Below are 121,896 nucleotides of genomic sequence, written 5' to 3'. Positions count from 1 at the left end.
TATCACCTTGGAAGCAACTGAGCTGGTTGAATTATGTAATAGCTTTTTCAAGGCTCAGTTTAGTGCTGGATGGGTGGCAAAACTTTCTCTTCGGGATAGATGAAGTAGACTTTTGTGTACCCTTTTATTAGGAGAAGGTTAACAAGTTTTCATTTGTATGAATAGCAATTTAATCATGTTATACAAAAGCATGGTCTTGTTGCTGTTTTTATTTGGAAATTAAATATGGTTAAAGAAGTATGTGTGGATACCAAGTTGATGGGACTGTGCTGGATTGTGATATGTCAACTTGGATAAACTGAGAACTGTATTTCCTAGAATTCCACTTTTTGTATGATTCTGAGTTAGACTTGGCTAAGAGAAGAACCTAGGTTCAAAGGCAGAAGTAAAGCAGTGACCAATACTCTCTGAGGATTATTGGGGTCAGGTGTGGTGACGGACAGATACAGAGGTGCTTAGTGGGGCCATCTTTTTCTTTCCCATTGGCATTTTTTTTTTTTAAAGATTTTATTTATTTATTTGACAGAGAGAGACACAGTGAGAGAGGGAACACAAGCAGGGGGAGTGGGAGAGAGAGAGAAGCAGGCTTCCCGCGGAGCAGGGAGCCCAATGCGGGGCTCGATCCCAGGACCCTGGGATCATGACCTGAGCCGAAGGCAGACGCTTAATGACTGAGCCACCCAGGCGCCCCTTCCCATTGGCATTTAAACATGTCTTTGCCATCTTCAAAAATCTCCACCCTGACCTCATGTCCCCTTCCACACTAACCCCTCTTCTTTACTGCTGGCTATATCCATTTTTACCATTCTCCTCAATTCTCTGCTACTGCTCTGGCACATCCTTCTCCCTAAAGCTGCTTTCACTGTTCTCCCTATACTCATTCTTGCTGGATTTCTATTACTATTATATGTTGATGGTGCTCAAGAATATATCTATCCAGATGTCTCCTCTGAGTTTCATTATCTGCATACCCAGTGGTCTACTCAACACCACCACCTGGATGATAGACAGGGACCTATAAGTCAGCATGTCCATAACTAAACTTATCATATTTCCCCTCAAAACTATATCTCCTTCATATCTCAGTGAAGAGCACCATCATCCACTCAGGTGTCCAAGCCAGACACCTGGTTTGAAGTCTTCTCACTTTTCTCCCTCCAACGGCCACTCTCCTTGTTTGGGTTTCCTTTATCTTTTGCTTGGATTACTACAATAGTCATTCTTCTCGAAGTTGTGAAGATCTAATTAAATTACACAACTAGAATGTACCATCTACATGCTAGGGTTTCTCTTCAGTGTAGATCCACATTAACCCTGAAAATGTGGTGTAATAAATCCAGTTATGAGAGGTTGCAGCCAATAGTGGGCTAAGGTGGACAAAAGGAAAACATGCTTACACAACAGTGGACATTTTCAGTGTGTTAGATGTGGTGGAAATGTTATTCATTCCATAAATAATTATTAACTTTTTACCATGGTCAGGAACTGTGGAGGAAACCGCAGGAAAAGGAGGATACTGCTAGGAAACTGCAGGAGAAGTTCCCAAGGCATTGATTCATTATATACTTTTCCTAGGTCCTGTGCTATGTGACTTGCAGGGAATACAAAGTCCCTATTCTTAAGGGACTCTCAACTTCCTCTAGTCACTACTGATGTCGAATGATATCTCAAATGGCCTCATCTACTGCTGAGCTCCTCCCATAGACAGTGTTTCAGTAAAGTTCCTTCCAGGGCCTATTATTTTTCAGAGAATAGATTAAGTCCAGAGGAAAAGAAAAAGTCAGTATAGAGACATATGTAGACTGTTGCCTAGATGCAAAGACTCTTTTCTGGTGACACATAGGGACCACCTCCTTGGGACCTGAATTAAATTGTGAGCAATCTCAGTAATGAATTCAGTCTTGTGTCAGCCCATTCCCAGAACCTCTGGCTTAATTATGAGAAGAAAACCTATTTATTCAGGGACATCACCACTTTGGGATAAATTCCTGGAAGTCATCAGAAAAGCAAAGGGAAGATCTTTCTCAGAGTCTCTTCTCTGGATTTCTCAGAAAGAAATGTTTCATGTTTGGCCTGTCAAGTGCTTTTAATTTCAGTCCATGGATTTGCCCCCTATTTAATTGTCTTTGAATTTAGGTCTCCTTGTCCATCCAGGGGCCCAGGTCTTCCAAGGAAGAGTAAGTCAACCTTTCTCGTGTCTTCCTCATCTTTCCCTGAGTATGTTCTTCATATTATCAGCTACAAAATAATAAAAATAATAATACACTTATAGTATTTTACATTTTACAAAACTCTTAATGGGTTTTAGTTCACTTAATCCTAAAGTAGCAACCCAGAGAGGCAGAGCTATGAGGAATCTGAGGCTAAGAGAAAAATCACTTGTCGAAGATCACACAGCTGTTAGACCGTACACCTCACAAGAAACCCAGATATTCTAACTCATATCCTCTTTCCACTGCTGCTCCCTACATCCATCCAGTGGCTGAAGTCATTTCTAGCTCTGCTCCATTTCAAAATTATTCTGAAGTTTTAATAAAACTGCAAGTAAATAAAACCAAGTAGCACTGAGGTCCCTCCTGGTAGACTAGCTTTGCTGTGGGGATGGGTCCAGCCCCCCTCCACCCTAAGCCAGGGCCCTAGGGGCCTACCAAGAGCAAGGAAATGCAGAAGAAAGTCACCTGAGGCAGAGTCCTCAACCTTGACTCCATGTAGAAAACACCTGGGGAGCTTTAAAAAATACTGAAACCTGGGTTTTAGCCCCAGAGACTTTTATTTAATTGGTCTTGGGGGCAGCCTGGCAACTGAGATGTTTAAAAAACTCCCCAGGTGATACTAATATGCAGCCAAGATCGAGAACTATTGCCTGAGGGCTTCCTCAGATTTACTTATTCCTTGTAGGACTTGTGGACGCATTCTCTCTTTCCTAAATGCTTATTATGCCAATCATATATAGTCATTGGATAAAATCTAGAAACTACTGACTAATCTTTGGATTAGTATCATAATTATTTCACAGAGAAATAAATACTGTTAACAATTTGGTGTGTATCTCCAGACTTTTTTCTATGTGGAGACATGTAAATAAACCTTATTCTTTTTTAAAAAATCAAAATGACATACATACATACTGCTGTGTTTATAATTTTTTTATATCAATAAATTCAAATCTATACCATTTCCATAGGATTTATAGCATTCCATTGTTTGGTGGTACCTCATTCAGTCTTTAAGAACAAATAGAAGTTTTCTTTTTATCTCCATATCCCTTTCCTTTCTGACAAGGTGACACTTGAAATCTTAGAGTATCATAAGAATGATCAAATTTTCCTGTTTCTTTTGGCTTCTGAGCCAACTCCAATTTATCTGGAAGAGTTACAATTAATCAAATAGTATGCCAACATGGAAAAGTTTTTTGGAGGGAAAGTTGGAAACAATTATTAACACTTAAGCCCCAATATTCTTTTTTTTTTTTTTAAGATTTTATTGATTCATTTGACAGAGAGAGACACAGCGAGAGTGGGAACACAAGCAGGGGGAGTGGGAGAGGGAGAAGCAGGCTTCCCGTGGAGCAGGGAGCCCCATGCAGGGCTCGATCCCACGACCCTGGGATCGGGACCTGAGCCAAAGACAGACGCTTAACGCTTAACGACTGAGACACTCAGGTGCCCCAAGCCCCAGTAATCTTAAAGAAACTCTGCGCTCTACAACCCTCAAAGTTCTCCCATGTCTTCAGTTGTTTGGGGTCTTTTCTCATATTGTGAAAGCCTGCCTGACTACCTGGGTAAGCTCAATGAGGAGCCCATGAAATAATGCTAAAAATAATTACAACTAGCGTTTGCATAGCACTTTAGAGTGGCTGATTCTAACATAAAAATAAGAACTAATTACCATTTGTTGAATATCCTTATCGAGACTCAATGAGCCAGGTGCTGAACTAGACACTTAATATAGTCTTCTATTTGATATTTCTTGTGAGGTCTATATAGTGGCCTATCTCCATTTTATAGATGAAATATCTAAGTCTCAATGGATTGCCTGAGTTCACATTTTCAAACTTCACTGTGTCTGAGATATCACTTCACTCCAGTCAGAATGGCTAAAATGAACAACACAGGAAACAACAGGTGTTGGTAAGGATGTGGAGAAAGGGGAACTCTTCTGCCCTGTTGGTGGGAATGCAAACTGGGGCAGCCACTGTGGAAACAGTATGGAGGTTCCTCAAAAAGTTAAAAATAGAGCTACCCTATGACCCAGCAATTGCATGACCAGGTATTTACCCAAAGGACACAAAAATACTGATTCAAAGGGATACATGCACCCCAGTGTTTATAGCAACTTTATCAACAACAGCCAAATTATGGAAGCAGCCCAAGTGTCCATCGACTGGTGAATGGATAAAGAAGATGTGTATATATAAGAAACAAAAAATCTTCGTCTCATGGTTTTACTCAGCATTATATCTCAGAGCCTACCTCAGTGCCTTGCGCTGTGCCTAGTGGAGAGCAGGCACTCCGTGCCTAGCTGACGGATGAAGGAATACTAAAATCACACGCTCTATCATTATTTCTTTTTATTTGTTTATTTATTTTTTATTATTTTCAGTTAGTCAACATACAGTACACCATTAGTTTTTGATGTAGTGTTCATACTGCCTCTGACTAATCAGAAATTCTTGCCCCAGAGAAGATTTTCTTTCTTTTTATTTTTCTTTCAAGTTTTTATTTAAATTCCAGTTAGGTAACATACAGTATAATATTAGTTGCGGGTGTAGGATTTAGTGATTCATCACTTATATACAACACCCAGTGCTCATCACAAGTGCCCTCCTTAATACCCATCACCCATTTAACCTATCTCTCCCACCCTCCTCCCCTTCAGCAACCCTCAGTTTGCTCCCTATAGTTAAGAGTCTGTTTTATGATTTGCCTCTCTTATCCCCCCCGCCCCACCTCCGCTATGTTAAACACTGTTTCTTACATTGCGTATATGAGTGAAATCATATGCTATTTGTCTTTCTCTGACTGACTTATTTTGCTTAGCTCCAACCACATCATTGCAAATGGCAAGATTTCATTCTTTTTTATGGCTGAGTAATATTCCATTGTATATATACTACATCTTCTTTATCCATTCATCAGTCGATGGACATTTGGGCTCTTTCCATAATTGGGCTATTGTAAATAATGCTGCTATAAGCATTGGGGTGCATGTATCCCTTCAAATCAGTATTTTTGTATCCTTTGGGTAAACAGAGGAGATTTTCATCCTGGGCTTTCATTCTCTAGCAATGATTCCTCATATAGTAGTGATTTGGTGGATCATGGAAATGTGCCTGCATTCTTTTCTTTCTCTAGGGCAATTGTTCTCAAAATGTGGTCCCTAGACCAACAGCATGGGTGTCACCCATGAGCTTGTTAGAAATGCAAACTCACAGATCCCCACTCCAGACTGCTGAATCAGAATTTCTGGGCACAAGTCTCAGGAAACTGTGTTTTAATAAGCTTTCCAGATGATTTCAATGAACGCTGAAGATGAACATTAAATTTTGAGAACCTCAGAGAATAAATGAATCCCTTCCTGTTCTGAGACTTATAATAATAGTTTAGCTTGGATGATTGCATGGAGGGAGGAGCCATTTATAGAGACTGGGAAGACAGGAGTGGCAAGTTTGGTTGGAAATCATGAATTTGGGTTTGTTAAATTTGAAATACCTATGGGATGTCCAAGTGAAGATATCTGGAGGCATCTGGAGCCTCTAGGTCTGGAGCTCATGGGGAAGGACTGAGTTAGACATATAGATTTGGGAGGTAGACATATAGATTTTGGGGTATTCATACATCAAGGTAGTTGAGGTATGAATAGGACTGCTCAAGATAGTGGGAGGCATTAGAGAAGAGGAGGGCCATTCTAAGGGATAGCATTATTTAAGGAGAGTAGGGGAGAGGTGCTCAAAGAAGAATCTGAGGACAGACATTCTTCCTTGTGAGTGACTTGCTTTGGACCATTTGTCTCATCTCCCCCTCTGAATTACAAGCTCTTTAAAAGCAAGGACTGTGTAAACTTTAATAGGTCCCTCAAATAAAAGTACATTGCTGCACAGCCCGTGAATAATTAGTAAATTCCTACCAGGATTCCACTTTGCCGTAATCCAATGTGATCAGAGTCACCAGCAAGATGTTTCCCCCAAAAACACTTATACAATTTCCCAATGGACAGTATGGCAGATTAAAAATAAGTGAATAAATAAAGGGCATAATGTGTAATCCACTGATATCCATGCTAATCACATTAATCAGAGTGAATTAATTACACCTGAAAACAGATGCAAAGTTAAATTCCTTAGAAAATCAATTCATTAAACTCATATTGGAATGCACAGTCAACAACCCCCATGTTTAGAAACTATTTAGCATGATTTGTGGCAACTTCTGATTTACTAACAAAACTGCTTAAAACATTTTTAAAGGCAATTACAATTACTGTCTGGTATTTGATGGAAAGAAATCTAGTCAGCATTGTCCCTTGTGTGTCAACTGTCACAATTTTCTAAAAATTTTGGGGCAAAAAATAGGCAGGCTCTACTATTTGCTAGCCTCGATTAGGGTTAATTCAATGTGTATCTGCAAATAATAGTGTTTAATGTAATCTCTCTAATTACAGATAAAACGCATTTTCAGTCATGCTCATCACTGACAGTATTTTGGGATAAGTTAAACTGACAGCTGCTTTCTAAAGGAAAGGAAAAAACAAACCTTCCCTGGGATTGTGTTGATTTTCTCTCTGTCTTTTTTTTTTTTTTAACATTGAAGTTCAGAAAACTATGAAACTAGACCTTTAGCTCTAGATACCAATTTTGAAATGACATAAGGAATTTGGGAATTTGATATGTTTTCCATCTCTCACCCCCATCAAAGTATATCTACCTTGAATTCACTCAAGAAGCATTTTCTAAGGGCTTCAGGGAACCAGACATTGTGCTAGGCACTAAGGAGATCAAGAAGGACTGGTTCTACCAAAGCCGTCTCCATAATTGGCCCCATTAGCCAAAGCAAGCTTCCTACTGTACTAGACATGATGGTCACAGTGCCACTATATTTACAGCCCCTTCAGAGTGAGACTATTCAAGTCACAGTATTTTCTTTTTTTTTTTTTATAAGATTTATTTATTTTAGAGAGAGAGTGAATGAGAATGCAGGTGGGGGGGGCAGAGGGAGAGGGAGAGAGAGAATCTCCAGCAGACGCCCTACTGAGTGAGGAGCCTGTCTCGGGGTTCTATCCCATGACCTGAGATCAGGACCTGAGCTGAAACCAAGAGTCGGATGCTTAACAGACTGAGCACCCAGGCGCCCTAAGTCATAATATTTTCTGAAGGGTCAATGCATGTTCTTCTTCAACCATAGCTGATTGGACCAGAGAAGTCTCAAGGGCACCTAATCCACAGATTGTTCAGGGACTTACAGTTGGCCTAGAAAGAAAAGTTGAGCTAAACTTATTAGATTTTCTCTTTCAGGAATAGGAATTGAAAAATGCTGAATAAGGTGGTCAGTGGCAAAAATAAAATTAGAAGGTGATGAGAGAAAAACCGTAAGAAAAAAGAATGAAGACTATGAGGGGGCAGGCAGCATTACGTCTACAAGGTTATGAAGTACTAGAAACAGAGGACCTAGTTCAAAGCTGAATGAATCAAGGAATTAATAAATAAACAAATAATTGTGACCTAAGATATCTTTGGCTTACTTGATAGTCTCAAAACATGAATGATTCATACTGAGTCACTATCTTTAATACACTTGACTTATTTTTTTAACCTATGTTGCAGATGGACTATGTTTCTTGCATCTTATATGTCTTAGGTGGGATATAGTTCAGCTTTGGGTAATGAAAAAACTCAAAATAACAGTGGTTTTAACAAGGAATTTATTTCTCTTTTATGCAAAGTTTAGATACGAGCAACCCAGGGCTGAGAGCGTATCTCATCTCAAAAAACAAAACAAAACAACAACAACAAAAACCAAACCCCCCCCCCAAAACCAAAAAGACAAACAAAGAAAACCAAAACCCTCTGAGACCCTTATTCCTTCCAACTTACTTTTCTCCAATCCCTAGGAGGTACCCTTATCTTCATAGTCTAAGGTAGCATCCATGTTCCAGATGGAAGGTGGAGAGAGGAATAAACAAGGGGCAAAGACACCAGCTATTGCTTAAGATAGGTTTCTAGAACCTGGGAAAGTCCTGTATGTGATTTTAGGGTGGAAAGTAAGGAAAACACCGGAAATAGGGATGACACCGGAAGTACAGCAAGACAGTCCATTAGCAGAGCTAAACAAACAGATGTGAAACCCCAAACTAGATCTAGTGTAAAAATTGGCAGAATTTGCAGGTATCTGGAGGAAGTCTTCGGATTTTTCTCTTTGTGGATTATCGAGTTTGAAACAATCTCTTCTAGATCCTAAGTAGAAGAGGTCCCAGCTAGCATGTGGGTTACATACACATCAGTTCTATTCCAAGACCAGCAGTATGTATAAGCCATCCTAAAATATCACCTATCATGATACTACTCTTGATTCTTCTCCAACTTGAAATTTCCACCCATAGAGCCACTTTCTGGGGCCAGACAATAATAATGTTGTCTCTAGAAGGCCACTGTCAAATGCCATCTGGAAGGAGAGAGTGACACGTAGGAGATAGTAACCAGATGACACTTTGACTTACATCCATTGACTTACATCCACTTACACGGGCCAAGCCCATGCCTCGGTGCAAGGAAGTCTGAGAAATGTGTTTATCCTGAGCAATCATGTGCCGGTCAGATATTCTATTTCTCTGTAGAAAGGTTTGGCAGCTTCTTATAAGCTTAAACCTACCTGGTAATTCCACTCCGAGGTTTTTACTCTAGAGAAATAAAACATGTTGACACACAGAGCTGTCGATAAATGCTGATGGCAATTCTATTCATAATTGTACAAAGCACAACGAGATGCCATTTTATAACCACTGGATTAGCTGAAACAAAAAATTCTGATGAAATCCAAGTGTGGGGGAAGATCTAGAACAGTAGGAGTTCTCATACATTGTTGTTGAGAGTGTGAACTGGTACAAATCCTTTTGAAGCCAACTGGTGTATCTAGTAAAGCAGAAGATTTGTATACCCCATAGCCCTGCAGCTCTACTCCTTGGTAAGCTCAAGGCAGTGATTCAAACTCTCATATACATCATGATCATGTGGAGGGTTTGTTAGAACACAGATTGTTGGGTCCCACACCTAGAATTTCTGATTCAGTACGTTTGGGGTGGGGCCTGAACATTTGCATTTCATTTTTTAAAAAGAATTCATTTATTTCTTTGAGAGAGAGCAAGAGCGAAAGAGATCACAGAGGGAGAGGGAGAGGGAGAAGCAGACTGCCCACCGAGCAGGGAGCCTGACTTGGGGCTCCATACCAGGATCCCGGGTTCATGACCTGAGCTAAAGGCAGATGCTTACCCGACTGAGCCACACAGACACCCCTGAAAATTTGCATTTCTAGCAAGTTCCCAGGTGATGGGACCCGGGACCATAGCATCAGCATCACCTGGGAACTTGCTAGAAATGCCACTTACCGTGTTGAAAAAAACCCCAAAACAACAAAATGATTAAAAAAAAAAAGAGGCAATAGAATAAAATAAAAACAGTGACCTTAAAAATCATTTTTATAATTATTTTTTGGTTTTAAATCACTTCCGTTTTTGTGTATATGTTTTACTTTGTTCTTTTCAATCAGTTTATTTTTCCAATTTTATATTATTTTAATTTCCCATGGAATCTTGGCAATGTAAAAAGCAAAAACACAAATGTAAAGGATGTACCCTTTATTTTTTAAAATAAAAAAACCCCTAAGTATGTATAAATGGACAACGAAACATAGGCAAGCAGCTTTGTTAGGTCGTATACTTACATGTGTGGTTTTGCTACATACTTAAAAACATCTTTGTGTGATTCTGAACAATTTATTAGAAACTGGCAGGAAAAAATGAGCAAGGGTGAGATGCTGAGGGAGCAGAAAGGAGGATTTTAGGAATCAGAGGTGGAAAGTGTGTTAGGAGACACATAGATTCAATGGGCAAATGCAGGCCAGGCTGCTAGGAAGAGAACAAGCCTGAGATGCTTAAGGACAGCCTGGTTCTCTGCAATGCCCTAGCATCTCTCTGCAGGGACAACAAAAGTAGATTCTGGGTGTCATGAGGCTGGTCTTTAAGGGGTTAGTGAATGTGGCTGGAAAGGGACAGAGAGGTGGTTGTAGAGTCCAAAGGAGGATGGCTATTGACTATAGAGCCTGAGTGGAAGTTTTAAATCACCTGGAAATTGGGAGGTTGGCTGGAAGCAGGAAAGAGTTGGGAGGGTTCAAACTTTTGAAGTCTGCTCTGAGGGTAAAGAGCATTTGTGTTGAGAGGGGGAAAGCATCAGAAATGATCTCAGAAGTGGAGCAGGGTTTCATTATTCTAAGACTCTTTGGGTATAAGGCAGGTGAGGGACAAAGTTAGAGACCTAGAGACAAAATGGTGGGGGCCTTGAGTCAAAGAGTCTGAGGGATGAGGAGGACAGGTGATAAGTCTGACAGGAAGGGAAATGAGGTGGAGTTGTGTATAGGATTGTTACTCTGGTGCCCATGCAGAATTCCTCAGCACTTGCTGATAAGCAGGTAACTGAGGGTAAACAATCTCTGTGCTCCAGAGAGGAGCAGGGGTCTAAAGACTAAGCCGCTGGAAGGCAGCCAGGGGTCAGCCAGGGGCCGTAGAGACATACTGACATGTGTTCAAATCTAATAGGGTCTTGGACACAGTACTTAACCCTTCCCAGCCTCTTTCCCCATTTTCAGACGGGGATGACAACACCATCTCAGAAGTAGTAAGTCTTAAATGAGATCATGTACGAAAGTATTTAGCAGAGTGTCTGACACACACAATAGATGCCTAATAAATATTAGATATTTCTTCTCTTCCCCTCAAATCAAATGCCCTTAGAAGCCCAGCATGAGGGATGGCCAGCATCACAGCAGATGATCGGAGAAGGGGCCAGTGACTCTTAGGCTCATTGATGGAACCATGAGATGGGCAGAGACAAAGAAAAAATAAAACAGGAATGACACTCTCCTTGCAATCCAAGCAAAACAGAACACACAAACAAAAAATATTGCCTGTTAGTGTCACAGTGCAATTCAGAGATAGCCCTGAGGAAGAATTTTCTGAAGCATTTTTTGAAGAATTTTGTTCATGGTGAAGGGTGTCAGATAATAGAAGGTGCAAAAACCCTCTTTGAAATTTGATGGGATTTTCAACTCCTTGGGCAAAGTTTGGAATTTTTCAAAAAGTATTTGGACAAGATGATGGACCATTTAATGCTCTTAGATTTTTATCCTTTCCATTTTTAGCCTTGTCTTAGAACAAAGGTTTACAAACAGCTTGCTCATGGAATAACCTCAGGTTCCTTCTCAGAGAGAAATGGGGAAGGTCTGATATCAGTGCTTGAGGCAAAAAATCACTTATAATCAAGATTATCCTTGAAGAGCACTGATATCATCCTTAAGCTCAAACATCAACAGTTAGCCAAGAGAATTGAAAGCAGGGTCCAGCAAAGATATTTGTACACCCATGTTTATAGCAGCATTACTCACAATAGCCAAAAGGAGGAAGCAACCCAAGTGTCCACTGACGCATGAATGGATAAGCAAAGTGTAGTAGAGACATACAATGGTATATTATTCAGCCTTAAAAAGGACACATACTATAATATGAATATTGAGGCCATTAGGCTAAATGAAAGAAGCCCGACACAAATGGACAAATACTGTAAGATTTCACTTATATGAGGTTCCTATAGTAGTCAAATTCATAAAGACAGAGAGAATGGTGGTTACCAGAGCTGCAGGAGGAGTGGATGGGGAGTTATTTTTTAATGGCTACAGAGTTTCAGTTGTGTAAGATGAAAAGAGCTCTGGCCACTGGTTAAACAACAGTGGGGATGTACTTAACAACACTCAATTGTGCACTAAATTAAAAAAAAAAGTCAACAATTAGCTTCCTTTGTAGTCTTTGTGCATTTAACTTACGAAATTTCAACTATAAGCATCTGCCCCGTATTTAGTCCTGAACTTCCCACCTCCCTCCTCGTTCAAACCAGACTTTTGCCTTTGGAGTCCCCTTTGGCTAAGCACCTATATTTAAATCCATATGCAAGATGGAGCTCCACCATACCTCTCATTCTTTTCTTACTAATCACACTGTATAGTTGAGGAAATGAAGGCCCTGCTGAGAAGCAAGAAGGGTTTGGCCCCTAGACTGAACATAGCACTTAGATGTCACAGAAAATTCTTTGTGTATGAACTGATGAACTAAATTATAGAGCTCCACATTTATTTTTTTGAGCCGTCAATGCACACACAAAATACATTTGCCCTAATCTAGAATATATGATGTTTGGGGTAGAGTTGAATGAAAGTTGCATTTGCATTGCCCACAGAGAGGCGTTTCTAGGCAATATAGAGTAGTGGTGTCAGCAAAAAGGCGGAGAGTACTGATCAATTTTGGAGAATTCTAATCTTGATTCTTGTAAATTCTGGTTCATAAACAATTGATATCCCATCATCTTGATATAGAAAAAATCCTTCATACCCTTAAAGAATATTTTTAGGCAAGAAATTATTAGCTCTATTAAATATTATATATATGTATATATATATATATATATATATATATATTTGAAAGAAAGTAGCTTCAAACACTGTACATGTTTGTATCTCCTCAAAGCATACAGCAGTGCTTTGTCCACAGGAAGTAGTCAATACATGGTTATTGAATTTAGAATGTCCTTCTTCCCAATCAGTAAGGTTTAATATATTTCCAATTCAGAATGCCTATTAATTTTTCAGTATTAGTAAGCCTTTAAAAAATCCATTTGGGGATGTGTTTAAGAGTTCACAGCAAATACTACATGAAAAGAATACTGTTAAATGAAGCATGCTTATTCAACACACCAGTAGCCATTGATAAAATGTAATTTAATTTAATCATTTAAATTTACATTGTTAATGTACAAGAGCATTTCTTTCAAACCACAGGTTAACACACACTAAAGAGCAATGCTGTTAGAAGAGCAGAGAAACTTTGGAAAACTCTGCTGTCTGAAATGAAAGCAAGGCACTCTCCATTAACAGCTGGTGGATTCCTGATTTCCGCCCACAGAAGGCATGTTCACACTGAGAGAGCTCTCCCACAAGGGAAGAATCACCTGCTTTAATTCTTGCTGTCCTCTTCTGAGCTAGTTGGGTCATCCACTCTGCATAAACTTGTGTGTCAACATTAAGACAAAAGAAGAGAGTTGAATTGATGGATTACGTGGGAGGCTCTCATAGTTCTTACAACTATGGAAGACAGAAGAACACTGGCTATAACCTTTATTTTCAACACTAGTGTTTGGACTTATAACTAAAAACCTTCATTCCTTCCAATGAATCACGGCTAAAAAGTCTTTTCCTTAAATCTGATGGGTGTAAAAATAAAAAGTAACAGCATTTCTCCAGGGCTCTGGTTTTTCTGTTTGTTTTGTTTTTCTTTTATGGACATGACAGAAAACAAGGATTAACTTTCCAATACTAATGGTGCACAAAAGGGTTATGTATGCACAGTATTTCTAATTTATTCAAATTCAATTTGAATTTGGTCTGAAGCTACCTTGTATGAAATGTTAGCTTTCCTGATATTTAATAATGTTTATTATGTTTGCATATACGCTCAAAAAATTAATGCAAAAGTACTACTTTACTCATGGTTATCTGATAAAATGTAAATATTACTGATTATTTTTAAAAGCCTGTTTTCCTATAGATGAAATAAGTTGAGTAAAAACACTATGGAAAGGAGAATTAGGTCCTAGTCTTGATTCTGGTACTAGCCTGTTGGACCTGGGCAATTTTTACTTTTTAGTTTTCTCCTCTATGAGTTTCGAAGGGGTGGGGCACCAGTTGACAAGTATAATGTTCCAAGAGCCTAATGTTGCAGACCCTATCACCTGGATATAAAAATAATAATATTTCATAAAAGCTCATACAAACATAATACATGATCAAATATCAGAATGAATCTTGGGGGAAAAAAAACATATATGCTTTGCTACTGGGTTATCCTTTGCAGCAATTAGGCAATTCATTTGGCATTTGTTTGATTGTATAATTTAATGACAATATAAACAGCATAGTTTTGTTATTTTTTCTTTAAAAAGACTAAAGCAAAAATGATTTAAAGCTAACAAAAACTACTGTGACATCAGTTTGACATTCAAAGTTTGTTTCTTAGCAAAATGGCCAAAGATATTTTGACTTGATACAGAGTATATAATATAAAGACTTTTAGACCTAAAAATCTTCAAACATTATTTGAATTTAGCAAAACATAAGCAAAATTTTAATATCAAAGTGCTAAACAGTACTGCCTTAAAAGTCACTGCAAATGAATCATAAAATAACTGCATGGGAAGTAACATTTATTGTACAAATGGTTAATAAAAAGACACATTATAAATATATATATATGTAACCTGCTATATTTATATATATATTTGTTTATTTAATTTCTAATTGGTGTATCCAAGTCACTGTGAACACCCCATTTAAGTACTCTGTAACTCAGCTTCCAGGAGCTGGTGGTCTTGCAATAAATACAGGCAAAGCTATTACAATATAACGTGCATACAAATGTTTATACAAATAAGGACACTATGCAACAAATTATTTCATAGTAATATGGCATCGACAGTATAAACATACAAAAGGGAGTACGAACACGGAATGTTGAAACGCAACCCACTAATCCGGTCTAGTAGTCACATTCATACTATTATTTTTTAAATAAGACTCGCTTGCTCTCCAAAATTGTCTTTGTAACCAATAACAAAAATTAAATTATATATATTTTAAAAATCGTATTACCTCTGGTGTTTACCCTGTATGATCAGTTCCTACTTATTTGTATGTTCTTATTTAGGGATCAAACACTTGAGACTCACTGAATGCTCCTGGGGCTTCTGAATGAATGTGTCAGTCAGTTGCTATTAACTGAAGCAAGTTTAGGGAACTCTGTCTGGGTTGATAGAACACAACCGGAACAGCTGTATGCAAGCCATTTTATGATCTGAGCCCCTTTCAGGACAGCTGGACAGTCAGGGCAGAGATCTGGATCCCTTAAGAATGACCTAAAATCTTAGATGGACCGTACCTCAGAAGGGTTCTACAGGGCAGGTGGACAAAGCCTCTGCTAGGAAAATTAACATGTGTCATTTGCCAACATGACTGCCTCTTTTTTATTTCCATATAAAATAAAGGAGAGTTAATAAACAAGACTTAGTAAGACAGCACTTTAAAAATTGCACTTGTATATGGAAGCGAACAACCATTATCATTTTGCTATGTCTGATTTATAGGTAATCCTCATCTTTCACCATTTGTTAAAATAAAATAAAGGAAGAGAGAAATGAAGAAGAGAGAATTTCTGCCTTGTTTGCACCACATACATACCCTTGATACGGGAAGTGTATTCTAAAGATCAACCCTTAAGACACATCCTACCCTGGCGAACAACCCTTGGCTGTTCTTGTTTTTAAATACAAAGCCACTATAATTGTATTCCCCAGAAAGAGTTTTAAAACAGTTATATTATCCTTTTTTTTTTTTTCCTGCTGGGATAGCATCGTCCAAAAGTGCTTTGTTAGCAATTTCTTAGAAAACCCTCATGAACTATACCCTCCCCTCCCACACCAACCCCAAAGCCTAAATATAAAACACAACCCCAACACAATACTCTGCAAGTTTTCTGGCTTTAGGTTGTAAGGAAAAGTGCCAGAAAGAAAAAAAAAAGTCTTTTCTACAGGAGCTGCTTTTTCTCTTAAGGAAGGACAGAAAATGGTAGGTGTCCAGACCCATTCCTCTGCTGCTTAGCAAGTAGGTGCTGGCCACTGAGGCGGCTCCCCGCTCTGGCTGCTCCCGTTCAGAAAGGCAGGGTGTCCAGGAAGAGCTTGTCGATGATGGAAGGTGGAGACACCAAGTCTTCCAGCTTCAGGTAGAAGATACGCTGGAGGCCCAGGGTGCAGATCTTGCGCAGTTCTACCAGCGCACCCAGGACCTTGGGCTCACTGGGCTCCAAAGCCTGTCCCTTACTCTGGTGGTCTTTCAAGCTGCTTGTGATCTTGTTGCATAGCTCCTCCACTCTCTTTGGTTCTTTTAACCCATGTCGTTCTGCAGAGGGATAGAAAAGGGCAAGTTCAGGAAGCGGTTACATCTTAAGAGACTTTGTTTTTTTCTGTTCTTGCTTTTCTCTTTTTTTTTTTTTTAAAGTAGGCTCCATGCCCAACATGGGGCTTGAACTCATGACCCTGAGATCAAGAGTTGGATGCTCTATCAACTGAGCCAACCAGGCACCCCCATCATTTTTTTTTTTTTAGATTTTATTTATTTGAGAGAGAGAGAGAGGGAGGGAGGGAGCATGAGTGGGGGTGGGGAGGGGCAGAGAAAGAGAGAGAGACAGAAGCAGACTCCCGCTGAGCAGGGAGCCGTATGTGGGCCTCGATCTCAGATTCCAGGACCCTGAGATCATGACCTGAGCCGAAGGCAGATACTCAGTGGACTGAGCCAGCCAGGTGCCCCTGGACACCCCATCTTAAGAGACTTTGCATCCTGAATTGAGGCCTGTGTCTTCTTCCACCAGTTGGGATAGCATTTTACAATCCAAGCGCCTCCCTCTTATAGGTAACTCATGGCCTTTGGTATCAAACGGCACCAGGGTTTGAATCCCAGTCCTGCCACTTCCTCGCTGTGTGCTCCTGAGTTAGCCTCTTAATTTCTGAGCCCCAGTTTCCTTATAAAATGAAGGTAATGATCATCCCTAATTTAGGGTTTCTAGAAGGACCAACTTAGGTGAAGCACACCGTTCCTGGCCCACAGTCACACTGAATGAATGACAGAGCGGTAATTATTTTGCAGACATCATCCTACAAAAGCCCTGTCAGGAAGCAACTCTTCTTCAGAGTGACAAAGAAACACATCCAGGCAAATGAATTAATGTTCCCATCTTAACAGGTGGGGAAGGGGGGCGGTCTGTAAGTTCCATTTGCTAATGCAAGGGCTGCCCCACGAGACCCAGCATAAAGCACATTTCTTGTGTTTTCATGCTAACCAGCATTGAGAAGAATCCAGCTTTTCTTTTCCTTGTTTTTGGCCCCCCTTGAAACACCTATTGACCTACACCTGGCGCTCTGTACAAAATACACACGTCTTCCTGCTGTGGAGATGGAAAAGTCAAAAAGAAAGGAAGAGGCCCAGTGTAGCAAGACATGAACACCTGTATCTCGTATTTTATAAAACAAGATATAAAGGGATCCCCATGTTAAATATTATGATCTCCTATTTTATTTTAAGGTTAAGTGATTTTCCCAAAGTCCCAAAGATTGTGTCCTCCTGCCCCAGAGTAATGTTGCTTCTTTAATCAGAAAGGAGCCTCACGTCCAGCACAAATCACTTTGCTCTCCCTCAGCATTTAGATACCAAAGCCTCTTTCCTGAGAGAGGGCTTGGCCCTACTTATTTCAGTCAGGGTTTTTTATCTCTAATATATTTACATGTAAAAGAATAATTCTTGTGGGATGGAAGACATCCTTCCAAAGGGAAATCAAGCGACAGCGTCTAATTTTTCCTGCGTTTATTTTTTCAGTTGGAGGTAAGTATTTTTTAATTTTTTTAAATTCTGGTATAATTAACGTACAGCATTATATTCGTTTCAGGTGTACAAAAGTGTTCAGTGATTCAACAGTCCTAGACGTTACTCAGTGGTCATCAAGATAAGTATACTCCTGGGGCGCCTGGGTGGCTCAGTCGTTAAGCGTCTGCCTTCGGCTCAGGTCATGATCCCAGGGTCCTGGGATCGAGCCCCGCATCGGGCTCCCTGCTCTGCGGGAAGCCTGTTTCTCCCTCTCCCACTCCCCCTGCTTGTGTTCCCTCTCTCACTGTGTCTCTCTCTCTCTGTCAAATAAATAAATAAAATCTTTAAAAAAAAAAAAAAAAAAGATAAGTATACTCCTAATCCTCAGTTGGGGATATTTTTGTTAGGGAAGTTATTTCCTTAAGACAAAAAAGATTCAGTTAGCAAAATGAAGCAAGACCCAGACATTTCTTTCTTCTCTTGCCCTAAATCAAAGGAGGCCCAAGGACCAGGAGTTCTGCACTCTTCCCTAGGTTGGCTGGTTGTGTATGACTTGGGTAAGTTCCTCCCTCTTTAAGGCTTATCATAAAAGGAGGAGGCTGGATGTAATGACCTCTCAGGTCCCTTCCAGCTCTGATGTGTTATCATCACATTAAACTACAGCCATGAAAACTGCCAGCAGCATCTCGGTTGGATTGTACCTGGCAGGCGTCTCACATAGAGCAGAGGGCACTGGTCGTGCAGCCAGCCAGAGCTGAGCTGGGTTTCTGTGCTGGTTACTTACTAGCCATGTGATCTCATCTCTTTGAGGTTCCGTGTCCTTCTAGGAAAATGGGGATTACAGGGTGGTAGATATACAAGTCTTTATTGTATTCTTCTTCGTTCCTTTCTGTGTGTCTCTTTTTTAAAGATTTTATTTAAAAGAGAAAGAGTGTGCATGTGCATATGCACGTAGGCACGTGAGAGTGGGCTCGGGGGGAGGTTGGCGGGAGAGGGGGAGAAGGGGAGAGAGAATCTTAAGCAGGCTCCATGCCCAGCACAGAGTCTGACGCGGGGGCTCGATCTCACAACCCTGAGATCACAACCCGAGCTGAAATCAAGAGTCGGACACTTAACCAACTAAGCCACTCAGGCCCCCCAAGATTTTATTTTTTAAGTAATCCGTATACTCAGTGTAGGGCTCAAGCTCATAACCCTGAGATCAAGAGTTGCATACTCCACAGCCTGAGCCAGTCAGGCGCCCCGTTTTCTGTGTGTCCTAAATATTACACAATAAATTGAAAGAAAAAGCCCAACTACAATAAAACCTACTTCCACGGGTTATTGTCAGGCTTAACTAAGATGCTGCTCCGTGAAGGCCTTCTGCCAACGGCAGCGCGTTACACCCGTGGTACAGTCAGCCCCCACAACGGCGCCTGCCGCACGGCAAACGGCTGGCAACCGCAGGGTCAAACAAAAGGCGGCAAAGTGCCCTGCTTCTCAAGCTTTGCAGTGCACGATTTTGCTTTTCCCAGGAAACTATTAGCTAATCAGCCCAGGTGCAAACCTGTCCTCTATGTTTATCTCTACTGCATACATAGTCCCTTTGTTTAGTCTCAAAAGACGTACCCAGGAGTGAACTTCAAGAGAAATTCTGCCTGCAACGGTGTTCTTCCTAAAGTTTTACCCCCCCGCCCCCCAAAACACAAAAAAGCAGACTGCAAGTTTGGCAGTGAACTTCAAGAGCTGTAAAATGTTCATAAGCTCTGACCAAGTAATCCCACTCTTGGGAATTTATCTGAAGGCAAAATTCAGCAGAAGACTAAAACTGTATGCATGAAGACATTTGGGGTAGCAGTATCTATTTAAAAAGTGGGAAAAAGATAAGGGGTGGAAGAATAGGGAAACCGCTAAATGGTATATGCACATAATGGAAGATTCTGCAGACATCAGAAAGGACAAGTAGGAAGGCTATGAAGCAACATGGAAAAAAATATATAATACCACATTAAAGAAAGAACAGAACATAAAATAGTATCTAAGCTGTGATGACAGCTATGCAAAATTTATTTCTGCTTATGGAGAAGGGTCAAAGGAAACAGAAAAGTGAGAATATTTATGAGATTGTCAGCTAACTCTTTTCCTTTCTTTTAAAATTTCCCAGTTAGCAGTATTTGTATATTAACCTGTTAACATAGCACAATCTGGGATTTGGTCTCTCTAGCAGCTGTAACATGATCAAACAGTCATCTTGCGGATAGTAAATTCTATTAATACCAAGCTATATCAAATTAGGTTCACAACCCGGGGAGAGATGCTTTTCCCGGGATAAAATACCAATCCATTGATTTAAACTTTGCCTTTCTTTCAGTGCCCCATGTCTTGCATTATATTCAAGATCCCGTATTCATCTTCAGGATAAAGAAACGGAGCAAGGTGTTGGCTGCGTTTGGGGAGGGGCTTGATTATGGAACCTTATAACTAGACTTTCTCATGGCCAAACTCACAGAAGGTGCCTCAGAGTTTTCCCTGCTCTCCAACCAGTTGTGACTGCTCAATAACTATGGCAACCATTATTTATTCAGTGAATTCAAGTGGAGATCGATCCCTCCCTGCCAGCTGGATCAAGCCTAGGCCCGGAATTCCTTGAGGAATTCAGAGACACTCCTGTTAGAATCCAAAGGCACCTTCTTTGTTGTTTCGAACAGCTACTGGATTTGTGGTTTCTTTACTTTTTCAAAAGGGCTGAGATAAAAATTCAGTCTCCATGCAAATTTCTGCCAGCAGTTAGAGAGATTTCCAAATCACCAGGGAGTCACCAAGTGGCGGGGGACCTTCCCAGTAATCTGAAATTCCTTAAAACCCCAATCACTGACGTTTTAGTTTAAGGGACCTCCTTTCTTTTTGGTGCCTGGTAAACACGGTTGCAGTGCTGACAGACAGAGACTCGATCAAATCTGGGGGAAGTCGGACATTTGGATTTCCCCCTTCCTAGAGAATCACACACAGATTTTCGTGTAAGATCTTTGTCCACCATCAAACAAAACAAGCTCTTCCAGCATTTCTTGCTCTTTGATCTACATCATTTTTATCCAATACTTCTGATTCTGAACTCAGCTTTCTGCATCCAAACCTTTAAGACGCATCTTATAGAAACGGTTAAGTAACGCATTTATGTGTCATGACCGTAGTACATATGAGTTGGAAAGGATCTGAGTGATTTAGTTCACACTCCCACCCAAGACAAAAGTCCCTACCGAGACGTCACAAAGACAGTGCCCGGCACCAGCTAGGTAATAACAATATACTTAGTAGCACTTTATATTATACTCTTTTACTTACATTATTTTATCACACCCTCTCAACATCCTTGTGAATCAGGCAGGACAAAGATGATCTTTATTTAATAGATAAGAAGGCTTAGGCTCAGAGAGTTAAGTGACTTGCCCACAGTCAAATTTAGCAAATGGCTAATTTATTTTGCTCCAAGTCCAGACATGTTTCTATTATACCAGGATGCCTTGAACAACATATGAGAATGTTCTTCATCCTGAGATGAATTCAGCCTCCCTATAACTCCTTCCTACTTTCTGTGTACCTGATTAACTAATTGGTTAATTACTTCTTTCAACAAATACGTACTGAGTGCCTATTCTGTGCCTAGCAATGGTATAGCTATTGGGGTAGGGCAGTGAACAAAACAGACAGACAACAGATCATATTCCTGACCCGTGTGGTGTTGGTATCTAAAGAAACTGTTGGATTCCTATACAATTTTAGCTATCCGTGCTGAGAGAGGAAGGGAGGCAGGTGGGAGGAGGAGAGAGAGGAGGGAGGGAGGGGGAAAGGGAAGGAATAGGAGAGAGGAAAGAGGGAGAGAGAGGGAGAGATTGAGTGAAATAATTTAGCTATTAAGGTCTGTGCTCATGGTTTTCCCTTTTCACCTAGTTAAGACCTACTCATCCTGTATGCAGATCAAATTTTTCTTCAAGGGAATTTTCCTTTTTGCTCCCAGTTTAGATCATGTTCTCCTATAGGCATTCTATTTTTTCCCTTTGAAGGATATAACACGGCGAAATCAGATATTTATCTGACTCTTGCCTGCCTCCCCCATTAAATGTGAGCTCCATGGGGGCATGGGCTGTGTTTGCCCACCATTATACCTGCAGCACCAAGCTTACTACATAGGAGACACCAATAACTATCTGTTCAATGAACATGTACATGGAGGAACAATGACCTGTAAAATATGATTAAATGATACTAAACATGTAGGCTGCTCAGAATAAATACACAAGTTGGAAATTATTGAGCAGCACACAATGGTAAAGAACTTCACAAACTTTAAAACCTACCACATTAGAAGCTTTGGAGCCAGATTCCTGGATATAAAACCTAGCTCGGCCACTAATGAGCCCGCTGACCTTGGGTCTGTTTCCACGTTTGTAAAATAGGGCTGATAAGGGTACCTGCCTCTTGGGTTGTGGTGAGAATTAAATGAATTAATACATGTGAAGTATTTGGGACAATGCCAGCATATGGTTAAGTACTCAAAAAATATTAGCAAGTATCCTCTATGTCTAAAACTCAACTCATTAACATCTTCTTCAACTCAGCCACTTCTCTGAGTTTGCCTATGAAGGATTTCCCCGCCCTCCCCATCGCTCTCATAACCCTGTCTAATGATTCCACCCCCTGGCCATCATAGTTAATCCATTGCAAGAACTTTGACTATTATCTCTGTGATGTTCCTTGCAGAGCTCCTCCTCTCACTCTCACTGCCTCTGGGCTAGGTCTTCAGTAACTATTACCTAGATTGTTTCCATAGCTCTTGGCTGGTCCCTCTGCTTCCCATCTCTGCTGTAATCCATCCCAGGTCCTTCCAAATCTACTTACTAAACAACATTAAACAATAGAGCACATGTAAAGCTCGTGGTGCAGTGCCTGGCACGGGGTATTTTAAAATGGTAGCTATTGTTAGTTTCATGGAATCCTAATCACCATTGGCTTTCATTGTCCCTGGCTACTCAAGTGTGGTCCCTGCCCCAGCAGCATCAACATTACCTGGCAGCTTGCTAGAAGCGCAGACTCTCAGGCCCTGCCCTGGACCTGCCTCATCAGAATGTGCAGCTTAACGAGACGCTTAGTGAGTTCATGCACACGAAAGCTGGGGAAGCTCTGCTCTAGCCAATCCTGGTCCCTACGAGATGCCTGAGCCAGTCTGCACCCGGCATCCATCCAGTCTCCTAACTGGACTCCCCAATGCCGCTTGTCCCAGTATCAAATAGTTCTATCACAAAGTTTTTCTTACATTGAGCTGAATTTTTACAGTCCCGGTTCTGTCTCTTGGGCACACACAAGAAACAGATTCTCTTCCTCATGGCAAGCAGCAGGGGATGAGGACAGGGTGACGGTAGCCATCAGGAGACCCAATAGAGACAAGCAATTCCTTCTCCTTCCGAGCAGGTCTCAGGGCACAGGCCAACACGGAGACAACAGTATACGGCTGCAGCCAAAGAGGAAAGCTAACACTAACCAACAACCAGGACCTTCCTGCTCTGCTCTGAGCTCCACTTCTTGGGGAAGTCATCTCACTGCTACTTCTCATTGCATATGTAACAGCCTTTACTGCAGGGCGGTCCCCAGAGACACGGAGCCCCTGCTGATCAGGAAGCCACAAGCTGGTCAGCAGTCTGTGCTGAGGCTGTGGTAGTGATTTGCAGTCTGTCTGTCTTTGGTTTATTAGAATATGTGTCTGTCTCCCCAAGGAGACCACAAACTCTTTGAGGATGAGGGATTGTGTGCCTGGCGCATAGCAGATGCTCAATAAATACCACTGAATTAATCTGAATTGAAATACGGTAGTCCTCAGGAATTCAGACTATTTTCTAACAACAAAGTGGTGGGCTAAAAATAATTAATTTTCCTAATTTGGGAGACTTTCTGAAGTTCACAATTAACCCATTCATTTAACCAGTATTTGCCATGTGCCAAGACATTTTTAAATGCCAAAGTAATTATAAAGATGAATAAGACTCTTCCTGCCCTTCAAGAAACCCACAGTCTAGTTAGAGAAGAAGAGACACAAATAAATTATTTAATATAATGTGTATGTGCAATTGTAGGGATGCAGGAAATTGTATGGATTCTCAGGAGAATGCTAGCTCTTCCTGGGGGTAAGAAAATAACATTTAAGATAATAATAATGAAGGTTTGTCTAATATTTTTTTTCTCTTCAAAAGACACACTAGCTCATTTAATCTTTATAGGAAACCTACAAGTAGACACGATCATCTCTGTGAAAAATGAAAAAACTGAGATTCAGAGAGTGTAAGGAAAAAAAGAGAGAGAGTACATAAGAAATTAGCCCAAGACTGCACAGCTAGGAAGTAGCAGAGTGAAGACTTGAACTCAGATCTCCAATCTCCAAATCCCAAGACAATCCCTACCCCTTTTTAAAAAATGATATTGCCCTGCCAAGTTTTACACTTAGTTTTCTTTGCAATGCAGCGGATGGCTATATGGGATATAAAAACACGGTAACCAGGTAACCATTTAGAATGAGCAGGGGAGCTCTGGGAAGACAGGTGGTGGAGGGTATGGCAGGATCAGCCACCTGCCTGGCCCTTCTCCGTCATTGTTCATTGCTTTCTGTCCCTGGTTCAGCCTTCCTTCCTGTTCCTCAATCTTAGAATTCATGTTCCAACAAGACCAGGAAAAAGACTACAGGCATAAGAGAAAGGAGTCATTTTCTCACTTGAGAAAAGTGAGGGATAAGAAAGCCGTGAAGAACATTCTTTTAGTGTAGTGATGCCAAATGGCATTTGGGCACTCAAGATTCCCTCCACCATCTGGTCTAAAATGGCCTTTCCGATCTTAGTTCCCTTTTCACTGCATGGGAAAGGCATTTTACTCTGAGGCTAGATCATCATACCAGGCTATAAGATAAATACCACACTGAACCAATCTTTTCCCTGAAAATCCTTTAAATTTCCCCAAAGTGCAGCTCTCGCCACCAGAAGCAGAGAGCCTAGGACCCACTGTGGACATGAGGTCTCTGTCTCATGCTCACTCCAGGACAGACACTCTTCAAGTATGATAGCCTGCACTCTTTTGATTCTTCTTTCTATCCAGATTATATGTGGGATTTAACACATGTGTAATGCAACACCGCTGTACTTGCTTTTCCCCAAAGGAGCAAGCAGGACTTGCTGTTTCCTTGATCTGGAATGTCCTTCCTCTGCATCTTCCCATGGATACACGCTACCTCCTTGGGAAGCCATTCATGACCAGCACATCCACTTTCTCTGCCTGAAAAAAGTGAGCAGTAATCTGGACTTTCCCTGCACCAAATCTATTGCTTCTAAGGACCTGGACACTAACCACCACACATCGAGTTCACTGCATCCCAATCACATACGACTTCCTAGAAGGCTATACCCTTTCTGACAGTAGAATTGATGCATGGCTTATCTTTGCATCCTGAGAGACTGACACCAGGCCTGGCATATAGTAGGCCCTCAATATTTATTTAAACAAATGGATACTTATAAAATGGTAATTCCACACTAACTTTCTGTTTGGGGGTCTTCTTATGTATGAAACATAATGAACTGTTACCAGACCTCACCTCACCGGTATCCCATCAGAAGCAAAGCATTTCTGTTGCTCCCACGTCAGGGATGGGGCACCGGTGAAAGGAGATAGTTAGGGCAGATAAATTGGGGACTTAAAAACATTTGACAACCACAACTGTGCGGAATGAGAGTGATCTGAAAGAAACCATTTCCTGCCCCACCTCACCACCTAGTTTTCACAAGGAGGCCTAGAAACAGGTAGAAGAAGCAGAAGAAAAGAAGTAGAAAATAAAAGCCATGTGTATGCCAACTTCTAATACTGCCCAGATTCTTCCTAATTTTCCTGAAAAAGAGATTTCCTTTTCATGAGTTCTTCCTTGTGGTTTAGGAGCAGACAATTTTGGGATGAGTTTTCTGATGCCAGCAGCCCAGCTGATCACAGCCCCACCATCAGTGGAGCTTACTCCGAAGTCAGGATTTCCTGGGAGCCCATATTCAAATGGAAATGAGTATCTGCAACAACGCACATTGCTGTTTCCCAGACATCACCTTTTCTGCCATTTCCTGATGCTTTCATACATTTCAACCCCCCTCCCAACCAGCAAATCACAAAGTACTGCAAGGTGCAGAAATGAGAGAAGAGGAGCTTATTTTTCCTGTGGGTATTAACCACAGCACCTAGGACAGCTCTGCCCAGGCCAGCAGGACCGGGGGCAGGGACTGGGACTACCCCACAAAGGACGGGGGGACGGGGGGCTGGGGGCCTGTGCCTGAGCGCTGGGCGAGTGCAGCTTCATTTCTTCAATAATACCAGTGTCCTCCTTTGAGCCTCTCAAGCATCCAAGGAGATATTCCCCAAACATAACACCTCCTAAAGCCACCATCAGCTTCCTCGTGCCACTGAGTTTGATTCTGGACTCCCTAGGGCTTTCAAGGGGGAGGGGCAGGCATGTGCCTACTTTGAGGGGGTCCCTGTCACCACCATTCCAGGATGGAATGTAGGTGGATCGAGTGCCTCTTCCGAATCCAGTTTGGCTACATCACAAACCTACTTTCCCATAATCCTTACTGCTGCCTCATAGAATAGGTGTTGTTATCCCCATTTTACAGATGGGGAAACTGCTGTCCAGAGAAATGAAATGCATTACTGAGTAGCACACACTTATTAAATACAGGGCCCCAGATTACAACTTGGGGGTGCTGGATTCCACAGTCCAAGCTGCTTCTGCTATGCCAAACTGCCTCCTCCCTGAGCAAATCTCCACATAAAGGGCGGTGAGCCGGGCAGCAGTCACTGCAGGACACACAGCAGGCTGGAGGCAGAGGTGGGACTGGCACCACCTTCTCCTAATTCCTTCTTGGTGTTCTCTGCACTGAGCTGCCCAATATGTCCAGCTGGGGACTGTCCGGCCCTCACGTGTCCTGGGCTCATCGTCATCTATTAGTTTCTACTTAGTGAGTAAAACAAACATACAAAGATGTAAGCCTCATTGGCTCTCCTCTTAAGCCACAGCTCCTATAGCTGCTCTGGCCTTTTTCCTCTTATTGGTGCTCAAAACCAGCTGTCGGGGTAGCTCTTTCTAAAATGCAAGCCTGGCTCTGATGCTCCCCTGGTCGACACTTTCCACGGATCCCCACTGCTCCCAGAATGAACTCAGACCTCCTCACTGATGTGTGAAAGGCTCTTCATGCCTCACCCCACCCTTCCCTGCCAGGCCAGTCTCACTTCCCAGCACTCTATTTTTTTTTTTTTTTTTACTCATTTCCTTCCTGAAACTTATGACAGCCATATAGTCAATGGGTTTAGCAAATTTTTATGTATCCCTAGAATTCTCAGTCCTTCCATTTTAGCCTGGAGATATCCTGTGCTTTTATCAAGGACCATCCATGCTTTTAACATGTTACCCCTTTTGAGAAGCACACCCCCACCTTTGTACTCACTCCCATGCCCCACCATGGCACAGCACCCTGTCTCACACGCATTCGTGTGCATGTTCTGTCTCCTCCAGGGATGTGTGCTATCGTCTCCGAAAACCCACTGATGTGAGCAGAGTGCTGAGATCAGTGAGCACTTGTTGATTCACTGGACTCAACACTCATTTCCATAGGGATGTGGCAACATGCTGGTTTTATTTATGGCAAGCCAAGGCTGGCTCTAAGTGGCAGTCATTTCCCCAATCTTCTGGTGTGTGTGTGTGTGTGTGTGTGTGTGTGTGTGTGTGACAGCCAAAGCCAGAATCCACCTTTAACACAGGAAAGGAGAGGAAGGGGGACACGGTCACTTCGGTGGCCAGGGTGGTGCTTACCTGTGATCATGCTCAGTGCTGACAGGCATGCTAAGGCTTGGATATCAAGGTTCAGGCTCTGCAAACTTAAGGAAAAGTCTTTAATGGAGTCGAGCCACTCCCCAAATCCACGAAGGCACTGAAGTCGATGCAGGACAAGTCCATTGCAGAACACAAACTTATCTTCAGCAGTGTTCGACCTACAAGACAAAGTCATAGGGGTGGGAGATAGAGACACATTAAATGGGTGTGTTCAGTCTGTCCAACATCAGAACACAAAGGCACCTAAACAGCCATGGGACAGTGTTCAGAGTTCGGCCTGGTGCTATAGAACCTTCCTGGATACTCTTGATGGACAAGACTGTGCTCCTGGGATCACCCACCACCGCCACTTGTCTGCGCTAACTGTCTGGGTGAGTGGCAGCCCTGGGGAGCTGGGGGGGGTGGGGAGCCCCTGCTCTCTTATTACTCGAATCAGGTGCTGTCCTGCCAGGGATGGGACGCAGAGGAACAGGCACTCTGGGAGGATGGAAGTGAAGCCCCAGGCACCGCCTCTTTCTGTAGTGAATGCGAGCTTGTTCCCTTCAGGGCTCCTTGGCCAGGACTTCTCCCTCTTATTCTTAAATGTCAAAAACTGATTAAGACCCGAGACTAGACACTACAATTCCACTGTGCAGACTCTAAGAACACCAAGTCCTTGCAACTGCCAGAAGTCAATCACAGAAATAAAAAGGGACGCAAAGTCAAAGTAGGCGTTGTTTTAGGTCTCCTTCTGTACTTTTAGCAGTGGGGCTGTGGAGGGCTATTTCTAAACCTGCCTGATAGTTTATATTATGTCCATCATCATCTCGTTCCTCTCTCATGAAAAGTGCCCTGGAACACCAAGACGTTACCACTTATCCGTGGGGCCTGGGGGACTCCTTTCATCTCTCCTTTTCCTTATCTATAAAACAGGAATTCTGATTACTACCTCCTAAGATTGTTGTGGGAATTCAATAAAGGATCTGAAAGCCCATGCACAGGGCCTGGTACTTAAGAGGAGCTCAATGAGTGTTAGGTGTAACTAATTCTGAATTCTCTATGGTCCTTACTTAAATCTTACCTTTCCTTTAATTTTCCAGTCTCTTGCTACATACTTCTCTCTTTCAGCTCATTGTGCTAACAAGTTAATATCTCTTGATTTGGGCTTCTTGGATGAGTAGCTTTATTCATTCATTCACTTAGCAATTATGTCCTTAGCACCAGGTATGTGCTGTTCCTGGAAACAGGCACTGGAGAAGACTTGGTGAGTAGTGCGTATGCGGCACCCGCCTGCATATGGCGCATCCCTTACTTAATCCTTTGCTGCCTGCCTAATGGAGGACAGTCCCCTTGCTGGCTTGGCTTGTGTGCACAGCAGACTGGCTGTAATTATGCTAACGCTGACTCCCTAGATGTAACTCCACCTCTGTCTCTCCTACAGATCTTGCCACAGAGGCACACGCAGGACAGGATGGTTCAGCCTTAGAGTTTAAAACCTGGACCTCAGGCTGCTGGCATCAGAATCATGGGAGCATGAGTTAAAAATGCAGATTTCTGGACTTCTTCCCAAAGTAGCTCCAAACCAAAATAGCTGAGAATGAGGCACGGCAATCTGCACTTCAAACAAGAGTTTCTGGTAACACCGTAGGAAAAGCTTGGAGAGAAGCTTGGATCCCAGGTTCCAGCTTTTTGGAAAATCACTGCCTCTCTGTCTTTGGTGTCACTGAGTAGGATACATTGGACCAGATCTTTTGATCCAGAAGCTATTCTCTTGGAGTAAACATTGGGGGTTGAGAAGCTGTGGGAACTCTTTAGAGCCCCATCTGGCGTACTAGAACAGTCACTCGTTAAATAGAAACCCATGAGGTAAATGCAATGTTCAAAACAAATACGCGCCTGCCAGGAAATACCTTATGCACCATGAGAGAATCTTCCTAGAATCATAGAATGTTGGAACTGCCCTGGGCTTCAGAGATCAACAGATCTAACCTCTTCGTTTCACAAAGCAAAGTGAATTTCAGGGGAGGCTAGTGACCAGCTCAGGGTCTTACAGCAAGTCCATGTTGCAACTGAGACTAGAACCCGGGAGTCCTGGCTCCCAGGCTAGTGCTCTCACCCACGGCCCAGTTTCATTCACGCCTGACCATACTTCCTATTTCCTTCCTGAGCAAACTTTTCATCGATGACTCCGTTACAAACACAACACAACTTCTTCAAAGCAAGGGGAGAACTTAAAAAAAAAAAAAAAAAGATAAAATCATCATAATTACCTGATGGAAAGTCTGAGAACAAACAGCTCCAAAAAGGCTGATTCTATAAGTAACGTCTGATCTTCTTTGGGGAGATCAGTAAATCCGGGAATCTTTTCTGCCCAGCTTCTGGACACATCGATGGAGGCTGTCAGGAGATTGTAGAACTGTTGCACGTGCTCAGCATCAGTTCCTGCAGCGGCCTGTTCGGCGGGACAGTACTAGAAGGCAAACCACAGAGAGCCTCATTAGCTCAGTTCCACGGGGACGGCAGCACCATTTGCAAATAGGCTTTGCCAAGACTGTCAGTGCCTAAATCCTCATTTTTAGGTCCCACGGTTATAAAACCTTTTTTTTTTTTTTTTTGCATTTAGTCTCATCTGATTCTCGCAATGTAAACAGAGCAAATTTTGTCACCTCTTAACAGACAAAAGAAATCTGGTGAAGTCCCATTAGTGCAGTGGTTTTCAATCCTGATGCAAGATTGAAATCAAGTTTGAAAAAAACACCGTGTCTAGCTCATCCGCACAGAGATTCGAGTTTAACTGGTCTGGTGTGGGGGACTGGTCATCAGGAATTTCAAAGGCTCCCCAGGGGATTCCAAAGAGCAGCCATTGTTGAGAAGAACTATTAGCCCAGAGGTTTGTGTCCAAGTAGGCCTCTAGGGTCTACTGATTCCACCAAAGCACAGCTGTCTCTAAGATGCTAATTAAGCCACAGTTCTCAAAGTGTAGTCCCCAGACGAGCAGCACCTGGGAATGTGCCAGAAATGAACAACTTGGGCCCCGCCCCAGACCTACGGAAGCAGAAACTCTGAGGGTAGGAGAGACTGTTTTATGGAGATCTCCAGCTGATTCTCATGCACACTGGAGTCTGGGAACTGCAGAATTAACCAATAGGAGAAGAGAATGATTTTTGCTTGCCACAGGTGGATTTCTGTGAGGTAAAACAAACCAGGCTGGGGAGGGGGGCCGTGTCTCCTTAGCAGGGCCCAGGCAGTCATGTGCCATCAGACTCAGGACTTGTGGCAACTTAAATTCATGAAAATTAAATAAAATATAAAGCCCATTTTCTCAGCCATCCTGGCCGTATTTCAAGTGCTCCAAAGCCATGTGTGGTGTAGAACATTTCCATCACTGCAGAAAATTCTATTGGACGGCGCTGATCTAAAGGATCCCAGGAGAAGAAAGATACAAGTAGGAATACAGTCCTTGTCCAGCTTTTGGATGTTCTGGTAGAGTCAAGGTTTTGCTTGAGTCACTGGAGGAAAAAGTCTTTCCTGCTTTTGGCAGGAAGATTGATACAGCAATATAATAATCAAGGGACAACCAACAATACAGAGACTTAAGAGATCTGCAGAAATACTCATGTACATATGTGCCCTAATGCAGCCTTGGGTGCGTTTGTGCCTTTCTCTCAGTTCCTCCTGGGGTATGGATTTTAATCTGTATTTTACAGATGAGAAAAATGAGGCTCAGGGGGACTCAGGGAGGCTAAGACTTTCCCAAGGCACACAACCAACAGTGGTCCAGCCAAGACTTAAACATGGCCCTGTGACTTCCACTCCTACACTTCCTGGCTGTTAATATGTCTGATGTTCCTAGCTGGTAGCCTGTGGCACAGTTTTAAAAAGCATTTTGCTTTGCTCTAATTGGAGGTCTCCGTGTGTGTGTTTGGTCCCATGTTTTGTCAGCAGCACAGTGACTGGCATATAATTGACCCCCAGTAAGTTGTTGAATATTGTTCAGTGAAAGAATAGGCAGGGGGGTGCCTAGGTTTGTCATAATGCCCTAACCTGGCTGGCGGAGGAACAGCCAGCAAGCACCAGGTGCTGACTGAGGAACTACTTAGATAGGAGGAAATGAGGCACTTGTCTTAACTGGGTCTCTCTCTTTTTTTTCCCTTTGTGCTTTCCCAAGAGGCATCATGAAATAACAAAAGACACCATCAGACAAGGGGCCCAGCTGCTTTAATCCTAGGTTTGTCCAGACCCCTACTTTGTGAAAGAATGTAGCTCTGCCTGTAGATACCTGGGATAAATTACTTCGCTTTTCTAAGCCTCGGTTTTCTCCTCTGTAAAATGGGGATAATACCCTCCCCAAGATTCTGTTGTAAGGATTATACGTGATGATATACTTGAAGGGCCCGACATAAGGAAGATATCTAACAAACTATGACAGCGATGATACTGATAACGATTATGATCCTTGGAACTAACACTGGCCCTCCACTTCCATATTTATAAAATGGGGAAAGGGGTTGAACCTGAAGGTTTCTAATTCTCAGCCCTGACTTTCTAGGATCCTACAACATCAGGTCCAGTTCAGAGTCCTGGCTCCTCTTTCTCAATAATCCCACCCAGGCCTTGGATTCTATGAAGCCCTGGATGTTTCTGTGCTGTGATCGGACTCCTTGGGAGCAAAGTCCGGGAGAAGGAAGCAGTCCTCCTTCCCACAGATAGTCAAGGATGGCGGCATGATCCTGATGTCACGACACATCCCCCACCTCCTTTTAGCACATACACTACTAACTGGAAGAGAGTGGAAAAAGAGATTTTATTTAACTGTTTTTTTTTTTTTCCCCACTTTCTCTTCTTCTATGAATCTAATTCCATATACCCTCCAAGGACAGGAGGAAAATGAGAGCAGAACCCCCTTTAGAAAGCCGGCAGCACTACATGTGAAACTCCCGAGTGGTAACTGGAGTAGAGAAAAGAAGGTTGGACCAGGCAGCAGGTCATGGGGTCCTGCTCTAGGCTCTGGCATTGACTTGCTGTGCAGCCCTAGCCAAGTTACTTAACTTATCTGGAGAAGGAAATGACCAGGCTATCTGATTTTTAAGATCCCTCCTGGCTCTTTGCATTCAGCTATCTTTCTGTTACTGATTTCTAGTTTAGTTGCATTGTGGTTTGATGGCAGACAGTATCTGTTTCCTCTTCTTTTAATTTTGTTAAGGTGTGTTTTATGGCCCAGACTATCAACTATCCTGGCGAATGTTCCATATGATGGCTCTTGCATTCGATGATTCTAAATGTTGCTAATCATACCAGGTATGATGTTACTGCCTAGAATTTGACACTGATTCAGCATTATTTTGTCTTAAAATAGTGTGTTAAATGGAGAGAAAAAGACCAAAGGTTGTAAACTTTTCCCTGGGAACGGGACCTAATAGCCCATTCCTGCATTGACCTCCCTGAAACCATGGCTCACAACTCAATAATCTCTTTGCTTTCAATATCTGCTCAGAATCCTCCAGAGTGCTTAGCTTCCACCCAGCATCCTCTGCAGGCCTCCGTCCCTGCTGGGCTCACATTTCATGCATCCTGCACACAGGGAGATGTAGACCCTGTCTACCCTGCATGTGCTGTTGTCTCTGATGGAGTCCAGCAAGGAGAAAAGCCAGTGGGCCTGGCATGCCAGACTCCAGCCAGACCCTCTGGGCTTCACCTGCAGTGATTCTGGTCCACGTTCCAGAATTCTGGGGCCAAACTGGATTCAGCCTGAATTCAGGTGACTGGTGGGTCAGCACCCAATGGTAGGGGAAAAGACAAACCAAATGTCCCCTCTACTGAACATGATTTAAAGAAACAGAACAAAACATTTTGGGTCCTTTCTCACCTGGCCTAGCAGTTTTTATCAAATCTCACCAAGGAATACTGGATCTGGGGTTAGAAGAATCAGATCCCCATTCTCTGCTTCTGGGCTCCCCTATATCACTCTGCCTCTGGGCTACGCAGGTTTGGGGTTCACCAGAGAAAATCTGGAAATATTCATTTATCAATCATTCCCATCGAATTTAGGCCAAATAGAGAAAGACTTTAAAAAATGAATCTTTTTTCCTGTTTAGGCTTTTTATTCCAGCCTATGTGAATAATCCATCCATCCAAAATATGGCTTTACCTCTAGTCAAAGGCACAGTATTACATTTACTAACCATTTAGAAGAGGCTACAGGTAATGTCCGATGGAAGTCTCTCTGAATAACCTAGAATGAGAATCTAGAGCTGAAAATATCAACAGAAGTTACTTAAATGAGTCTCCATTTTGCCTATAGCAACACTATGGCCGTGCAGGTCGACTTCATCAACAACCCTAAAGGGCCTAAAATAAGTTGTTCGAATGGGAATCAAGTGAGACCCTCCGTGAATGCCAGCCCTGGGACATTCGCAGTGTGATGTTTTCAGAGCAGAATGGAATCTGGTATTTCCTCTATCTCATTGCCAGTCCAGGCTGAATATGTAAAATGTCCTAAGAACCTTTTATCTCCCCTCAGAATGTTACTTTTCCCTGGGTCTTTCTATTTCTTTATACATTTTAGATGTGATCATTATATGAGCCAGACTATGTAGATATATTCCTAGGTTCTTACACTTTAAAAAGTGACACTTAAAAAAAAAAAAAGGCAACAAATATGTTCTCCCCCACCCCCCAGCCATTTTTCTTTTCTAACCACCTCCCCTGCTAAAAAACAAAACAAACAAAACAACCGACTTCTCCTCCCACTAATGACGTCACAACAGTGATACCTTTGCTCACTTTCTCTCTCCTTCATGCCCTGTCCGCTGCACGCAGGAGGGCAGCGTCCACTGTGTCCACTCTTCAACAGCGTGGCAACTGCTATGGAACACTGCCTGACACCCAGTAGTCACTCGATAAGTATTTGTTAAACGACTTGGTTACTTTCTGAAAATTTATATGTCTATCCTCATTCCTTCTCAGTCTCAAGAAAAATCTGGGAAACAGGAGATTTGAGGTAAAATTGGATTGTTTTTATTAAACTGTATTGGTGGTTCTCAAACCTTAGTACGGCAACAAGTCACCCAAGGCACTTGTTAAAATGCAGATTCCTGTCTGCCTCCTCCCCCTCTCCCAGTTCTGATTCAGTAGGTCTGGGTGTGGCCCAGGACTCTGAATTTTTAAGCAAACACCCTGGGTCTTCCTGGGCACCACACCACCCACAGTGGAATTATAGCAGGGGTAATGGGCAGAGGGACAGAGAATGACAGGGCTGGGAGAGATCATGGAAGTGCATTTAGTCCAATCTCCTCACCATTCAGACAAGGGAGCTGAGGCCCGCTGTGCACAGGAGCTGGCCTGAAATCATCTAGTGCATTGTGGCAATTTGAGAGGGTCTTCTGAGTAGCTTCATGCATCCATTCTCTTTGCAGAGTCTTTATACTATTTACTTTGTAGTCTAACATGTGTTCGCCACCTTGTTTCTCAGGCTATCTCGTTAACATATTTAAATGACATTTGCTGGTGCCTGGTTTTATCCGAGCAGCATCTCTTCTATTTGGACTCTGTTACTACCCTAAGTGACACCAATTACCAAGAAGCATCCCAGTTTCCTGAAAAAATACTTGAAATGACCAACTAATGAGGACGTTAAGTATATTTTCTCATTAGTAATTATGTAGGCTCTGAAGCCAGGCCCGGTATCTATATATACTTGTATTGCTAAATTAAAAGCAACTGTGGGGCAGAGAAGAGCTACATTTCGAGGAGAAACAAATCAAACGTGACATGTTTTGACTGCACTGATATACAATGATCTGAGCTCACTTTTGAAGGAGAGAAGTTTGGCCCAAAGGAGAAGTGAAGGTCCCAGAGCCAGGAACACTTCCCAGAGCGAGGAGCCTCTCTTTCTGGCCTCCAACACATGCATGCATTCCCTCTGTGACTTGGAACGCAACTCCTCCACCTCGCTTTCCCACAAACGAGGAAAACCACTCACTCACGACCTTAGAGGCACACATGCCGGACCAAGGTTAGAACGTACCTATCTGGCAAACACTGTCTCATTTCTCGATTTGCCCGATTCATGGGGAAAACTGGCATTGTCAACAAATTGTCTTGGTCAAATCAACTGTCTGACTCAAACCCTACAGGGCAAATTCTTATTTAAAATGTAATAAATTATGGACACACACTAGAATGTTCACATTTGCTACCACTGAAGAGTGGGATTAGTCAGGAATAAAGGAAGAGGAGACTTTCATTTTTCGCTTTGTCCTCTTCTAAATGGTTTGCCTTTTAAAAAAAACCAGTGGGTATATATTACTATTATTATAATTTTAAAAACCTAATAAAGCTTCTATTAAAAAAAAAAAACAACTAGTAAATTTGCGTTACAGAGACGTGGCAGTATGGTGAAATAGGAACTCAATACCTTGAGTGATGAGATTCAGATCTAGCACTAACTCTGCCCCTGACCTTAGGCAAGACCCTTAAGCCCTGGAAGCCTCTGTTTACGCCTCTGAAAATATGGCGGTTGGATTAGATGATCTCAAAGTCACCTCCCGTTCTATGCAAATGTATAGAAGGAGAAGGAATTATGAAAACTGAGTTTCAATGAATGACCTTTCTAAATAAATGATGGAAACCATAACTTATAGCACATAAAGCTGTGGCTTAAATGAAATTATGTAAGAACATATGTGATGGTGCCTAGCTCAAAGTAGGCACTCAATAAATTCATTTTGCTTCATTCATTTTATGGTAATGTTTTTTAGAGAACAAAGCAAGTTCAGTCTTGTTAAATAACTAGTTACTTAACATATTCACATACACACACACATACACATATATATCTAAAGTCATATAAATATAAGATTACTTGCATTTAGAAATAATGAGGTAAACCCCAGAATCGTAAAATCTTAAGAGTTGGAGGGAATTCAATATTCAAAATAACTTCTCTGCTTGTGAGAAATCCTGTTATGTGTTCTCCTTAGTTATTTCGTGTGTTGATGAACTCATGCTTCCACAGCAGCTCTTGCAGCTAAGAGAGCTCATCCTTATTTTCAGAATGAGCTGGAAGGGGCCCCCCTTCTTCTTCCTCTAGATCTGCCCTTGGGAGCAACAGTCCTCTTTCCACAGGGTAAAAAAGTAACCTAATCCTGCCAAACCTTCCCTCTTCCTGTCTAGATATTTTCATTTCCTCCAATCATCCCTTACAAATTTCCAGAAATGGTGTGTCTCCACATCCCTCTTAAACTCCAGTTTGGGAATGGACTTAACCCTTGGAGTGTGGTCTCATAGGACAGAGCCTGTGGGACCACCCCCAACTTGGTTCTGGTCCTATATTTCTATTACTGCAACCTAAGGTAATTCAGCATCCCTTCCTTCCACCACACATATATTTTGTTGGTTCATATTGAGAGTGAACGGAATGAAGTCCCAAGATCTTCTTAATGTGAACTACTGATGGGCCAAGGCTCTCCCATGTTTTGAAATTCTAAATGCTGAGCTTCACATTTATTTTTGTTAACTTTCTTCGTGATGGCTTCAGCCCATCCTGTTCCAACCTGTCGAAATCACTCTGAATGTTGATACTGACATCCATCATATTAGCGATCCCTCCCAGATTTCTGTCATCTGCAAATGTGATCAGCATGCCTTCTATGCCTTCATCCAAGTTTTTGATGAAAACTCACTGTATTTTTAAAAAGTCTTTTAATTTAATTGATTTTGGTCCAAGTTTTGATAATTTTCTAAAGCTATCTAAAAGCAGGAGAATCCAAGTTATGAGGTTCAACCTGATTCCAAAACAATGCAATTAAAATAAACATGCTTTACAAAATTGAGCAAGGCCCCCAAAGGTAGTATCAATGTGACCCAGACTCTCGCATGGTCAGCCTGCTATTTTGGACAAAGCTAACAATTAAATTGGATAAATGTTTGTTGATGAGGATGATGACTCTAGTCTAATACATTGAATAGTGCAGAGTCAAGCAAACACACTGGATTGATTTTTCAGTGTGGAGACAGTTCCCAGCTGGGACAACTCAAAGTGCTGGGGAGGGTTTGCCACTGAATGACTAATTAGGCCACGTAGACCAATAATTGGATAATTTGGGGCCAAATAATCACTCTGGGGGCCTAAGTTCTACGGACTGACCATCAGTAGCGATTTCCAATGCCCTGGAACAACGTCAGACTGTTCTACAGGCTTGGCATACGCAGTGTGGTGCAGCTTCATTAATTCAGACAAATTGCACAAGGGGAGGCCAAAGTTGCTTCGGGGAGGAGACGTCGTTATTTCTAGCACCCACTCTCATTGAAACCAGAGACACTGTGAAGCATGGTATTTGGGAACACAGACTTTGGGGTCCAACACACTTGGCTTCTAATTCTCTCTCTGATAAATATCAGCTATGTGACTTTGGGCACGTCACTCCTTTAACCTTTCCCAGGTTTCATTTCCTCATCTCTGAAATGGATGATAACACTCACCTTAATGGTATGGCTACATGGACCGTGACATGTGTAGCTTTCATACATTCAACAAACAGTAAAGTAAGAAAGGTCGGTCAGGGAGATATATGCACAGGGCACTGTGCTAAAGCTTTGACAAATATCATCTTATTGACTCTTCTTCACAAACCACCCCAGGAAGTAGATATTATTGTTTTCTCCATAACACAGATGAGGAAACTGAGGCATTCCAAGGTTTAATCGGTTGCTCAAGGTCACCCATCTACTAAATGACAGTGTTGGGATTTTCATCTAGGCCTGCATGGTTCCACAGCCTAAGCCCTTAACCCCTGCATTATTCTGTTAGACTATTATTTGAGACTTGACTTCAGTTAAGAGATGCTACTTGTAATCAGAATAAGAGTCCTCAACCTTTGGTGCTAAGGGTCTACCATGCTTCTCATTCGAAGTCTGGTGATTAGGTGTGGAGAGGAGGCTTCACAGCCTATAATGAGAGTGAGGATGAGGGAAGGAGGATCGCAGCGGGTATACAAATCACCGCTTCATTTCCGTCAACATTGCAACCCAGAAGGAAGGCACATAGCAGACTCACACACACACACTCTTGGCCAACTCCTCCATCAGAAGTCTGAAATACTGATTAGACCTGGAGAGGGCAATCTGGTAGTAGCTGCCAAGCCAGATCCACCAACTGAAGATCCCTGGACTGGCCTTTCTCTCTCATCTGTGTGCAAACTGTGTTTCTAAGTTTTCTTGTATTAGAGAGGGGGTAGCTACCCTCACAGTTCACGGTTCTTTAGATGGTGAAATGAGACAACAGACTGCAATGTATAGCATGCAGAAATAACTCAATAATTGTGGTCTTTTTCCTTTCTTTCCCTCTCTGGTGAGACCCCTTCCTAGAAGTTTGCTTTTCTAAGTCTTTTTCAAAACTGCCCTCCAGTAATATTTACACATTTGCTCCGAAAAACCCTTCTCATGGTTCTCCTCTGTGTTATCCAGATTTCTGGGAATTTTCAGAGTTCAAACTGATGATATTTTACCACATCTCTTAAGAGATACAAATATTGATATGCTTTGGTTGACTTAAATAACAATACTGGTACTCATTTATGGTTTTCAAAACCATCACTCCTGTGTGGCTGATGTTCCAAACATCCCTCTGGGGTTAAATATTATAATCATCTCCACAGTAGGGATGAGAAAGCCAAGAGCGGGAGCCAGGTGACACTGGCAGGAAGCAGCAGAAGCAGTGTTCCATCCGGGTCCCCCTGACACCTCCCAATGTCAAGACCAGAGTTCACTCCTCTCCATCAGTGGTCTCATCCCTCTGAATAAGCAGCAGGTCAATCAGTGCCAATGCAATTGGGTAAACTGCTGAAGGATGACTTGAGGCTCACCCAGATGGTTTGATCACAATATTAAAAAAGCACTAGTCACTTCCTTTAAACCACAAAAGAAATCTACACATTGTAATTCACCTGTGCAGATTTTCATTGGCACAACTACCAGGAATCCTGCAACAATGGTATGACAGGTGCAGCACTGTCAGGGTCATTTGTTAAGGCATTTAGAGATCCAATAAGGCAAAAATGATTTGGTGCAATGGATGCACCAGAATTGCTAAATGAAGTGAGAAATATAGGAAAGGTATGAAAACTGTTTAGTCCAGTGCCAGGCGCAAAGTCATTCAATCAACTCATGTTACTAGTATCATGAACAGAGACCTGATCATTCATTCGAAAAGTAGGACATCATAAAACTTACTCTGGAGTAATCGAGATCTCTGGGTGTTGAGTCTGTTAAAGCTCGGACAAGGGCATTCATCATACAGATCGGAGGAGAAGGTGGGGAGGGCTGAGAAGGTTCCTGCTGTAATGGGCTCTTTGGTTTGGAAGGCAGCCGACCTCTCCTCCCTTTCAGACTATCTGTACGGACAACTGATGCCAAGAGAAAGAAAGAAAAAATGTCTTCAAAGATATCCATGAAGAACCATAAATCACAAAAAGGAATCAAAACACATTACAGTTGAGCAATCATTAACAAGACCAACCATTTCAAAGTGGCAATAAGTTTGGAATTATATCCACATAATGATTTAATGAGAGTTGAAACAAGCAGCACAAAAGTCACCCATACTTACATCTGGTAATGAATTAGCCCTAAAAGTCTTCTTCTTAAATAGAACAGAGATGTATGTACACAAGCTCTCTATTGATTTTGAGAAATTAGAATTAAGTAGTCCTCAGCTATTTTTAAATGGTAATACACACCATAAAAGTAAAATGTTGGAAAGAAACGGAAACTAGGAAAATTCACCCTCCCAACATCAATATGAACATTTTTTTCAGTGATATCTGAGAATACGTATAAGCAAGCTGAATAAAAAGCATTGTACCCATACCTTCTTTAACCATGCCAACACTGAGACACTTCTGAAATCGACAGTACTGACATCGGTTTCGACGTCTCTTGTCTACAGGGCAGTTTTTATTTGCCAGGCAAACATATTTTGCATTTTTCTGAACCGTTCTCTGAGAAAACACAATACAGAGATAGTCAACTAATAGTTTCTGGAAAGAGGTAGGACCTGACAAGATGTATTTTAATTACAATGTGAAAAGCGACAGTGCAATTCGTATAATTAGATAAATTTAATTTCCTAACACGCTAGCCTGCAGGAAAAACAATTTTATTAGTGTTAGCTGCTGACAAGGAAAATCATCTCGGATTGTTCTGAAGCAAGTCTCAGGAGACACCCAAGTCTGAATGATAAAATCATATCTGAAATTACCAGGTCAACATATCATACCTTGGAGGATTAGATTATCTCCACTTTTAATATCCCTTTGGGAACAATTTTCTACTTGTTCCACTCCCCTGATTATTGCTGACCTTATTAAAATAAAATCAAAATTATCTGGGATGTACTCTGTTGGCTATCACTATTGTAAGTCAAATATCACAGTAACTGGCTTTGTTCCCCAATAGAGATGAAATCATAAAAAGCAAAATCAGGACTTGACTAGTTAAAACATATAGAAAATGTTTTTATGCAACAAAAATCACTGTCACTTGATCTGCCTATCTCACTTATTTTATCTTCGAGATATTAAGATAATATGTATTAAGAGAACATTCTCTTAAGAGGATATGTATGGTAAACTGGTTATTTCTGATTTTTGAGAGCAAAATCTTAAAATTGGTTACTAAAAACCATTATCACATCTGAAAAAAACAAACAAAAAGAGTAAAAAAAAAAGAAGGAAATGTGAGAACCATAAATTTTCAATAAAAATTCCTATTAATAGGTTATTTCATAAATGACTATTGACATAGACATCAAAATAGCCATATTGTAAACAACACATCATAAACCTTGGACTTGGATATAAAATGATGTTTTATTCTTCAGAATCACATATAATTTTAAAATGACACATGGAGAAATAATGAAGCATATTTTATGCTCCAGATTTTAAAAAATGATTGATTTAAAAAAAAAAAATTTAAAAACATTTGTGCAAGTGGCTGTGTATTTACCACTTAGGGTGAAATTATTCAGAAATTACCTGAATCTATACAACTCCAAATAGAGCAGACAGTTGGAATTTATTTGGTAAGCCTGGGCTGCATGAAAGGAAGAAAGAAAGAAAGAAAGAAAGAAAGAAAGAAAGAAAGAAAGAAAGAAAAGAAAGAAAGAGAGAAAGAAAGAAAGAAATCCAGATAATTTGGGATTGGTGATCTATTTTGGGTCCAAAATTCTAGATTTACTTTTAATCTTTTCCTTTTAGCAATTCTCAACCCCCATGTATTAGTTTTCATCGTATCACCTTTTAATTTCATTTTAGGGAATGGTTTCTAAACTGCCTCTGTGACTTTAAAAATCTACCAAAGCCAGATCCATTTAGTTTAAAATGCAAAATTCCAAAACACAAACATATCTCTGAGTTTCCAGCATTTAAATTCTCAACAGTCTGTAAGGGTAGGAAACTTATGTTTCCTGAATGAAGCTCTCTTTCATTGGACATGCAGTAATTTCTAAAACTCTGTTTCTTGCCATCATCCTCAAGGCTATATGCCAGTTTGAGTGCTGGTGGCATTTTGCTTCAGGTATACATCTTCCCAATAACCCGAAACCTTCCTCACATTTGTGTGTGCCTGCACAGTTTAAGGACAGGGAGAGATTGTTATGGTTCAATCACTGAATTCCCATCATTAACTGCACCTCATGTCACATTTTTAAAGAATTCAATTTAATGGTAGAAAGCCACTGGGTAAAACCTGCTCCTGTTCCTTTAATTAACAGATCTGTGGGGTGGTTCTCCCCCATCCTACCCCCACCCTTTCAAGTATAGATTTGTTTTCAAGGCATTGCTGCAGAAAAGGGACGCTGTTGGGGAACAATTAATTGACATTTCTAGACTAGGAATGTATTACCACTCCTGTATTTTGGTTAACTCTCAATTATTCAGAGGTGATTATATTTGTGGGTTAATCGTACTTCTCTTAATTGTTTTTCTTTCTTTTACGCTTTTTGGCTGCCTGTTTCATTGCCCTTCAGCATTTCCACTGAAATACTGTGAAAATGAAATCTGCTACAGGAATGTGGTTAACTTGGAAAGAACCCTGGTAAAGCTTGAGCAGTTCAGACAGAAAAAAAATGGCTAAACTGAGGGTTCTACATTTAAAACATCATACTTCTGCATACTTCCTAAATGGCACTGACATATTGCGAAGTCTTTCCACAAGCATTTTCTCATTTATCTGCAGAATTTAATTAATCGCATGATGCCTAACCCCAGATCAAAAATAACTGTTGCTTGCTGGTAGGTATACCAAACCACACACATGTGCATTTTAATAAATACTTCGTAGTTTTCATTTAATAATGAACTACTGTTTTATGGCCCTTTAAAGATTATAAACTGTGTTCATAGCTGCTTTATCTAATTTAATACTCATAGCCCTTCTCTGAATTTTATTCACCTGATTGGAAAACGGAAGCCTAGAAAGACATACCATGTTCAACGTCACGGATTGGTAGGTGACAGATCAAGGACTCCTATTTGAGTGTTCTGACTCTAATTTTAGCACACTCCCAGATATATCCTATTGGCCTCCCAAATACTAGTTACCCAATCAGCATCAAGCTTCCTGTTTCCCTCCACCCTGCGCAGCACTGGAGTCTAGGGAGTGGTTTTTGTGGGAGAACATTTGTGGGTTTGCAGATGCCTGACATAATGGCCAAGGGAGTGGGAAGGGTGGCACAGAATTAAGTGTCTGAAGACGTCTGGGAGTCAATAGCAAAAGTAGAGCGGCAAGAGAACAAGGCCTCTTCCCCCTCTACAATAGAAAGAGCACTGACCTCAAGCGTTGAAAGAAACCAGCTGGACCTGCCAAACATCCCACTAAATCACCCTTTATAGAATGCACCAGGCTTCTCGTTCTAGGCTTCAGCTTACTCAGGGGTCAGACATGGGGGAAGGCTGAAGACCCTCCCACGGTAAAATTCTCCTTTGGGTCCATGAGATAACCAACAGTGTCCACATCTGGCACTGTGGGTAGCACAGGGATGCAGTGGACTGGTGAGACCCCAGCTTCCCTCTTCTACAGAGGGAGCTGCCCCAACTTGCAACCAGCCAGTTGCTCCTGTCTATTCTGCCGTTGTAGATCTGCGAAGAGGGTGTATACTTTGGGAACAAGCAAACGTGAGTTGGCATCCTGCCTCTTCACTCTGAGTGTGTGTCTTGGGGTAACTTGAATAACCTCTCTGAGCCTCCACTTCCTCATCTGAGAAGCAAGGATAACTAATACCTACTTTCAAGATACTCTTAATAAAAATAGCTAGTGGGTGGTCAGAATTCAATCTCGCCCCTGATTCTAGAGTCCCAGCTCTTATATGAGGATTAAATGAGATACAAATGTCCAGGGCCTGGCACACAGACCCCATCCCCTCAGATACCCTATATGGACAGAGGAGGACTACAATGAGGCTTTTGCATTTTTTTTTAAGGCCAGGGATCCTTTTGAGAATCTGCTGCAGGCTCTCTCCAGAAAAATGCTCATAAGGTAAAGCCAAGTCAGGAGGTTCACAGCCCCCTGGAGTCCATCCAGGTGGGCCTCCGGTAATGGACCTCAAGTTAAAAACCCCGAAGAGAGTGGGTGTGAAGGTGCTAGGAAGGGCTACAGGAACGCACAGGATAACAATGCCACTCCTCGAAGGGGAAGAAGGACCGTCTTGGACGCTCACTTGAGCGGGTGGCAGAGGAGGCTGGCTGCAGAGGGGAGGGGGCGCCAGGAGGAGGCGTGCGCTCACCTTGAAGAAGCCCTTGCAGCCCTCGCAGGTGCGCACCCCATAGTGCTGGCAGGCGGCGTTGTCCCCACACACGGCGCACGTGCCCTCGCCCGACGACGAGCTCCTGTTGGGCGGCGACGGCAGGCTGGGGCTCTCGCCCAGCAGGCTGGACGCGGTGGGGGAGGCCGTGAGGCCGAGCGGCGGGAAGGCCAGCGCGGCCGCCCTCTTGGCCAGCGGCAGCCCGTACGGGTGGCCCTCGAGCGCGGCGGCCTGGCTGCTGGCGGCGGCGGCGGCGGCGGCTCCCAGCGGCAGGCTGAGCGCGGCGGCGGCCGTCGGGTCGTAGCCCAGGTGGTGGCCGCCCGCCGGGCTGGGCGCGGGCGGGTGCGGCGGCGAGGGCTTGAAGTGGAAGAGCGGGAAGCGCGCGGCCACGGTGGGCACGGCCTTCATCGGCGGGTCGAGCAGCGGGCCGGGAGCGATGCAACCCTGCGCCGAGGGCAGCGCGTCGTCCCACAGCGCCCCCGCCTGCGGGGGGAAGCCCGGCGTGGTGGGTGTGGATGGCGGGGACTGCTTGAAGTACATGGAGGTGCTGGGCAGCACCTCGTCCTCCGGGCCGGACGGGGGCGGAATGGACGGCTGCTGCGGCTGCGGCTGCTGCTGGTGGTGGTGATGGTGGTGATGATGGTGATGGTGGTAGTCGTGCGCGCGGCCCTCCTCCATCTTGATCAAGGGCCGCGGCCCGGACGGCTGCATTTGGTACAGGCAGGAGGGCTTGAGTTCGTAGTTGCTCGAGTAGCCTTCCATGAAGGTACTGAAGCTGGGCAGGGACGTGGTGGCGGTGGCCGTGATCTCAGTGCTGCCAAGGTCCATGGTCAGCTTGGCGTAGTCGGGGTTCATAATCTCCGTGGTGTATTCCGAGCCGTAGGTCTGCACTGCATAACTGGAACCTGGAGGTGAAGGGCTATATTGGGCTTGCACGCAGGGCATATCTGCAGGACAGGGAAGAGGGTCCGTCAGAAGCAGGTCAGCACTCTCTCCTAGCTGACAGGTAGCACTGGATTCACTGCTCTCTAATCTGGGAAATGGGAGAGGAAGGGCCATCCCTCTCTCCTTCTGGTAGCACAGATTTAAAGCTTCATGCTTTACTTTCTTCCCCGGGGGAAGAAAGGAGAATCCCTGACAGACTGTCAAAGGGGCCATAGAATGCGAAAACCAGGCCTCCTGGGGACCTCTGCCCACCTTCCTTCTCCTGTCCTTGTTCTCCACCAGATCTGGGAAATTTGATTCCTTCTTTCAATAAGCCCAGTGATGTTTTGACAAAGTGGTTTTTGAGCCCTATAAGGTAATTGGGGATGGTCTCAGCCACAAGTTGGGAGGACAAAAAGAAAGCCAGTGAATGCTCTGTTGGTTTATTTTTGGGGAAAGAGGCCACTAGTCCCCAAAGTCACACGCATTGATTTAGAAATCTACAAGTTAGTTAACAAAAAAAAAGGTGTCCTACGTGGGACTTACTGGCCAAGGGAGACTGACATTCTAACATTTTATGAGTGCCAACTGAGCCTACCCACACACGTTGTGGTCGCTTTCTCCCACCCCCTCCCCATTTCTCCAAACACAGCTCACAGCCTACACAAACTGGACCCCTGTTGATGACTTCAGCCAGCTAGGTGGAGAGGTGGGAACATAGGCCCAGGAAATGGACTCGGGGGAGTTTGTGCCATCTGCAAAGAAAAAGATCAGCAGCTGCAACAAAACACCCACCAAACGTGCTCTCTGCCATATACAGTATATATATATATATTTCCCCCCCCCATTCTGACTAATAAAATATATCAGTGGCTGTTTTAAGACAACAGTTTACAGCTACTGTATTAGGTGAGTTAGCCTACAAATTTTCTTATGACAGAAGAATTAGTACCTCTGCAAAAGAAAGCAGTTTCTTAGTAGGTTCAGTTTCTCTTCCAGTTGACTATGTGAACTCCCAAAGGGACTAGTATCCCGGATGCTTATTATTGTTCAGAGAGGTTGAGAAGGATGAGAAGGCCTTGAGAATTATTGGATCTTGTGGCTGATTTTTTTTTATCCAATTATTTCCCTTTCTGTATGGCTAACTAGAAATGATAAAATGGGCAGTTTCTGGTGGTTGGTTTTTCTGAACCAGAGGAAAAGCAGATGCTTCACCTCTGTTTGGAGTCTATGGTATAGAAGTTGTGACTAATAAAAAAAAGTGAGTACTTCACATTTCCTTTGACATCTTTCTCTTACCCACATTTCCAAATCTGATTGAGTCATGCGTGTATGGGATGAAATCTTGACTTGAAAAAGGGTGATGAGGGCCTGTTGGAAGAAGCAGTGATAAGGAGAGGCCAGTTCAAGCCTTCATTTTCCAAGAAGGGCCTTAAAAACACTCACTAGTTTGAAGTTCAAGGATTACTTATCCTGCTGTCTTGTTGTTGGGCTGAAATGAAAGGCTAATGATTTAAAAGAAAGAACACTGCCCGATGTTCCATCTATTCTCCTTCCTTCAGCACTTCTACGATTTCTCCATTAGTCTTCTGTCATCTTTCCTTGGCAATCCCCATGCATTGCTCTTCTTTGTGTCTTTCTGAGGTTTCCAGCTAGAATATGAGTTTGCTTGGTACTAAGTTCTATTTATCTGCATATATAGATTACACAGTCCAGGCACCTGGTATCTCTTTAACACATGCATAAAGAGGTGTTACAAGCCAAACCTGCAATCCTTTCTTTTGCCCAATTCGAATTTACTCCTTGGTTTTCAGCTCAAATGCTTTTCCTCTTTTCCTCTGTCTGCGCTTTAATAATCCCAACCTCTGCATCAAATGATTTGGGTTTTATATACAAACATAAATGCTCTGTATTGCTCAAAGCGAGCCCATAACTTTTACATGCATAAACTGGATATAAAAGGACAGCAAAAATGAAGACATTAAAATGTATAAAAAGATTCCAATCTTTTGGTGTATGACATTTTTCTTAGGAAAAATATTTTTGAGAAATGCAACGCTTAATTTAATCTGGCTGCTCCACTAGGTAGCAACAGGGTGTGGTATCCAGAGGAGCTTCGTGCAAGGAAGCCACCTGTGCTGTGAAATGCGTGGCCAGCAGTCACTGTCCTGGCGCTGGGCAAGTTGAACAGCCTGCCTTCTGGGTGTGTGGCTCCCCCACCCCCACCTCTCCCAACTTGGGAGGGATAGGGAGGTCATGCCTTCAGACCTACCTGGAGGATATCTTGCGCGCTGAATGGTGGGGCTGTGGGTCTCTCCAGCGGAGGCTGAGAGGGTAGGAGGCGGGGACGTCCGGCGAGGCGAAGCGGTGGCAGTGCTGCTGCCTGGCTCCGCTGAGGGTCCAGGCTCAGGGCCGGGGCTTGCCGGACTGCGCTCTTCCGCAGTAGGCTCTGCAGGCACCGGGAGAGAGGAGAGAGCTCAAAGTGAGACCAGGCTGGTCGTCGTGGCCTGGGCTGGGCGTATTGGGAGAGGGTGGTTTGGTAGGGGGTCACTATGCATGCTACGTTAATTACAAAGAATTGTAAGGGCAAGGAAGCAGTTCTTAAGGTGAACGGGGTCCCTGGGCAAGAAGCGTCACATCGCCTTGGGGGGGAACCCCAGAAAGGTCGTTAGGCACCCACTGCGCTCACCGCTGTTTTGTGGCACCCAGACCTAGGCTAAAAATACGTGCATTCTTGACATCGCCCAGAAACTGATCTCTCTAGTCCCCACAATTGGTTCTGAGCTCGCCAAGTCAGGAAAGCCAAAGAAAGAGCACCTGAGGAAGAGTTTCGACCAATTCGAGAAGTCAGTGAGTGTGCACGAGCGTAAAATAGCCGTTTTCCAACTCCACTGCCCCCCCCCATACAGAATTTACACGTGCATAGGAAATGCACAAGGTCCGGAACGAATGCGTGAATGCCCCGAGGAATTAAGAAAGTCTGCGCTTTTCATTCTAAATGCTAATGGAGCTTCGCTTCTATTAGCCGCGAGTTTTGGGGGCCAGGGGTCAAGCAAACAAAAGGGCACAGTGGAAATAGGCCCGCGCTGGAAACAAGGGGACAAGGCAGTTGGAGTTCCAGGCTGGTGGGGTGGGCGGAGGGAGGCCCCCTGCACCCAGCAGGAGGTATCCCTGAGGGTGGGCGACTTCGAGGCTCGGAGCCATCCGGCGGCCCCGAAGGGGCACATTCCGGAGGACGCCGAGCGCGGCTCCGGGGCGAGCGTCTCTGCGCACAGCCTCAGCGAAACTTTGTAGCTGGAAGCGCAGCTCCGCGGGCCCTGGGGGAAAGGATCCACTGCCCCAAACTCTGGCCTACAGCGCCCCCTTTGTCTGGACCCATTCATATCTCGAGGGTTGGGAACGTGAAACCGAAAAAAAAAAACCAAAACACAACCCAAAAAACCCTCGGGGGTGCGCGGGCCGAGAGGGGCGTGTAAGTTTCGTCCCCCGCCACCCCTGAGCCAGCGGCTTGCCTGAAGGAAGAGAGGGGGGGTATCGGAACCCCCAGGTCCGGGAGGCCCTCGAAAGCCAGGAAACGGGGGATTCCCTTGCCACCCCCAGCCCCAGCCCTGCCCCACCGATCGTACGGAAATCTTGCGCTCGCTCTAGCGCAAGCACGGGCGGATCTTCCCACGGCTGTAGCACGAGCTTTCCGTCCGCCCAGAATTTTCAGTACGGGTCTCCAGCAACCTCCCACCACCTCCTGCAGTAGGTGCCCTCATTCCTGCCCTCCCCTGGGTCCTTTCGAACGTAGTCTTTCTCCGAGGATCGGCCTCTGACTCCGCTGGGCGAGGGTTGCGTCTCCTCAAGGAAAGGGCTCCCCTCGAGCGCCGCGCGTTCGCGGGGAAGAGCCACACCACGTTTCCTACAGCGAAGCCAAGAGCCCCACGCCCCCGCGCCCCCCGCCCACTCCCATGGCCGGTTACCTAGGCAAAGCCTCCGCGCCTGGAAACACGTTCCGCCGCTCCGGCTCGCGGCCGCCGGGGCCGGGAGCACTGAGCCTAGGGTTGTAAATTAGGTAGAAATAACTACCTCTGTCAAAGCTCCTTTCTTTCTCGTGGGCAGACGAAAGGAACACCCCCATGTTCCCCTCCCCGTGGTGAAGTGTGTGGAGGAAACCGTGAAACGCACCATTGTGACCGGGGCTCCTCCGCGGAGTTTCCAACCCTGGGGAGCGGGGGCGGAGGTTGGGCGGGGGCAGTAGGAGTGGAAGAGAGACCGACAGAAAGGGAAAGACAGAGATTCTCAGAAAGACCGAGGGAGAGGAGACAAACCGCGGGGGAGAATTTCTGCGAGCGCGCGGTCGCAAGGAAGGGAGTGGGTGGGTGCGGGGCGGGAGGGAGCCGGTGTGGAGGTGGCCTGGCCTGAGGAGTCTGGTATTCACATTAGGAGCACCTTATACAGGTAAGATAACTCGAATGAACTCTAACTTCATTCATTGTGCCCAGTAGCCGCGTTGGGCAGCTTTTTCTTTCCTCAACTCAGTTCTGTAAAATATTTCTCTGTCGTGGGAATAGAGGACTCAGGACGGATTTACCATTAACCTCTCTCCTGGCACCCTAAGGCTCTGGGATAACAGCCCGACATTTCTGATTACCAAACTCCTTGCAGCTCTTCCCTCTGAAGAATCCGGAGGCATAAATAAAAGGCAATCTCCAGGAACGTTCTTTAGAATTAAGGGACAAATGCTTTCTCTCTTAGTACTGACCCAAGGTTCCAACGGGTTCGAGAGGTGCCTTTGGTAGTCAATCTCCGCAGGCTGCGCTCTCATAACCGCTCTCCCCTCACCACTGAGAACTTTCATTTATTTCTATTAAGAGTAAAACACTCAGAGCAACTTCTCCAAAAGCGCGAGTTCTGTCAGTTAAGAGTAAAACATTCCCACACCAAGCCAAGGCCCGAAGGAAAGGAACACCATCCCCACGCGTGTCCGGGCTCGGGAGTCGGCAATTACACCCGATTACCTCTGAAGGGAAAAGTGTACACGGGCAAGTAGGCTACGCCAGGCAGACGTGCCTAGTGGAGCCCCAGGCTCATTTCAATACAATAAGCCACATTCCTACAATTACACCCTCTTTCCAGAGATCGCCGGAGAGACTTTGCAAACTCCAACCACTGCTGCCCATGCCCCTTCCCTCCCAAGCTTCCTCCGAGTCAACCAGCTGGAAGTCACCATTAGGTATATTAACTTGGACCCACCGGAGCCCCTATTTTCAATCCTAGTTAAAAGGCAGGAAAATTACTGCCGTTCATCACCGGAGCTGCAACTCCCTGCCGCTGCTGCCGCCGCCGCCGCCGAGAGCATCATTACCATGACAACTAGAGCCGAAATACCCTGAATTACATCGCTGGAGCTGCTACTGAACAAATCCCGGTCCTCCTCTTTGTTAGAGGCTTTTCGCCTCTTCGGGTGGGGGGAGGAATCCCACGAGCTCCAGAGATCCCCGCGGGCCCGCTACAGGGGAAAAGTTTCAGATCAGAACCCACCGGGCCGCTCGGCGAGCAAAGCCAGAGCGAGGAGGCGAGGGGGAAAAAAACCCACACTCAAAGTTGTCAATTTCAGGAGCGACGCTTCCCAGCGCGCCAACTTTTTAGCAAGTCCCCCAATTAACTGGGCGAATCTCATACGTACTTGAGTGCTGTGGCGGTTCCGTCTTTAGAGCGAGTTTCTAGAGAGCTGCCCCGAAATCGGTACTGGGGGAGAGTCACAGCTGCTGTCCCGGAAGGGCTGCTGTGTACAAGCCCAGCGGCTCCCAGAGGTGGCGAGCGTCTGGCAGGGGATGCTGCGATCCCGACTCATGGGAGAGTGCCGGCGAGGGGTTCCGCAGGCGTCCTGGCTCCGGCCGCGACCAGGGGGGAGGATGCCGCCGCAGTTCCCACCTCCAAGGCCACCGCCGGCGCTGTCAGCGTTGCAAAGTGAGTCCGGGAGGGGCGTCCGGCTGCCGCGCGGCTCTGCACCGGCGAGGGCGCAGGGCGAGAGGGGTGTGAGCGCGCGGGAGAGAGTGGAGTGTGTGTGCGGAGCTTGTGTGCGCGCGTGTCTGTGTGTGCGAGTGAGGGAGCGGGTGTGAGCTTGTCTGTGTGTGGGGAGCGGAGGAGGAGCAGGAGCTGGAGGGGTGGGGGGCGGGAGGCAGGAGACTCCGCTCTCCCGGCAGCGCGTTCGCTCGCTCTCTCGGCACGTCATTTATGCCACAGGAGCCCTAGCGGCCTCTCCATAGAGTGCCTGGAATGCGAGACGTCAATGTGACGCCATGGGACGCTACGTCACCCTCCTCCTCCCTCCCCTGGCCTAGCCGGTTCCGCGTGTGCGAGGGAGGGTATGTGTGTGTGTGTGCATGTGCGCGCGCGCGCGTTCCCCGACCATTCTCAGGGCTGCACAATGGAAACTGCGCGGCGCGGCCAGCCCTGGCAGGGGGGCCTTTTGAACCCGCGCCGCCAACCCCTTTGCAGCGGCGCAGCTCGCCAGGGCGCGAGTCGGCTAGAGGGTGCAACGGCCCGCCGGCGGGTCAGGCGGGACCGCCCAGCTGTCAGGCTCGGGTGGAGTAGAGTTGGAGGAGTGCGGCTGGCGCGACTCCGAGGCTGCCCCGAGGCATGGAGCCAGGGAGAGGGGGTAAGGGAGAGGACAGCTCTTCCGAAAGGGAAGGCTACGCCAGCCAGCTTCTCCGAGTGACCTGGCAGCGTGTGCAGGAGTCAGGCACCCGCCCGAAGACTCCCTGAGGTGCAGCTGCGCTTTCCTCAAGCAACAGTTCCAAAGCTGTTTAAGCCTCGCTGGCCCTCAGCCTCTAGGCTAATCCATCTCCTCCTCGCATCATTTGCTGAGTGCGTGTTTCGCACTGGGATGCAGATGGCTCCAGGAAGATAAGGTCTTATTTCATTATACTAAGGTGTGGATATCCTAACTGGACCCACTATAACCCAACTGAGTGCACATCCATCATCCACGTGCGCGCTGCAGCAGAAACTACTTACTGTGTGTAAAACAAACACACACGTGTTGAACAGCTGAGCGGGTCTGACTGTTGCAAATCATTCCCCCTTCCCCCCCCCCCGCAGAAATGGAAATCTCAGCTCGCACTTTCACTTTTTGATGGTTGCCCCCCCCAATCTGCCAAATTAAATATTTCGAAATCAATCAACAGGATTTATTAGTCCCTCGCCATGGGATTTGCTCTGGTCTTCTGGGACACATTTGTCATGAAATGGTGTGCTGAAAGCCTGGGCGACTGTGTGAGGGAGAGCAGTTTCTTCCTGGAAATGATGAATTTAAGTGTGAATTTCTTGCTGCAAACAAAAACAAAAATTTATCAAAGTTAAAGTCTTCTAGTTCCAAAGTGCAGCTGAGTGAAAGCAACCTCTTCGAGACAGGAATTTTTGAGGAGAAAATATTTGAGTGCAACCACGCAGACAGGCATGGTCTCCATGTAGTCCGCTTAAATCAGATGTGACATTCTATTTCTTTGACATGTCCCAATGTTTGCGTGTGTCTGTGTGTGTGTGTGTGTGTGTGTGGCGCAGTGGGGGGAGGATCCCATTGTCGACAGCACACAGTTCAGAATCGAAGGTTCGAGTTAGCACCAGACACTTGAAAACAATAATATTATATATACGACAGGTATATTTCTTCGATTCCACTTCCACTCAGACAGGGTGGTGTGGAGAAGACCATGGGAGGATGCTCCGAAAATTGACCCCGCAGAGGGAACGGAGCCTCTGCACTGCTGCGGGTTCCAATCCAGTCTCGGAAGGAAGGAGGGCGCTGCTCCATTGTATCCATTCAAAGACTGGGGGGTGGGGGGAGCAGGACCTGGAGCCGCGCGGCGCTGACGCACAGGAGGCGCGTGATTGACGCAGGCGATGTTACTAAATTCGGCGGTTGGCCGGGCCCCGCCGCCGGCGCGCGCCGCAGATAACGGAGTAGGTTCCCCTCGGTCACCCCCGCCCCTTCTCCATTCAGTGCTGCGCGGGGCGGGGCGGGGCGGGGCGGAGCGGAGCGCGCGGGGCGGGGCGGGGCGCTGGGGGCGGGGCGGAGTGCGCGCGGCCGCGTCGGGATCCGGCCGAACCAAATATAGTCGAGCCTGGATATTTTTAGCCGGGCCTCGGGTGCGAGCCCGCCGCGTGAGGGGGCACCCTGACCCCGCCAGGAGGGCGGAGGGGGCGGGGGCGGAGTCGCCATCTTGGACCCGGCTCGACCCCGTCTAGTGGCCGGCGGCGCTGGGCCAGGCTCTGCGCAGGGGGTCGGGGTGAGTGGGTGTGAGCCTTGGGAGAGAGGGGGTGCGGGCTGTGACGGGAGAAGAGGGCGAGGCGCGGGCGAGGGAGCGGGGCGCGCGGCCCGCGGGGCGTGCGTGTGTCGGACGGCGAAAGCCGTCTGCCAACTTGCTGGGCAGTTCTGCCACCCGGCGGCCCGGCCAGCCCCGAGTCGCGTGGGGGCGGAGCCGCCCGCGGCCACCACTTCCTGAGAGCCGGGGATACCCCTCCCGGACGTCACGGAGGAGCCGAGGCGGCGGTGGCGGCCCGGGGCTCATCCTGCACTTGCATCACGGGTGCAGCAGCAGCTGCTCTGCTCCTTTGTGGCTTTTTCCCCTGTTGAGTAACTGCTTTGTTAACTGAAAATACCATGACGGGCCAGTGTGATCACCAGCTCAAGACCTCAAAGAAAGTGAAGCTGTCAGGCAAGAAGAGGGAGACTCCCCTACCCGGCTGCGATGGTATCTGGTGGGTGGGTGTGTAGAGAAGCACTTGACAGTTTCCACGTATTACTTCTTGCCTAATTTTTCACCCCCAAGAAGGTTTAAAAATACTTTTATTTCCATGCTGTAAAAATTTCATGTGTTCTGCACCCCACCCATTCCCTCTTCAATTTGAAATCTCACGCAGAACTGGAATCATTGTAAAGCAGGAACCCTAAAATTAGGTACAGTTTTTAGGAAACAGGACATCTTTTAATGAATTTATTGAATAAACTCCATTTTCTAAATGTTAATATAAAAGGTCCTTGCCCACTCAACGTAGTTGTAAAGCTACTAAGTTTGTTCATATGAATTGGGCTCCTCCAGTGACAGTTTTAAACCTGTATGCTTGTTTACCTTAAAAAGAAAATCCATCCCTGGCCAAATATCTCCAGGTAAAAGCATTTCTTTCTTTGAGTGGATGTGTCTTTCTGGACGTCTGTATTGGTTGATTCTGTGCTTTTCCCCCACCCCTTGCCTCGTTTACATCCTTTCCTTCCTGAATATCAGGTCACCAATCTTCGTTCCTTGACTGCTGTTGGGCTGAGGGCTGTTGTCTGATTGCACTGAGCCAATCAGCTGGCTTAGTGCTCTTCTGGGTAGGAAGCTGGACTGACTGTTACAGAGGTTCCAGTAGTCACTGATAAGTGGCAACATTTTTGCACTCAAATGGAAAGTCATGGAAGCAGAGACAAGGCTCTCTTGCAATCTGGGACCCTATCCTCTCCTTAATCCTAGGTCCCTAAACCTATGCAATTCCTCAAAATGAATCATTCTCTTTTCTTTTTCAAATTACTCTCTATTGTTCTATACCTTTTCATAAGTTTTGTTTACTAGAAATCACACATAATAGTCTGTAAGGTATATGTAATATGACTTTCAGTAATCTAAATTACCTTTTTGATGACTATTTTGGATTAAATGAAACTTAGTACTTTATAATGAATGTTCTTCTTTTGGGAAATCAAATAGAATAAGACTACCTTAATCTGTGAAATGTTGAAAACTTACCTGGTTTGGTCATTTTTCTACAAGAGGGACATTCACGTGTGGCCTAGTTTACACACACAAAGCAAAGAAAGCAGTTAGTTTCTGTTTTCATGATACTTATGGCAGCCAATCTGTTAAAAACTCTCTATGAAGTAACTATTATAAATTCACTGGATCATAAATAACCTTTCATTTTGTTTCAGTTTCGTAGGTGTAGTCTGCAAGAAAAGTGCTCTTTCTCTTGGAAAATAAAATATGAAATTTGGGGGGAAATTTATTGTGTGTGATACAAAACAATTGCTTTAACAAAGCGTGATTTTAAAAATTGCTTTAAATGCTCTTCTGATTAAGCAATGACATATAATGTTGATTTTGCTAATACACAAAGAATGAGGATGAGTCTTATTAATGCGAAGATTGGGTAAAGAAAGGTGAAATAAAAATCCAAGCCAAAAGTTGTTACCTAAGGTGAAAATAGGAAGGGAAAATGAAAGAATTGTGTGATTGCAAGTCTCTAGAATCACTGTAGAAGTTCTATGTTATATATGCATATATATGTGCATATATAAAAAATATAGAAAATATAAATATATAAAATTTGGTAACTGCAGCTGACGTTGACTTACAAACTGAAGTGTTCTGGGCTCAGGAACATGGGACTACTGTAGTAATTTTCTGTCTGATCTGCCTGCATACCATGTCTTCCATATCAATTCTATTGTTGCTCAGAAGTCTTCAGCAGCTGGATATTGTCTTCAAAGTAAAACCCGAAAGTCTCCACATCCTGGCTTCTTTACTTCCACAGAATTTCCCCATTCTAGTCAAACTGTTATCTTTACTGTTCTTCAAACATCTTTTCACCCTCCCACATTTGTTCATAGTTTTCCTTTGTATGACATTCCCTTCTTCCCCTTCTTCCTGCTTATTGAAATCTTATCTTTCCTGTAAAACTAGCTCAAGAAACGAACTTGGATTATGCTTTAGTCTTTTATAGAGTTCTTATTTTACTGCTTTCTTTTTCTGCTTTAGTGTCCATAGTTTATTCCCCTGTCAAAGTATAAGCTTCAGAAACATGCTTCACATATCTTTGAAATTTCGGTGGCACTTAAGTTTAACATGGATAGTAAATATCCATAAAATATTTCCCCCTTCTAAATTTGAATATAAATAGAGAGCAGCCATAATATAAGTAACAAATTATATGGATTAGGAGATTCTTGGCATGAATGGATGTAAATGAGATCATATGTCAGTTGTTTTCTTTAACTTCAACTTTTGACTCTCCTGATTGAAGATACCTTGTCAAGGTACCTGCCACAAGCCCAGACAGTTGCATGGTGATACAAGGAAATTGCAGTTTGGCTTGTACCTCTGCGTAGGAAGATTTGCTTTGATTTTTTTTTCCTGACTGACTTTGGTTTGATTCTTATTCTACCCTCTTCTCCCTCTATCTGCACTTTCTCTTACGCTGCTTTTTCTCAGTGATGAACTAGATGCTGTAGGCTAGGAAATGTAATGTCATTCTTCTTTTTTTTTTTTTTTTAAAGATTTTATTTATTTATTTGACAGAGAGAGACACAGTGAGAGAGGGAACATAAGCAGGGGGAGTGGGAGAGGGAGAAGCAGGCTTCCCGCTGAGCAGGGAGCCTGACACGGGGCTCGATCCCAGGACCCTGGGATCATGACCTGAACAAAAGTCAGATGCTTAATGACTGAGCCACCCAGGCGCCCTGTCATTCTTCTTTTGGAAAAATTTCTTAAGGTTTAGAAAACTGAGAACTCTAACATCTGTGTATAATGAATTAAATATAAAAATTTCTTAATTTCCTACCTTTTCCAAAATATATTTAACTAGATTTGTATGGCACTATATATATGCCGAAGTAAATTAGGCAAGGAGATTTTGGAATTAACATTTGTTGGAAGTTTTAGAGAGAGGCCCATGTGACAGAATATTAAAATTTACTTTAAAAGGAAGAAGCAATATAATAGATCAGGGAAGACTTTCTGTGTTATGGAAGATTTTAGAAAGAGTATAAACTGACAAAGATTATTTAATAGTATAAGTGCTGATAATATTTTAAAATCTCATTAATTTTTTTTTTTTCCATTAGTAAATAACAGGTTTGCAGTGTGGTTAAAAAGAGTTTATTTATTAGTCATGTTTTCCCCAGTTGCTGGTAAACTCTGGAAGACCACAGTGATTTGGGGGAGAAAAGTTACTACTCCTGTGTGATCAATCAATTCAGGATACCATGTATACCTATAAAATAAGATCTTCATTTTAGGTAGAAATGATAGATGAAGTTAATATTTCTTTCCAACTATAACCACATAACCCTTTTTCTTATTACCCAACTCTGAAAAAAAAATGATTTCCTCACATGTACTTCAGTTGCTTCAGCATATTCTCCGAGAGTGAGATGCTGTATTTCACAGAGAGCATTAGATTGCTTCTCAGAGGCCTGGGTCTGGCTTTGCTGCCATGAAGCTGCCCAACTTTGGGTAAGTTTATTAAGCTTTTTTGGGAGCCTTAATATTATTATGTATAAAATGACATTGCTGGGCTCACTATATGACCTTTCAGGATCTTTTAGGTTCTTTTTTTTTTTTTAATTTTTAAATTAAAATTTTTTTTTTTAAGATTTTGTTTATTTATTTGACACAGAGAGAGCGAGAGAGGGAACACAAGCAGGGGAAGTGGGAGAGGGAGAAACAGGCTTTCCGCCGAGCAGGGAGCCCGATGCGGGGCTCGATCCCAGGACCCTGAGATCATGACCTGATCCGAAGGCAGACACTTAATGACTGAGCCACCCAGGCGCCCCTCTTTTAGGTTCTAAAGTTGAATGCGTTTTTAGGCCAGTTAAGTATTGCGAATCATGAGCCAGCTCTGGTCTGGTCTCCTGTCACTACCTGATTGCTGTAGTCAGTAGGCTCAATAACTTTTGTATATAATGTGTGTTCATAATAGTAATATTCTCAGAGATGAACTAGATGCTGTAGGCTATTCAACTGCTTTGGCCTGCTTGATAATAGCCATTGAGTGGGATCTTGGTAGCCTGAGAGAGTTAATGTACTGCTAGAATCACAGCCTTCTCTTATCCATAAAGTAGAAACAAGCAGAAACCTGGATAGTCCAAAAGTCATTTTATATTTAGCTATGGAGTTTGTTTTTGTACATTCATTTGAATATGGATGAGTAGCAAATTGACTTCATACAAATTAATAAACTTCCATTGGAATGGATAGTGTTGTTTGTTTCAGTTCTTTTCTGATCTTCACTGCATGCTAGGCACAAACCATTTCTTCTTAGAAGTAGCAGCCAAGGAATAACTGTCCTTTTCACTTTTTTGTGGAGAATGACTGGTGTTGGTGGGGTTGTAAGTCTTTCTATCTCTTTGTAGAGTGTAAGTAGATAGGGTGAAATATTAAGAAGGCTGGTCAAAAGGAAAGTACCAAGTAGGTATTAGGCTGAAAAAATATTAGCACATCAGGCAGAAAGAATACAATAAATTCTGTTTGCAAACTTGTTACATTTGCAGTTGGATATATCTTTATGGATAAATAAGAGCCGACTTCATAGGCTTTGAGAAATACCTGCATTTTAACACATTGCAGGTTTATGTATTATCTGAGGTTTGGAAAGTAAAAACATGGTTTGCCCATTAATTTAGAGCTATTTTTTAAATGCCTGTTCTACATATTTAGGTATCTGGTTTCCTGCTTAGATCATGTAATTAGTAACTGATTCTGATTTTTTTACCATAATACATTTTCCAGTATTTATTCCGCATGTTTATAGTTCACTACTGGAAAAATTCCTCCCTGACATCTGTTCTGAATTAGTTCTGTTTTCCAGTTATGTTTTCCTGTTTTATTGATTGTAGTGATGAGAATAGAAAGCTGTATTTTAAAAATTTATCCTATTGAAGTTTAGTAAAATTGAAACAAACTTCCTCAATATTTCTAATTTCTGAGAATGATTGTCTTATTTTATTTTATTTTTTAAAGATTTTATTGATTTATGAGAGAGAGAGAGAATGAGCAGTGGGGAGGGGCAGAGGGAGAGGGAGAAGCAGGCTCCCCGCTGAGCAGAGAGCCCAATGTGGGGCTCGATCCCAGGACCCCAAGATCACAACCTGAGCTGAAGGCAGACGCTTAACTGACTGAGCCACCCAGGTGCCCCGATTGTCTTATTTTAAATTCACATGTTAAGTCACTATTTTCACTCTTTTAAGACAATAGAATAAGTTGGATAAAAATTGAAATCCATTTACCACAGTTTCATAGCATTTTATAGCTGTCAGTTGACTTTTTAGTGACTTTTTCATATTTCAGAAAATTTTTTAAGAGAAGCTTCTATTATCTCAAAATCTGTTAAAATATCTTTTTAAAAATTATCTCCGAGATACTTATTTTGGGGGAATGAATTTATTGAGCACTTAGAGCAGTTCTTGGCACAGAGTAGGTGCTCTGTAAACATTTGATGAATGAATGAAAGCAGTTTTCAGGAATTTTATTCAAAACATTCTGTTTTCTTTATCCTAACCACCTTGTGGCCTTAACTAGCTTTTAACTAGAAAACTCTGAGAGAGTTTTCCTTGGAGTTTAGGCGTAAGAGAGCAGCAGAGGAGCCCTGCTGCCCATCGCTGTGCCGCTGCCCCTGCACTGCCCTGGCTCACCGTGGCAGCTAGTCAACAGAGACTTCCAGTTGCCCAGATTGAGGACCGTACGCCCTGAGTTCTACCACTCTGTGACATGCATTTGAACTAAGAACCAATTCAGTACCCTAAGAAATTGTACCACCTTTTGATGTCAACTACCCCTAAGAATTAATCTCTGGCTTGCCTATTTTGATGTGTCTCTTTTACTATGGTGATTTCACAAGATTGTGCTCTTCTCTCTTTTCTTCACCATCTCTGCCCTGGGCATAAGCAACCTGTTCATCAGTGAGTTCTTCACATCTAGTCATCAGGTTTCCAACCGTAACCCTCACTTTGCTTTTCAGTTCTGGATGCTGCTGTTTAAGGCCTCCCCACGTGCACAGTCACTTGTCTGCCATCTATAGCACCCACAGACTGAGGGGCCCAAATGTAGAGTATTTCGTAGATGTAACTTGAATTTTATCTACTAAACATTTACTATATTAAGCATTTTAAGTTTTAACTTTTGAAAAGGTAATGCATTCACTTGATTCAAACAACAAAATGTTTAGAAATGAAAATTTCCCTTCCACCCTGTTCCCCATCTATTCAACTCCCATCCTTCCAGAATTTTTAAATACATATTCAAGCCACTACAAATATAAATTCTGTTTTTCTCTTTTATATAAGTAGAAGCTTATATGTATTATTCTCCCTTTGTCACTTAACAGTGTATCTTGGAGTTCTTTCCATAACAGTGGGAAAATATCCCAGATATATTTCTTTTTTTTTTTTTTTTTGAGAGGGGGAAGGGCAGACAGAGAGGGGGGAGGGAGAGAATCTTAAGCAGGCTCCACGCCCAGCACAGAGCCCGATGCAGGGTTCGATCTCACGACCCTGAGATCATGACCTGAGCCAGAATCAAAAGTTGGATGCTTAGCTGACTGAGCCACCCAGGCACCCCCAGATATATTTCACTTTAATAATACATTTTGGAAATCTGTTCCACATCATTGTGTGGATATAGCATCATTTTTTTTTAATGAGTCCCATATTGATGGGCATTTGGGAAATTTTCAGTCTTCTGCTATTAGAAACAATACTGCAGTAAGTACTTTTGTTACATAGATTATTTCATACTGGTATAAATGTATTTATAGGGTAAATTCTTAAAAGTGCAATTGTTGACCAAAGAGTATATCTCATTGTAGTTTAATAGGTACTACCAAATTGCCCTCCGTAGAGTTTGTACAATGTACACCTCCACCAGAAATATATGGGAGTGCCTTGTTACCCATATTCTTGCCCACAAAATGTATTATTGAGCTTTTGGATTTTTTCCAATCTGATAGGTGAAAAATGTTATCTTGGTGTAGTTTTAGTTTCTATTTCTCTTATGATACTACACTTGATCTTAGCCAAAAGGCTGAGAAGCGATCTATTTCTCTTATGAATGAATTTGAATACCTTTTCATATATTTAGGAGCCATTTGTATTTCATTTTTTGTGAAGTGTGTCTTTAATCCTTTGCCCTTCTTGGGCGGGGGTGGGGGGTTCGTTTAGAAACCACCTTGTAGCTGATGTGTATAATATTTGCCCTTTGTAATATGAGTTGCAACATGCCCCCCCATTATCTTTGTTTATGATGTTTTTGTTAAGTAGATTTTTTTCTGAAATGTAGTTGAATTTGTTAGTCTTTTATGACTTCTGGATTTTGGGTCATAGTTAGGAAAGCCTGCCCCACTACAAGGTTATGAAAGAATTCTCTCACATTGTTTTCTACTGTTTTTGTGGTTTCTATTTTACACTTAAGTTTTTGCTCATTTTTCTTGGTGTATGGTGTGATGGGTGGGTCCAACTTCATTTTTCTCCAGATGGCTACTCAGTTGCCCCAACAGCATTTGTGAATAGTCCATCTCCATGTTGTTCTGCTTCTTACCAAAACTGAGACTGATTTATCTACCTTTTTTTCACACCTACTTTGTTGCGATTGAATATAAATACAGTTCTCTGTTATCCCTCCTATAGGATACCTTTTTTTTTTTTTTTTTTTAATGGCAATGATGTCTTTCACCCTCCTGCCTCCCTGTTTACCTCAACACCAACAGCCTGGCAGCCAGTTAATATTTGAGTGAATACAGGCTGCTCAGAAAGCTCTCCAGGATTTTCCATTGAACAACAAGTGGCTAAAAAGAAATCCTAACTACAATCAGGTTCCTTTGAAGACTTCAAACTAGAGATGTCCTCTAGCTCTTTCTAGCCATATTGACCAGCTATTGTAGAAGCTGAAGTCCACTACCTGAGTCCTTCACTCCTAAGGCAATGCAATTGGGATTGCTTCTGTCTGTGCAAATTCCTATCATCTGCCATCTCTACTTTGTCTGACAGTATGGGATATTACCTTCCATAATTTGGAATGGGAACCATAATATGTCAAAACACTGGTTTGGATCCTCCTTCATGCAGTGGCTAGCTCCAGAACCTCATTTACTGGGAAAGTGATTGTGGAATGATTTGGGGGAACATTTGTCTTCAATTTGAACCCCAGGCAGATTAGGTTTTTTCATAGGGAACCTGGGGGAAAGCTTTAGCATTGTCTACTCTGGGGAGAGAATTCAAGCAGGTAGGTGAAACTCAATTAACTTGGTATCCTTACTAGCACTTACTAAGCTACTTGGGTTAGTTTTACAGCTCCTTGATAAAAGATTTCCTTCTACTTTTGAACCATTGCACTACGTTATTTTTTTTCATACTTGTCCAGGCCGTCTTGCTTGTTCTTTATTACTGAAGGGATCCTGTTTCTTATCTCTGCCTTTAGACTTTCCCCTGATGCTGGTAGTATGTTCTTTGTCCAATACCAGTTTGACTTAAAAGTTATTTTGGCCCAAACCAATTTTGGCCAAATACAATTAGGTGAAAGCAAACTGGGCAACTGGCAATTTGGGTAAAAAAATGATTTGACTTAAAAAAATATGCTAATTTACCAAGTTTTTGAGTAGTGGTAATTTCAGAGTATTATGGGGGTGATTAAATATGTTTGATTATTTTTTTTAGGGATTTTTTTTCTAACTTTTCTTCTTTTATATTTCAAATTAATTTTCAGCTACAAGAATACTTTGTTGCTTCTGATATCAAAAAGTTAAAACAACCTTGCTTCCCAGCCATAGGAGACTAGTTGGACAAGCTTGATCTTAACTACAAGGCAGTTAGAAGTTAATTGGAACAACCAAAACATCAAACGATAAGATAAAAACATATTTCCTTTATTTTTTGCCCCCTCATTAAGAAGGCAGGGTATGTGCAGTACAGGACACTCAGAAAAATGTAGATAAGGAATAGAAGGACAAAAGAAAAAAGCCATAAGTTAAATCATCCCAGAACAACCACTGTTGTCCTTCCCTGTCTTTTTAGATGCATCTTACACGCATAAACTCTGCATATTGTTTGCAATCTGTCATTATTTAAGGATCCTTCACTTATTGATTAGTCCACCTTTGCCCTGGATTAGGTTTTAGTTCTTTTCTGGTTTTTGTCTGGCAACTGTGGACTCGTCCATTTTAACTGGGAATAGATGGCCATTTTTCCATCTGTCCCGCAATCCTGCCTAGGCCTACATCCAGACTGGGCCCCAAAAACCCTCTGCTTCCTTTAAGTGAGACAGTTTGTAAGTGAAGCCATTCTGCCAAGTCTTTCTATGGACTTACAAAAGGGGTCAGTTTTTAGAATTCCTGTGGAACTGATTATATATAAAGTAAATTTTGGAGTTCATGCCTGATGTATATTATATGTGTATATATACATATATGTGTGTGTGTGTGTGTGTGTATGTAAGTTACACGGGGAGAATGATGAGAGGGGAGAAGGTAGATTGGATCCCCACTAAAATAAAAAAGGCATTACAACAGAGAAATCCACCATCATTGGAGGAGAATTATTTAAAGAGATTTTCTCTAAATGGGGGTTGACAGATATACTCAGGATATGCCCAAACCCAAGTCCATGGAAAATAAGATATCATTAATGAGTCATGTCACTATTTTTCACTGGCTCCAAACTCAGCTTTGGATCTGTCTTGAAGTAGGGTTCTAGATAGCTGTCTCTACTGGAGTAGGTGTGGGACACAAACCTATTTACCATTCTTGTTCTAAAATGTTGCATTAAAAATTTAAAAAAATAGTGGATCAAACAGGAAAGTTTTAATAAAATGTTTTATATCTGATGAATAAGTTTTATGATGATAAATATGAGATGTGAGCAAGGAATAATTATCTGAGTCTCAGGCAAAGCACATGCCTCATAGTTATGATCATGGAAGCAGCATAATTCAATTACAGTTTTGTTCTGGAGTGAAAACAATGTCACAGTAATATCATCATTATAAATTGCCCATGGTATGGTCATGGTGATTGACTCTTCAGCATTCATTCTACCCCAAATGATTAGTCTAAGCAATTATGGTTGATCCCATTTCCTTTGCAGTGAAGGGTTAGGAATGGCCTGTAACCTATTCTGGCCAATGAGATGTGAAAGGAAGTCTGGAGGAGGGCCAGAGTGCTTCTGGGAAAGAGTTTCTTGTCTGTAAAAAGAGATAAAAGAAAGAGATGGTACCTCTTCTTCCTCTGATGATGTTATGTGTGAATATGTTGGCTAGAACTGCTCAGGCCGTCTTAGGACAATGAGAGAAACTAGCTTTGGATGAAGCTCATCTAAAAGGTGGCAGAATGAGAGAAGAAATCTGAGTCTTCGATGACCTTAACTGAATTGCTGATTGTACTGTACTGTACTTGGTCTGATCTACCTCTGAACTTCTAGTTCTGTGAGATAATACAGTTCCTTATTGTGTAAGCCAGCATGATCTGGGATTTTGTCACTTGCAGCCAGAAGCATTCTGAGTGGTGTACCAGCAGTTTCACATCAGATGGATTTGATTTTATTATGACAGATTTGCTTTTATCAGAGCTCTTCCCTCCCCTGTCTTCTGGCTTCATAAAGTGCGTGCAGATTCTGACAAGCCAGTGCTTGTGTCAGTCTTCTCTACAGGGCTCTGCCTCAGACCAGAGGTCTTCACAGAAAGCAGTAAAGAACTGGTCTATTTTCTCATCTCCTGTCTTACTCATGGCATAAACTAGCACCAGAAATGTCTAGGGGTCAGGGTACTTGAGTCTTCATTATGGCTTTACTATTTGGCACCTGTAATCTTGGGCAAGTCACTTGAAAACATTGAGTTTCTTCTTTGAAATTGGTTAATAATTGTCTTTTTTTCCCCATAGTATTATTGTGATTCAAATGAAATCATGTGAATATGGCAAATAAAAAAACCCTGTTTTTAAAAAACGAATACTCAGGCTTGGTTGGATTTTCTGATTATTTTCCAGTGAACTAATGTCGAAGTCTCTAGAATCAGCTCTGTGTAGCTTGTTATTAGTCCGTCAAAAGGCAAGGAAGTGTGGTATTGGGCATAATAATACAAATAATTAGGGATTGAAGTTGATATTTTAGTGGCAACTTATAGCCTGAAATAAAATGAAGGGACCACACAATATGAAGGAGAAATAAAGGTCAGAATGTTTATCTTGAGGCTTATTTCTAGTTCAACCAGAAATTCTGGTGAGCCAAATTAGGGGGAAGAGAAACCAATAGAAGAAACACCCCCCTCTAGTGGCGAGGGGCCAGATTCTAAACTTTGGTTGCTAAGATGGGTGATTGGGGGAATGGATGGCTTTTTAGGATGTTTTTTAAGTTTCTTTCTTTCTTTCTTTCTTTTTTTAAAGTTTTATTATTAAGTAATCTCTATACCCACCATGGGGCTCCAACTTACAGCCCTGAGATCAAGAGTCACATGCTCTACAGACTGAGCCAGCCAGGCACGATGTTTTTTTAAGTTTCTTAAGAAGACTTCGAGGATCTAGAGTTAGAACTTTTAAGGAAGATATTCCTTGTCAGGGGAGTTAACACATTTCACAGAATATGTAGTATTTTGGCAGTTTCATGTGGAATTGATTAAAAAATGTGGAGGCTACAGTTGGAAGAGGCTTACAGTTTACTTTTTTGTAGGCCATTTAGAGATCATGAAAATTAGGAGACTGTTGTTACTAAATTTCTTACTGATCTGAGATGATGCAGTAAGTACCTTTATAAATCCATTTGTAGGGGGATAAAGCCTATATTTAAATTTACGGATAATGCCATATGGTAATATTCACCTATATACACAAAATAATGGCTATGGATTTCCAAGGATAATTTTTGATTTGAAATTTTTTAGTGACCATCCTGAGAACTGGATGCTTAGCATGCATATTGGAGGTGATTTAATTGCTCCCTATGAAAAGGTAGTGAAGTTAGGTATATTAAAATAATGTAGTACTCACAATTCAGTGGCTTGGTAGGAACACCTAAAGCATTCTTGAAGGACATCTCATTTTAAGGATGTATGTTGTTGATGAAAATAATAGCAAGTGATTATTACATTTACAAATCTCGAAGTCCATTGACGTTTTTATTGTTCAACTGGTTTTTAGGAAGAATTCTTTTACATTTACTTAAAGATCTCTGAAGCGGCAACATTTCAGACGATAAAATTTTTATGGTACTCTGGGTTAGATCTAAGGAAGATTTGAATGCCGTTCAACTCCAATATAGAATAGAATGATTAAGACACAAGAAAATAAATTCTGGTACAAGATTGCATTATCAAAGTACCATTTTTAAAAAATTTTTAATGTCAAACTTCCTTGCCCTGAAGGAAAGATATTTGCAGCTTGCCGTAGAACCAACCTCTCAATAATTTAGAATGTATTTGAAGATGTTTTATGTAAAATAAAAATGGAAAAATTCACTAGAAAATATAAACTTATACATGGATAAAGTAAGATTATAGAGTTATGAAATTAACTTTTGTACATAACTTGTGGAAGTAATATCCTTAGTTTATGGTTATACTTCATAAATATACTTCATTTTAGGAAAGAAGAACTAGGTCTGGCAGTAGATCAGGATCTACCTATTGGGGAAAACCAGAATAGGAGGAAGAGGTTATTAATGGTTCACTCTTTGCTGAGAAAAATTCAGTATGGGATAATTAAGGTCAGCTAGAGAAAGAATTATGATTATGTTAAGTGAGTTCACAGATATTGTTGAAGGCAAATCAGCTAGAACTGATTTGTTAATATATATGGGGCAATAAACCAATTAGATGGTCTCTTTACTAAATTAGTATGACAGTGGTAGAAGGTATCTGGAGGGAAATAAAATAGATGATAGGGTTAGTGGTAATTAGACCTTCATTAAATCCTAGCACTAAAGAGGTGTACCATGTATATTAGTGATAGCTTAATTCTATAAATAAAATTTGGTATTAAGAATTGATAGAATGTTGGCATTGTTAAAATTAGGCAAGTATTGATTTGCATGAAGGGTTGCAGCAAGTGGTTTTGAATGAAGAGCCTAGGCTCCAAACCTCATTTGGAATTCCAGATAAAGTATAATAATAATAATATCAATAATACATCTTTGCTTAGAATTTTACAGTATTCTGAGTGTTTTCACAGACATGATTTCATTTTAGTCTTGGGGGATAGTAGCACAGGTCTGATTATCCCATTTTTACTAATAAGGCAATGGAGGCTCCAGGAGCCTAAGGGACTTGCTAAGGAGCAAATAGGGACTAACTGCCAGGTGTGGGACTTGAACCCAGGGTTCCTTACCAGAATGCCTCTGTTCACTCTGTCCTGGGGTAACCAATGATCACAGACTGAGGGGTATAAACAACAGAAATGTACTTTCCTACAGTCTGGGAGGCCAGAAGTCTGAAAGGTTCTTGGCCTCCCAGCTTCTGCTGGCTGCTGGCATTCCTTGCCTGGTTGCCTCACTCCAAGCTCTGCCTCTGTGTTCTCATAGCTTCCTTCTTTTCTGCTCTGTGTCTTTTCCTCTTCTGTGTCCTTTCTCGGAAAAGGACTTTTATAAGGTCTGACTTTAAGACTCCACTTGTCATTAGATTTAGGGCACACGTAGATAAGCCAGATACTTTCCTCATCTTAAGATCCTTAATTACACCTGCAAAGGCCCTTTATTTAAATAAGGTAATATTCACAGGTTCTAGGTAATAGGGCACGAGCATATCTTTTCAGTGGGCACCATTCAACCCACTACATTCATTATATGCAATTTAATTCTATATCTTCCTTTTGGATTGAAGAAATAATCTTCCATCTGAAGATAGGTAGTAGACTAGGGAATTTTTAGCTAGCATCTAGAGAGGAACATTTAAAATATTTCTGGTTGGTGCTAAGTGCTTACTAAGTAGAATTGAACTAATTAATACAAGAGTTCCACCAAATTGTTATGCTAGCTTTTGCATTCACAGAACTGTAAGAAATGAGACAAATTAAGTTAAAGTAACATTCAACTATTCATGATTAACTATTGAAAGTTGATTTTTTGGGTGCCTGGGTGGCTCAGTCGTTAAGCATCTGCCTTTGGCTCAGGTCATGATCCCAGGGCCCTGGGATCGAGCCCCACATCGGGCTCCCTGCTCAGCAGGTCCCACTCCCCCTGCTTATGTTCCTTCTTTTGCTGTGTCTCTCTCTGTCAAATAAATAAATAAAATCTTAAAAAAAAGAAGTTGATTTTTTGTTTTTGTTTCTTGTGTAATTGGGTAGAAGAGGTGTGTGTGTGTTTTAAATTTTTTTAATGACCTTAGTATAATCAGTTTCTTATATCACATGGGCATTTGAATTTGGGTCATATAAATCAAGATTCATGTATGTAAACTCTTTGAGGGAAGGGACTTGATGTGTCTTATTCACAGTCAGATCCCCAGTATATTGCTTCACACATGACATAGATGTGCCCAAACAATTTGCTGAATGAATGAAATAACTTTTTTATGACACCCAAATCAGGTAGCCACAAATCCCATACTAGTTCACTTTTTGGAGGGTCCTGCGTGGCAGTAACAATAAGATCTATTCATTGTAGGAGAGTCCTCAGTGACTGAAGAGATGCCACTGTGAGTCCATTTACTCCTGACAGAGCCTACAACGTTTTCATCTCTGATAATCTTTAGCTCCAGGCTGAAAAAAAACTGTCATCCTTGCCTTGCTCACATTAATAAAAATTAATGAATGAGATTCTTTCTGCCCATCAGTTCTCACTTGCATGAGCTCAGGTAACATTAGAGGCAGTAGAGGGGCTCATCCTGCAGCTTTTCAGATCATTAGTGCTAAACTTTAAGCTCTGGGGAGGGTTCAGGCTCTTGCCTTCTCAAAAGTCTACATAGTTTTCACTCTCTGATACAGCTTTCAGTATTAACAGGTCAAAGTCCAGTGATTATAATTAACTATGTGCTGGACTCCTCCATGTATTATCTCAACTACTGCTTCCAGCCAACCTTAGAAGTTAAGTACTGTCATCATCCTTGTTTTACAGAAGCACAAAGAAGTTAAGTAACTTAACCAGGTGCACACCAAGATTCGAAGCCAGGTAGTCTTACTTCAGAGTCTCTGTGCTTAGCTGTGTCCCAGTGCCAGCCTCATGCTCATTCGTTTGTAAGTAACCTGTTCTTTCTTTTTTGAAAGTTTATATTTTTTCTTTATTAAACTGGAGAAATTTTGCCAGGATATATCTAAGTGCCTTTTTTCATTTATCCTGCCTGGCATGCAGTCAGTGCTTTCAATCTAACAACTCAAGTCTCCTCCTGAGGGAAGTTTTCTTGCACTATGTTTTGATTATTGCTTTCTCCAATGTGGTCCCTCTTGAATTTCTTTTATTTGCAATTAGGCCTCCTAGACCTGCCCTCTAGTTCTCTTTTCTTTTCATTCAGGAATTCCATTTCTTTTATTTTTGATCTGGGTAGTGCGATACCTCATTCACTTGCATTTCCGGGTAACAGTTACTCTTTAATTCCTCAATTGAAATGTGAAATTATGAATCATTTAAAGAATTTCCCAGTCTATTATTTTTTTCTTGGTTATTCCTTTACATCCAACAGCACATAAAAATATCATAACCAAGGGGCTTCTGGGTGGCTCAGTCAGTTAAGTGTCTGCCTTCGGCTCAGGTCATGATCTCAGGGTCCGGGATTGAGTCCGCATCAGGCTCCCTGCTCAGCGGGGAGTCTGCTGCTCCCTCTGCCCTTCACCCTGCTCCCACTCTCTCTCACTGTCTCTCTCTCACTGTCTCTCTCTCTCTCTCAAATGAATAAAATCTTTAAAAAAAATATCATAACCAAGTAAACACTGTTTATTTCAGATATATAAGGCTGTTTCAACATTAGAAAATACTAATTTAATGTATCACCTTATTAGATCAAAGGAAATAAATTTTAGGATTATTTCCACAGATATTACAGTGGTATTTGATAAATTCATTTGTGATAAAACAAAGAAATAAAAAACAGTTCTTGGTAATCCAGGAGATGATACGTTCCTAATAGCCATTGTCATACTTAACATTGAAATACTTAAGGAATATTTTCTAAATGTGTCCTTTGAACTGTGGATCTGGGTTTTTTTTAAGTTTTATTTCATTGATGTATATTTATATATTTTACCATACCATGTTGTCTTAATTGCTTAGTTTTTTGTTTTTGTTTTTAGAGTGCACACACACCAGCGTGAGGGTAGGGAGGGGCAGAGGGAGAGAGAGAGAGAGAATTTTTTTTTTTTTAAATTTTATTTATTCATGAGAGACAGAGACAGAGAGAGAGAGAGAGAGGCAGAGGGAGAAGCAGGCTCCCAAGGAGCAGGGAGCCCGATGTAGGACTCGGTCCCAGGACTCTGGGATCATGACCTGAGCCGAAGGCAGACGCTTAACCATCTGAGCCACCCAGGCACCTGAGAGAGAGAGAATCTAACCAGGCTCCACGCCTAGCATGGAACCCGATGCGGGCTCAATCTCATGACCCTGACATCATGACCTGAGCCAAAATCAAGAGTCAGACACTTAACCGACTGAGCCACCCAGGTGCCCCACAATTGCTTGGTTTTATATTAAGTACAGAAATCAGGTAATGTGAATCCTCCTTCCTAATTTCTCTTTCTCAAACTTGTTCTACCCATTCTAGGCCGTCTACTTTTCCATATAAAGTTTAGAATCAGTCTGCTAAATTCTACCAAAAACTATGCTGGAATTATTTTTGAGACTGCATTGAATATAGAGTTAAGTTTGGAGAAGACTTGACATTCTAACAATATTGAGTCTTCCAACCCAAGAACATGTTATAGAGTGCCATTTTTTATTTATCTCTTTAAAGTTTTGTATTTTTTTAAGCATACATATTTTGCATGTATTTTGTTAGCTCTTTCTCATTTTTTGTTGCTATTTTAAATGATACTTTTTTAATTAAGTTTTTAATTTTAATTCCAGTATAGTTAACATACACTCTTATATTAGTTTCAGGTGTAAAATACAGCGATTCAATGCTTCCATAAAATACCCAGTGCTCATCACAAAAAGTGTTCTCCTTACTCCCCATAACCTATTTCACCCATCCCAACACCAACCTCCCCTCTGTAACCATCAGTTTGTTTTCTGTAGTTAAGAATTTGTTTCTTGGTTTGTCTCACTCTCTCTCTTTTTCCTTTGCTTATTTGTTTTGTTTCTTAAATTCCACATATGAGTGAAATCATATGGTATTTGCCTTTCTCTGACTGACTTATTTCGCTTAGCATTATACTCTCTAGCTCTATCCATGTTGTTGCAAATGGCAAGATTTCATTCTTTTTAAAATATTTTATTTATTTATTTATTTGAGAGAGAGAAAGAGAGAGAGCATGCACATGCGTGGGCAGAGAGAGGAGCAGAGAATCTCAAGCAGACTCCATGCCACCGAGTGTGGGGCTGGATGTGGGGCTCAACCCCACAATCCATGAGATCATGACCTGAGCTGAAACCAAGAGCTGGACACTTAACTGACTGAGCCACTCAGGCACACCCCACACCACATCTTCTTTATGCATTCACCAGTTGATGGGCACTTGAGCTGCTTCCGTAATTTGGCTATTGTAAATAATGTTGCTATAAAAATAGAGGTGCATGTATCCCTTTGAATTAGTGTTTTTGTATTTTTTCGGTAAATACCCAGTAATGCAATTACTGGGTCATAGAGTAGTTCTATTTTTAACTTTTTGAGGAACCTCCATACTGTTTTCCACAGTAGCTGCCCCAGTTTGCATTCCTACCAACAGTGAATTGGTCCATATCCTCACCAACACCTTTTGTTTCTTGTGGTTTTGATTTTAGTCATTCTGACAGGTGTGAGGTGATACCTCATTGTGGTTTTGAGTTGTATTTATTTCCCTGATGATCAGTGATGTTGAGCATCTTTTCATGTGTCTGTTGGCCATCTGGATGTCTTCTTTGGAGAAATGTATGTTTGTGTCTTCTGCCTGTTTTTTTTTTTTTTTTAAAGATTTTATTTATTTATTTGACAGAGAGAGACGCAGTGAGAGAGGGAACACAAGCAGGGGGAGTGGGAGAGGGAGAAGCAGGCATCCTGCTGAGCAGGGAGCCCGATGCGGGGCTCGATCCCAGGACCCCGGGATCATGACCTGAACCGAAGGCAGACGCTTAATGACTGAGCCACCCAGGCGCCCCTGCCTGTTTTTTAATTGGATTGTTTTTTGGGTGTTGAGGTGTGTAAGTTCTTTATATATTTTGGATACTAACTGTTTATTGGATATATCATTTGCAAATATCTTCTTGCATTCCAGCAGGTTGCCTTTTAGTTTTGTTGATTGTTTGCTATGCAGAAGCTTTTTATTTTGATGTAGTCCCAATAGTTTATTTTTGCTTTTATTTCCCTTGTCTCCGGAAACATATCTAGAAAAATGTTGCTAGGGATGATGTCAGAGGAATTACTATCTGTGCTCTTCTAGGATTTTTTTTTTTTTTTTTAAAGCAGGCTCCATGCTCGGTGTGGAGCCCAACATGGGGCTTGAACTCACAACCTTGACATCAAGACCTGAGCTGAGATCAAGAGTCAGACATTTAACTGACTGAGCCACCCAGGCACCCCGCTTCTAGGATTTTTATGGTTTCAGGTCTCACATTTAGCTCTTTAATCCATTTTGAGTTTATTTTTGTGTATGGTATAAGAAAAGTGGTCTGGTTTCTTTCTTTTGCATATAGCTGTCCAGTTTTCCCAGCACCATTTCTTGAAGACTGTCTTTTCCCCATTGTCTATTCTTTCCTGCTTTATCAAAGATTAATTGACCATATAATTATGGGTTTATATTTGGGTTTTCCATTCTGTTCTATTAATCTATGTGTCTAGTATCATACTGTTGTGGTTACTCCAGCTTTTTAATATTTCTTGAAGTCTGGAACTTCAAGAAACCTCCAGTTTTGTTTTTCTTTTTCAGGATTGCTTTGGCTATTTGGAATTTTTGTGGTTCCATACAAATTTTAGGATTGTTTGTTTTAGTTCTGTGAAAAATGCTATTGATATTTAGATAGGGATTGCATTAAACCTGTAGATTGCTTTGGTAGTCTAGACATTTTTAACAATACTTGTTCTTCCAGTCCATGAGCCTGGAATGTCTTTCCATTTGTTTGTGTTGTCTTCAATTTCTTTCATCAGTGTTTTAGAGTTTTCAGAGTACAGGTCTTTCACCTCCTTTGTTAAGTTTATTCTAATTTTATTGGTTTTGCTGTAATTGTAAATGGGATTATTTTCTTAATTTCTCTTTCTCTTTCTGCTTCATTATTAGTGTCTAGGGATCTAGGATTTTATTTTATTTTATTTTTTTAAGATTTTTATTTATTTATTTGAGAGAGAGAGAGAGAGAGACAGCGAGAGAGGGAACATAAGCATGGGGAGTGGGAGAGGGAGAAGCAGGCCTCCTGCAGAGCAGGAAGCCCGATGCGGGGCTCCATCCCAGGACCCTGGAATCATGACCTGAGCCGAAGGCAGACGCTTAACAACTGAGCCACCCAGGCGCCCCGGGATCTAGGATTTTAAAGATTTTATTTATTTATTTGAGAGAGGTGGTGGGAAGGACCGAGGGAGAGAGAAAATCTCAAGCAGACTTCATACCCAACGCAGAGCTTGATGTGGGACTCGATCTCATGACCCTGAGATCATGACCTGAACCAAAATCAAAAGTCAGATGCTTAACTGACTGAGCCACTCAGGCGCTCCGGGATCTGAGATTTTACATAAAAAAGGATATCTTGGTATATTTTTACAATAAAGCAAGATGTTTTAAGAAACACTGATATTTCAACAGCTTAATACAATAGGAACTTATTTCTCCCTCATGTAATAGTCCCACGTGGATGTTTCTGGTTGATAGGTACTTTTTCTCTGTATGGATTCAGGGACTCAGGTTCCTTGCATCGTGTGGCTCTACCATTTCTAGGGCCTTGAAATCTTCTCTTTCCAGCTGGCAGAAAAGCAAAGATATGGTGGAGGATGCACACTCTCTTCTCAATTACTTTAGCCTTGACATGATGCCTGTCATTTGTGTTCATATTCTCAAATTCCATTGGCCAGATAGGTGATCTCACCTGTTTCTAAGGTGTGTTTGTATTGAGGGTGGGGGAGCATGGGAGAATGGGAGATAGTTTTTGACTGGGCAGCCACAAGTAAGGGAAAGGGATAGGCATTCTCATTTGTAATTGGCAGGAGGACCACCTGAATGGAGGACACTGTGGTAGTATTTTTCAAATTCTAAAATATACATATCCTTTGAGCTTAAACTCTACTTCTAGCAATTTTTCCTGTAGATATATTTACAAATTTGTACATATTTACATTTTAAGGATACCTCTAGCAATATTGTAATAGTGAAATATTAGAAATATTCTGAATGTCCATCAAAGGGGACTGGATGCAAGTTATTATATTTTCATACAATGGAACACTTTGTAGCTACCAAGAGGAATAAGGCAGTGGGGAGAGAAAAATGAGGTACAAAATTTTGTGTGCTACCACTTACTTAAAACGAAATATTTACACATAAGCAAAATATTTGTGGAAGGATCACAAGAAACTGGTAACAGTGGTTGGTTCTGGTTAAAACTAAAAGGTAATGGCAGAATGGGATGGGAGAGAGCTTTTACTGTATACTCTTTTATACCTTTTGATATGCACCTATTTAAATAAAGTCAGTTGTAGAAGTATAGTAAATTACATGGAAAGATGATTGTAATATATTGTTGCCTGAAAAAGCTGTTTACTGAAAGGAATGTACAGTATGGTTTCATTTTTATAATAAATAAATTTTTAAATGGCATATACAAAAATATAGTGGTTTATTTGTGATTTTTTCCTTTTCTGTATTTAGAAATTTTATATAATGAACATATATCACCTTTGTAATTAAAATATATAAATATAAATAAAAAAAGAAACATAATGAAAACTTTTCCTAGTAGTCCCTGAAGTTAACCCTGTCATGAAATCTTTCCCCATTTCAACTTAATGCCTCTTGTTTGCTTCCATGCTACATTTTTCATACATTACATGCTGAATTGCATTATCATGTACATTTGGCTCACCTACTCTGTACATTCTTTAAAGGCCTGGATCTTACCAGATTCATCCCGGATTCCCTGTCTGTGCCAAGAACAGTGTCTTTCTCATAACAGGTGTGCAGTAAATATTGAGTTGGTGCTTGAGGCAGGGAGCACAGTGAGTAAAGTGGTTGTGCATTTTGTTGTTATATGATGCAACCTGTATTCAATACTGTACCAGATTCACTCTTCGGTGATGCCAGGGGCTTATTAGGTGCAGTGCAAAGCATGTGGGCCAAAGCATTTCCTTCCTAAAATGATATTGGTTGCCTTTAGAGATCTCTGTCTCTGCATCTTAGATTAGTTAATGTGGGTTTGTTGCAGAAATATATATAGTAAAAAATGACATAAAGTTAAAAATAAATCTAAGAATAGTCAAATTACTGATGACATGGTCTCTGCTGTTTTACAGGTGAGACACTCCTATCTGCTTGGTATGTTAATTTAGATAAGTTTCCTCCTATTTTTCTCTCCATACTATTTTCCTTTCCTGTTTCTATCCTTTTGCTACAACCTGTCCTTGTACACATAGCTGTAGTTCTGATATGGTTATCAGGGGTCAGTTATGAATGACTGAGAAGAAATACAAATAGAAGTATTTGGAGCTGATCACATTACTTACAGCAGTAAGATTTTTTTAAATTGAAAATTGCTTGTGAATTACTTTGATGGTTTGGCTTTTCTCCAAGTCCCAGTTTTATTGCCACTAATCTCTTGCCACTTTATTGCCTTACTCTCCATTTTTCTTCCCTATGTTCTAGTCACAGAGGTTTACTTATTATACCTCAAAAGTTCCTTCAAGGGCCTTTCCTCAAACCTTTTCTTACTGGGAGGTCCTCTGCATATGTCCATTAATTCAAGTACTACCTTCCCACAAAGAGCCAGTTTAGATGCCACCTCCTTGAAGAAGTCATCACAGACCCTCTTAGTCAATTTCACTCTGCTCATTCTTCCATTAAATCGTTATACCCTCATTAGAGCACTAATTAAAGTTTGTTAATTTGTTCATTATGTACACATTCATTGAGTGTCTACTGTGCATAAAATTGTTGTGGGAGTTAGGTTAAGAGACCACTAAGACAGTCTTCAAGAAGCTTACAGAATGGTGGTGGAGGAAAATGAGCAGAAGTGTTTCAGTGCAATGTGGTAAGTACAGTGAGTGTGTGCAGGATTCTGTGGGAGCACAGAGAGGGAGCATCTCATGTAGCAGGGGCTGGGGAATTCCAGAGAGATTTGAGTTGAACATGGAAGTTGGAGAAATGGAGGTAGGGGAAGGAATTTCCCAGACTAATGGAACAGCACATTGTGAGTTATTGAGATGTGAAATGTCTTGCACATCTGAAGAATAAGTAGCTCAGGCTGGAGTGTGGATGGGGGATGTGGCAGGAGATACATTCAAGGAGGCAAGACAGGGTGGAATTGTGATGGGCCTTTTATGCCAAGCTAGGGACATGAGCTTTCTGAAAGCAATATAGAGCCCTTGAAGGATTTTATGTAGGAGAGCAATGTAAGTAAGCCTTGAATTCTGTGTTTCTTGAGGGCAGGAATCAAGTCTTCTATATCACTATAGCACCTTCGCACCTAATACAGAGCTTAATACTAGAGGCCCAGTAAAATTGAAATGGGTTTGCTGAGTACTGCTCTAATTCTTCTCAAGAATTAATTTATCTGAAATAATAACAGTAATATAGTGTTGAACACTTTTGCACTCTATCAAATATGTAAGAATTATCTGATCCTTACTACTCTCTGAGGTAGTAGTGGCTTAGAGGGTTTAAGTGAGGGGACCAGTATAATAGTTAAGTCTGCTTAGGTTTGAATTTCAACTCCTCCACTTACTAGTTTTGGACCTCAAAGTTACATACATGCCTCAGTTTCCTTGTCTGTAAACTGATAATTATACCTCATACCTCATAGGGTATTGTGAGGAGTAGTGATACATGTAAATACATGTAAAGTGATTGGCCCTATTGTTGCTAAGTGATTACATGCTCAATAAATGTAATTCTTAGCTATTATTAAGAAACATACCCCAAAGTCACATGAACGATTAGTGGGGAAGCCCAGGATGAAAAAGGCCATTTGATTTCAGAATCTTTAATTACTATTTATTCTATAGCTACTTCTGTAGTTATAGTGAGATGAGTAAAGATGGGTTCTAAGCATTGAAACAAAATGAAGAATTTCAGTCAACATGGGAAGTACCATTTGGGGTAGGGAATTCTTAGGGGCTTTTCAAATTACCCCCACTTAACTCTTCCTTTGCTACCCTGCCTGCACATAAGAGACTTATGTGAGAAGTATCTCTCTCTAATTTAGGTAGATGATACTACTTCCAGATTCATAGTGCACATGGCTAATGAACCTGGAGAATGTCTTACAAAGGTCTCCCTCTAGGAGTTTGTCTGCTAGTGCTGGCACCTGGTATACAATGTCAAGTCTTGTAGCTCTGTTCCTCTTCTCCATACTCCCTAGATTTTTCCAACTTTAGGACCCAAGTGGGAGTCTTATGTTGGAGGATGTTGTGCAAACCACATGCGTAAAGAAAATAATTTACATTTTTCCTTTCTTAGCTTCTGGAACATCAGTGATTCCATCCTCCCACTTCTATTGGGCAGAAATTGAGGTATTCTCCTTATGCTCCCTCATCTTCTCCAAAAGGCACCACACACACACACACACACACACACACTCCTTGCCATACATGTCAGAGGGATCCAACATAACTACTTTTTTTCTGATTCAAGGACCCAAGAACATACAAAGTCCCACCAGCAATTCACTTTTTCTTCTCCATTTGTACTCTTTCCAATCATAACTATCTTTTAGCTTTCTTTTCTCTTTTTTTGTGCTCACCATTTTATCCCTTTATCCTTTGCACAATGCTTGGTGTATAGTAGGCATTCAATAAATAGTTTTTGAAAGAATAAAAGAAAGGCAAGATGCATTGTATATCCAATACTTTAATGATATTCAATTACAGAAAAGTGTGCAAAAATATTGCCTTTCCTTAAATTTTATGGGAACAGATTGTTTTTAGCAAGCAGGCCCCACCTTCCCCTCCATTGCCACATTAGAGCTCCCGCAACTTCAAGATTTATTCCCCTGAGTATAGCTCTGGTGGTAAAGGAACTGAATGGATGCCTCACAAATGCAGGAGGAGATCTCCAGGTTGGAGGCAGGTCTGTCTCATGGGATCTGCTATTTTTCCAAATTCTTTTGCAGTTGCACAACTTCACAGTGGAAAAGTTTCCACAAATTTAAGTCCATATAAAAATTAATAAGTCATAAGAGACATATTACTGTCAGAAAAGGGTTGAGAGAAAATAATCTGAGGAAAATCGAAGATATCTAGGACCCATGGTTCAAAATATATAACCTTCATTATTCTGGTCTCTATAAGAACTCAAATTTATGTAGATAGTAGTGCTGAGACAAACCCTCTTTCACTGATTTCCTAGGGAAACCTTTAGAGATGTGAAAAAGAGGCTTAAACTTTAGGAGCTTATCCTTGCCTGAAAGTCCAGACTCATGTTTAGTCTGGGCCATGATGACACACCAGTAGACTATCCAGACATGTTCAAGGCAGTGAACAACTTGTCCTTCAGGACTGTGATTGGCTCTGGATCTCATACTGCAATATGCAGAAACACTCAGTGTGTGTCCAAGGATGAACATCTCCTGAAGCCCAAGCATCTGTGTGTGTGTGTGTCTACAACCTGGAGGTAATCTCTAAGACTTCAAGTGAAAGTGATACCCAGGCTTGAATTTGGTGTGCTTCACACACAAATCTTGTTCACTACTTGCTCTCTCTCCAAACCTCCTTAAAAAGGTTACCTTAATGTTACTTTTCTTACCTTCATAGGAAATTAGAAAGAGAAGACCAAATTAAACCCAAAGCAGAAGATAAAGATAACAGCAGAAATCAGCCAGGAAAGAGACATTTAATGGAGCAAATTGTTTGTACAAAGCCCAAAGTTTGTCCTTTGAAAAGTGTAATAAAATTGATGGACCTCTACCATGATTGATAAGGACAGAAAACAGAAATTACGAATGTGAAAAAAAAATTACCAACATGAGGAATGAAAGAGGAATATCACTAGATCATACTGACATTGAAAGAATAGTTAAAGGTTATATGGAAATTTTATGCCATTAAATTCAATGAATTAGAGAGTTTCAAATTACTTTAAAACATAACTTACTAAAGCTAATACAAGATGGAATAGAAAGTCTGAATAGCCCTATATCTAAAATTTTGAATTTGTGATAAAAAAAAAACCTTCCCATGAAGATTATAGGTTCAGATCGTCTCCCTGATGAATACTATCAAACATTTAAAGAAGAAACAATATGAATGCTAAACAAATTTAGAAAATAGAAAAGAAGGGAACATTTCCAAACTTATTTTATGAAGCAAGCATTACCCAGACACCAAACCTGAGAAAAAATATTTCATAAAAAGAAAATTGCTGATCAGTATTCCCGGGGATTATAGCTACTGTGATACACTGAATGTTTGTGTCCCTCCAAAATTCATATGTTCAAAACCTAACGCCCAATGTGATGGAGAAGTCAACGGTCTGCAACCTGGAAGAGGGCCCTTATTAGACACTGAATCTCTTGGTGCCTCGATCTTAGACTTCATAACCTCCAGAACTGTGATAAATAAATGTTTGTTGTTTGAAGTCACTAAGTCTGTGATATTGTTATAGCAGCCTGAACTAAGACAAAAATAAGAATCATTAATGAAATATTAGCAGGTTGAATCTAGCAATATATAAAAAAGTTAATACCTTATGATCAAGTGGGGTCTACTCCAGGAATACAAAGTTGTTTAATACAAAAATTAGTTAATATATTTCACATATTAATATAATAAAGGAAAAAAACCCATATAATCCTCTCAATAAGTGCAGAAAAAGCATTTCACAAAATTCAACAATTCTTGACTTAACAAATCAGGAATAGAAAGAAATTTATTTAACTTGATGAAGAGCGTCTACACCTATAGTACTATCATATTTAACATTGAAATATTGAAAACCTTCCTTATGATTGAGAACAAAGTATGGATATCCTCTCTTATTACTTCTATTTGATACTGCACTGGAGCTCCTAGCCATTGCAATAAAGCAAGAAAAAGGAGCAAAACCTGTAGAACTTGGAAAGGAAGAAGTAAAACCCTCTATTTCTGCCAGACATGATTCTTTACATAGAAAACTTAAGGAAGCTACAAAACAACTACTAGAACTTATAAATGAACTTTAAAAGGCCAAAGTAATTTAGAAAGGCCATAGTGAATTTAATAAGTGAATTTAGAAAGAACACAGAACATAAGATCAAATGTATTTTTATAGATCAGCAACAAATAATTGGGAAATGCAATTAAGAATATAATTCTGTATTAGCACCCCAAAACATAAAATACTTAAGAGATGGATTAGAGATCCAAACATAAAATCAAAACTATGAAACTTCTGGAGGAAAACACAAACTTGGGTTAGGAAAAGATTTCCTAGAGAGAGGATAAATGGCATTGAACAGAAAGGAAGAAACTGATAAGATGGAATTAAGAATTTTTGCTGATTAAGTTACCATGGCAAGAACAAAGAGGGAAGACACGTATTAGGGGAAAATATTTACAATACACATCTACAAATCAGTAATAAATAGAAAACCCAATACAAAATGGGCAAAAGACTTGAGCAGGTGGTTCATGAAGGAAGATATATAGTCAATAAGCACATGAAATTACTCAGTACCATTAGTCTTAAGGGAAAACAGAAAAGTACGAGATACCATTTTATACCCAATACAATGGCTAAAATTAAAAAGACAACACCAATTGTTGGTGAAGATGTGGAGAAATTGCTGGTGAGAGTATAAAATACACAGTCACTTTGGAAAAATTTCTGGTAGTTTCATATAAAATTAATCATACACCTGTGCTGTGGCCCAGAAATTCTACTTCTAGGTATTTATCCAAAAGAAATGAAGACACATGCCCACAGCAATTTTATTTATACCAGCCTCAAACTGGAAAGAACCCAAATATCCATCAACAGAAGGATAAATTATGGTATAAATCACTTAAATATTACCCAGCAAGAAAAAAGAATGAACTACTGATATATAAAGCGACAAAAGCAAATCCCCAAAACATCATGTTGAGTGTAAGAAACCAGACACAAAATAATATGTACTGAATGAATCTATTTATATAAAATTATAGAAGGGGCAAAATTTATGTTTATAGAAATAAGAACAGTTGTTGTCTATGGGGGTACATGGTAACTTTCTGGAATGATGGAAATGTTTGATATCTTGATTGTGACCACAGTAGTTACATGGGTGTATATGTTGATCAAAACTCACTGAATTGTACATTTAAGGTCAGGCATTTCATAGTATGTATATTTTAACCTCTATCAAAACCAAACCAACAGTTAACTATATGCCATTATAACAGTGACCTAGAGGAGTTAAAAATATGAAGTTGGGCAAAAATTATAGTGAAGAACAAAGAAAATGGGTGGTAACATTATTTTATTTATTTATTTATTTATTTATTTATTTAGAGAGTGGGTGCACTGGCAGAGGGGAATGGCATAGGGAGAGGGAGAGAGAGAATCTCAAGCAGGCTCCATGCATGCCCAGGGCAGAGCCAGACTCGGGCTCAATCTCACGACCCTGATTCATGACCTGAGCTGAAATCAAGAGTTGGACACTTAACCAAGTGAGCCACCCAGGTGTCCCATCCTAGCCATTGTTTTAAAAAGAGAAAAATAAATTAGATAAAAATATTGGAAAGGAAGAGACAAAATTATCATTACCTAGAAAATACTTAGAAAATACAACCAAATCAAATGAAAAACTTTTAGAGCTAATACGAATTTTTGGTAGTCTGGTTAGAGTATATGTGCACACACACATGCATATCATATTATATCATATGACATATATACATGTATGTGTATACATACATATATACATATATGCATGCTGATTTCACGTGTATATACGAACCAACACAAACCAGCTAGAAAATATAATAGAAAAAAAGATCCCTTTCACAGTTACGATAAAAATATACAGAGACCTAGAAATTAATTTGTCAAGAAATAGTCAGGACTGTATGAAGAAAGCAACAAAACTTCCTGAGGGACAAGAGAAGTCTTGAATAAGTGGAGACAGACCACATTGCTGGATGAAAAGACTCAAAATTATATATTAACTAATTATAATTATAAAATTCTATAACATTATAAAAATTACTCTAACTTACTCTTTAAATTCTTTCCAAAATTAGGTTAGGTTTTGGGGATATGACAAAATGATTCTAAAGTTTAGATGGAATTATGAACATTGAAAGATATCTAAAAAATATTTTAAAAAGTAGTGAGGGGAGAATTGCTCTGTAAGTTATTAAAACACCTTATGAAGCTGTGATAACTTGTTTTGTGTGGAATGAGTTAAGAAATAGATCTTCAGATCATAAGAAGAGAATCAAAAGTCTTGAAACAGTCATAAGTGTATATAACATTAGTATACAATGAAGTTACAAATTTTAAATCAACAGAAAAAATGCTGTCTTACAAAAAAAATAGCATTGGGTGGGGCACTAGTAAATGTGTGTTAGAAAAGGCATTTTGGAGTTTTCCTGCCCCAACTGCTCTTCACGATGTCATATCCCCCTAATTCCCAGTTTTCCCGTCCTCTGCAACTGCTTCCAATTTGCTCCATTACCTCTTTGTCCAAAATTTCTTTCATATGCTTTCTTGGACCCAGCTTTATCTTCTTCCTCCCCAATTTTCCCTTTCCTGGATCTGTTTTCCAGCTGATAATTCTTTCCCTTTCCGGTCAGTGGAAGACCTCACAAGTCTTTTTTTCTTCTTCATGCACCTATCTACCTCAAAAAAACCTTACTACTGGGTTGGACCAAGCCATCTTTTTTGAGGGGTGTTGAATGTGGAGTGAGTGAATGAACTCAATTAGTGAATGGGGTCATCAGATAACTTCAGAATTTCCTTTGTGGACCTAAAGGAGAAGAGGCTGTGGATACTCAGGTCTTGATATTTTTGTCACCATCAGAGTTGAACAAACTGTGGGTCATTTGTGAAGTGGAATGCATTCATCACAAATGAAACCAAGACAGTGGCTTGAGGCTGCGTGGGTACTACTACTAAGAGGCTCAGAAGCTGCCAGGGGTGGGCGGAGGAGGACTGTCACACAGGCGTGCCTTCTAAATATGCTTTCACCAGAGCAATATTTGTAAGTTGAGGGTACCCACAGAAGTTCCTGCTACAAAAATGTTTGAAGATCACTCCTTAAGAAAGCAATTAAATGATAATATTTTCCATAGAATATAATTGCTTTAAAAATCAGTATGAATTGTAAGTTAAAAAGATAGGGCTACAGCTCTGGAAAACAGTGTGGAGGTGCCTCAGAAAATTAAAAATAGAGCTACTCTATGACCCAGCAATTTCACTACTGGGTATTTACCCCAAAGACACAGATGTAGTGAAAAGAAGGGCCATATGCACCCCAATGTTCATAGCAGCAATGTCCGCAATAACCAAACTGTGGAAAGAGCCGAGATGCCCTTCAACAGATGAATGGATAAAGAAGATGTGGTTCATATATACAATGGAATATCACTCAGCCATCAGAAAGGATGAATACCCAACTTTTACATCAACATGGATGGGACTGGAAGAGATTATGCTAAGTGAAGCAGAGAAAGTCAATTATCATATGGTTTCACTTATTTGTGAAACATAAGGAGTAGAATGGAGGACATTAGGAGAAGGAAGGGAAAAATGAAGGGGGGTGGGAATCGGAGGGAGAGATGAACCATGAGAGACTATGGGCTCTGAGAAACAAACTGAGGGTTTTAGAGGGGAGGGGGTAGGGGTTTGGGTTAGTCCGGTGATGGGTGTTAAGGAGGGCACGTACTGCATGGAGCACCGGGTGTTATACGAAAACAATGAATCATGGATCACTACATCAAAAACTAATGATGTATTTTATGGTGACTAACATAACATAATAAAATTAAATTAAAAAAAGATATGGCTACAAAAGGCACTTAACAGTAGTTATATCTGAGTGGTGGGAAGTGAATAATAGATTCACTTTCGCTTATCTTCACTTAAAACATTTCATAGTGATAACATATTATTGTTATTTGTTTTTATTTTTATAACTTTGAGGTATCATTTAGATACAGTAAAATGCACAAATTTTAAGTATATAATTTGATGACATTTCACGTATGTATACACTTATGTGACCACCACCCAGATCAAAATACAGACTATTTCTATCACCCCGGAGAGTTTCCCCATGGCCCCTGCCAGTCAATAACCCCACTCCCCATGTCCCGCTAGAGATAACCACTAGTTTGACCTAGTTTAGATTAGTGTTTGCCTTTTTTAAACTTCTTGTAAATGGAATCATATAGTATGTACCTGTTTGGTCTAGATTATTTTGCTCAACATTGTATTTCTGATATCCATTTATATTGCTGTATATATTAGTAAGTTTTCTTTAAACTGGTGATATTCCATTCAATGACTATATCACAATTTGTTTATCCTTTCTTTTGTTGGACATTTGGATTATTTACGGTTTTTGCTATTAAGAATAAAGTGGCTCTTGGGGGCGCCTGGTGGCTCAGTTGCAGAGCATGTGACTCTTGATCTCAGGGTCGTGAGTTCAAGCCCCACGTTGGGCAAACAACAAAAACAAACACTCAAAAAGAATAAAGTGGCGCTGTACAACTTTGTATTTTTTTCTGGTGGACGTATCATCCCTTTCTCTTGGGCATATGCCTAGAAGTAGGATTACAGGATATCTGCATCTTTAACTTTTCAAGACTTTGCCAAATTTTTCATCAAAGTGGTTGCATGAATTTACTTTTCAATCAGCAATGCTTGAGGGTTGCCTATTCTCTTTTCCCTACCACTGTAAAGTTCAAACAAGGCAGACTTTTCCATACAGGAAGACCAAAACTAAGCCTGGAGGAATGTGGCAAAAATAGCTCTCATGTGGTCCAGTGTCCAATCCAAGAGAAACATGCAGAGAGCAACAACAGGTTTTGGGTTGACAGTTGTTCTTGGTGTCTGTCTGTGTCTGGGTTGCAAGCCCCAGAGGAGCATGGGAGATGGAGGTGTGTGGAAAGCCAGTCTCAAGAAAGGGATTACAGACATTAGATAAGAGGTCAGGTTCCCAGGTGAACTGGTTCCAGCTCTTCAGGGAACCAGAGGATCTTGAATAGAAGGGATAGATTCATGAACCGACCATATGCTGAATGCTTAGATGATTCAGGTTTCATCTGATGTTTACACCAGCATTAAGATTGTTGTTGCTTTGCCTTTCTAGGCACTCAGGGTAGGAAGCTCTTAAGATGCCACTAAACCTGGGCTAACTTGAACTTGCAAGTAGAACTTCCAACAGATATGGTAGAACTGATATAGACTGGGATGTCAATACCCAAGCCCAAGTGTACAATTGAACCTAATGCTGGGGCACAGTTTGGGTGTCAGTTTTCTAGGCAGGAAGCTAAGTGTGTGGAGGAAGCGAGGTCTATAAATGTGTGAACCAAGTAGGTGTTGCTTGCCAACACAAGTGGAACCATCTGAACTGAGTAGCTGTTGGTGAGTCCTAGTAATGACAGTGACAATGAGGCCAAGTTTTCAGGTATAACTTCCATATAGTTTACTTACCTTTGGTCTGTTTCATGCTTATAGTCTGGATCCTTAGGCTTCCCTGGATGGTGCAGAAATTTGTTACTGATGACCCACATGAAAGAGTTCGCCTAACTCTGACTCTACTTCTAAAATATATCTTGAATCCTTTTGCTTCTTTCCAATTTTACTGCCATCACTTTAGTTGAAGCCACGATATATATCCTTCAATGTATTCCAACAGCCTCTTTGCCAGTCTCCTCCCATCAACTTCTGACCCACTCAAATTCATTCCACACAGCATTACTCATTTATCATGTTATTCCCTTTCTTAAAATCATGTTGAAATTTCAGGAGCATATACTTGAAGCATATATTTGTAGATAATGTGGATACTAGAAAATGTGCCAGTTTGGGAGTTAGAAGACTCAGGTTTTAATGCTGGCACAACCACTAACTAGCTGTATGACTGAGCAATCTCTCCTCTACCCCCATGTCTCAGTTTCCTTATATGTAAGTTAAAGAATAAGACCAAACTGTGAAGTCTCTAGGGGCCCTTGTAGGTCTAACATTCTGTGATACTTTGTGGGGCTAATTCAGAGGATTTTTCTTGTGTTCTTTCCTGGAATGGAAAGAAGGGAGACCTTGGATGGGATTTCAGTCAGCTCTGCCATCTCTTCTGAGAGATGGCTGGCATCCTTGAAGTTTTAAGACAATTCCCATACACTGAGGAAAACCATATGAAAATATTTCAAGAGCATTTCCTCTTTTCAGCAGGTGTGTCTCAAGGACTGAGAGTTCCCTGTGGTTTTGCATTGCGGATGTTGGCCCTTGTCAAGTTCTCTGTGCTTCACTGCACACTTTATCTTGGGGTTGTGTGGATTCTCAGAAGCCCCCCAATCCAGGTCTGCTGGTAGAAGGTAGGTCCATAAGTTCCATGGAGTGTTACTGTCATCTTTGTAGGATTCTGACTGAGTGGTGAATATAGACATATATTCAATTGTCCAGTTATGGTTTTTAAAATATAAGTCTGTTTTACCCTTCCTACAGAGTAAAATGAACGGGGGGAAATCAGAGGGGGAGACAAACCATGACAGACTATGGACTCTGAGAAACAAACTGAGGGTTCTAGAGGGGAGGAGGTGGGGGGATAGGGTAGCCTGGTGATGGGTATTAAAGAGGTCACGTACTGAATGGAGTACTGGGTATTATACGCAAACAATGAATCATGGAACACTACATCAAAAACTAATGATGTAATGCATGGTGATTAACATAATAAAATAAAATTTAAAAAAATAAAAAAATAAAATATAAGTCTGATGGCACAGAACTATACACACGCACTATACAAATGTCAATTTCCTGGTTTTAATTTTGTACTATAGTAAGATGCACTCATTGGGGGAACCTGGGTGAAGGGACATGGGATCTCTTTGTTCTGCCTTTGCAACTTCCTGTGAATCTTCAATTGTTTCAAAATTTCTTTGAAAAAGTAAGTCTTTACAAGGTGGTTAACAGGACTCTCTAGGGCTGATTCTGTAACATCTCCCACAGGTGTCTGAGTTGGAGCTTTTTTTCCCCCCAAAGCACAATGTAGATTACCTCACAATGCAGTGGTTTTCATAATTTCTACTATGACGTTTGGTCTCCAGAATTTCCTTTTGAAAGCTCAGCCTACACATTCAGTGGCCTGTGTGTTTACGTTGATCAGCTCCAAGGCCAGCCTTAACAATAACACTGCATGTGCTGTTCTTTCTGGGTCCTTGGATTCCACATTAGCTCCCACCTTTCTCTTCTCTATTTCTAGGCTCAGCCCTCCTTGGCTTTATGTACACAGAGGGCTGTAGATTGGCCTGGCCAATGTCCTTCCCAGACCTCTGAGGGAAGAATCTCCAAATGACTGCTGGGACACATAGGGTGAGATGAGCCTAGTAGTCATTTGGGGATTCAATCAATTGAGAACCCATTCTTCTGTAGATTGGGGTGGAGGGTGTCAAGGGATGATGAGCAGAAGGTGCTGAAGGGAAGAAGGATTAACAGCACTCCAAAGATGACCACGTCCTAATCTTCAGGACCTGTGAATACATCAGATCATGCGGCAAAGGCAAATTAAGGTTGCTGATGGAATTCAGGTTGCTAATCAGCTGAACTTAATGTCCTGGGATATTCTTTTTTTTTTTTTTTAAATATTTTATTTATTTATTTGACAGAGAGAGACACAGAGAGAGAGGGAACACAAGCAGGGGGAGTAGGAGAGGGAGAAGCAGGCCTCCCGCTGAGCAGGGAGCCCGATGCGGGGCTCGATCCCAGGACCCTGAGATCATGACCTGAGCTGAAGGCAGACGCTTAACGACTGAGCCACCCAGGCGCCCCTGTCCTGGGATATTCTTAATATCCCGGGATCTCCTGGTGGACTCAGTGTTATCACAAAGGTCCTTGAAAGTGGAAGGGGGAGGCATAAGAGGAGAGTCAGAGAAAGAAGTGGTGAGGAAGCAGGCTCAGAGAGATGCTACGTTGCTTTGAAGGTGGAGGGAGGGGCCATGAAATCAATATACGGGGGTGGCCTCTGCAAAGCTGGAAAAGGCAAGTAAATTAATTCTCCCCAAAGCTTTCAGAGGGGAACACACCTTGATTTTAGTCCAGTGAGACCTCTATCAGATGTCTGACCCACAGAACTATAAAATAATAAATATGTCGTTTCAAGTCACTGACTTTGTAACAATTTGTTACAGTAGAGTAGAATACTGATAGCACAGCAAACCTATGTACTATGGCAGTACATAAGCTTTCAGGGTAAGAATTAGTTGAGGGAGGCCAGGGGCTCAGGAATCAGAGAGGAGTCTTGGGGCTGGGTTGGAGTGAAATCTGAGACAGGAGGTACTGAGTGGGAAGCAGGAGAAGCCCAAGTTTTAGGGGCACGGTCTTAGAGAGGACGTTGCTGTGCCAGGAGGGATGGAGTGAAGCATCAGGAAAAGAGAAGGTCAGCTCAAGCAGTCAGAGAAGCAGTTTGGGGACTTGAAGTGCATGGGTAATAGCACAGAGGTGAGACTTGGGTGGGGGGAGTACATGTGGGGAGAGTGGGTTTATATTAGGCTAGGGCACAGAGGAAGGGAATGGAAAGAGCACAGGGCTAGGAATCCAGGAGTCTGGATTTTTAGCCATTTTGCTAAGCCTCCTGGGCCTCGGTTTTCCTACACGTAAGATGAGGGGCTCAGGGTATTAGGACTGTTGTCCTGATTGAAACAAAAATTACATGATTTGCTGAAAGGCCTTAGTGAGCTCTTTAGGACTAATCTGACTGTAGTTGTAGCATTTCAGCTATGTCATTACGTGTCTTTGGACACAGCTCAGTGTGGTACATGGAAATGACAGTGGACTAGGGCTTCTCCCTTAGGAAAGTAACTTGGCTCCACTGGTGAGTGTTCACTGTATTACTTCAATGTAGAAATAATGACTGTGGCACACACAAGTCTCCCTGTGATCGAAATATTTTGCATGTACAGAATTGTATGTATATGATGCTTTTCAGGGGGCAAGTTGAAAGTCTTTGAAAACTGCCATCTCTGATTCCTTTTGGGATAGGCAGGTAGTAGCCATTTTAAAGTTGGCCAAACAGAGAAACACAGGGCTATGGATCCCCAAATTTCTCTTAATTCTTAAGCATTAAGTATTCCAGAATCCTGAAATACTGAGTTCAGTAAAAATGTCTTTGCATTCTGTTTGATTTTGTACACTTTTCAGTTTCTCACAAACCTTTTACTGACAGAGCATCGTAGCATCTGCCAGTGATAGGGCAACCAGAGGGTTTGGCAGCTTGTGGGTGGGAGTTTCAGGGTTTGGGGACTTGGCAGCAGTTAGATTGGGCTGTTGGTGTGGGAGGATGGAACTGTGTATTGATGATGGTCTTGGCTTTTCCTAAATCACAATTGCATCATATGAGATAGCTGAATTTATGTTGAGCTTTACAAAAGCCTCCTGGGAAAAGGGCAAAACTGGTTTTAGTGCGTAAGAAGTTTATTTATGGCAATTATGGTACCAAGCTGAGATTGGAGACTGTTGAGAATCTGGACCGTTTTCTGGTGGAGGAAAAAAAAATGATTTTACTTTTATAAGTAGGGATCCTATAGTAGAATCATTTTGTAGTTGCACTGATTTTTGAAAGTCTTCTTGTCATTTCCATAGGGCAGCAGGTAGGATATTCTTGTCATACTAATTCAAATAAGGGTGGCTTCTGGAAAGAAATATGAGGGAAAAAAAAAAAAAGAATAAAAGTGAATGGAAAGAAAATGGCCAGCTCCTGGGGAGATGTTTTGAGGATGTCAAGTACGGTTGGCCAGGTTTCTTATGACTCATCTGCACAGCAGAACTGTATGACTGGTCCTCCTGGAAACACAGGGTCACAGCTTTCTGTAATATTGAGATGACTCACAGAGAAGGGGGCTGCAGGTTCCATCTCAGGTTTATCTGATGTGCATAAATGTGACTTAGGTCTTTGATTTGATTTTTTAACTTGTAGTGCCCTGATTTCTAGTGATAGGATGCCATGGAAGGGAAATTGTATTAAATGATTTTTTTTCCAAAAAAGATTAGAAATAGAGCTCACCTCAGTCACCCTTGCACATTGTGCTAGAAAATGGGTTATTTTTGGTAAGGTTCTGGCAAGAGTTCTTCCAATATAGTGCAGTATGTAATCTATCCTTTGACAACTCAGTGGGATATACTAAGAACTTTAACTTTTTTTTTCAGATACTTCTTTCTATTAAACTCTGTAGAACCTTCTTTTACCTTCCTTTAATGGAATCTTAAGTAAGTATCAAAACATACTGGTCATTTTTGATGAGTAAAGTTCAGTCCAATACAGTTTAAAACTTTCCCCCCTTGGTCCCTTGCTCAAGGGACCCAAAAAGTGTGTTGGAAGGGGGGATTGGAAAAAGAGGGAGGGAGGGAGATAGAGAGAGAGACAGAGACAGAGAGACAGAGACAGAGAGAGGTGTTGAGAAATAGACATAGAGATAAATAGATGATGGAGATAGATAGATAGATAGAAAGATACAGCGAACTTTTAAGATACTTCCTCCCCTTTTCTCTGTCCTGTAGATAATCCATGACTGGGGTAAGGGGCTCTTGGAAGAGGAGGTAACAGTAGTCTTACACCCTTGACTACCGGCCAGTTGTGGGGAGGTACCCGTACTTACTTTCGTCACTCCGGTTCTATCAGTTTCTAGCAGCCTCTGCTGATGTAATGGTCTCCATATGATGGTTTCTTGTTCAGGCCAACATGGCCCACTCTGTCAATGAGGACTTTCTTAGAGAGGGACAGCCCTGCCGTGGTTCATACCTCCTGTCTTCTCCCTGGTAGGGTGTCACCTCATTTGTCCTGGCTGTCTGGATAGCCATTTTTGTCTCTTTGTCCCTTGTCTATTGTGTAGTCCTTGCTGTGGACCAATGGGAACCACTGGGGTTTTCTTACCTACCTTCTGTCATGAAACTGGGGTGAGGTGCCACACATCTTTTCCTTCCCAGATTACTATTCTGTACTTCCTTGGTATGCTGCTGCAAGGCGACTCCAGGAAGCCTTCAGAAATCTGTAGGGAGAAGTGGGCACAGTCTCTGTGTTCAAGTGCATGCCCCCATCTTCAGGCCAAACCCACCCTAGAACTTGCACACCAGTGGTTCTCCTTTCCTGTAGTTATCCCCAAGACTGCCAGGAGTTCTTTCAGAGCAGTGCATCTCTCCCTCCAACAAACCTGGCTTTGTAGGACAGGGAAAAGAAAATTTCCTCACAATAAGCAAGACTGGGGATTCCATTCCTCTCCTCTTCCAGCCCGGCTGAGAAGAGGTGTGAGGATTGGGTGGATGGCTCCCAGTCACAGTCTTAGTTTTGACTACTAGAAAGCCTTGAGGGAAGTTGTCTGTCCCTTTAGATATGGAGACTCAGTGCCTGTAGATTTTATCTATAGACCCTAGGGCCAGTACTGGGGCCATGGGAAAAGTTCCACTCAACCTCCTGGTATACTAATACCTGGTTTTATATATGACTACGGTGGCCTTTCATTGTTATGGGATGGTACGGTAGGTTTTTTTGTTTTGTTTTGTTTTGTATCAGTCAATTCATATTTCTAGAAAAATCATAGAAAATAATGATTTATGAAAAACAATATAAGGCTCTGTTTACTTCAGTACTGATTTCTTTCCTAGAAAATACTTGATTTCCCTGGCTAGATGCTGTAAATGCAGTAGGATGTTATATTTACAGTGTTTATTATAATAGGAATTTCTTTCTGTAATTCAAATCATGGTCTTCAAGATATGTTCCATGTAATCAAAGCCCAGGGAGGCAGTCGAGTGCATGTAGGGGTCAAACTGACTTGGCTAGAATCAGCAGCTATATGAGGCTGGTGAGTCACTTAACATCTTCCTCATAAGCAAAATAAAAATACTACTACCTCCCCATCTCAGAGGGTTATGAAGTCTTGATTGAAGAATGAGTGTAACGCATTCAACATAATGCCTGGATCATAGGAAGTCTATCATAAGGCTAGCTACTTTCGTTATCTTTATGGTACAGATAATGCTTATCAATATGATTATATGGTTCCACTACAATTTGAATAAAAACATATCAAATAGGGCAGGGGAAGCCAAGGTTGGGAATTCTACTAGATATGAGGAGGTTTAGCATCTATCATGTTGGCAGAAAAAGGGATCAGGTCAGGAGAACAGAGAGCAGAAGTTAGGGACTCCACCTAAGAGAGTGGGAGATATAAAATATGGGGTGAAGGTCAGAGTGTGAATAACTGAAAATTAGGCAAAGCACAGCAGGAAGAAAGCTTGGTAGTTATGGATCTGAAAGATAAAGTCTAGAACACATCTCAGTGGATGGTCAACCTGGGACTGTGGATTGGAACAATCCAGGGCCTCTGACAGCAGTGCTGCTTGGCGTAGGAGAGGAGGTAATTCCCTATGGCATTTTTCTTTTTGCTAGAAGGATCTTTAAATATTTTTTCTATGTGATCAGCAGGTCTTCTTTCCTTCTTTTCTGCTAACTCTGGTGGGGTGAAGTAGAATCAAGCATTAAAAAAAATTATTGCTAATTGGATAGGCCAAAAATAATCTCATTCAAATTTTTACTTTTTGACCATAAGTGAGGTTTAATGTATAATACCATATATGTTAGCCGTTTGCATTTCTCCTTTTGTGAATTATCTACTCATGCCATTTGTAATTTGTTTATTACAACTTTAGGGTTTTTCTTAATCTGTGTATGCTCTTGATATATTGACTCTTCATCCAACATATTTGCTGTATTTCTCTCCATTTCTTTTTACCTTTTAATTTTTGATTTTACGCTTTTAGGGTATTGGAATCAACAAAATGAAAAGGCAACCTATGGAATGGGAGAAAATATTTGCAAGCCATATATCTGATAAGGGGTTAATATCCAAAATATATAAGGAACTCTTACAGCTCAATAGTAAAAAAACAAACTGATTCAAAAATTGGCCAAGGACCTGAATGGACATACAAATGGCCAACAGGTACATGAAAAGATGCTCAACATCACTCATCATCAGGGAAATGCAAATCAAAACTACAATGACAAATCACCTCACACCTGTTAGCATGGCTATTTTCAAAAAGTCAAAAGATAACAAGTGTTGGTGAGGACGTGGAGAAAAATCCTTATGCACTGTTGGTGGGAATATAAATTGGTGCAGCCACTGCGGAAAACAGTATGGAGGTTCCTCAAAAAATTAAAAATAGAACTACCATATGGTCTAGTAATTCCACTACTGGGTATATGACCAAAGGAAATGAAATCAGTATCTCTGAGAGATATCTGCAGTCCCATGTTCATTGCAGCATTATTCACAATAGTCAGGGTATGGAAATAATCTAAATGTTTGTTGACTGATGAATGGATAAAGAAAATGTGATATATACGTAGTGGAATATTATTCAGCTTTAAGAGAGAAGGAAATTCTGTCATATGTGACAATATGGATAAAGCTGGAGGACATTATGCTAAGTGAAAAACAACAAACAAACACAAAAAGCCAACCTCATAGTAACAGAGAGTAGAGTGATGGTTACCAATGGCTGGAGCATGGGGAGAGGGGGAGGTTTAAAAAAATTAAATAGTAAAATGGTGATTGCCAGGGGCTGGGGAGAGGGGTCATGGGAAGTTATTGTTTAATGAGAACAGAATTTCAGTTTTGCAAGATGAAAAGAGTTCTGGAGATGGATGGTGGTAATGGTTGCACAACAATATGAATGTACATAATACCCCTGAACTGTATACTTAAAAATTGTTAAGAAAATAAATTTTATGTTATGTGTATTTTACAAGAAAATATTGAAAAACAAAAAAAATTGGAAAAATATTAACACATAAAACAAGAAAAAATTAAATAAAATAGGGGGATGTATGTTCAAATGGTGCAAAGGTTAAACAGATAACAATAAGGTATTACGGTGGAAAACAGTTTGATGGTTCCTCAAAAAATTAAACAGAATTATTATATGATCCAGCAATTCCAATCCTAGCTATATACTGGAAATAATAAAAAAACAGGTGTGTGTACACTGATGTTCATGGCAGCATTATTCACGATAGCCAAAAGGTGTAAACTGCTCAGGTATCTATCAACAGATGAATGGATAAACACTATATGATATGTACATAAAATGGACATTATTTAGCCATAAAAAATAGTGGAACCCTGACATGCTACAACATGGATGAACCTTGAAAACATTAATATAAGTGAAATAAGCCAGACAAAAAATATTATATGATTCTCTATATGTGAAGTAGGTAGAATAGGCAAATTCACAAAGATAATAAGTAGAATAGGGGTTACCAGGGGCTGAGGGGGGAAGAAAAAGGAAAGCTAATGCTTGATGGGTAGAGTTTCTGTTTGGGATGATGAAAAGGTTCTGAAAATAGTGGTGGTGGTTATATAACACTGTAAATTTACTTAATTCCCCTGAGTTGTACACTTAAAAATGTTTAAAATGGAGAATTTTATATTATGTATATTTTGCCACAATTAAATTTTTTAAAAAGAAAAGGAAAAAAAAGATGTATCAATCTTTCACATTAAAAACTCTTTTCAACTTTTAAGATGACTCCCATGACTTTTTTCCAATGTACATTTTTTTACATATAATTCTTTATATTTTCCTTTAGGCATTATAAAGTTCAATTTTTACATTTAAATCTGTTATCCATCTGAAATTTATTTATGAGATACAGATACAAATTTATCACAGCATCATTTATTGTGTATTCTCTTCTGCACTAATTAGTGATCTTTCTTTATCATACATTAAATTTATATATAATAAGTCTAATCATGTGTAAATTCTTTTGTCGATTTGAGGGCTATTAAAGGGATTTTTGCCTCATGGTGATTTTGGGTATGGAAACAGGGATACTGAACCTCTTGTGTTTTTACCGAAAGCATATCTTTTTGTGTATCATGATTATTCCATGGTAGCATAAACTCAGTGTTTTCAGAATGTAATTATCAAGTGGTGCTATAGTTCATTCAAATTTATTTATAAATATTATTCTTTCCCCATACGGCTAAACCTCAACACCACTGGTTTTGAGAAGATATAATGCCTATCATGTGCAGTTTCATTAACAGGGAGAGGTGGGTTAAAAAAGAAAATCTGCTTCCATATTATTTGTAGGGCCATTAGTTGTTATTATGTCATATTTGTGATTATAAGTAATGCCCTTCTACACTATCATTCCAACTGGGCTGGTGGGCTGTTAATTCAGCAAATTTAATTTTCCAAGTGAGCAAAGTTGCCCTTGTATCAAGCTCATGGATATAATGCCTGATTGTGGATATAATTCTTCCATTATCAGCTTCGTTCATCACAAGGCAAGTGGCCAGAAATGTGAGACTGAACATGGCAAAGACTTAATGATTTCTCTTGCTTAATTTCACCAATGCATTTTATTTCTTCATTTTAACAATGATACATATAGAACTGTATTTAGAGCATATGAAGTAAGCCACTTCAGATTTTTTTGGGGGAATACTTTAATTGGAATCATTTTCTAGATATTATTTATCAAGTGACCTTACCCATTTGGATTTGTTTGTCTCTGGCAAAGGTCCTGCCTGCCCAGTGATGCTCCATCTGAGTTTTGTAACTATTAGATCATGCTGGGGGTGGGGGAGCTAAGCTCATAGATGGGGGCTCTAGGACTATCATGTCTTTCTTGGGATTTGTCCATCCTAGCCAATTTCTCCTCCATTTGGATTTTTGTTCTTTTACATCTAAGGGACCCAAAGAAACATAATCAATCTATTATTACTGAGTAGAACATCATGACTTAGTTGATTGTGTCTTCAGTTTTCTGAGCTTCTTAGGTTCCTGGCATGGTGTATGCTGATTTTTCTGGACTTGACCAATTCATCAAACCATTCTGCCTTCTTTTTCATACTAATGAAAGAAGCAGAACACCAGAATGGAAGCAGGAATACCAGCCCCAGTGGGTCAGGAAATCTGCATGAGGCTTGATTCATGGATCCTGTGGAGGAAGAATTATTTTATTGGCCTGCAGATTTGGTGAGGTTACAGGAAAAGCAACAGAAGGTTTCTGTAGAAAACAGGCAGATTTTTATGGCGTTTAGAAATCAGAGAGAGTGCATAGTTGAGATAGAGTTGTTGGAGAGTTTGGGGATTTGAGGATAAATAGGTACATATTCCTGGAGCTTTGGCTATTTTCTAGGATTCATGGAGAAGAGAGGTTTTTACAATTTTATCTATAAATGAGAGGTCTCTTTTGTAGGTTCAGGACGGATGAGGAAACAGAACCTGTTGCACAGCTGAATGACATGAGGATGAGAAGTAGTAGCCTAGCAACCCAGGAAGAAGGGTCCCCAGGCCTTGGTGATGTAACTGCAATTAGGCTCCCAGATCCTGGTGGAGAAAAGCCTGCAGGGAGGGTAAGTAAGAGGGCTGGAGGCAGCTGAAGGATCACTTTATCAGTACAAATCTTATAATTGTAGTTGATCTGGTAAAGGAGAGGTTTTTGTTTTGTTTTCTTTTTCCTCTTTTGTTACCGGCTTACTCAGCACTGTATTCCACTGGAAGCGTGATCAGTTGAAGCTGAGATCAGGCCTTAATAGAGTCACATCCCAAGAGAGAAGCATTGGGATGAGAGCCCCGGGTTACAGATGGAAAAATAAAGGGTTTGAAATAGTAAGGACTGCAGAATTTAGACGGAAGAGGGACAGCCAGACAGCAGAATACACTAATAGACATAGGATACTTGTCATAAGAAGGCAGAACTTTGGGAGACAGCGATCTTGTTCAAGATTTTAATTTTTAAGAAGAAAGGTATCATATATACTAATGATTAAAACCACAAAGATTCCTCTACTGGAAAATTTTTTTCCTACTGGATAATTTAAAATAAAATTTGGTTTCTAAAAGTTTTAAGTGTTAGTAATGCAGATAAAAAGCTAAAAAAATTACAATATCACAACATATTTGTGAATATTCCTCGCCAAAATTTCTCAAATTACAAGTACGTATGTATTATACACTTCAGACACAATATCTATCTATATCTATCTATCTACCTATTACACAAAATTAGCTTGACTCCTTTCCTGATTGTGTGCTTTATTTTTGGCTTGCTATTTGTAATAAGTGACTCAGAAATAGAAGTAAAAAATCATTTTACAGTTTGACCAGGGATTTTTATTTTCTGTTAGGGTTGTTGTAATTCTTACATAATACGAATACAAACCTCTGAATGTTTATTAGATGTCTGGTGCTAGATTTCTGTGTAAAACAACAATACCAGCCCCCTAACTTCCATGCTTCTATAATTATATGTAAACTTGTTTAAGATCATCAAGTGCAATGATTCATCACTCCAAGGTGCTCTGCGAAAGGCTACATTGTTAGAAGACTATTGTTCCTACTGAATATATTTATTTTGAGCTTTGGTTAATTTTTTTTTATTTTTAACATAAGCTCCAGATCTCTATCTGTACTTATTATGTAAGAAATAATAAACACTTGAATGTAGTTATCTACTTTAAAAAATTTACTTCTTATGATAAAAACAGAAGGCTACTGCATTCTTAAAAATGTCTGTTTAGATTTATTGCTATCATTATCAGCAGCATAATCATCATCATCATCTGTTAATATTGGTTGCTAACCATTTAGTTCAGGGATTATTGTAAGTTCCAGTAGCATTTACAAATAGTATATATCAAATAACAGAGCTCTTGCCCTTAGAGAAAAGAGAGAAAAATGAGTAATGGTCAAAATTATATGTAATTCCTAACTTTCAAATGGGTTGGTTGCCAAATTTTGTTTGTAAGGTAGTTCATTTGAACTTGGAGCCCTTTTTATTGATTGACTGGTAAATGCTGTTATACATGGGATGTAGGTACCCAGTTTTGCACCCAAAAACCCACTCAAGCGTTGAAACTCTCTGTGCTTAGCATATGATCAAGTGTTTGAAAGTCGGTCTACTGGTGAAAGTTTATCAAGACTACACAGAGCCTTCCACTAGAGTTGGTGGAGAGTTATTCTTCTCTTTCTGCCGTCTTCACCTATACTCCCAAGGAAGACATGAAGACAATTTTATGACCTCTGCTGTGCGTTGAATTGTGTCCCCCAGGCAAAACATGTTGAAATTCTGACTCCAGATCCCTGTGAATGTGACCTTATTTGGAAATAAGCTCTTTGCAGATGTAATCAATTTAAAATGAGGTCATATGGCATTAGGATGGGCTCTACTCCAATGACTGGTGTCCTTATAAGAAGAGGGAAATTTGGACATATGTAGAAGAATGCTATGTGATGATGGAGGTAGATATTGGGGTGATACATCTGTGTGCTGTGGAATGACAAGGAGTGCCAGCAACCACCAAACACTAAGAAAAAGCAAGCCAAGAATCTTCCCTAGAGCCTTCAGAGAGAGCATGGCCCTGCTGACATCTTGATTTTGGACTTCTAACCTCCAGAACTGTGAGAGAATAAATTTTGTTTTAAGCCATCCAAGTTTGTAGTGATTTGTTATGGCAGCCCTAGGCAACTAATACACCTTCTAAATAAACAGAACTTGACCAGTAGAAATTTCTTATGTGTCTGTGTGCTCCTAGGAAGTCTAGGAATGGACTTATTACTAAAACAGAACTTCGCATGTGTTATGGACCAAATGTCTGTGTCTCCCTAAAATTCGTATGTTGAAATCATAACCTCCAATGTGATGGCATTAAGAGGTAGGGCCTTTGGGAGGTAATTAAGTCATGAGGGTGGAGCCTCATGAATGGGATTAGTGCCCCTATTAGTGCCACTCCTCCCACCATGTGAGTCACATGAAAAAATGGCTACTTATGAACCAGGACAAGGGCCTGACCATATATCAAATTGACCAGCACTTTGATCTTGGACTTCCCTGTCTCCAGAGCTGTGAGAAATAAATATTTTTTGTTTTAGCTACCCATCTATGTTATTTTTGTTATAGCATCCTGAACAGACTAAGATAGCACGCTTAAGTTTGATAGGTGGTTTAGTCTTAAGACACAATTGTGGTGGGGCCCCTGGGTGGCTCAGTCTCGTTAAGCATCTGACTTCGGCTCAGGTCATGATCCCAGGGTCCTGGGATCGAGCCCCGCATCGGGCTCCCTGCTCAGCGGGGAGCCTGCTTCTTCCTCTCCTACTCCCCCTGCTGTGTTCCCTCTCTCGCTGTGTCTCTCTCTGTCAAATAAATAAATAGAATCTTAAAAAAAAAGACACAATTGTGATGATAATATTTAAGTGATTATATCGATAGTGCTTTTTATTTATTTATTTATTGTTATGTTAATCACCATACATTACATCATTAGTTTTTGATGTAGTGTTCCATGATTCATTGCTTGCGTATAACACCCAGTGCTCCATTGAATACGTGCCCTCTTTAATACCCATCACCAGGCTAACCCATCCCCCACCCCCCTCCCCTCTAGAACCCTCAGTTTTCCTCAGAGTCCATAGTCTCTCATGGTTCGTCTCCCCCTCCCGATTTCCCCCCCTTCATTTTTCCCTTCCTATTATCTTCTTCTTTTTTTTTTTTTTTAACATATAATGTATTATTTGTTTCAGAGGTACAGGTCTGTGATTCAACAGTCGATAGTGCTTTTTAAATATAAACCTTCCAGTTCATTAAGAATTTTAAGGTATGTGATGATACATAACAAGTCCCACAATTTTTAGAATTTCTATGACAAGACAAGAATTTATGAAGAATGCTAAAAACTGTACAACAGAAATCTGTGCATATCTATCCTTGCTTTAAGTAGAGAATATGTATTAAGTAAAGATAGATTAAATGTAGTTAAATTTTTAAAGAGGACTCTTATTACTCTTCTATTTCTTTTTTTCCTTTTTCTTCCTCTTGCCCTGCCCTGCCCGTGTTCTCTGTGGCGGCTTGCCAAGACTGCCAGCTCTTCTATTTTTTTTTTTTAAATTAAAACCTGCTAAACTCCAGAGTAGCAGAGTTTATTATATCTTTATTATTCCCCCTCCCTCCAAAATGGTCTAAGAATCCAGGGACCTTGATGAATTCAAAGAGACCAGTCATTTTTCCAAATACTTCACAGAGGAAGAAAGAGAAAAAACGAGAAAATTTGACCAGTCTCCTATTGGGTCCCATTTTTCTGTCATTGTTCTGTTGTCCACAGTTACTGGTAACAACAAATCCTCATGGTCTCATGCATCCTCTTCCATTCCTGCGATGATATGCCTCCTGGTCAATAGCCCAGCACAGTGGTGCTGTATTTCAGACTTGGACCATAGCTCAGCTCTTTAGTTCACACTCATTGGGTAAGAGAATGGGTTTTGAAGTCTCACAGTCCTGTGCATGTGTCTCAGATCTGCCACTTACTGGCTGTGTGGCCTTGGAAAATTTACTTAAGCTCACTAGGCCTCTATTTGCAGAACCATAAAATGGGTATACTATTGGACTTTCCTCATAGACTAGTTGTAAAAATTAAATGACAAAATCTGCATAAAGTATTTAGGAGAATATCTGGCACATAGCAATGTTTATAATTTTTTTTTAAGTTTTTATTTAAATTTCAGTTAGTTAACATACAGTGTAATATTAGTTTCAGGTGTACAATATAATGATTCAACACTTCCATATATCACCCAGTGCTCATCACAAGTGCACTCCTTAATCCCCATCACCTATTTCACCCATTCCCCACCCACCTCCCATCTGGTAACCATCAGTTTGTTTTCTATAATTAAGAGTCTGTTTCTTGGTTTGTCTCTCTTTTTTCCCTTTGCTCATTTGTTTGTTTCCTAAATTCCACATATGAGTGAAATCATATTGTATTTATCTTTCTCTGACTGGCTTATTTTGCTTAGCCTAATACTCTATAGTTCCAACCATGTCATTGCAAATGGTAAGATTTCATTCTTTTTTATGGCTGAGTAATATTCCATTGTGTATATATACCACTTCTTCTTTATCCATTCATTAATTGATGGATATTTGGGCTGCTTCCATAATTTGGCTATTGTAGATAATGCTACTATTTATAGCAGAGGTGCATGCATCCCTTTGAATTAGTGTTTTTGTATTCTTTGGGTAAATACCTAGTAGTGCAATTGCTGGATCATAAGGTACTTCTATTTTGAACTTTTTGAGGAACCTCCATATTGTTTTTCATAGTGGCTGTCTCAGTTTACATTCCCACCAACAGTGCATGAGGGTTCCCCTTTCTCTGCATCCTCGCCAACACCTATTTATTCTTGTGTTTTTGATTTTAGCCATTCTGACAGGTGTGAGGTGATACCTCATTTTAGTTTTGATTTGTATTTCCCTGATGATCAGTGATGTTGAGTATCTTTTCATGTGTCTGTTGGCCATCTGGATGTCTTCTTCAGAGAAATGTTTGTGCATGTCTTCTGCCCATTTTTAAATTGGATTATTTGTTTTTTGGGTATTGAGTTAGTTTCTTTTTCTTTTCTTTCTTTCTTTCTTTTTTTTTAGGGAGGAGGTGAGGGGCAGAGGGAGAGGGAGAGAGATAATCTTAAGCAGGCTCCATGCCCAGTGTGGACCCCAACGTGGGGCTCAATCTCACAACCCTGAGATCATGACCTGAGCCGAAATCAAGAGTCAGACACTTAACTGACTGAGCCACCCAGGTGTCCCTGGGTATTGAGATTTATAAGTTCTTTATATTTGGATACTAACCCTTTATCAGATATGTCATTTACAAATATCTTCTCCCATTCTGTAGGTTGCCTTTTAGTTTTGTTGATTGTTTCCTTTCCTGTGCAGAAGCTATAATAGTGAACCTGAGTAACAGAGGATGATATCTATATGTTTATGAAGAGATTTAATGATGTAGGGAAAAGCTTATGATATAATTTTAAGGGCAAAGAAAGGAATAAAATTATATATATATATATATGTATCTATATATATGTAATGTGATTTTTAATGTGACAAGGAGGATGGTGGCCATCAAACATTCCACTTTATGTCCTTGACATTTCTATCTTTCCATCTATAGTTACATGACTAGTTCTAGACTGTGGACTGTGGGTGAAAGTGGTGTGTTACTTCTGGGCCAAAGCATAGCAGAACCGGTGTGAGAGCTTCCAGCTGTTGCTTTGTCTCCCAAGGTGACTGAAGAGGTCACATGTTCCAGGGGCAGCTACAAGATTGTGAAGTTTCCTCATCAGTCTGGGTCCTTGATGGACTTAAGGTCCCTGTTGACCCATGATGGACAGGTAGCGTGAGTGAAAAATAAGCCTTAACTGAGTTAAGCCACTGGGATTTAGGGGTTAATTTGTCAACACAGCCTAATCAGGCTTATCCTGCCCAATACTTTTATCTTTATTAAAATATGTATAGAAAGACTTGAAGATAATTCACCAAAATTGTAATAGTGATAATTGTGCAATAGTGTGATTATGGGTGCTTTCAATTTTCTTAAAAAATTTTCTGTATTATAAAACATTAAAAACATTTTTAGTTCATTTTAGGAAAATTTTGATCAAAACTGGTTACATTATTATCATTGGCTCTTCAAGGGTAAGCTGTAGCTATTTACAGACAATTTATTAATAAGAATTGCTTGACACTCTAGGACTGACAACTAAATAAGGATTTAGTGTAGATTAGGGGTTGGCAAACTACAGTCTGTGGGACAAATATGTCTTGCAGCCTGTTTTTGTAAATAAATTTTTATTGGAACAAAGCACACTTTTTTTTATTATGTTCAGTTAGCCACCATATAGCACATCATTAGTTTTTGATGTAGTGTTCAATGATTCATTAGTTGCGTATAACACCCAGTGCTCATCACAACAAAGTACACTTTTTTTTTTTTTTTAAGATTTTATTTATTTGACAGAGAGAGACACAGCGAGAGAGGGAACACAAGCAGGGGGAGTGGGAGAGGGAGAAGTAGGCTCCCCGCAGTGGGACTGGATCCCAGGACGCTGGGATCATGACCTGAGCCGAAGGCAGTCGCTTAACCGACTGAGCCACCCAGGCGCCCAACAAAGTACACTTTTAATTTAAATATCATTCGTGGTGTTTTAGCTCTATAATGACAGAGTTGAGTAGGTATAACAAAGATGACATGGCCCACAGAGTCTGAAATATTTACTATCTGGCCCTTTTCAGAAAAAGTTTTCCAACCCCTTGTGTGGATTGTAAACTCTAGGCAGGGCCAGGATTAGGATGAGGAGTGTGAGGCACTTGCACTTGCTCAGGGTACAAAATTCAAAGGGGCACTGAAAAACTCAGTAATCAAGATCAAATAACATTTTAATGCAATATTAAAAAAATTAATGCAAAAAATCCATGATGAACAAAATGCCAAAATTTTGAATAAAAATAGAATCAGTAATAGTACTGTGACTACCCCTGTTGGAGCCCAAGGTGATACTAATCCTGTCTTTATTTAGAATTTTGATATTTTGTCCCATCATTTACAGCAGAGAAGTGCCCTAAATTCCCTAGCACGATGCTTAGCATATAGTGGACTTGTCATAAGTTTTTTCATAAATGTGAATTCATTAGCCCATGGTACTGAAAAAGAAGAATTAGAAAAACTGTTGACGTGGGAGCAGTTTGTCCCAGTTGTTCTGGTACTTATGCACTTACGTACTAAGCCTTTTCAGCAGTTTGATGTACCAACAAATATTGGCGATGGCTTTTGCCTTAGTCCTAGACCCATGGGCGCCACCCCAATTTATAGGACTGTTTTAAGGTGGTGTTTCGGGGATTTATTATACTTTAAACATAACTTTGAACATAATTTTTTTGAAATTTAGATTATCTGTAAAGACTTGCTTGTACAATCTAAATGCTTGATATATTACTTTTTAGCCAACTATTTCTGGCATTCTCTCCCATTTCTTAGTTGATGTATTCATCAGATAGACTAATCTCATCCTCTCCTTCCAGGCTCTTGTAATATCTCCATTCTGACTGGAAGATGGAACATCCATTCCAAAAGTCATATTTGTTGGGATTCGAAGCCACATTTTTCAGAGTTCAAAGGTTCATATAGTCTATAAACTTGAACTTTACTCAATATGATATTTGGAAGTGGCTGCTCCTAAGGAATGAACATTATATTGTTTATCTTTGTCACAGAGACCCACGTTGACCAGTATAGAGGCTTGGATGAAGACAGGGAACAGTCGTTCTTTTTTCTTCCAAATACCTGCTTTTTGGGGGAGAGGGGTAGATTTTGGTAAAAGTTGGGGAAGGAAGCACCATGTGAGTGGATGCTGATGTTATATAATGGTCATTAGACAAAACATTTTGAAAGGAGCATATTAACTGTAGGAATAGAGAACACAGCTACACATTTAGTTTACCATTGTAAATCAAAATAAATATGCCCAAATGGTAGTCACTCAAATGCAAAAATTGTTCATGCAATTCTGATAAACTTACAAGTAATTTAGTTTGAATTAAAATGTTAGCTGGCATTTTGTTAGATGTCTTTGTTACTAGACTTCAATCACCTATAGGTAAAATTTTTGGTTCTTCTTCATGTAGGGAAGTAGAAGAAGAACAAGAGAGGTTCTCCCTCCTCACCTCAGTTCTTTGAAGTGGATAGGGTAAGGGTGGGAGAGTGTTAGGAAAGAGAGAGAGGGGAAAACCCAGGAATGAGGCTTGAGGAAGAGAAGTGGAGAGAGAGAGATAGTGATTAAAGGAGCAATGTGGAGTGAAGAGAGGAAGGGGACAGAGAAAGGTTTTGGGGAGGGAGCAAGGGACAGGACTCTTGGTCTACTAGCTCCACTTTGTGTACTAGTAGGAGATACTATGATGGAGGCAGATACTCAATAACCTTCGACGGTGGAGACTCATCTGATTCCTTATGTACTACACAGGTGTTCTTCAAATCAGTTGAATCAAGAGGGGGAACCAGTCTGGTGCCACTGTGATGATTTCTTCTGAAGGTACTAATATTCTGAGGAAATTTCTGGCCCTACAATGATGTGAACTAAGAAGAACTAAACATTTACCAGGGATACATGGCAAGATCTGTGAGGAGGTTGCCTGAAAAATTGAATGAAATGAATTGAAATTAAATGAAAAATTAAGGTTTCTAACACTTTATTTATTCCCACAATCCAAATTTTCCTTTTGTTTTTCCAATTTTCTGACACATTTTGGTGAGGGCTGCCTATAGCATGTGTTTGTATGTGGAAAAATGGAAGCATTTCTCCTGAAGAAAAATTCACAGCTTTCTCAAACTTTACCTTGAGGCATTGGTATCTTAGTTTTTCTCTATTTTTAAAATTTTGGGGGAGAAAACTTGATCTTCTTTTCTGTATAGGCAGTTTACTAACATTCCATAGCTAAGTCATGTGGAGAGACTATTTCTAGTGTTGACAGTAATTGTCTTCTCTCTGGAGAGAATGAAAAGATGGAGTATTTCTTAGTACTTTCCACGGCACTTAGTCGCATGCTTTGTTTACAGGGGGTTCTCAATAAGAGTTCACAAAATTGTAACTTTTAAGGTTTTTATAAACAATGGTATGTACATAAAAGGGTTTTTTTCTACCTAACGATGAGAATCATGGGCTCTGAAGCCAACTTGTGTATCTGTTGTATTTTATAGCTGAATTAGACTGTTGGTTTTATGTTTTTAATTTAATTTGTATTTTTATCAAACCAGTATAAATGAATGGTTAAAAAGACAGAACAAAACATATAATGAAAACAGCAGCGTTCTGTGTCATATTTTCTTACACCTGATTCTTATCCACTATTCCTCATTATTAGCTATTTCACCTCCTTATTTCTAAATCACACCTTTATACTAGTTAAAAAAATTTTTCATTTTATGTACCATGGTTTCTTGCTATGGATGATGGAGCTTTAGCTCTCTTATACCATCCCTCCCTCCCTTCCTCCTCCCCTACTCCTTATTCTCCTAATGTTGTCATATTATAGTTTTGGTTAACTTGATATTTAGAAGTTCTTTTATTAAAAAAATTTTAACGGTTGTATTCTTTGCTTTATCAAGTATGTCTCTGGGAATTTATTTTAAGAAAATATCAGAGATAATGCACAAGACATTTATATGTAAGGATATTCACTTCAGTCCATCAGTAATTATGAAAAAGTAGACCAAATCTGAAGTCTAGCATTAAGGAATTTTTTTGGTAAAAATCTATTTTTGCCAAAAAAAATCTATTTTTACCTAATCATATGATAGACTACTATGCAACCATTAAAAGGAGTGCCTGGGTGGCTCAGGTGGTTAAACGACTGCCTTCAGCTCAGGTCATGATCCTGAAGTCCCAGGATCGAGTCCTGCATTGGGCTCCCTGCTCAGTGGGGAGTCTGCTTCTCCCTCTGACCCTACCCCCTTTCATGCACTCTCTCTCTCACTCTTTCTCTCAAATAAATAAATAAAATCTTAAAAAAGATAATGTTTTAGAAGACTTAATAGCATAGACAAAGGTTCATGATATAAGAAAAAATGAAGCTAATGTCTAACAGTATACCTAGTTTGACCCAATGTTATTTTAGAAAAAGAAAAAAAAAAAGAAAAAAATGCACATATTAAGAAGGTATGGAAAGATATGTACCAAAACTTTAAAAGTATTTTTTCTCTAGTTGACAGTATTGAAAAGTAATTTAGTTTTCCTGTTAAGGTTTTTCTGTATATTCCAAAAAGAATCAAGTTGGCAAATTGCTTTCTGAAAGGGTTCTAGTATTATTGCAATACCATCAACCATTTATAAGACCAGTAGCTTTATTGTATTCTTTTTTATTTTTATTTTATTTTTTATTTTTATTTTTTGCTTTATTGTATTCTTAACGTTACTTCATCTAGTGCTATTATTTTTTAAATTCTTGATATTAGGCTTGCTTCTCTTCTTTTTATTTATATTTGGACATCTTTGTGAAATTTTGACAGGAATTAAATATATTTCCTTTTAGCTATATTTTATTGGAAGACAAGAAACTGTCATCATAAGGTACATTAATCATTCAAAAAAAATTTTTAAAGATTTTATTAATTTATTTGAGAGAGAGAGAGCACGAGCAGAGGGGAGGGGCAGAGGGAAAAGCAGACTCCCCGCTGAGTAGGGAGCCTGACTTTGGGCTCAATTCCCAGGACCCTGAGATCGTGACCTGAGCTAAAGGCAGACCCTTAACTGACTGAGCCATCCAGGTACCCCCAATCATTCAAAATTTATTTTTGCTAATTTAATTGACAAAAAATGCACCTTATTTGGAGTATTGCTTCTTTGTGCTCAAATAAATTTTCATAGCTTCCTTTTCTTGTTGTGTATTGACTGTTTTGTGAATTTATGTCTGTTTGTGTCCTTTGGATGGTAGATTTCAAGATGGTAAGGTGATAACAGAGATTATTCTAAGCGGAGATAATGACGCAAGCAGACATATGATTATACAGTTGTGGACTGGGTTTGTGAGAGGGCAAATCCTGTTTGACAGGATCATGGTGTGTATGTGGGAGAACAGGGCAGGAAAAAGTAATGCCTTAGAGATGTTGATCATTGCCTGTCCTGCTAAAAAGAATTCCTTTTAAAGGAATCTCTTCTGCGCGTAGGCCTGCTTCTAAAGGGTCCATTCTCTGAACCTGTTATGCTGCCCATTCCCCACATGATTGGATCACAGCTGAGTGGAAGAGGATGGGCATCTGATCCAAAGACAGACACTCCATCGGTTATTCTGTGGCATAGCTGTGGTCCAGCATGAAAAGATGGAGTAGGCCATTTGGCCTCTTCAGAATTTGAACCGGGAAATCAAAGACTGAACCAATTAGCAGTGTGGGCAGAAACTGCAAGGAAGTGTTGAGAGTGGACAAGGTGGAGAAGGGCTTGGGAGTGGTCATGTTGTGCTGTGTGCTGGCTGAAACCATGAGGAATGGAAACTGAATAATGAGGGAGCAGGGCGACAGAGAGAAGAGAAACTGAAAGGAGAAGAAGGGACATGGGTAGAGTGAGAGAGTGGCTCAGTTTTAGAGCTTTCTCGTTCTGACAGCTATCAGTTGATCAGTGCATATCCTTTTTTTTTTCTCTTGTTTTTCTTTTTCTTTTTCTTTTTTTTTTTAAGATTTTTTATTTATTTGACAGAGAGAGCACAAGCAGAGGGAGAGAGAGGGAGAAGCAGGCTCCCTGCTGAGCAAGGAGCCCGATGTGGGACTCGATCCCAGGACCCTGGGATCATGACCCAGGCCGAAGGCAGCCGCTTAACCGACTGAGCCACCCAGGTGTCCCAGTGAATATCCTTTTTTAAACGTTTTCTTCTCTTAAAGTAACTTGAGTAGATCTCTAATGCTTCCAAACATACAGGTATCTTGGGACCGTATTAGGAAGAACTTTTGATGCTAGGGCAAGATGTTTGGAGTTTGCTGGGCAAAGGATAAATCTTAACCATTTTTGAGATGCAAACTAGTATCATTAGAAGTGTGTTAAATAAAGATTAATCTAGAAGTGGTATGCAGGAGAGATGGAGAAACTGATTTGGGAATCTATTACAATAAGATAGGTAGGAGGTAATTAAGGCCTTGAATTGAAGGTATGACAGAAAGAAGGTAAATGAGTAAACAGATGTAAAAATATAACAAAGGAGGAATCAATAACACATGATGTAATTTATTAGATATAGGAGACAAGGAAAAAGAACATGTCAGAGTTGGAGCTGAGGTTGTAAGGCTTGGAGGTTAGAAGTTAAGAGAAATAAGGAAGTTAGGAGGCTGGGATGTTTTGGGTTATGGAGGGCTGGAGAGCTGTTCAGTTTGTGTCTGTTTAGTTTCAGGTACAGGTGGGAAATACTATTTAGTTCAGCTTAAATAACTTTTATTGAGTTCCTACTACCTTGTTGCTGCCCCTCAATGGTGAAGGTGGGAGATTGAAGTACAAAAAATAAAATAAAATAAAATAAAACATGGTTTGTGCCTTTGAGGTGCCCCTAGTGTTATGGATGAAGTTGTCTGCTAGGTAGAGGTATGTGTGGAACAGCTTGAGAGAGAACTTTTGGACTGGAGATCCAGATGTCAAAAGAGCCCCCACAGAACTGGATTATTAAAGGATAGAGTGTGGGAGTATAAAGAGGAGAACCAAGGGTAAAACTGTGGGGAATACCTGGTGTCATAGGTTAGGAGAAGGAAGGACAAGGGGAGGCATGGCCAGGATATGCTTAGGAAAAATGGGGTAGTACAATATTACAAAACCAAGGGAAGGGAGCGTTTTGGGAGATACAGTGTTAAATACTGCAAGAGCTTGAGAGAATGAAGTTGGATTTGACATGTAGGAACTCATTGTGATCCTAGAAGACATGCGTGAGTAAAGGGCTAGTGAGGACAGGTAGGAAGCAAATGTAAATTCCTCTTCTAATAATTTGTATGTTGAAGGGTTGATAAGAAAAGAAAACTTGGGGGAGGGGGTAAGATCAAGAGAAGATTTGTGTTTATTTTAAGACACTGGATCTACCAGAGTAGGCAGAAGAAGAGATGATTGGTCAGGAGAGTTTTAAAAAAAATCAAGGAAGAGAATTGAAGGAGCAAGGATGTAAGGAGAGGAGGATTTATGATCAAGTGTAAAGGCAAAGAGGATAATGTTACCAGAATGAGAGATATTTCATGCTGGAGCCCAAGACTGGAAGGAAGAATACAACTTACAATACAGAGGAATTCAGAGGGGAAGAGAAAGGGAGTAAAAAGAAAAATACCTCAGATGGCTTCTATTTTCTCAGAAAAGTAGCAGGCTAGAAGTGAAGTCTTGTGATTGGGGATTTTGGGAACATAGAGGAAGAGAAAGTCTTGAAAGGCCACTAAAGGGAATGAAACAGGGAATTAATAAGAGGTAAATGAGAGGATTTTTGAGTGGTAATAGAGACAAATAAGGGTGAGAAGGTGAGAGATGAATCAAGAAAATGAAAACTGTTTCAAGTAGTAGTACTCAAAAGAATTTCACCGAGTTCCTCCTTCCCCCACCCACACTATTTCACAAATAAAGAGTTTAATTCCAAGCAACTTACTCATGAAACTGTTGGAGTCCCACTGCCCCCCCCACCCTTCTTTCTGCATGAAAAGAGATGTTGACAGTTAACTCTAAGGTTAGTTTAGGGAATTGGTTAAATCTGAAATCTGACTAAATCTGGAAAATATAAAATTGACCCAACCAAAAGATCAGTGCCTGTGTATGTTGAATAAACCTGATAGCTGGTCAGGATATGATTCAGGAATATTATAGTGTGTGTGCCTGATAAGAATACTTTTTCAAATTTTTAAACAATTCTGGTTTTGCATATATTTAAATGTCTGATTCAGACAAAATAACTGCCAATTATCTTATCTAAAAGAAACTCAGTTGTCACTGTGCTTGTTCTATAATGTAAGTCCAGTTTTCAGTGTGAAAGCTATAGTTGTGGAAGATAGTCTGGAAAATTATTACACATTCAGAAGTAATCAATCATTTCTAGAAATGGAATGAGAACATTACTTAAAATGTTTTAAGAAATATTTAATTTATTTCCAGGTTTCAAGACTTAATCCCTTAAGTTTCTATAAATCTTTTAAAGATGAAGCTTTGCATTTCTGAGGATTCCTTTTTCAGCAGAGCTCTAAGAAAAGTTGAATTCTCTTAGAAGTAATAGTGAAATAATATTCTTATTTATCTTTGTGAACAGGATCAAATATGTACTTTATATTGAACTTCAGTAGTGACCTTTAGGGGCCAAATAAAATGACCACAGCCCTTCTGTGTCATTTTCACATTCAATTTTAGCAGCCACAGACTGAACAGACAGAATCACCACAGCAATAGGCAGAATATTATTATTACTTCTGGTTAGAAAATTCTCTAGATATTTTTCTTTTTTTGGTTTTTGGTTGTTGAAACAAAATAGGAAGCGATTCCAGAAAAAAGATGCAAGTTTTATTAGATATTTTGTGTTTTCAAAGCACATTGTAATTGTCGGTTATTCTTTATCCCGCTGTGACAGCAGATGGGAATGCCATCAGTGATGTCCATAGGCTTCAGCGTGAGGTAAGGGTCAGTGATCATTCTGGCCTCTTGCCCAGGAGATGGAATGGAATGACTCAGTTTTCTTGGCTGAATTCCAAGGAGACCTCAGGAGAGCCCTTCACACTGAAATGATACTGAAGCCTTTATCACTTTTCTGAATTGGTAGAACTTGTCCTCTGGTTAGATGCAATGCTAGTGATACACCTGTCTCTTCTGGGGTGTGTGTGTAACACGTGTGTTTGTGTGTGTATGTATGTGTTCACTGCTGCTGGGAGTCCACACTTTTAACTCCACAAGGGGACAGCTCGCCTCTGACCCTTACTACCTCTTAGGTCTCAATTTAGGAAAGGGTGTTCTGCATTTCAGAGGTATTCCTAGCTAAAGAATCCAGCTTCCACAATGAAGTATTGGCAGCTCTGTGGATGAGCCTTGATTTGGCAGACTAGGCTCTCTATCTGACTCAAAAGCTTGGACATTATCCATAGATGTCCTTATTTGCAAGGTGACATTCTAAAGAGAATGCCCCCCCTTAAATTGTGTCTGAAGAGTGAATCAAGAATGCTGGGGGCTATTTTTCACTGGATGCTCAAACTGTTTTAAATTCCCCCTGAATCTGTTCCAGACACCTTTTAGTTCACTTCAAATTTCTTCCACCAATATTTTCTTGGTACCTGTCTATATGCTATCCCATTTGCTACCTCTGCCAGGAATTCTGAATAATTCTACTATGTATAGATAATAATTCTCAAATGAGAAGGCAGAAGAGCTACCCTGGCCCCAGTGTTCTGTGCCCATCACCAGGATGGTGTATTATGGAGCTGGAACCTGGTGTTTCTACTGCTGCAAGTTCCTTTCAAGTACAACAATACTTATGGTGGAGGATGGATCAGTTTTCCACATTTCCTGCAGGGTCTATCTTGGTTCTCTTTAATAGGCAAAAGAATGGCATTTACCTTTTCTAGCAAGACAACTGTGATTTTAGTAAGCTCATCATATATAATCCATACCAAGCTCTCAGTAGAAGAGGCAATGTAGCATAAAGTAAAGAACATAGTCAATGGAACCAATAATATCTGGGTTTGACTTCTGGCTCTACTACTTTTTAACTATGTGACCTTGTAGAAGTTGCTGTAAGTGTTATCTACCACAGGGCTGTTGTGAGAATTAAATGAACTAATACATGTACAGTTCTTACCATAAGGGCCTGGCACATGATAGGTACTCAATAAATGGTAGCTATCATCATCATTACCAGTGATCTTCCTGAACATAGGCTGAGATCTTTATGGAATTTGACTTATGGACACGTACAACTTTGTTCTTGGAAAAGTGGCAAGCAAACACTATCCTTCCAGGCATTTTTTTTTTTTTTTTTGAGAGGGAGAGAGGAGGGCAGGGGCAGAGGGAGAGAGAGAATCTTAAACAGGCTTCATGCCCAGTGAGGAGCCCGATGCAGGGCTCTATCTCACAATGCTCAGATCATGACCTGAGCCAAAATCAAGAGTCAGACGCTTAACCGACTGAGCCACCCAGGAGCACCCTTCCAAGCATCTTCTGATAAGTCTGAATATATTGTAAGACTGGCATCTGCACTCCTTGGCCATCTTCCAATACCTGTTGAACAACATCTTAGGTGAATGCTGGGGACTGAGGAATCATGGTTTTCTAGGGTGACATGACATATTTCTATGACTTACTGTCATATAAGTCCCTGGTTTAGATAGATAGGTTTTACAAGTCTCTTTCAGTATCTCTAGGTCAACTCTAAAAAATGTGTATTTGAGAGCCCAATGGTGAGACTCATTTTTCTCTTCAGAGATTTGCCAAGTCGACGAAATATGTCAGTAAAGCGGTGGTTGGCTTTATGTCCATTCCCAAGTGTTCCAACTATATAGTGTGAACAATTCCACATTGTCATTTAAGCTATTGCTACTCATCCACAGGAAGTTTTAGGGTCCATCTTTCTTGCTGCTCTCATATGGCATTCAGCTCTATACCAGCAGTTGTTGGTGGCTCTGCTCCTTCCCTTTGACTCACTGCATCTCTCACATCATAGGTGTCTTTCATGACCTGGGCAAAATGCAGGCAATTCAGAAGGGCCTTCAGGACACTCTTTAGTTATCAAAGCCACTGGTATAGCAGTACAAGAAGTACTCAGGTTACACTTAGCCTTTAAGGAGACTATCTACGTGGGTTATGCGACCTGTCTCTTCCCATACCCACTACCCACTTGAGTTGATAGCAGAGGGTTTCCACTCAAGGTCTTTTGAGGGGGTTGCTCTGTCAAATGTTGTCATCCCCCTCCAAGTGAATCAACCACACCTTCTATTGTATACATATACACACACATATAAACATATGTGTATATATATATATATATATATGCTTAGCTATTTATATTTTTCATGCAACAAATCGTCCCTTTATGTCATGTCAATTTTTCAACTAGTATGCAATTTTTCTTATAGTTTAAGTTTTTATTTTTATTTATTTATTTTTATTATGTGTTGTAAAATTGGGAAACAGGCTTAAGTAAAAATAAGTTAGATACAATCCAGGCCTCTGTCCTAGGACCTCCTTTTTTTAAAAAAATTATTTTATTTTATTTTATTCTGCACACTCCCCTAGATCATCTCATCCAGTTGTAGGACTTGGATTACCACCTTTCTGCTTATGGTTCCAAGTCTCTTTCTCTGGTTCAGACCTCTGTCCCACATGATGGACATAAAATTTTGACTGCCTCCCAGGCAGCTTCTCCTGGACCTACCACACGCAGCATACTTTGTCCTAAATTGAGCTCATTATTGCCTCCTTACAAGCTTTTTCCTTCCATATTCTTGATCTTGAATTGTAACACCAACATATCAGCTGGGGACTTGATAGTATTTCTAGTCTCTGCCCTCTCTTCTATTTCCAAGATTCAAATCCTATTATTTCTTCTAATGAAGTACTTTTGGAATCTCTCAATTTAGACCTTTCATCATTTACCCCATGAATTAATATAATACTTACCTCTAATTGCTCTCCTTAGCTGCTGGCTTAGATCTCTTCAATTTATCTCCTTAATGCTTTCAGCATGATTTTTATAAAATGTGAAAACTGAAAATATGATTATTTTTTTTCTTCTCCTTCACCCACTCCCAGCTTAAAAATATTCAGGGACTTCCCATCATTTACTGAATGAAGATCTAATTTGTTAGCATGGCTTATAAAACCCTTTATGATTTGACCTCTGCCAACTTTTCTTACTGTACCTCTCTCCCTGCTCTCCTGTTTTTAGTCTTCCTCCTTAATATAGTGAAGTGATTGGCTCCTCATGCTTGTGCAGACGTCTGTTTTTGCCTATGTTCTTCCTTTACCTGCCCCTCCCCTTAGTGAACTCATGAAGCTTTTATTGACCTCTTCCCTAAAGGAAGAGTTAAGTTTCTCTATCTCTCTGCTTCCATGGATCTGTATTACTTATTTAACAAGTGTTTGCTGAGGATGTGCAATACAGAGAAATAAGGTTAAAATTAAATGATTTTTGGATTGAGCACATGAGTACATTTGTTTTAGATAAATATTAATAACAAAATAAAAATGAAAAAAAAACCCCTTATTTTGGATATTTAGCTTAGCCATGTAGAGTGGGATAAATTACTAAGCTTTAGCCAAATGCAACCTAATTCTTGTTTGATTCAACTGTCCCTGCATTTTCCCTCAAATCATTTGTGATATAATGGTGTTGTTGAAGAATAAATGCAACCTACCTTAAAGGCAATTATTTTTGTTTTAATCAAATAGTGAGTCTTAAGGTTGTGACTGATTTCCATCTTTTTGCTTACTTATAATTTTGTCAGAAAGTAGGAGATTGAGCCTATAGGACAGGACAAAATCTAGTGTAGTATTTTGGCATATTAGTTGGGAAGGAACAGCACACAAATAGACTGGGGTTGGTTGGATTAAGTGGGTTAGGATTTGGTCTGTAATACGTTGGGCGTTTTTGTTAGATATGGGAAGTGAGGAGCTCAGATATTTTAGGACTAGTATTACATGTCTATCTAAAAGATTGTATCTGAAAAAAAATAAAAGATTGTATCTGAAAAAAAGGCACTGGAAAGAAATCTGTCTCCACATAGACTTTTTTTTTAAAAAAATTACCCATTTATTTGAGAGAGAGAGAAAGCGTGTGAGTGGGGGGAGAGGCAGAGGGAAAGGGAGAGAGAATCGCAAACAGACTCCACACTGAGCATGGAGTCCCCCATATCAGGACCCTGAGATCACGACCTGAACCAAAACTAATAGTCGGGTGCTGAACTGACTGTGCCACCCAGATGCTCCCACATAAATAGACTTTTGCTCTCATCATCCCACATTGTTTCCCTTAAACTTTCTCTTCATTTCAGAATCTTCCTCTTCCTTTACTGAATTAAGTCCTTTTGGGTCTCTGGTTATGCTATTTGTAGTGAATCTCTATTATTTTGTTTGTCCACAGTTTTGACTCTTCTTCTGGGAACATCATTCACCCCTTTGGGCAAAATGTTCCTTATTGCCCTTTAGACAGTTGATTTGGATGTGAGCTGCCATGTTCTTTTGACAGACTTTGAACCTGACCACAGTTGATGGCTGAAAAGTGGTCAGAACTCATCATTTGGAGTTTTGAACTAGGGACCAGAGAAAGCATGGTCTGTTCTTTGATGGTAAAGCTGAGATGAAGTATGGTAGCTGTTGGCAGCCAATTTCCTCATCATATACTTGCAGTTGGTTTAAAAGAAAAAAATAAACGTGCAGAGAAAAACAATGAAGAGACAGAAAATCCTGGTGGGACTCAGGTTTCTGGTTCCAAAGTTGCTTATATTCAAGTCTGTTTTGTTTTTTTTTTTAAAGATTTTATTTATTTATTTGAGAGAGAATGAGAGAGAGCACATGAGAGGGGGGAGGGTCAGAGGGAGAAGCAGACTCCCTGCCGAGCAGGGAGCCCGATGCGGGACTCGATCCAGGGACTCCAGGATCATGACCTGAGCCGAAGGCAGTCGCTTAACCAACTGAGCCACCCAGGCGCCCTCAAGTCTGTTTTGAGGTCCACCTGTAGTCCTTCTCTTCTTGTAACACCAAACAAATACATTTCCTCTTTTGCCTAATCTAATTCAAGCTGGGTTTCTGTTACCCTGCAACCTAAAGAGTTCCAGCCATTCCACTTTCTTCATCTCTTTCTCTATATAATCTGTTTGAATCATTTTGTTAATATTCTTTTATTAATGTCCTTAAGATATTAGATGACATGCATAATACTTTGCTGAGTGTGTACTGAGTATTCAAAGTGAGAAACATCATTAGGAAATCAGATAGAATAAGTAATATGATTTAAGAATAACGAGAAGAGTAGTCTGGAAGGGCTGATCCACATCTAAGTTTGGTCAAATTTTGTTCTCTAGAAAACAGGAGACAAATACCTTGTCTAGAGAACTATGCAAAGATCTAGAAAAAAACCTAGAAAACCTAAAAAGACCTAGGAAAAAAGGTTATAAGCACTGATTTATAATGGATGGAAGTGGTATATTGTTTTACAGAAATGTATACATAGACCAGGGAGTTTAACACTTATCTAGGAGTTTGGCACTTGTAGATACCTGCTGTATATACAGGTTCAATATGAGGCAGAGGAGGAGGAAGTTTTAATTTGTTTGTTTTAAAAATAATTTGGTAAAAAATTAGGTTTCAGTTTTTTTAAAGGGAAATTAAGGTTTTTATACCAATATGATGACAAAAATGTGACTTGGGCTACACGGTTCATGTATCTTTATGGGATTAAAAGAATTCATTACCTTGGATTTTACAAAAGACATAATAATAATAAAAATAAAAGCAACCTAATAAAAATGAGCAAAATATTTGAACAGATACTTCACAAAGGAAAATGTACAAATGGCCAATAAATAATAAAGACATGAAAATGTGCTCAATATCATTAGTCATGAGGGAAATGTAATTTAAAACCACAGTGAGCTAACATTTAATATCCACTAGAATGGGTAATGTTTAACAGTCTGTTATCACCAAATGTTGGAGAGGATGTGGAACCACCAGAACACCCATTTATTGTTGGTAGGTGGGTGTGTAAAATGGTTTCACCACTTTGGAAAACACTCTGAAAGTTTCTTAAATGGCTAAGCATACAACTTCTTTATGACCCAGCAATTCTACTTTTAGGTATTTACCCAAGAAAAATGAAAAAAAAATATCACCACAAAAACAGTTTGTACAAGAATAATGTACAGCATTAAAAAAAAAAACTGGAAGCAACCTAGGAGTCCATCCATTAGAGAATATTAAAAAATGAATACTACTGGGCAATAAAAATGAGAAACTACTCATATACACAATGACATGAAAAAAACCTAAAACCCCCAAAACACCAAAAAAAGCTATACTAAGTGAAATAAGTATACAAAAGAGCAAATATTTTGTGATTCCATTTATATGAAGTTCAAAAACAAGCAAAACTAGTTTATACTGTGGTTGCCTCTAGGGGAGTTTGGGCTGGGATTGACAGGGAAAGAACAAAGGGAACTTCTTGGGTTAACAGTAATATTCTATAACTTGATAGGGGTTGGGATTCACAGGTACACATGTGTCAGATTCATCAATTATCACAATATTTTTGCATTTCACTCTACATAAATTTTATCTCAAAAAGAACTGCAAACAAATATTAAGCTCTAGTTAATGATGTGTATGCCAAAGTATTTCGGGAGAAGTGTTCTGATATTGCAAGTTACTTTGAAATGCATAAAAAAATAAGATAGAGGGGGGTTAGGAAGATGGCGGCAGAATAGGAGGATCCTAGTCCCACCTTGTCCCACAAATACAACTAGATGACTATCAAATCATCCTAAAAACCCCAGAAATTGACCTGAAGACTGGCAGAACAAACTCCACAACTGAAGGTAGAGAAGAGGCCACATCAAAGAAAGTAGGAAGTGTGGAGATGCAGTTTGGGAGAGAAACAGATCATGGCTGCTGCAGAAGGGAGCCATGGTCATGGAGAAGGGTGAGAGATAGACTAATGCATAGGGGAACACAGGGAAAATGATTCCCCATAGCAATTGCTTGGAAGGTGAGAGGTGCCAAATTTTGTGACTTCTGGCAACCAGCAGGGCTTAAAGCCTGGAGGCAAGGAATAATATAGCAGAGAAAAAGGGTACAATAAACAAAATGAGAAACATACTTGATGGAATGAACAGCAGAATGGAAGAAGCAGAGGAACAAATTAGTGACCTAGAACACAGAGTTATGGAAAATAATCAAACTGAATAAAAGAGAGAAAAAAAAAGAGTAATTCAAAACAAGAATAGACTTAGGGAACTCAGTGACTCCATCAAATGTAGTAACATTTGTATTATAGGAGTCCCAGAAGAAGAGAGAGAAAATAGGGCAGAACATTTATTTGATGAAATAATAGCTGAGAACCTCCCCAATCTGGAGAAGGAAACAGGAGATCTGTGCCTCCAGATCTAGGAGGCACAGAAAACTCCCATCAGAGTCGATAAAAGCAGATCCTCACCAAGACATATTCTAATTAAATTGGCAAAATATAGTGATTAAAAAAATTTTTAGAGGCACCTAGGTGGCTCAGTCGGTTAGGCATCCAACTTGATCTCAGCTCCCAGGTCTTGTTCTCAGGGTCATGAGTTCAAGCCCCACATTGGGCTCCACACTAGGTGTAGAGCCTACTTAAAAAAAAGAAAAAGAAAAAAAATTTAAAACAACAAGACAAAAGAAGATAGTAACTTACAAGGGAAAACCTATAAGGCTAGCAGGAGATTTTTCAGCAGAAACTTTCCAAGCCAGAAGACAGTGGAATGATATATTCAAAGTGCTGAATGGGAAAAATCTGCAGCCAAGAATACTCTATCCAGCAAGGCTATCATTCAGAATAGAAGGAGAGATAAAGAGTTTCCCAGGCAAACAAAAACTACAGGAGTTCATGATCACTAAACCAGCCCTGCAAAAAATATTAAAGGGGACTCTTTGAGTGGAAAGGAAAGACAAAAAATGACAGTATGAAGATAGGAAACACAATGGCAATAAAAATGAACATTTCTGTAAAAAATCAGTCAAGGAACCCCAAAAATAAAAGGATGTAAAATGTAACAAAATATACCTAAATGTGGGGAGGAGAGAAGTAAAGAATAGGTTCAAACTTAAATGACCATCAACTTAATGTAGACTATTATATGTAAAAGAGCTTATATACAAACCTAATGGTAACCATATATCAAAATCCACTAATAAGTATACAGAGAATAAAGAGAAAGAAATCCAAATATATCACTAAAGAAAATCAGCAAACCATGAAAGACAGGAAAGGATCAGAGAAAATCTTCAAAAATAACTACAAAACAAATAATAAAATGACAATAAATACATATCTACCAGTAATTACTTTGAATGTAAATGGACTAAAAACTCCAATCAAAAGACACAGGGTGACAGAGTGGATAAAAAAAAAAAAATGACCCATCTGTATGCTGCCTACAAGAGACTCATTTTAGACCTAAAGATATCTGAGGATTGGAAGTGAGGAGATGGAGAAACATTTATCATGCAAATGGATGTCAAAAGAAAGCTGGAGTGGCAATACTTAGCAATATTTATATTGAACAAAGTAGACTTTAAAACAAAGACTGCAACAAGAAACAAAGAAGAACACTATGATAATAAAGGGGACAATCCAACAAGAAGATATAAAAATTGTAAATATTTATGCACCCAACATAGGAGCACACAAATACATAAAACAGTAATAAGCATAAAGGAACTGATCAATAATAATACAATAGTAGTAGGGGACTTTAACATCCCATTTACATCAATGGACAGATCATCTAAACAGAAAATCAGCAAGGAAACAGTGGCTTTGAATGACACACTGGACCAGATGAATTTAACAGCTATATTCAGAACATTCCATCCTAAAACAGCAGACTACATATTCTTTCCAAGTGCACATGGAACATTCTCCAGAATAGATCACATATTAGCCCACAAAACAAGCCTGAACAGATTCGAGAAGACTGAAGTCATACCATGCATGGTTTCTGATGACAACATTATGAAAGGACAAGTCAACTGCAAGAAAAAATCTGGAAAGACCACAAATACATGGAGGTAAATAACATGCTATTAAACAATGAATGAGTCAGCCAGTAAATAAAAGAAGAAATAAAAAAGTACATGGAAACAAATGAAAATGAAAACACAACGGTCTAAAACCTTTGGGATGCAGCAAAAGTGGTTCTAAGAGGGAAGTTTATAGCAATATAGGCCTAGCTCAAGAAGCAAGAAAAACACCAAATAAACAACATAACCTTACACCCAAAGGAGCTACAAAATGAACAACAAACAAAACCTAAAACCAGCAGAAGGAAGGATTCCTTCCTTCCTAATAATAATATTAGAGCAGAAATAAATGATGTAGAAACTAAACAAACAAACAAACAAAAAACAATAGAAAAGATGAATGAAACCAGGAGCTGGTTTTTTGGGAAAAAAAAAAAAATCGATACACCTATAGCCAGACTTATCAAAAAGAAATGTACCCAAATAAATAAAATCACAAAATGAGAGAGGAGAAATACAACCAATACCATAGAAATACAATTGTAAGAGAATATGAAAAACTATATTGGACAATGTAGACGAAATGGATAAATTCCTAGAAACATGTAAATTACCAAAACTGAAACAGGAAGAAATAGAAAACTTTAACATACTGATAACCAGCAAAGAAATTGGATCAGTTGGGGCACCTGGGTGGCTCAGTTGGTTAAGCGTCTGCCTTTGGCTCTGGTTGAGATCCTGGGGTCCTGGGATTGAGCCCCATGACAGGATCCCTGCTCAACAGGGAGCCTGCTTCTCCTTATCCCTCTGCCACTCAACCTCCTTGTGCTCTCTCTCTCTCAAATAAATAAATGAAATATTAAAAAAAGAAATTGAATCAGTAATCAAAAAACTCCCAACAAACAAAAGTCCAGGATTGAATGCCTTCACAGGTGAATTCTACCAAACATCTAAAGAAGAGTTAATACCTATTCTTCTCAAACTATTCCAAAAAATAGAAAGGGAGGAAAACTTCCAAATTCATTTTATGAGGCTAGCATTACCCTGATACCAAAATGAGATAGACACCACCAAAACGCTCCTGGGTGGCTTGGTTGTTTAAGCATCTGCCTTCAGCTCACGTCATGATTCCAGGGTCCTGGGATTGAGCCCCGCATTGGGCTCCCTGCTTGGTGGGGGTCCTGCTTTTCCCTCTCCCTCTGCCACTCCCCCTGCTCGTGCTTGTCCTCTCTCTCTCCCTGTCAAATAAATAAATAAAATATTTTTTAAAAAGACACTAAAAAAGAACTACAGGCCAATATCCCTGATGAACACTGATGCAAAAATTCTCAACAAAATACTAGCAAATCTAATCC

General features: G+C 40.7%; 1 protein-coding gene and 1 pseudogene across 3 annotated transcripts; both read right to left on the bottom strand.

Annotated features, from left to right (window-relative positions):
* Nucleotides 1-13,014: 13,014 nt before the first annotated feature.
* NR4A3 (nuclear receptor subfamily 4 group A member 3) lies at nt 13,015-51,448 on the bottom strand. 3 transcript variants are annotated; one of them, XM_036074140.2, is made up of 8 exons: nt 50,976-51,448; nt 47,577-47,753; nt 44,363-45,327; nt 40,448-40,577; nt 39,811-39,983; nt 29,850-30,049; nt 27,580-27,758; nt 13,015-16,259 (listed from the first exon to the last, which is right to left on the bottom strand). In XM_036074140.2, exons 3-8 carry the CDS (start codon nt 45,323-45,325, stop codon nt 16,012-16,014), a joined length of 1,893 nt encoding a protein of 630 aa, XP_035930033.1. In that variant the 5' UTR covers nt 45,326-45,327; nt 47,577-47,753; nt 50,976-51,448; the 3' UTR covers nt 13,015-16,011. The 3 variants fall into 3 exon arrangements, with proteins under 3 accessions (XP_035930033.1, XP_077917639.1, XP_077917640.1); XM_078061513.1 differs by lacking the exon at nt 50,976-51,448 and adding an exon at nt 49,270-49,382; XM_078061514.1 differs by lacking the exon at nt 50,976-51,448 and adding an exon at nt 46,604-46,675 and having other exon boundaries at nt 47,577-47,750.
* A 9,598-nt stretch (nt 51,449-61,046) lies between these two features.
* On the bottom strand, nt 61,047-61,137 carry LOC118524148 (U2 spliceosomal RNA; annotated as a pseudogene).
* Between the last annotated feature and the right edge of the window lie 60,759 nt (nt 61,138-121,896).

This window comes from Halichoerus grypus, chromosome 14 (genome assembly GCF_964656455.1).
Source record: "Halichoerus grypus chromosome 14, mHalGry1.hap1.1, whole genome shotgun sequence".
Classification (NCBI taxonomy): domain Eukaryota; kingdom Metazoa; phylum Chordata; class Mammalia; order Carnivora; family Phocidae; genus Halichoerus; species Halichoerus grypus.
The sequence above is the reverse complement of the archived record's forward strand: the minus strand, read 5'-3'. Positions and strand labels throughout refer to the sequence as shown.

What these genes read in the sequence shown, in the direction of transcription:
- NR4A3 (XM_036074140.2), bottom strand. Translation starts at nt 45,325, where the DNA reads ATGCCCTGCGTGCAAGCCCAATATAGCCCTTCACCTCCAGGTTCCAGT. An exon ending in TGTTGGCATGGTTAAAGAAG is followed by an intron (nt 39,984 to 40,447) that starts GTATGGGTACAA and finishes TCTTGGCATCAG; the next exon opens with TTGTCCGTACAGATAGTCTG. An exon ending in GTTCTCAGACTTTCCATCAG is followed by an intron (nt 27,759 to 29,849) that starts GTAATTATGATG and finishes TTTGTCTTGTAG; the next exon opens with GTCGAACACTGCTGAAGATA.